We start from the raw sequence: 107546 nt of genomic DNA, 5'->3' as shown, positions 1-107546 counted from the left end.
TTAATGAAGTAACTTGTTCCTCAGGGTGTATTTTTTATGAGCTGTAGTTTTACTTTTCAGAGCCTAGGAATAATATCCATAAGGAAATATGTAATTTAGGAACGTTAATGTTGACCTTCAGATGAAACTTCTAACATATGAAATATTTGCTGTGACGTTTGGTTTGTTTTTAATTATGAAAAATTGCTTCATACAGGGCTTTCTGAAAACTACAGTATTCTGGGAAGTAGCATGGTCCACTGGATAGGTCACAGGACTCCATCTCGGGAGAATTGGGTTTTCTTCCTGACTTCTCACAAACCGGGATTGCATAAACTTTAGCAAAGCGTTTTTGCCAGAGCAAGTGTCTGTTTTCCTCTCCATGAAATAATGAGACTGATCGTTAGCCTTTTAAAAACACAGATGAACAAGGATATGCAAGTATTATCATTTCATGTACTAAAAAACATCACCACATCTCCAGTTTGCCTGATATTAACCACCTCAATTCTCAAAAATACTGTTAGCAAAGAATATTTATTCTATTTTGCATAGTTTGTCTGTTTAGATTATCTTGGATAGGAAGTGCTTAAGCCCTTTGAGAGGATTATAAATATATTGTTTTAGGAACTCTTAATTTTCAGCTGAAACATGCATTCAACTCCTATGCAATTTGTCCATCATTTCCTGTGTGAATTTCTCTGTTTGCTTTAGACACAGTTACCTTAGGGCTTGTGTATAGCTGCCGTGGCATTACTTTATTAAAAACTGAAATTAATTTATGTGCCTGCATCTAATGGCATGCAATCTTTGGTAATTACAACCATCTGATTTTTTTTCTCCAGCTGGAGGCAAGTTGCATTCACTTACACATCACTGGAGGTTAGAATTAAGCTTGTATTTTTAACCTGTTCATAAGGAAGATATTGTCAGTCCGAGTCCCACAAAACTGCAGATATAATTGGAGAAATGTGGAGGTACTAAATCAGCAAATATTCCCTTAAGTGAGATTTGTGCATTTTTTATTGTGATACAAACACCAAACCAGCTCCTCATTATACTTTTTTTTTTTTTTTTTTTTTTTTTTTTTTTTGGTGGAACATCTACCTTTTCCTTTTTAAAAAAAAATCCTATGACAATTAGGTAAAAATCTCAAAGTGGCCAAAATGGTTTAACACAAATATTTATATAAAAGCCAGGGACAAGTAATATGTAGATAACATCTTACAGCTCTTTAAGAACAAAGACTGTGTGAATACTCACGTTCACTTGCTTTACAGTGTTTGACAAAACAATGCTGAGATACCAGTACATCTTCTGACTGTTCTGAATATTAGCAGCATATAGTAAGTTTTACTTTCTCTTCCTAAGTTATCTACCAAACTTCATAACAATATTTGGAAATCTGTTATCTTCTTCAGCTCTGTCTGGTGCTAAATTTACAGCACAATTAATGGCTATTTTCTCTATGGTGGAAAACTAAAAGGACATTTTCATTTGTTTTGCTGATGTTTGGAGACTGAATCTTGCATTTCCCAAATCAACATTGTAGTCTCTGCTGGAGGTAAGATACAGTGTTTATAAAGACCCACAGTAAGCATCATAAAGATGCTTATAACAAAGATAGTTTTCTAACAACTTCATTTTTACTTCCAGGCTCTAATATATTTTAATGCTGGTGTTGGACCTCTTTTAATTTTATTTTTGTTGTATTTGCAGGAATCATTTCAGAACCTTTTTGTAACAGCAATCTGTTTCATTTCATAGAAACATAAAATGATTTGGGTTGGAAGGGACCTTAAAGATCACCCAGTTCCAACCCCCCGCCATGGGCAGGGACACCTCTCACCAGACCAGGCTGCCTAAAGCCCCATCCAGCCTGGCCTTGAGCACCTCCAGGGATGGGGCATCCACAGCTTCTCTGGGAAGCCTGTGCCAGTGCCTCACCACCCTCTGAGAGAAGAATTTCCTCCTAACATCTCATCTAAACCTCCCCTCTTTCAGTTTAAAGCTATTCCTCCTTGTCCTGCCACCAACCCCCTGACAGAGAGTCCCTCCCCAGCTTTCCTGTAGGTACTGGAAGGCTGCTGTAAGGTCTCTCCAGAACCTTCTCTTCTCCGGGCTGAGCAACCTCAACTCCCTCAGCCTGTCTTTCTAGAAGAAATCACTTTTAGTCACTTCAGAATTTTTCTCTCTTAGCCTAGGTTTTGCTTAGGCTCGCACAGTTCTGTTGATATCAGCAGTCGGTATGAACAAAATTGTTATCCAATCCCAAACAGAAATTAGATCATGAAAGGAATAGAATCAATTAATGACAACTACCCAATGAAGATCATGTAACCTCCACTGGAAGGATGCTAAGAAGAAGGCACTGCGGGGAAAGAGCTCAAAACTAGTGCTTCTCAAACTTGCCTAGCACAGGGAATTGGGTTGGGTTTATGCAAAGAAGACTCTTAAGGTGTTTTATGTCCATAGAAATAAATTTCAGTTCAATGTTCCAATCCAGAATTGTGAGAATTACAGCCATCTATGATTTTATACAGGTATTTCCAAAAGCTGTTTTGAAGACAAGGACTTCTTGTACTTGGCCAAATTACTGCCATACTGAGAGTACACAGATGATTGTTTAATACTCCATGCCACTAGATGAGAATCCTACTTCAGATCTTAATGAATAAATATTCTCTCCGAAACTTCTCATAGCTTTGTCTGCATTTAAATCAAATTACTAGCAGACAGTCCTAGACACCTGCAAAATCTACAGCTATGAGGGAGACCAGACTAAGTCCAAAATTAACTTTCATAATATTAAAGTACTTTTTTAACAGAAACATTTCCCAGAACAAGCAGCTCCAGGGCATGCTCGGTTTGGATTCCACTGCTGAAATAAGGGCATCTTGTGATCTTTCTTGTCCTCTGAAGGAAGGATATAGGAAATTCCAGGTTGGAAGGACAGGACTCTTTATACCTTGTTTGCATTTCTAACAAAGGTCAAAGTAAAACACGCTTGCTCTTTACAACATGTAAGAGAAATAAAGTCCTAGTCTTGGTTGCATTGGAAGCAATAGATTTTGCCACTGACTTCAACTGATGCACTTTTATGTTCCAATCCAACGGCTGCACAACTTGTATACATTATTTTGACTTACAGTTAGTTATTTATATGCTTGTTTTGTAGAATCACTGACTGGTTAAGATTGGAAGGGGCCTCTGGAGGCCATCTGGTCCAATGCTGCTGCTCAGCTGGGCCACCTAAAGCTGCCTGCCCAGGACCATGACCAAATGGCTTTTGGAGATCTCCAAGGAGGGAGACTCCACAACCTCTGTGGGCAACCTGTGCCAGTGCTCTGTCACCCACACAGTGAAAAAATGTTTTCTGATGTTCAGAAGGAACCTCCCATGTTCCGGTTTGTGCCCATTGCCTCTTGTCCTGTCACTGGGCTCCACTGAACAGGGGAAGGATCCCCTCCCTCCACCTGCTGGCAACATTAACACAGCCCAGAATACCCTCAGGCTTCTGTGCAGCAAGGGCACATTGCTGCTGCTTCGTGTTCAACTTGGTGCACACCAGGACACCCAGGGCCTTTTGTGCAAAGCCCCTGCATGTGCTGATGCCTGAACTTTACACTTCTTGTTGAATTTTATGAGGTTCCTGTTGAGGCTGCTATGGGTGGCAGTACAGCCTTCTGGTGCATCGCATACCAGATTGTGTCATCAGCAAGTAACTAATTCATTAAAACAGGCACCAAAAAGGTTGGTACATTGAAAAAAATACATTTCCTCACTGGAAAAGCATATTATTAAACATTACCCAACCTTTTTCTAATCAAATGATTATGCAAAGTATGGTATTCAGTCTATCACATTTACGCATAGTGGGGAAAAAACCCTCAAGTTTAGCTTTGCTGTTGCCAGGAATTTGTGTGCACAAGAAGCGGCTGACAAAGAGCAAGAAGGGGCAACACCAGATGGAAAACCTGCAGCTAACCAAAACCTAAGTGCCCACAGTCTTATTAAAAAGCTAGCAAGGCAACGAGCTCTTTACAGTGATACTGTTTAACGTTCATTTATTTTAATGGGTTTCAGGGCTTCCACTTTCTCCTCTGGACAATCTCCAGGCCACTGGGACCCCGTTGACAGAACCAGCACCCCGCCACCATCACCCCCCTCAGCCCCGCTGCCCACAGCCGTTACGCAAACAGCGTCGGCGCCCTGGAGGCTGCGCAGCCGCGCTCCCCGCCGCTGATTGGGTGGCGAGGGCGGGCGGCGGGAGCGGCACCCTCCCCACCTTACGCTGTTGGCGTTGCGTTGCCGTGGCAACCGGCCCGGCCCGAGCCCTCACAGAGCACCCACCCCCGCTGCTGCTGGGAGCCGGTCTACGGAAAGGCTCCGGGAGGTATTTTCGTGATAAAAAACAAGAAGTGCGCTCCTCAATAAAACGAAATTATGTCCTTTCTGCTCTCTTCACCTTTATATAAAAAAATATAAGTATCTATTTTGCGCGTGGATCGGAGGGGGGGGGGGGGTAGAGAGAGGCTGCTGAGCTTCAGCCTTGCTGAGGGAGGAAGGAAGTTTCTTCTGGCTTTACGGTTTTAATCTTCGCTTTTCCTCAGTTTCTCCTCAGTGTAATCCTGATAAGGTGGGTTCTCCGTGCCTTGGTTTATGTAGCTGCATGAGATGAGCGTTTGGGTGCTTTTTGCTCCCTCCTCAGTTGTTTTGATAGCACTGATGGGGGGGCTGTATCATGCACTGGCCAAAAAAAAACCCAGCCTGTTTGTACTGCCTGGTCAAATTCCCTTCCTTGTGGTGTTTTCATCTCCAGACTTTACACAGCCAGCTCAAAACGCATGTCTTGCCTTCCCTCCCCAACCCTGCTCCTCCAAGTTGTCACAGCCCTGTAAAACCTGCCACAAGCAGCTGTGTGGATTTTATCTAGTTATCAGCTCCCCAGCTGCTATTAATTAGTTATGGAGGAGAATTACTTCCCTGGATCACTGTGCTCAGGTTTCCACGTGAAAAAGACAAAGAATAAGGTACAACATTGAAACAACAAAAGTCACAATGATGCATTTAAATGCTATTGAATACAGTAAAAATTTGGAAAAAAAAATGCAGCAATAAAGGTGAGGTTTTTATAAGCAGCAAACACTACACAGATATGTCATGGTAAGCAAAAAGAGTTGGGAAATGTCAGACTTGAAGGATATACATCAGCTTTGCTTAGGACCTGGGGAGCAAAGTGTAACATTTTGCTTTTGTTTTTAAGGCATTTTATAAAGCTACGTGGAAGAGCACATGGAATACGCTTAGTGATATTAAAAGAGGTAGAGCAGTTTGGCCTATTACGGAATTATGGTTCAATTAACAACAGACCTAATTGCTAAAAACGTCAGTCACAAGAATCGCAAAGAAGAGGACTTCGGACAGTACCTGCGAAAAACGACTCATCTGAATTTATCAGATAAAAATATAGATGCAATTGTAAGATTTATTTCGCTTTATTCCTTTTAACCTGTCTATTCAAATGTTTTGTTGTTACTCTTCTGATGAGTTGCTTGTAGTTGTGAAGACTAGCAAGCAAAGGTTATATTTTGCAGCAGTTACATGTTTTTTAACATTTATATTTATTTGCAGTTAAGCCTATTTGTGTGGAAACATGCTTCACCATACACTGCTTAAAGTGATGTTATTTTGTAACAAACTGCTTGTACCTAAAAGTGAATAAATTGATTTTAAATGCAGATGCATCTGAAACACGTAAACAACTTTTTAGCTGTAAATTTTTATATAAAACATCAAAGCAAGTGACTATAACTCCAACAGTATCATTACTCGTTAATAATAAATTATTTCTTGACCTGACACTTTTTTATTTCTGTTGCAAAAATCTTGTTGAAATATTTTACCTACTAGAAGCTGTAGAAATATATTCAACTATGTGGCAGACAAGAAAGATATTATCAGTGCATTATTTTTTTGCCATTCATTAAAAACAGAAAATCCATGTAAGCAATGATACAAGAAAGAGGTGAACTGAAGTGTTAAAGTGAAATGTTATTGCAGTAATTCACAGAGCTATTATCGAAATTTGCAGGTCTAAAAAAAGTAAACAATTTGCTATTTTGATTATTTTATACAGTTGTTACATTGTAAAGGGCCTTTCAGGAAATCACCAGTATACAAATAATAGCTCTGCTTGCTTACCTCTTTAGCCACTGAACACAGCCAGGTTGTTGCTACTGAATCAGTAGGTGCAGGACTTTGAAGGCAGTGCTCTAGCCACACTGAAATCTAGCTGTAGTGCTTTTGGAGACTTTAGGGATGAGCTTAAAAATTAAAAATAAATAAATAAATAAATTATCAGCAACAGTTTATTTTTTTATTTAAAGATTTGTATTTATTGATGCTTACATTTATAAAAAAAAAAAAAACATAGAGTGTGAAATAAACGGAGATGTAAGAAAATAGTAATTTTGCAGATCAGATTTTTTTTTTGGAGGATGTAATAATAATATTACATTCTATTAAGTGCAATGCTTATTTTCTCTAATGCTGTATTTTTTCCACTCTTGGTAATTTTACAAAGAGTTATTAATTTGCAGCGAAATATTTTCAATCTGTGGTTTATTCCTGAGATTTCAGGGGAAGTCTGAAAAAGGAAAGGAGAGTTCAGGAACAGGATATAAACCAAGTGAGGTTAACGGATTTGGACTGGTGCAATGGCTTTTTCAAATCAGAGAAGTTAAAATCTACATTTTTTAATTGCTCCCTGGAGCTTACTCATTTACAAAATAATCCATGACCTTTTTTATTTTCAAAGACTAAGCCTGCAGATTTAACCCAGTCCACCTTCTGAGCTTAACAGTGTGAAATTTATAAGGTTTCAGTAAGTCCCGAGTTAATTCAAATTCCCTCAAGAAGATACGGAGCACATTTTGAAATTGCTGAGCACCGAAAAACTGAATTGTTGTGTGTAATGGTTTTCTGTTTAAAAGACTAAAGTGTGATTTCAGTCAAAATTTACATACCTTGTTCCATGGGAACACACCCATGCAAGCAAATGGTTTTATTCAGCTCACTCCTTGGCATAGTGAGTTGTTAATTTGATCAGTCTATTCAATTAGTACTTGTTCATCAGATGCCATTGAGAAGTTTTAGAGAAACCCTTATAAAAACATGCTATTTTTTGGTTATTTAAGAAGGATACTCAGAAAGAAACTTGACATTTGAGTGAAATCTTAGAATCAGAAATATATGAAAATACATTGATGTGAAAGTTTTTGTAGGAATCATTTTTCCTTTGCCAAGAAATGGTTTTCGTTACATCACTGAGGTTTGATGGAAACGATTCCACTAACAATTGGGCTTTTCTGTAATCATTCAGATGAAGGCAGGGAAGGGAATGAAGTCACACAGAATGTGATCTACCTGCTGATCCTCTGCTGTAATCCTCAGCTTCTGCACAGCAGAACAGTAATGACAGATTTCTGTCATAAATCTATGCCAGAGATTATTATTGACTCTAACTCATTCTTTCTAGGATAACTATTGTTTAAAGTGTTTGTTAAAGATGAAAATGTATAAATAACACAGTGGAACTTAAACATAAAAATAATCAACAGCTTCCAGAAGCAGGTAGTAAGTACACTTTTTATAGCACTAATTTGTTGTTTTGTTCTGTGTTTTAATTTCAGGGTGATATCTCTTTGTGTAGAAATCTTAGAGTTCTGTATTTATACGATAACCGAATCAGTCAAATCCAGAACTTGGGCTTTGCTTCAAATATAACGCACCTTTACCTTCAAAACAATTGTATTTCATGTATAGAAAATCTCTCGTCACTGAAAAACCTTGAAAAACTGTAAGTTGAAAATAATGGATTTTACTGGTAAAAGGATAGTTATTAGACTAAGAAATTCAAAAATTATGTAGCCTTTAATGTCCCTTAAATTGTTAAATTTCACATTTCAAATAATTTTTAATGAAGTGTTTGTGATATAATGAGTGAAGTAATAACATCTTTACATACTTACTGACATTTAAACTGTTTTCCTTTTCTCAGCTATTTAATAATAATAGAATCAATACACAAAATTTCTAAAACAGACTTTGATCTGTCAGCTGTATGATCTACTTGCATGTTGTGCTTATTTTTTAAGTATTTTGAAGACTTGTGTTCACTTTTACACTCAAATAATGTTAAATCTATTTTGGGTTTTATTTTTCAGGTATTTGGGGGGTAACTACATCACTGTAGTAGAGGGCTTGGATAAATTACAAGAGATAAGGGAGCTGCATATTGAAAGTCAACATCTCCCCCTTGGTGAAAAGCTTCTCTTTGATCCAAGATCTCTTAGGTCCTTGGCAGTAAGTACATTTTGAGGTTTTCAATGGGCTGTTAATCAATAGGTTGTATTTTTAGGAGAAATTATTAGGACTTGATCATTGCGTGTGTTCTTTTTCTGCTAATTGGTAGCAGCCTTAAAAATTCTACCAAGGGACTCCCATCCCAGTTGTAATATGAGCAGGGAGTCCAGCAGATTCTAACAACTTCATTTATTTTTCTATGAAGGATGGAATAAAGAGGAAGTAAGGAATTGTATGGATGCACTACCCTAACAGAATATGAATAAACAAACAAAAAAAAAGGTTAGGAATTTATCAGAATCAATTATTTTAGTCTACTTAGTTTGTAATTAATTAGTTTATTGATGCTTCTCTGATTTGATTGCCACATTAATTTATTCACCACCTTTTTAATTTCTCTAGAGAATGCAATGGCAAAAAAGGGTGCTAACAGCTTTTGGGGGGGATATTGAGAGCACAATCTGAAGCATTCAGTTCTAGTTTTGCTGTTTTTCTGTTGTAGTATGCCACGATTTCAGGAAAGTCAGCTTTAGTCAACATGCTAATTGCTCAGTAAACATCAAATGTATTGTTGAAGTTAAAAAAAAAAAAAAAAAAGTAGACTTTATTTACTAATGTTTGTAGTTTTATACTCCAATTAAAATCATCTTGCTGCATCTCCCAATGCAGTCAGAGCTTGATGATCTGTTTTGTGAAGATGAACAAAGAATGCTCACTGAGAAGTGACTTCTTTTCATGTGTATATCATAAACATTTTACCTAGCTGTAATTCATGCTGGTTTGAAAAGAATTAACCCAAGACATGTATTGCTATTTTCCTCTAAGAGAAATGGGCCATTCCTGTGACAGCACTTTTATTTTGTTCCCTCTATACTGGAGAGATGATGAAAGGAGAGAGATTATACAGCTGCAATTTTCCCAGCATGGTAACTCATACTCTTCAGTGTTTTGCAGCATCCTGGCATAGACTCAGGAGCATTTTGTTCTTCCTAGCTTTTATTTAAGTTTGGGGGAGGGAGGAGTGTTGTGTTGTTTTTGTTTTGTTTTGAGAAACACTTTTCATCCTTGACCATGTAACACCTTTTTAAAAGCTACATGTGAAAACATTCTATTTTAACCCTGTAGGTGCTTATCCGTTTGTCCCTTTTTAAGACATCACTTCTTACTTTGTCATCTTCTCCTGTTTTGGGCCAGAAACATAGGGGCATGTAGTTCTCAGTGTGCTATGAGCAAATGTTTTGCTAATGACAATATCCTGAATCATTTGTCTGAGGAACTCGTTACACTATGTGTATCAGGATGATATTGTCCGAAGGGCAGATCTTGTTCGTAGCTCAGATTTTAGAAGAGGGTTACGTTTCCGGATATATATTGCTGAAACAGACATTTTCTAACCAACAGTAAGTACTGTATCTGGTATAATTCTAAACTCACTGGATTAGGTGCTCTTTTTCATCTTCTGGAGATACAAGCTTCTTGTTGCTTTTATGTGAAACTACATTAGGTATTTCCTGAGATAAATACCTGAAACACATTTACTTCTTATCTAGAATGTAAAGATCTCTGTAACTATTGCCTGTTAGCAAAGGCAAAAGTGCATTATGTGACTCACTACTGTTCCAAAGAAGGGGCAAAGAATAGAGAGATGTATACAGCGAAGCTGGCAGTATCAAGCCTGAATGAGTAACAGGATAGTCCAGCTGTTAAATGAGACTACATGGGTATCAGATATGGCTTTGAGCTCTAGGTGGTTCAGATGTAGCCATGGAAAAAACAGTCAATTTCTGTGTCTGTTACCTACTTCAAACATAAAGTTAGCAACACTTGCAAAACTCTGGAAAGCATTTGAACGTGTTTAGGAAAAAAAAAATCTGCATTTATTAAGAATTCCTGAAGTAGTAGAAATAATAAATAAAGAGAAATAATCTTACTTTGGGTTGACTTCAAAATCAAAATGAGCAGCATTTTAAGACAAGATGCAAAGTCAACAGAAAACAATGTGTATGAGGTAGTTGCATTTATGCATTTTTGCTTCATTCACTTGCCTGTTAAGACAACTTTCTGCAAAAATTTACAATTGAGTCATGCATGGCATGAAAAAATGTTCTGCTTTTTTTTTCCTCCAGAAATCCTTGTCTGTGTTGAATATCAGCAATAACAACATTGATGAATTAGAAGAGCTGGCAGTTCTGGAAAATCTTTCATATCTTAGAGCAGCTGACAATCAACTTCAACATATGAAGGTACTAAAATCAATATTTGTACTATTTAGTATGGATGATTAAAACAATAGTCAAACTCATCTTTATCACAATAAAGATGAGTAAAAATAAACTTTACTTCTACAGTTACTGAACCTCTGGCTTTCCGAGTATGCTTTTCTCATCCAAATATCTCGTTGAGATTAAAAATAGAGAACCATTTATCTAGGATGTCCGAATGTCCTGTAATCCTATGCAAAGAGCAGTTGTGCATGCATCTATCAACTGAGTACATTCTGTTTCTTTAGAAAAAGTTAACTTTTATTGGTTAGTAATCATTAAAAGAAGTATGGTTACTACTTCTTAGAACACATAATGCCTTATATATTGAATTTGGCAGTTCTGTTTGCTAGTGAGGATATTTTAGTGCTCTAGTGCATAATTTAGCAAATAAAGTCAATAGACTTTATTTGGACCCTTATTTTTTTATATTTTAATATTCAAAAATGATGAATGATGCATTTTTTTTTCTTACTAGAGCATTATTAATGTCTTGTATTTCAAGCTGTGTCTCTGGCTGGTGGTTGTGACTGAATTCATATAGAAGTACAATTCATGTAGGCTTATGCTAGATAATTAAAACCATATTGAATGTGTTGGCTACATCAAAATAACTGAAAGCTTTTTAAAATAGGTAGTCTTTCAAAAAGGACTCCTCTCAAAAATGAGTCTATCCAAATGAAAGCTTAGTACAGTGGCTTTGTTTCTTCCTTAAGTACAAGAGACTTCAGTTGTGATGATCTTAAAGAAGATTGTCATAGCCAAACAAGTGATTGTTACTAAGAATGAGGTTGCCAGTTTAAAGACAGCATTTTCAGTGTCTCAGAGGGAAAAAAACGGTATCTTCTGAAACAGAATAAGTGGATAAAAAGACTGCATTATTCAGTAACTGTGTGTATTGTATTTAGTTAATTATTGCATTTCATTATTCTATCATCAGATAGGCAAGAATTAATATTTATCCAAATCAATTAGACATTAAATTTCTGTGTTATAAGGTCACAGCTTTTGGAAAATTACGTAGTTAGCATTTGAGTTATTTGCTGCTCCTGCTATCAGTTACACTTGGATCAAGCTGTGATAAATTTTGAAAGAGATTGTCCTGTGTTTTCTATAAACAATCTCCAAACTTTGAAAATATGGAGCTGGTAGAGTATTTCTATTCATGTTCTTTGAGACCTTTAAAATTAATGACCGTATTAAATGTGACAAACATACAGGGTAACACAGCTGGATATCCAGCTTGCCAGCTACATTTACTGTTTCACAGATACTAGTACATCTAGTTATTACACATACAAATTCTTATTTAAATTAAAAAAGCATTGAATAAGCAGTAGGCCATGCAAAGTTTTGTTTTTTTTTTAATGCCAATTTTCTCTCTGGTTAAATGCTTTAACTTATACTGAACAGCTACCAGGAGAATGCTCTTATACATTCACTAACTGTAAAAAAATAGTTGAGAGAAGTTTTGAGTATGTTTCATTTTTTTTGCACTCCTGAGTTTCATGATTCCTTGGCTTACATTAATCTACAACTGTGATAGTTGGAAGAAAAAAAAAGTGACTACACAATTGTACTACACGCACTTAATAGCTTCTACAGGCTGAGCTTGTTGCTTGCAGCAAAGGCTCTTTCATTCCGACACAATCTGCCTGCATACCCCTCTCTCTTGCTGCTGTGTTTTCAAAACTCCGAAATACACCTCCTCTGCATGCCAAAGGCTCTAAATCCCCTGTTTTCCTATCCCCACTATCCCATCACTGCCATCAAGAACATCCCCAGGAATTTTTGGCATTGAAACCACGGTGGTACCACAAAACAGAGGAGCAGTGGCAAGTCTGCAGCTCTGCTGCACCCAGCGGGACGGAAGCTGTAGAGGAGCCACCCAGATCTTAGCAGGGATGCTCACAGCAGTGATCTGTGTAGCAGACATAGATGGCATGCAGGAATAAAATGGAATCTGCGCAAAAGAGGGAAATGTGAAACCCTGACAAATGCATGAAACACTTTTCCTCGTTTGGCCTTTTCTTCACTTCTGTATAATTAGTATTTTTACTTTATATTTAAACATTTATCTAATTTTTTTTCACATCTTTATTTAAAAAAAATCAAAACCATGCTCCCTCAATTTTCAGTGATGCTATGCTGATTTCAGCATAGTAGAAAATTAGGGCTAGTAAATTCATGCACTTCAGGTTCTGGCTAATTCAGGGAATTGTTAGCATAATTAACAGACATCAAGGCATATGACCTTGTTTCACATGACTGAAGTTTATATAATGTAGTCTGAACAGTAGACAGAACAGAAATTAAGTAATTTTCCCCACTTCATACAAAATAACTGACTGTGACTAGCTACCACAAGTTAAAAAAATGTTATGCCAGTTATCAAGAATATAATCAATTTTAATAGAATTGGCTTTTCTTTGTTTTCTGTTGCTTGCTACTGCAATTATTTTATCTCCCTGAGCTTCTTGTTTACTTCAGTTAGTTTCATGAGGACTTCTAGGCCTTTGTATATTTAGGTAGGAATACTAAGGGGAATTTTTTTTTTTTTTTTCAAAGCTATTCCTAATAAACTATTCCTGTTTACAGAAGACCAGAGTGTACGTATATGTGTGTACATACATACTACACGTTAGGTTTGGGAATTATTACTTATGTGAGTGTTTGGATGGATGGATGGATAGATAGATAGATAGATAGATAGATAGGTATTTCTAGCTATATTTTCACTATGAAAATCTGTATTTCCTAAGTCTTTAATTTATTCAACCTCTGCCCGGTATTGATTATGACAAGAGGATATCACAAAAGATGAATTCGTTCACTTCAGAATTGAGTCAGGAACAAGAGAGAAAGTATAGATTTTCTCAAACAGATTATGACAGGCAGTCAAACTGGTGACAAATTGCTGTCTGTAGATGTAGTTAGGGCAGTTGGAGTAGACTTTTCCGATAAAAACTGCAGCATACTGGTCAAACACCAATTCTTAAACGGCCATCATTAATTGGTAAGAACATTATTGCCAGCACCCCAGCTGCCTGCTAAGGCACTTGCCCTTCCCCCTCTCCCCCCCATAGATGGAATATAATTTGCTCGTCGGTATTTTGTAGCAGACCTCAAAGTGATAGCATGACATGATCATTTATCAAACGGAGACTGCCCAGAAGAGTGTCTGGTCCCTTTAGTACAGCTTATTGAAAGGCTGGGAAGTGAAAGCACTTTATTAGAGACAGGAAGGCAATGAACAACTAGAGCGTATCGAAAGGGTAATCATATTTCAGCAAAGGATTAGTGTGCTCTTAGATAAACATACACTGGAGTAAGCATGTTCTGGGTCATTTATCAAGTAAGTAACAGCTAACAAAAATCTACAGGACTCTTTGTATGCATTCATCAAAGTTAAACTGTATACATTTTATTTCAGTAGTAGACAATTTTGTATTCCAAAACTATTACTTGAAAAAATCTATTTCTAGTGAAATCCAGAACGTGTTAGAGATTTCAAAAACAATGCTTGAATGGCCAGGTAAGAATAAATAAATACAATTGCAAAATCTTATTTTGTTTTTAATGGCCTAGCCTAAAACCAGAATTCTCCATGCTCACGTTAGCCACGTGATTTCCTAGATTTGAAGGAGCTAAGAGATATCTACATTGCTATAAATATAATTGTTGATGTCAAGCTACAAAGTTCTGTAGACTTCACAAGTTAGACTCTATCAGATCACAATCAGTAGATTTTTATTTTCAAATTATTATAACTGTACAACATAAATAAATTGTCTCTTCCCTTGCATTCATGCAGATTGTTTTGAATCCTTGCTTAAGCTTTTCACACATATAAGGAAGCGTAACAAGAACAACAATTAAGTGAAATTTTGAAAATAATCTATTTCAGAAGGTAGGGTATCTGAGTAGAAAGGACCAATCTGCTCAGCTTTGCATCCTTTTAGCTTGAATTTATTGTGCTTAAAAGACAGAGGAAGTTTTATCTGGGTCATACTGCCCTTGGGTAACCAGACAGAAACCCAGATGGAGAAAGGTATATTTCAAAAATTTCACTATTTGGGCCAATGCTATAACTGACCACCCACAGTTACTGTAGGCTGGGGGTTACCATTCCTTCTGTAAAATACAATTTTTCATATGTGTAAATAGAGATGCAATCTACCTTAGCTTATGGTTTTTTATATACACCATTCTTTGTAAAATATTTATTCTTCCACAAATTTTTCAAAATCTAGTTGGTCACTGTGTTACTCTGAGGGCTCTGTGAGCCCATGGGGATGCATTAAGAGACATTATATATCATACAAGCTTTCAGGTGGTGATTCTTCTGTTTTAGGTGCTTACAGGTGGGACTGCAGTAGTAATTTTCCATAGCTGGCATTACTGTATCCTTAAAAGGAAAGAGTTTTCCAACTGCATCACTGTTTCTTCTGTGCAATTGTGATATATTGAGGGAATGCTATACGCCACTCTATTTGAAAATGCACATTCTTAATTAAAGTACATGAATGGTCTCACTCAAGTTACTTCTGTATGCAGGATTTGGGCCTGACTGAACAAATTACGTTACTATTGAATTCTATGCTGGAGAGGGAAAAATAATCGCAGCGTTCTGTTCTTGTATTAATTGCAGGATTTGGAGGCTGTATTAAACAAATGGCCAAAGCTACGCAGGATGGATCTTGCAGGAAACCCCATCTGCCACAAACCAAAGTACAGGGACAGGATTGTTGTACAGTCTCAAACTTTAGGTAAAAAATAAAACCAGTAGCCAACCCCAAACCCCACTCATAACCCGTACTCTTTTATAAAATAACTGACCCATTATCCATTCTTGAATTGCACTGTCTGTAAACACAATTACTGTCATACATATTTACGTCAAATTATAATTTTTTACTTTACGTACAAGTAATGTAGCTAAAACTCTTTGTGTCATCAACTGCACAAAATTTATTACTCAGCTTTTGCTTGTAGTCATAGTAAACATTAGTTTTAGTAATGGGTGATTAGTGAGGTTGTTATAAAACAGTACGATTTTTTGTGTGTGTTCATATTCCAGATGTGAAACTGATTTTTCAAAGACAGTTTTAGTCTGCCCCTCTGTCAGCCCATAGGAGTTACGTAGGTGTTTTAGTTGTACAGTGACAGTTGTTCAGTTCATACCTTACTGCGGTCGAATTCCTGCTATATAACATTTGTCCTTCATCGTAACAGCCTTTTAACACTTATGTTTCAAATGTATCTTAACCTTCCTGTGATGTAGTTTATTTGATGCAGCTTATTATCTGTGATGCAGACAATTTGAGCATAAAAGGAAGCAACTTAGTATTTGGTATGCAAGTACTTATACTGTAGAAAAAAGTCAAAAAATACCTGCTCACTTTTTACTTTTTTGGATAGAGGGGGCACCTTTTAAGTAGTAATTACAGAATTTGTTTTTCTTTTTTTCTGAGAGTACAAAGCATTGACTATTAATAGAAAGGAAAAGACAATCTGCACAATAAAAATAACAGGGTCTTAGAGAGTACTAATGCAATCTAGATCTGTGTCCAAATGAGGTATTTGTTTTGGTCTGACTCAAAAATGCAGATGCAACTGAGGCAATGTAGAACATAAGCCTCATGGCATCAAAGTGAGTAAAGTTAATCTCAGAGAGACAAACCTGTCTGTCTTCGTGATCAGTAGGATTCCTTCTTTACCAAGCTACACAGGCTTGCTCGTATCCTGAATTTCTGGATATATCTTGTGTAAGATCATGCTGTTTCTTCAGAACTTTACTGAATATAAATATGTATATTTCCCTTGAAAGCTATAAAAATAATAGGTCATTTCTTTTGTAGTTAAGACATGTCAACTCCCTCTTGCAGCTAATTTAAATGTGAGTACCAAGTTGTAATGTATCACTGGATTTTTTTTATTATTATTATTATGTTTTTAGCAAAAGATTAAAAAGAGCAAAAAGATTTGAAGAGAGCAAATACAAATTGCATACAGTTGTGTTCAGCCTTTTAGTTAACCCCTGGTATCACAGAAAATGTTCTCTTCCCTTTGACAGAATTCCTTGATGGGAAGGAAATTAAAGAAATGGAAAGACAGTTCCTAATGAATTGGAAAGCCTCCAAAGCTGCCAGGAAAAAAAGCAGAGGAAGAATGACAAATGAACCCGCAGACTATCAACATTTTTGTAAGCAAACTAATCAATTACTTCATGACTTTGCAATACTTTGCAATATTATAGAAACTCTGAAATAGCAGCTAACAGTAAATATAATAGAAATGAGACTTTTACTGGTGGTAAGACAAAAACACACGAGTAGCAACTGGATTTTTCCAATGTAAAATTTAATTTTAGTGCTAGTTAATGGATTTTTTTGGTTCACCACTGCAGCTGCCCAGAATTATGGAAAGGAGCAGCAAGTATGTTTTGGATGTTTGTAAATACCCTATACCCATGATTGCTTTGCATATCTGTTTGTTTGTTTGTTTGTTTTTTTAAAAAAAAGGGGGGGGGGCACTCTGGAATGAAATACAGCAGACTTTTTTAAAAATTCTTTGTTGATACTTATTTCATCAGTTTATATTGCCAATCCTGTGAAAGACGTTTACAAGATACATGGCTAGCAGAAGTAAAAGTTTTAACCTTGGGAAAAAGAAATATCTGAGAAAAAAAGCCTTAAACCTAAAAGAATAGGCAGCAGGTTCCTGAAGTGGGAAAACAAATTAGCTTTGAAATGCAAACAAAACCTGAAGTAAACTTTAGGGTCTTTAAAAAATTGGTGTGAGGTGGGGTGGAGGTTGTTGTTGTAATTGAGTTAACTGCAGATTAAAACATAAATGATTTAACAGCATGTCTTGCCGTCTTGCAGGATCTGGAAACAGATGTTAGACTTCAAATTACTCAAAATGATCTGAATAACCATACTTATAAAATAAAATTGGTGACAGTTACGCTCTAGTTTTCCCAAGATAAACTGCAATACATAATTTGCAAGAGAAAGCACGTTCGTTGTAGCCATATCATCTCAAATTATTATTTCATGAAATCTCATGAAGATCAGTTCATTTTGAAGACGTGGAGTGAAAAGTGCTCAGCCTGTCAGTCTGAGACCCAAGAAAGCTGCAGTCTGCTCAATGCTTGGAAGCTGTATGTGAACCACAGTGGTTCTGAAAGTAATATTCTGTCTTCTGAATATGGGGAGGTGCTATGGAATTGAAGTTATTCCCTTTGAGATAATGCTGTTCATGTTCATGCCAGTCATTTTATGGTAACTGAAAAGCACTGAGTGAATTCTCTCTTTGTTGTTGTTCTTTTTGTGAGACTAAAGACATTTAACTTGTAGGAATTCTGATTTAGGTAACTGTTTACTATTTATCTCCATTTCTTGGTTCTGTTGGATAAAACTGTCCTGCTTTACCTGATCACCTAGAGATGTGTTATTCTTTTCGTCTGCTGTGATGGGTTCGTACCCATGGGGTTTATAAACCAGTGAAAGTCAAAAGGCTTTTAGTTTGGTCTTTGCTTTTATAATCTCTCGTCAGAGCAAATAATTATTTTACAGGCAGTAAAGCATAAAGAGTTGTATCAGTGTTAAAAGATAAAAGACTATTTTGTGTTTGCAATGTAATATTTTAACTGCAATTACTTCTGGTTATTATTAGATAAGATTAAAGAGAAATGACAAGAGAAGTAAACTCACTTGCAATACTCTGACTGAATATCTGCTTGAATATTAAACTTCATCAGTGTTTGCAGCACTTCCCATAGTTTCCTATGAAGTGTTCTTTCCATTCTCAATTATCAGATTTGTGGTACTGTACTCTAAGTCTTATTGTACTGTTTTATGCAATAAATAAGATGTTAACCTTATGTAATAAGAACCTGTGACCAGTCCTACTGAATATTAAAATAGATATGGTTTGACTTGGAATACTGAATTCTTTTTTCTTTGGTTTCTGCAGCTGGCTTTGAAACACTGTATCCTATTCTTCCCTTTTACTACAGTCCATCTCTGAAACAAAAACCAAATTTTTTAATTTTGTCCGAGATGCGCAGACGAGAACCTCTGCCAAGAACCATGGAAAAAAAATAAATCAGAGGAAAACTCAGGTATGTTCCTCACTGTGCTGTTGGTGATTGCTTGTACGGTTCGTGCTGAGTCAGTTGGAAAACAAGTACATGAAGGTAGAATTTCATCTGAAATCTTTTTTTTTTCTTTTTTTTTTTTTTCTTTTTAAAATGATGTCATGTTTGCTGGCTTTGTTTCGTAAAAGACTGAATAGATTTTAGTGTGTAGCAGAGTAGGTGATGGTAATAACCTTACTTCAGTGTTACTAGTTTGTCGTACAACTTTGATTGTCATCTTCAACAAAGGTAAAATGATGTTAATTCTTGAAAGTACAGTCACTGTCAGCAACGTTGGTGAAGGCTGATACCGTGCACACGGCGATATGCCGAAGGAGAAACCATTGCTTTTCATTATTGTAGCTTATTTCTAATGGACATGTTCCAGCGTATTATGTACTTGATTGGTGTTTTCCTGTAGCATCAGCTTAAGACCATCAAGATAATCAAGAGAGGAAATCTGATGTCTGTGCCTTACAGACATTCAGACATTAGATGAGCTTAAACAATTTGGAGTTTAGCATATGTATTCCTTATTCATATCAGCATCCTTGTGAGCTCTCATGCAACTGTGGGAATAAAATCTCCAAATAGGGATTTACAGTTTGGGACCTATCGTTTTAACAGTGTAACCTGCAGTAGTAGTGTTTTTGTTTAGATCAGTATGTGGGATCTAACACCACTCCTTCCAGACTTTTAATATTACCCATTATTACTATTAACTCTTGTTACTTATCAGCTCTACTGGCTAACAAAGAAACAAAATAAAATAAAATAAAATAAAATAAAATAAAATAAAGCAATGTTGTAGGTAAAATAAATAAATTCAACTGACAGAGCTATTATTTCGTAACTAAATTATTAAACGTAGCATTGTATTTTACATTCAAATCAGAATTTATTAGTAGGTTGGAAAATTTCATTGAGCAGCATTTAACACTATTTTATTCTTTATCAACTGATCACTTTCCATTCCTTTTTCTTTTGTTCCTACTGATTTGTTCTGCCTTTCCTTTGAGAAGGGAAAAGGAATTACAAATCCCTTTAGAATTGTTATTTTTGCTCTTCATAAGGCAATAGATATATTCTGTCCTAAAAAGAAACTGAATTCACAAATGTGCCCATTCTTGATTATTTTTTTTCCTGCTGCAGAGAAGGTACGTAGCAGTGGAGAAGTTTCAAAACAAGAATTGCAGGAATTCAATGCTAAAATGAGCTTAATGCACTCAAGTGTTCTGTCAGCCTGCACTTCATCTTTATTAGCATTTTGTCTTTTGAGACAGGCTGAATGAAACTAAGCTTTTCACTTACCATGTCCCTTAGTCCTAACAAAAATGGAACATGTGTGTACAGCACCTCCGAGTTGTTTTCTTCAATGAAAGATCTTCTGCTATCCCCCTTTAAACAAAGCATTCTGAGTCGACTCTATTATGTTAAAAAGCTGTTCAATTGTGGAGCTTCTTTGCCTGAAAAAAAATAACACAAAATCACCTATTAAGAAGCTGGAGTACTGTCCTGGCCTGTTAAAATTCCTGCTGACCCTAGAAAGGCAAAGATTGAATCTTCCATGATTGGAATAAAATGTCTGTCTTTATTTAATTTGCAAATGTAAATGAATATATAAATAGCGATGTAAAAGAAGAAATATTTTCACAATTAGTCTTGAAGATTCAGCTTTGATTCACGTAAAGATTATAAGGAACCAGAGTCAGATGACATGCATTTATTATTTTCAAAAATGAGTGTTATAAACAGGACTTTTATCTTGGATGCTAAAGGTTGCTGTACATCACAAGTCCATGTGTAACCACTGACCTTAAGACATACTTTAATCTTGTTACTAGTGGAATTCCATGGAAACTGAAGAGTCTTGGGAATTTGTGAAAGGTTTGTGAATTCTTTAAAATATTTCGGGGAAAAAGAATCAAGTCAAAATACAAGAATACTCTTTCTCAGAGAGTATGCAGATATGAAGTAATCGCAAATCACGGTATTCCCTAGTCAGATCCAGTAATTAGTGACATGCATAAATGTGCCCACATGTAAAGCCAAGGCAATTTTGTCAAACCGAACAAATACTTACATTGTTTAATTGAAATTCAGTATCAGACCAAAGAAATCAGTGAATTTTAATCCTACCCTCTGTGTTAGTCAAATAAATTATTTCAACAGATGTTTCCTCTTTCTTTATACAAGCTAGGTGATGTTTGACCCTTGGCAACTGAAAAACAGGCATTAAATACCTTTTTAACCTACATCTAAGATCCACTGAGGATTACATAGAGCTTGAACAATGAAAAAAGCCAGTTACTGGATTACTGAAATGTGTCATTAATCTTTCTTTTTTGATGATATAAAAACAATAGCAATTTCATATTGGATTTTAGAAGTTAGTTTTGAACACTTAGAGATATTGGCAGGAAGTAATTAAAAGAAAATAAATAACTTAACTATTTTAAAGACACCTAATACCTTCCAATGGGAAACACTGTTATTAATTTTCCCTGAGTAGAGAAGTTGTTGAAATTCTGATGTTGTAAGCTTAAACTGTAACCAGCACTTTCTGCCCACACTTCCTTGCTTATTAAGTTAAATATTGTAATGGGTTTGCAATTCAGAATTTGGTGGGAAAGTCACCTTTTGTCTCTCCAGTGTATGGTATGTAAGTGGAAATATGGGAATATATTTAAATGATACAGTCAGCACGTAACACCTCCCCTGGATTGGGCCAACTAAATTAAACATAAGCCACACTCGGAGCCACCCCGTACATACCGTAGAGTTCTCGTTCAAAGGGGAAGAACCTGTTAGGTGGCAGTGTTAGTTCTCCTTCTCCTTAATTCTGCATCTTCTTAGCTCTCAGGCAGGTGCTCTTATCACCGTTTTATTTATTTATTTTATTTATTAGATATTTATAAATACCTAGAGATGATTTGTGTGACCTGAAATCTATACAGAGTAAATTACATGTATAGTCAATAACAGGTAGGAACGTGCATGTTCTACGTGTGTACTGGGCTTTAGTTTATATAAACCTGACTGGCGATACAATAAATAGGATTGTTAAGGCCTATTTCATCAAAGTTTTGGGGGAAAGGGCTGGTACTGAGATTATAATGATCGTGTACCCAAAGCATAACTTCCAAAGATACATTTAATTCATATTACAGAGGGGGAGGGAAGGGAACAGTACCTCCAACAACCTTAAATATCATTCTCTTACTGAATATCGATTTCAGCAAACTTTTGAACACTCAAAGAATATCTTCAGCCTTGGCTTCAGGAAAAAAAGGGGAAATACAGAGTTAAGATAAAACTAAGGGAAATTTTAGTTCTACATCCCAGAGCTGCATCTGGCCACTGAATTGCCTGCAAGCACTCCAACCCTATTCAGAATTAGGTGCGTTAAATATTTGGCAATTGCAGCTGGAGCAGTTTGGCAGAGCTGAGAGCATGTTTTCAACAGGCCTGGAGTGCCTTTGCAGCAGCTACATCCCATCTCACTGCCTTTCCTTGGTGGTGGCGTTGAAGGAAAAATGTAAACATCTTCTTAGGGAGGTCTAGAAAGTATCAATCAGCAATTAATTATGAAGGCTGGGGACGAGAAATGGGAGGAATTTTCTTGCCATCGATGGGATGTGAGAGCCATGAGATGGGATATGAGGGGAGTCAGCGTAATGCAAGGTAAATTGAAATTAAAAGAGGAATAGATGAAGTTCTGAAATGTGTTGCTGAGGCAGAGCTATTTGAACGGAGAGCAGGTATACGTAGATTCTGATTCCTGTGGTTCCTGCAAGGTTTCAGGGGGCAATTCAGCCAACTTAGCGGTTGCTTGCCTTTTTCTGGAGGATGTGCAGTACCTGCAAAGGTAAGTGCATTTGTAGGACCATAATTAATGTTACAGTATGGCATACCTTCATGGTACTTTCTGTATCCATGTTTACGGTTTGGCTGAATGTGGTGCTGAGTGATTCGGCCCATAATAATTAATTCCTGATGGGTTTAGAAGGCAAAAGTTAGCCATATCAATAAAAACATGCAAAATTTTATAAAATGCCATTATCTTCTGCCTAAGCTTAAATTTCAGGAGAGGTAATTCCAAAAAAGCAGTTTTTATGTACACTAAACCTGCAGTACCTAGCACTGCCACAGCATTCCGCATCACAGTGATAAAAGGCATCCCTTCTTGGCCATGAGTTCTGCTTACCTAGAGGCTGCTGATTTGGAAATTGCCATTCTGTCCTCTGCCTGTGCTTCATCACTCCAGCTCCCTGTGCTGCTGGCTGTGCCCACAACTGGGGAAGAGGAAAATGATCCTTAGATGCAGTACAGAACACTTCATGCGGTACAGAATGCGCTGACAGACCCACTGAGCCTTTGAAAAGAACAAATCCTTTCTCAAACAGCTGAGAGAGAGCGCGCATCTCCTCAGGAGCTGATTGCCAGCTGGACCACGCACACCTCTCCGTGTCTGGATGCCCCGATATCCTACAGGCACATTCATGTCGGGAGGGGTGTGCCTGCTACTTGGCACGCTGGCAGGAGCACAGTTGCTTGCATTCGCCTGGCACCTCTTGCAGGAGGTGTGTTACCCCCAGAACTCAGAAGACCAAAGGGCACGTGCAACTTGTCAGGCAGCAGTAGGTCCAGAAATTACCTGGGCACTTCGGGATTTTCTTTTTAAGCAGAATGCACATACAGAGGGCTATCCAGCGACTTTAATGTGAGTTCTGTGTTGCAAATGGCTCTATCAAACCTGTTTCAGGAACAAAGTACTACTTTAGGATAGTAAAATAAAAACTCATATCTTTGCATATCTGTCTTTCAGGTGTTATTAGATATTAGTTAATTTAATGCCTTATATTTCTTAGCATACGTGGGTAGAAGGCAGTGCAGAGAACTGCCCGTGATACAGTTAAAAAAGCCACGCAATCCCACACTCTTGACATTGGGGCAGAAGGAAAAAAAAACTACACACGGCTAGTAAGTGGAGTCAGTGTTGAAGACGCACACGGTGATTTTTCAGGATGAGGACTCAGATCGTTTAGCATAGGATTGTGTTGTGGCTTAACCCCGCAGGCAGCCCAGTGCCACCCAGCTGCTCTCTCACTTCCCTGGTGGGATGGGGGAGAGAATCGGGAAGATAAAAGTGCGAGAACTCATGGGCTGAGATAAGGCCAGTTCCCTAGGCAAAGCTGTCCTGGCTGTGTCCCCTCCCAGCTCCTGGTGCACCCCCAGCCTCCTCGCTGGCAGGGCAGCACGAGGGGCTGAAAAATGCTCAGTGCAAGCCTGCTCTGCAACAGCTAAAAACATCGGTGTGTTATCACCACTGGTCTCATCAAAAACCCAAAGCACAGCATTGTGTGAGCCCCTGTGAAGAAAATTGACTCCGTTCCAGCTAAAACTATGACAGTGTGTCACTGCAAGTCAGAAGGTAAGGAGATAAGGAAAACTCTCCCTTGTTTTTCTTATGACTTTTTATTGTGGTGTATTGTACAAAGTGCCTACCCTGACTAACTGAGCTCTGAAGGGAATCAATTAATACGGGAACCTGCTTATTTACAGGCACTATGTGATAAATGTTGGGACTAACCAATACATTCTGCTTTGATTGGAACAAACAAACAAACAAAAAATGTTTTTATTTTGTTAAGTCACCTGGCCTTGAAGGATTTTAGGGTTCACTACTAAAAAAAGATGTATTTGAGTCTCTCTTGATCTCAAATAACACTGTAACCAGAGACTCCAGAAATAACTGTATCTTTCTGTTCTCTTAATTCTGAGCAGAATTAATTGCTGCATCAAAACCAAGACAAAACAGAGCCAGCTGTGAAATGATTCATACAATAGACTAATATTTTAATTCAGAAAGAGATTTGGAACAATACGATCTTTCTTTCTCAGAGAGCTAGTATGCTACAGTATCATATTAATCACTGATTGCATGTCCAGTAAGGTTGGGTATAATCAGTTACAAAGAGTTTGTAGTAAAATGTTTTGGAATAAAAGACTGAGTCTTATCTGATTTCATTTATATGAGAAATTGCTTTGACTATTAGTAAGATTTCTTGTGGAACTTGAAAATTAACAGTATTTGGTACAGGTTTATGTGCCAGAATTGTTAACTATCACCACTTTGTGCTGTTTGCATGTGGAAAAAGCTGATTGATTTTGTATTAAGGGTGTGTGTAATACCCCATATCAGCAAATAATGCCAATTCAGATGGATCTGCCCTCAAGTTTTTTTATGAAAAATATGAAAAATATTTTTCTTTATGAAAAATAAAAGGGCTTTCACTGCATCACCTGATCTCCTCACCAGAGGGAAAGTCCATCCATACTTTGTTCATTTTTCATCTGCAGCTTTTGGTAACAGTGTTTGCAAACTTGTAGAAAGTTTGTTGAGTGGTCCTGAGACATGTTGATGAAGACAGGAGCTGTAGTGACTTTGGTGTGGTTCTGGCACGAAGATCTGATCTGTCTTCTCTGATCTCTCTCATGTAGGTTGAAGAGGAGCCTGAAGTAATGGCAAAACTCAGCTGAATTCTAAGAGCCAGAAGTTACAGGATGCACAGAGTCGGTCATTTTTTTTTTTGTTTGTTTTGTTTTCTTCTTTTTTTCTTCCTCAAAACTTAAAAAGAAAGGTATTGGCATCTCTTTGGATATGTAATTTGTGTCTTTCTAATCTTAAAACCAGACAAGATGAAGTTGAACTTAACACTGCCTTTTAAGACCATTCCACAATACGAGGCGTCGGCCCATTTATTTGGAAGCAATGTTTTGTGTTATAAGCATGTAAAAATATTAGCACTTGGTTGGCTAAACTGGTTGCCTTTTCCTTAAACTTCCTCAAAAAAGGAGTTGTTTTTAGCTACTGTCTTACCTGGTTTGTGACCTGAGTGAGGTCACGAGGCTGGGTCCTTCTGTGTAGGATACTCTTAATAATTATGAAGAGGCATGCTAATGGTCTCGTACTGCAAGAAAAAAAAGGAACTGTTAGCACATGATTTTGGAGAAGATCTGTACAAGATCTGTAAAATATATTTTCCACCATTTTAATTTTTCCACTTTCTAGTAAATGATGCGGAGTAGTTTGAAAAGAAGGCTCAATGACATTAATGAGACCTGTACTGATGAATTTTGGGGTTGGGAATATTACAAATGAATTTGACTTCAAATTCTGCTTTAAGTAGCTGGGACTTGAGTTTGGCTGCTTTGCACTAGTTTGAGTAATTAAATGAAGCTCAAGACTTCAGATATAGGAAAATCCAGATGTGCAGATAAGGAAAGCATGGGCTGTAAATAGCCCCTGGAATGAAATCTTTCCTAGTGGAGTGTCTCTGTATGAATGTCAGCTCAACATCTCATGCTTGAGACCCTCTCTGAAATAAGAAAGGAATCTTTCCCGCATAAGGAAATCAGGATCTGCTTTTTTTGCATTTAATATTTTGTGTATTGATACCATTTATATTTTGTCACCTTTTAGTAAATGTGAATCAAATAAATTTAACTCTTGTGTTCATTCTCCCCCTAAGTAACAAAACATTTATTGTCTCTAGAAAAGAAGCAGGTTTCCAAAACTAAGGTAGCAAATGGGTGGTCTTATAACTCCAAGGAACTGTTTGCTTCTGCTAAAGCTAGCAAGTGATTTAGCACCAGTGTCAGAAAATACAAAACAATGAGTAAAGATCTGATGTGTAACTGTCATTATTACTCTGTTACTGAAATTAGTATTAAGAGCATATGATACTTCCATTTTTAGCTGTCACCATCTGTGATATTCAGGTCAAGCAAGACAGAAATTTAAAAGTTGCTTCTTGTTAAGACAATTCCCAAAGACGAGTGCTAGTACCTGCGGTGAATGTGTTTGAAATGACAGCTGCTGGATCACTGCCCCAGTGCGCGGCATCAGAAAGTCACCTCCTGGCCTCGAGGGCGTGATGCTGTCTGAGGAAGCCTTTCCACCTTTACACTTACATCTCTCTCTGCCTTGCAGATACCCATTTAAAAACATTTAATGGATTTTCGGTATTTCTCAGTGTGGGTTTTGCTCTGTACATTGTCTAAAGTGTGACTTAATTTTCATAGGTTCTGAGTATTTTTGGCTTTCACTTTAAGATTTTTGTTCATTACAGATTACATACAATATGTGTAAGTCCCAAATGAACTATTCCCTGTACAGCACAGACTGCGGGGTTTCACACAGATTCCCTCAGCCCAGCAGCTCCTGTCTGGCTAAAGCAAACCCCTTTGAAAGCTGCCCACCAGTGAAATCGCAAAATGGGTCTCAGTCTCTTTGGATCTAATCTCCCTCTCGCTCTGTCTATTCTGTAATAGTTGGCCACATCCCAGCTGCTTACATGTGTGCTTATTCCCATTCTTAGGCTTGCCCTAAACCCCTGCAGTTTAAGCCTGCAATTCCCCATGAGTGCAATCAGTCACGCTGTCATTAGGCGCATAAATATTCATGCTTCTCCAGCCCCAGCAAGGCCAGACCTTACCCTGCTTGCTGCCCACACCACTCTCCCTCCTCACAGCGCTCCTCACCTGGCTGCTAGTGAAGAGACAAGTTCGAGCCAGGTTTCCCCTGGTTCTCATCTCATTTATTGGAGTGAGAAGGGCTGGGCTGGTGGAGAGCCCCTCAAAGTGGCTGTCTCTCTCGTGAGCTGCAATGGAATAGCTTTGAAGTAATTCATCAAAGACGTGTGGCTATGAAATGGAATTATGGTAACATCTCAGTTTTTCTGTCTTAAAAAAAAAAAAAAAGTATATTATGCTCTAACATATATGTATACACACACACAAGAATGGAGCCATTCCAATACACATTTTAGATAAATTTTAAGATTATTACTGAGGGAAAGGGATGCCTGCTTGTTGGGGGGAGCTGGGAGAATGGCACGTTGAACTCGCATAAGCTTACATTTTGCAGCGTGCCTCTGAATTATGGGGGCATTTTCTAAAAAGTATTGAATTTTAAATATTTCTGTTCATGACTGTGAGTAGAAAAATGTAGAGGGAGGATAATTGTAGAGGGGTATAAGAGAGAGCACATTTCAGATGTTTTGGTTGTTTTCGGATTGTTCATGAAAATGTTTACACAAAAAAAAATCAAGAAGCCGCCTTCGTTAGTAATTTAGAAAATACAGTAAGAGGTACTTTGCTACACTGTAGTAGGACACAGCTGATAGCACTGCAGAGTCCTGCAGTCAGTAGTACTGATGGTCAGGCTTCGCCTTGTCAGCAGCCAAAGGTACTTTTTAAATCTTTATCCCAGAAATGGGAAGGGGTGACGAACAAATTGGAGAGAAAGACCAGGCGCACTCACACCAAAGCGCAGGTGTAACACCAGCGAGTGATTTATGTAAAGGGAGCAAAGTGTACCTGGACAAACAAGACACTGCCTGCGTTTTGTACCTAAATCACAGGTGAAATACGGCTCTTCCGCGAGCCTCAGAAGTAAAATACAGCGCAGAGCCTCGCTTCTCTGCCAGAGGAGAAGCAACAGCTGCAGCAGGGCTGGAAAACTCAGAGTGGGTTGAGGCAAAGCAATAAATAAATAAATAAATAAAATAAATTAAAAAAAATAAAACCGAAGCTGTGTGCCCACAGCCCCCAGGGCTCCACCTTGGGCCCGGGCGTGAGGCGAGGCCGCCCCGGCCCCGGGCTGCCCGTGAGGGGCGAGCCCCGCCCGGCGAGGGGCGGTCGCTGCCCGGGGCCCGGTGGAGCTCTTGGTGGGGGGGGAGGTACTGAGGTGCCTTAAAAGCCAAACCTCCTCTCACAAAATCCGAAAGGGAGCGAGGTGGGGACTTGGGGCTGCCCGGAGGGTTGTTTTTTTTTTTTTTTGCCTCAGTTGTCAGCCGCGGAGCCTGGCCCCGCAAGGTTTCTCCTGAGGAGGAGCGCGGGTCCCGCGCCGTGGGGCACAAGCACGGTGCTCCCGGCCCCTCGGGTGTTGCTGCAGCTGCCTGAGGGGCACCCCCCTGCCCACGGCTGAGTTTTGGCTTCTTTCTCCTCAGGCCCGGGGCTCCATCCCGTGTAGATGTGAAGCTGCTGCCAGGAAAGCTCCAGCTTCAGAGGGACGTGTGAGGAGATGCGGTTTTTAGGTACATGCTTTTCTATGTTCTGCCTGTCGTGTGCATTATAGCTCTAAATTTGGTTATATACCAACATGGTGAAACCAAAATTGCATGCCAGCCTGCCTAAAGCCTGCATTTCGGTACTGCTAACCCAGTGTGTCAGTGTCATTGTGCAACTCGGACTTTTCCAGCATTAGAGGAAACTTCTTTGCCACTAAAATGTGTGCAGAAGTAACTGTGACTGAGAGGGAAAGTACCAAGAAATAATAAGCTATTACCTTCTTTTAATTTTAAATTAAAGGAACTAGACAATTTGAGGACAGCTTTTTTTGCCCTCGTTCAAGACAAGCTCATGCAGACTTACATGAGTTTTATTTTATACAGGTAAAAATTACCGCAATCTTTGAGTTCCTTGTCTTGTTTGAAATGGTTTGCAAAGTCTAATTTCTGTAAATTTATATCTTCAGACATTCATGTGTATCGATTTTATTTATTTATTTTTTTTAAATGACATTTCTTTGGCTGCCTTAATAACTTATAACTTGTTCTTGTGCTTGCTGTCTACGCAGGACACCACAGGAACAGCAGCTCTCCGACACGGGGAAGCCAGGAGCTGCCTGAGGGCTTCGGAAGGTTTGCTTGAGTAAGAACGACTGCCTCAGGTATTGCTGTAGCTCCGGAGAGCTGCACGTCGGGCAGGAATCATGGACTGTGTATTACAGGGGAACTGAATGAACTCCGTAAGGGACTTGAGTTTTATTACAGGTAGAGCTGGCAGTGTTTTCTGGAAGTTGGGGAAGACTTTTCGGCAGGTATTTCGAGCTTTGCTCAAAGGAGGTGTTCTGCTATTGTTTTCAAAGGATTCTTTTGCCCCCCAATGGCCAAAATACAGTTTGCAAGACTTTAGGGTTGACAAGTGCAGGAAATCTTGTGTAATGTTAGGTGTGCAAGGACAGGTGAACGCTGTTCCTGATCCTTTAGACTCATGGACCAAATTTCATCCCTCTAAAACACAGTTGCTGTGTTCTGTGGCTCAATTTCCATTTGTGTCAGCAAATAACATTTTTCTTTCTGCAGTTAATGGAGCCCCAATCACCTGTTAGACCATCGACAGAAAATATACAGTCTCACACTGCAAATTACACAAGTGATATGAAAAAAAAAAATACCCACAGGCTAATTTTACTTGGTTGTAAATGGGAACCACTGTGGCAGCACTGTTTTTTTTCCTCAGAAAAGCTGTGTGATTGGTGAAACGTGAGTGACTGACAGAAAGCAGTTGGTGTAATAGTACTTAGGGTTTTTTAAGGGCTTATCTTAAGGGCTATGGGCTTATGTTTAAAGGTTTAAGTCTGCTTCTGTGCCTGTGCATGGCATCAAATGGACTGCTTTATGAACAGTGAGCCAAAAAGCCATCCATACACCTGTCCATAGGCACCGTCAGTGCTGGCAGCACTCGGGTTTCTGATGATTGTTATTTCTGGAAGGCATTCACTTCAGCAGGGTGAGGTTGACCTAATGCCACTCCGTGCTTTTTCTCCTCTGGGAAGGGAGAGAGCTGTGTTTAGCTAATTATTTTGTTGTGCATACTCAGAACCCGTCCAGAGCGCTGAGGGGAGCCCACAACCGGCAGCGTGCTGTCTTTACAGACACTCTTGTCACTTACAGAATCCTCCCGCCGGGGAAGCCGCCCATGGACTGTAGGCACCTAGCGGAGAGCAGCAAGGAGACCTCCAGCCCCAGCTCGGAGCCCGAGGCCCTGCCACCCTCGGCGGGGCAGCGAGCCGGGGCGGCCCCAGGGCGACCCGCGGCTGCCAACGCGGCGCGGGAGCGCAGCCGGGTGCAGACCCTGCGCCAGGCCTTCCTGGAGCTGCAGAAGACGCTGCCCTCCGTGCCGCCCGACACCAAGCTCTCCAAGCTGGACGTGCTCCTCCTGGCCACCACCTACATCGCCCACCTGACGCGCAGCCTGCAGGATGAGGAGGAGGCGCCGGGAGAGGGCCTGGGCGCCCTGCGGGGGGACGGGTACCTCCACCCGGTCAAGGTAGGACGGCTGAGGGGCAGCGGTCCCTCAGTGGGGAGATAGTCAGTGTTGAAATATTGAGGTGAAGGTAAAGATTTCAGGCTGCTTTACTGTGTCCATGTGGACGCCTGGGAGACCATTTGGGAACCACTGTAGGACCACCGAGGTGGTGAGATGTTCCCCAGCCATGGCCTGTGCTGTGTCTCCTGCCGAGGCAGCCAAGATACAAAATGTGACATTAATTACTGGCCGTGAATTAATTCCTTCTCTGAAGGTGGTTTTCTGAGGCATTTACTTCATGTAGCATGTGCTGATATTTCCCTTGCCCCTAAAAAAAAAAAAGTGCTGGAGATGCAGAGAGGACACCAAAGGGGATCTGCTCTTAAAGAGTACCTGGAGATTGAAACTGTTTCCAAACGCATTGCGCAGTGACCAATGCGACTCTGAAATACCGTGAGGTGTTTTCCTTGGCTCGGATCTCAGGGAGTGAGTTAGAGCACTGCTGGTCTTTTTTTAAGAGGCTAATGAATTCAGAATGATTTAATTAAGATTAATTTGTGAAGTAATTTCTAATTCCTATAAAGTGACTAATTCAGAGAGAGCTCCTTGTTCACAGTGTTGGTCACCGTAAGAAGCGTGACGTGAATGTAGGCTTCCTAGGCAATTCAGTGATTAGTAGACTCATTAGGGAGGCAAAACCTTTACATAAATCAGAAGACAGCAATAATTTAGGGAAAAAATAAACATCGTGATGCATTTGAAAATAAGTTCTTACTAGCTTCACTTAGTTCTCTTGGCCAGGGTAAGGGGACACAGGTCTCTCACGGCGCTTTTCAACAGCAGCCGAGTACTGCTGACACAAAAAATAGTTATTAAAGCAGTTAAATTACCCAGCTGCACATTTCCCAGGCTACTGGAATACAGCAACAGTCGGTTCATTTAGCAATTACTTCTTATAATCCTATTTATGTGTCATTTACCTGTAGTTAGTTCTGCTAAAGATCCCGTCAGTCTGATCTAACTGTATAAAATTCTGGGGAGTAAATTAGTCTTTAGTTGGAGCTGGAATGAAGGTGTCACAGGTAAATCACAGTACGTGCCTAAAAAAAATCAAAGTGCAGGATATGAGAGTGCCAGTGCGGGTAAGGAGTGTGACCACAGTTGTATATTCAGCAGAGTAAATAGAAATAATGTGTTAACTAAGATATCCACGTACACTGAACAAGAAACATGGTTATTGACTTTAAGCCAGGTAACATCTCAGATGCAGTATTAGTGATGAACTCATAACACAAAGCTTGAACTAAAAATACCGAATGGGATCTTAGGGTTTTTAAAATGTGAGAATGTTCTGCTTTGTGTCTTTACATAGAAGGCTTGAGATCTAACTGCAGCACTGATGATTTGACATGTTCCTCTTTGTTACTTAGGAAAGGTGTCAGCCATTTATGAAAAGTGGTTTTTGTTTTGCTTTGCTTTGGTTTGTTTTTTAAAAAAGGAAGACCAGGCTGGCTGTTTCAGGTATTTTCACATCAAATGTGTGTGACCCGTTACCTCTTCAAACATCCAGCTCTAATAGTCAACGCAGCGTTGACTGAGCTCTTCCCTTCCAGCACAAGGGCACAGAGCTGAAGTAACGCCGACTGCACGGTGATTTCCAGGGCTGCTGAGAAGTGTGAGCTGCAAGAATAGAACTTGTGCATTTTGTGCAGGCAGGCTGGCATGAGCCAGTGTATGCACACAAGGGCTGCAAGCAGTGCAAACACCGGGCCTCCGCAGGAGTGTCCCTGCGACTACCAATGGGAGTGCTTTGGTTTGTGTCAGTAGTAGAGCAGATACCATCCAAATTTTGGTGCGATGACTCACCAGGTTGACTTACAACTGTTTGGTGATTCGTGAGGGTTTGAGGAACTGTACCTCAGTGTTTACTCCCAGCGAGAATATCAATGCTGCAATTGCATTGCTTAGGTCCTAGTGAGATTTTCCAGTAAGTGGCAAGACAGAATCTGTTTGGAAATAGCAACAGTTTTCTGTTTTCTTATATGGTGATTCCGTCAAGATTTAAAGCTTTGGTTGTGTTGCTCAGAATTGCATTGAGACCACAAGGTGTTTGAGCACTGTGTTTGTCTCTTGTCTTGCAGAAATGGCCAATGCGTTCCAGGTTGTACATTGGAGCTACAGGACAATTTTTGAATCATTCAGTACAAGGAGAAAGTGGAAGCCAAGGAGAAACATCGACAAATTCACAAAACTAATCTCATTTTGAAGTAAAAAAAAAAAAAAAAAATGTTATTTATTACACCATATATATATATATTTAAGTTAAAAAATCACATCTACAGCATATAATTCCTGAAGTACTGTTTGTGAATCAGAAGGACTTGATTCTTAATTGTAGTTAATAGGTCAGTGACTCAATGTGGCTTATTGTTGGTTTCTGTCATAGAGGATATTGATGGTATCTGAACTGGGGGAACAGGAGAAGGCAGTAGCTGGCAGCACCAAAATACAGCAGAGGAAGAGAGACAGTAGTGATAACAACAGGTATTGTCATCTAGTCCAGTAGAGGAAGTTAACAGGTAAACTACAGAAAAAGGGGGGAGAAAGGGAAACGTGATGTTGGCTAAGTATAGTGCAATACTAGGTTGGAAAAGAAAAGGGCCAACAAATCTAGAAATTGCAGTGAAAATAACTGTGTGCACTTTCTTCACTGCAGGAAGGCAGTGGCCAAAATGCGAGACAGCAGTCAGGACAGGGCTTCGTTGCTGAGATAGTCATAAGTGTATGTAGTTGCAGTTTGAAAATGTAGGTGCATGTTCACTTTAAGTGAAAATGTGAAGAAAAATATTTACACACATACAGCAAACACAGGGTGCTCTGCAGATTAAATGTAGTTAAATCAAGTACTGCTTGTATCGATGCATATATTTGTGTTGTGTGTGGCAGGGTTTAAAATATAATTTAAGTGTTACTCCAGTATTGTTACTTTTGTGTTCAAGACATCAATGTTCATTTATGTTGTCTTTTTGGGGGTTCATGCATTGAAGGAAATGATGTGTAAGAGTTGGCTTGTTCATGTCAGATTTTTCACTTAAATGTGTCCTATATTTAGGCAGGAAGAATTGAAATGAAATGCACCAATAATGTCTAATGTATATGTTCTGTAAAACACTGTACTTTTTATATAGTTTATTGTTAACATAAATATTAAATATTATTCACTGGATATTATATATGTATTGAGTTACAAAGTGTGTATGACTTCAGTTTGTCATTGTATAAAGCAGTTTCTAATAATAACATTCTGCATTTATAGTAACTTTTCTGAAGATCTCTTTGTGGTGTTAAAGTACAGTTGAGAGAAAAGGAAAACAAAATAGTGGCAAGATGACCATTTTGAAAAAAAAAAAAGATTGTGTTAATTTCATTGTTGGTTGAAACTTGTGATACCTTTCAGAAAGGCAGAGCATGTCATTGGGAGTTAAATCCCAGAAAATGGGGTGTCCTTTGGAAGAGTGTGTATTGGCATTGGGAGAGCCATTAGAAGTAGGTGGATGAAGTGTCTGAGGTAAAGTATGAGGGAAAGTGTGGTAAAGTATGGTAAAAGCTGGAGATTTGGTCCACAGTGTGGCATTGTGAGGTTTTCAGAAGAGTATTATTGTGCAATATGAAAAATATGGTAAGTATTGGTAAAATTGATACATTTAAGTGTATATATATTTAGGTATATTGGGCATATATTTGTTATTTAGAACTGTAAGTGGTTTATTAAAAGATGAGAGTTGTGAGGAGCATTCAAGAAGATGAGCTAGTGTTTACTGATTTAAAAAAAAAAAAAAAAAAAGGCCAGATTTGTAGAGATGAGTATGTAGTTGTAAGGATGAATGTTACTTTTCAAATAACAGTAATTAAGGCAAGGCAACTTTCCGTCTTTTCCTGTGGTTAAACACAACCGCCTGCCCTTTGCCACCGCCATCCCGCCTCAGGTGCGCGCCTCTCCCCTCAGGGGGCCGCCTCTCGCCTCCCGCCCCCACTGCGCAGCTGGGCTCTGCGCATGCGCGGCCCCGCCAAAACCGCCGGGGGCGGCCGCCATTTTGTGCCTTGCTGAGGCGGCGCCGTGCGGTACGCGTGCGGGTGGGTGCGGGGGGTCCGCGGCGGCTGAGGGCGGCTCCCCGGGGCTGCTTCAGCCGGGAGAGGGCTGCGGGGGCTGCTCGGGGCCCTGTGGCGGCGAGCAGCGAGGGGTTGGTCCCCGTGGCGGCGGCGGAGCCCGGCCGCGTGTGAGGGTGGGGGCGGCCCTGGGCTCCTTGCGGTGACGGTCACGGCTTAACGGCGGGGTGGCTGCGAGGCGCTATAGAAGCTGTGAGTTGTCCCTCGGAAGGTGAGCGAGTGTCGTGCTGTGAAGATAAATGACTCTTTTTCTCTCCAGGGAATTCGGCTGGTGTTGTGTGGTGACCCTGACCCTGCCCTGTTTGGGCTGTAGGCACAGATCCCACGTGGGCTGACAGAGCTGGGATAGTCCCAGGACTCCGGCATAAATGCTGACCTTGAGTTCAGCCTGTAGGAAAACCGACAGTGCCAGTAAGCTCCCCAGAGCAGGGCAAACGACGTAGGGTTAAAGGCTGTACCTGGCTGCTCATTAGGAGCAGCTTAATCCCATGGTCACTCGTCATTCTGGAACCTTTTAGGTAAGATGCTATCTGTTCAAGCTTTATCTCAGCCGATGCTGTCTGCTTTTCTCCCCAGGTAATAATAAAGCCAACAGTGCTTTCATTAGGTCAGCAGATAGATCGGTATTTTTTGACTGGCTGACTTTCCCTGGGGAAATGCTGATATCTTCTGCTAGTGGCTCAGAGTGGAGTTCTTATCAATAAAACCTCTTTGGTTCATTTGTTTCTTTTCCTTCTTTTAGACAGCAAAAGAATTCCGGAGATGAGTTGGTTTCTGGCTCTGGGAGTCTTCAGCCCGGACTGTGCTGTGCTGCTATCATGCAAGCAGGAGGATGTCACGTGAATTCTGGAGCTACGGAGGTGAGCGTTTCTTACTGCACTTAACGTTGAGGAAAGCCTCAAAGCTGTCTCTTAAACCTTAGGTCTAGATTTCTGAAGCTGTTTTATGGCTTTTAAATCTCGTTGCAGGTGGAACAAGGAGAAATCTGAGCATTTGCATGTAGGGTTAAGTCTTAAACTGTCCTAGATTGTATTCCACAGTTTGCGCAGACTAATTACTGGGTGTTTGGGCTGCAGACTGGCTCTGCTGTTCTCAACTTGTGATATTGTCACAAGTCTCCTAATTTTTGGTTAAAATGTCACATGGTATATGTCTCTACTAGCAAGCTGCCATGATAGCTGTTACATTGTGGGCCTAAGAGCCTTAAATATAAGCTTTATTTTCTTAGCCATCTTGCCTCAGGTAGTAGTTCTTTGTTGTACTAAACTTTTCTGTTTATATAATGACTCCATTTGTTTATTATGCAGCTGAGTTCTGCCTTTGTACAAACTACGTGATCTCTGGTGCATGGACCAGTAGGCTTCTATTTCTCCTTTGAATGCTATCGGCAAGAGTACTGGAAGGTGAGGTTTTTAAACACTCTGAAGTGAACTCAAAATGTTGCTTTTTGTTCTTGGAACACAAACCGTGTGACAATAGAGAACTTTTTGAGGGCTTTTATTTGAAGTCTGAATTCTAAAAGATGTTACAGTCATAGAAGATCTAATGCTTGCTCCTGAGAACAAAGAATTGCAATCCCTGAATCCTAAGGGAATCAGGAAATGCTTTAGATTCTCTGATGCCACTATTTTAGCTAGAGAGAAATGCAACTTCTGCTTTGAAGAATGAACAGATGTTATCTGAAAGCGAGCAGCTAAAGTAAAGAAGAGTGTGCTTGATTCACCCTCCCTGCTGGCGCTTAGCCACAGCAGTCTGGTGGAACGCATGCCCAAGGGAAAGGGAACCACAGTGGTGGGTTTGGATGTATCAGCAGGGACCTGTGTTTCTTGTGCCCAGAGAGCTTTTCTTTTGGATCTGCCAAATTGATTCTGGTGCTAAATGGTTAAAAATGTGCTTCCGCTTTCATTTCCAGAAGCATGTCTGTTGAGACAGGCTTAACAAATCCCCTTGTGCTTGGTACCCGGAGTCTTAGCACCGGCAGGAAGCTGTTTGCTGGCACAGTGATGATAATTCTTTGCCGTTTACCCAACTGATTTTTTTGATGAGTAACATTGTATCTGATGTGCCAGCTCATTAGTATTTCTTAGTATCATGTTCCAATTTGACTTGCTCCCTGTGTTTCTGATTTTACTTCGTCTTTTAAAGGTGCCATCAGATGGCCTCCGGTGTCCTCAAGCTGTGTGTGTGCATACAGCCAGCAGCAGACTCTGCCACCTCCCAGAAGAATGGCTGCTAGAGCAGGTGATTTGCTTTCCAGCTGTGGTGGCACAGCGCTCAGGCTCCAGGAAGCTGTACTGCGAGCTGGGGAAAACGGGTGCAGGGTGCTGCTGTGTGGAGCTGTGCTGGCTTATGTCAGCTGAAGTTGTGCCCTGTTAGCCAGGGATACTTCCGGGCTGACTGCCTTTGTTCTTGACTGGTGGCACTGTTACAAGTCGTGAAGTTTTTGCAAAAAAACATCACAGAGGAGAAGCCGGGGAGAGGCAAGGATTAAAAAAAAAAAAAAAAGTGCTCTTCTTGGAAAAAAACGAAATGTCTAAGGATAGACATTCCTTAGTATGGTTTGTCAGAAATAATTTCTAAAGGAATTCTATTTAAGTCTATTATGGAAGTAATTTTACTGGCATAATGATGAAATAATGATTTGCCGTTTACCCATCTGACTGGTTACTGATGTGTATCTTTGAATCTGAAATGCCAGTAAAAGTTAGTGATTTTGTATAAAGTTGATAAAGGTTATAGACAATTGATTAAATTTGGAATGCTTTTTTTTTTTTTTTCCAGATTGAAAACAGTCTGAAGTGTGGATTGCTAATGCACTTGGAAATGCCTTTGAGGCCCTTCTTGCTTCTCAGAAATGCTGCTTGATTCAAAGACTGAGTTCAGTGAAAATGTGAATAACACCTGAATGGAGTTCAGGTGAGAGCATGACTCTAGGAGGAGAGGTAGCCCTGCAGCCACTCTTACAACTCAGCATGGACAGTGAAGTGCACTCAGAATGATAAATTTGAATAAATCAAGTGTTACAAGATGTAGGAGAACTTGTGTGTTACCTTGTCTAAACGAGTGTTTATAATATTAACAGGGGCAGCTGTTCTGCTCATCTATAGTGCAGTGTTTGCTTAAATAAAATCCTGAATTTATGTTTCCAGTGGCTGTAGTTCCTTGCTAAGGCCATGTGAGCCGTAGCAGCATGACCCTGCTGGGTGACCTCCTGAGCAGAAGGTGCACCAGCCTTTGGTATCTGCTTGGCTTGCCCAGAGTTGAACTGAACACTGCTGCTGCATTTTTTTAATGTGGACCTCAGCTTTAAAACTTTCTCAGTGCTATGCCTACTGCTACATCTTTAGTAGGAAAACATAGTGAAGGAAAGTCCATAGCTGGAGGAGCATATATCTACCATACCACCTTTTACACTTGTTTTTTCACTGAGGTAGTTAGACTTAAAGCCCATTGAGCTGCCAACCTACTGGGTCTGCTATTTTTTTGCTTTCCTGGGGGGTTCTATCCCTTCCAGTCTTTCTCTAAGGTTACGTAGTGAAAATATTTCTTTTTTTCCAGATTGCAGGAGCATACCAACATTGTATTCTAAAGCTGTTGCTATAATGTAAAAGCAAGACATAAACCATCAAGTAGTATGGTGACTTTTTAATACATTTTAAAATTCATAGTACATGAATAATAATTTAAGAAAGTTGTCTTACACTAGAAAAGTGGTTGTAATGTTTTTAAACTACTATTTTAAAATGCATGTGAAAAGAAGCAGTAAGAAAAACTACAGAAGTTTCACATTGTTGAAATGAAGTGCCAGATTCTCTACTCCTATTTTAATTGTTAGTCATCTTAAAACACTTGTTCATATAAGTGACAGAAGTAGCAGAAGCTGAGAACAGCCACCTCTGCCTTCCAGCAACAGTCAGAAAACTTGCAATAAGTCCTGTCAGCTATGCTTTAATCCTTAGCAAAATAGCACTGACCTATCCTGTGAAAGTATTAAGAAGATAGGTGTGTGTTTCTCCTTAACTGCAGTCCCAGAAGGGTGAAGTAGGAGCTTGGGGCTTTACTTCACTCCTCGTTAGTGTTAACATGAATTCCTGGGCCATACGCGCTGATAAACTTGAGCAGGTGGTGGTGGCACTTCTGGAGGTAAATATCTCTCTGGTGCAGGGAGTTTTCGTTACTGAGGTCAAAGGGAAATAGAGCATTTGGTTCTATGCATAATGCAGACTTACCTAAGCAAAGAAGAAATCAGTAAGTACAGTAAAGACTTGATCAAACTTCTGCCAGTGGTGTTAAGGAGAGGAAGGGGAAGGAGGAAGCTGTGACCTCGATTCCTTCATAATACAGTCTTGTAAGTTAGCATTTTTGTGATACACCATCATTCTTTTCTCACTGCCAAGTTCATGCATGAACAAACGTGACTGATAAACGAAGAGAATACTTTCTCTCTCCCCAAGGAGAGTGAACTCTAGCTACAGTTTACCCTGGCTGAATTATGCAGTTGCAGATGAGCAGTGTCTAATGCGTGCTCATAAAGGATAGAGGCTTTGTGCTGTCCTGAGGCCTAATGGCATGCAGCACAGAGACCCTCCAGGCATGTCAACTGGAGGACTTTTTCCTGATCTCAGTTCTCAGCAGTGGAAATTCTGGGCTTTCACTTAAAAAGAACTACCTTTATTGCTGCAATCAACTGAGAAATGCTTTTTCAAACTGACAAAATACGAAAGCGATATACCCAAGACTAAAGACTCATTTACCGTGCTTTAGGGTAAGAGATGATTCGAGCAGCAAGATGGCAATCAACGCATCTTCCTCAAGTACTTTCTTTCTTAAACTTAGCTTGGTATGAGCCTTAGAGAGGGATATCCTAAGAGATGAATATAAGCATGTTAGAAATATTATAAAATAGTGCAGAAATGAATGCATTATATGCTGCCCAATTTCAAATGCTTCTGTGAATCACAAGCTACGTTTACAGCATCTTTGCATTTCTTCACTTGCGCAAGAGAAAGCTGTGATAATTTAAGTCCCATTCTTGTTTGTCTAGACAGCTTTAATAATTCTTGAATCACTTTTAATGTCTAAGTTTTTTCAAAATCAACACTATAAATGGTATTAACAAATGTTAAGTAAGATTCTTTACACTTGAACATTTCGAAATTTAAGTTTCTTGTTTAGATTTTTTTACTTCCGAGCTGGTTAGCACAATTCCCAAATGAAACGTAGATGTGTTTCTTGTTCCGTGAGGAGTAGGACATACAGAATTTTTAGTGCAGATGCTGATAAGTTTGATCCGTGCATAGAATCTCTTCTCACTCTGCGACTCGCAAGATAGTAGCCCTGAATGAGGTTTTCTGCTTCTGAGTTCATTTCAACATGGAGATTCTTAGCAAACAAAATAAACTAGAGAGAGTGTACAGACATTAAGTAACTGGAAAATAAGAATTTACCTTTTAACATACCACTGACATAGTAATATAGTTTAGGCAGCATACTTCACCAGTAATTTTGCTAAAGACGCCTGTCACCATTCAGCTAAGCATAAAGATGGGTTTCAGATGGTAATCTGATACCTGTTAATCACACTAGAGATACAGTTTATTTAGAGTGAAATATCATACAACTGACTGCAAACTATTCTTGTCAAAAGGAGGTATTATAGATCTGATCTCATACAGGTGTTAACCTAGTGTGTTTTTCAGAAACTAAGTTGAATAATTTATTATACTGACCTTTTTAAAGAACTTTTTAAAGAACTGAAGCTAAATTTACCAATGATCCTAATGCTGCTAGAGGGAATATGGTGTGGAGGGAAGGGGTAGGAGGTGAGCGTTGACAGGTTTAAAAATAAGCAGAGTATCAGGACAGAACCTTGTGATTCCAGAAACAGTACAGTATCCCCAAGCATAATGAATTTATGAATTATTAGATATTTGTTACCTCTTCATAGTCCTGCATTCTGAACTGCTGTGAGACTCTGTACAGGGTGGCTTCAGGATTAATCGCTTTTTTGAGGACATGATGCACAAGAGGAAAAGACAGTCGACATGAAGGAAATTCATCGTATATCAAAAGCCCAAAACCATCCAGAAGATTAGATGGAAGCAAGCTCAAGTCCTGAAGAGAAAGAAAATTTATTTTGGGCTGCTGACTAGGAGAAACCTGGCAGTTTTTTCAATCTAATGTCCGATATCTGTATGCTGGGTGTTGTAAGATTAGCTAGTGAATAATCTGCAAAAGATGCAGTATAGATTTCAATAGTAGCTGTCAAAAGCTATTCTGAATAAAAGACAAGGCTACTTTTGGGAAAACTAGCTCATTTTAGAAGATACTTGATACTTGACAGTAACTTAAGTTGTAGCTTTTTGAGGAATACTAATAAATTTGATTTTTGTTACTTCTCAAGTAGAACTCAGTATAAACACATATGACTGCCATGGTTCAGTTACTGCTGTAACAGGATGTACGTTTTACCATCTGCCCGATCAGAAAGCCGTCCTTCGGTGTATGTTTCTTTGAGGAAGAATCCACATCTACATAAGACCAAAAATTGGTCTGAACTGGAATAGTAACTTGTTGGTCAGCCTCTTCTCCATACTTCTTCCCAGGAATGAACAGTGTTGTTGTCCTGCTCTCTAGAACTAGGATAGGACAAAATACGTCAGGTAACTACTCTAGTTTAACTATAAATTGTAGTTTCAAACACACCAGCTGAAAACAGTCAAGATTTTTATATTTCACCAATTGTCATGATTGAGTTTTGGCATTTCCACACCACCAGTTTTGAGGATGGTGTATTTGTTGTTGCCCTTGTTTCTTCTAGACTTCTTAAAGAGCTACTTTTCCCAGCATTTGAGGGCCATAAACTGAGGAACAAACCTAGCCCTGATTTTCTGTGTTTCTTTCATTCTGTCCCCTCATTGGTTAGTAGATGTGAAATAATTACCAGATTGTAGAAGTTCCAGTTTATCCTTTTTGTAGGTACTTAAGTCTCCTATGTAACAGATACCCCCCTTAGCGAGCAGAACGCTGCCAGCTTGAATACTGGCACTGCCGGTTCCGTGTTTATCTTTGGATACGGAAGGAAAGATGTCACTAGAGGATGGGTGTCGTATGCCACGGGGCAGAAGACATATGCTGTAATTCAGAAGCCTAGGGGATGAAATAGTCATAAATTGTTAAATTATTGTTCAGTTTTTAAAAACTTAATACTGTTCTTAATACTTTGTAACAGTATTTATATATAGGAAGATCTACTTTAAAAAGACAAATAAATAAAGCCACTAGCAAAACTAAATGTTTAAAGTACATTTAAACACAAAGGTAGAAGTTCAAGCTTTCTGCAACAGCTGCAAAAAGGTCTGTGTTTCTTACACATTGAACATATGAGGCTTGTGATAGAAGTACTTCCTAGGAAGCCACGGTCTTCTCATTCAACCCATATTAACTCCTATTCCTGTTCTGGAGGGAAGTAGAGGATTAGCGGTTCTCCTGGCCATCTGGGAAAAACGAACGGGCTGGTAACTTGCAAGCTCTGCTTGCCAGGGTTGTGTCCCAAATTCTTTTTGAGAAAGGAAGGTGTAGGATTTCTTTTTCAACCCCTACACTATATTCCTTGGCACGCAAAGGTTGCAAACTGTCTGGTTCCACAATCAAAGGTTCCTAATGATTTTAAGATGATTAAGCATGACATCTTCTCCTAATGATAAATGGGATAAAATTATTAATTAAAATAGTAAGTAGGAGTAAATAGACTATTATATAAATATGTAGGAAATTTCTGTTTTGACAGGCTAATTATAATAGAATAAGTGCATATACAAACAGTACAAATGACAAAGTACCAAGATTTACAGCAGACAACCATTTAAATATTAGACATGTTTTGATTCTTAAAACCTGATTTCCTATGATTTCTCTATAAAAGCTTACTCCCAAACCTTCTGGGGAAAAAAATCTTGCTGCCTGTTTTTTTTTTTATTATTATTATTATTTTTTTTTTTAATTCAAACTAATCTGTACAGTTAACTTTTGAAATGGTAAACTTAAGAAAACATCATTTTTCCAAAACAAAAATCCCTAATACATTTGTTGAAGAACTCTCAGATTCAAATAAAATCCACGTCACTTTCAAAGAGCTTTTCCACGAGTAAAAACAAAGCCCTGTTTTGGGTTGGAGAAGAACATCAGACATGCACACAAGTAAGTCAGAAGCTGAGCATGTAGAGTGGAGATGCTGTATTCAACTTGTGTTTGTGGTTCACAGCTCTGTGAAGGGGTGAACACACAAATGTATACATACAGAGCAATAGTTTGTTCAAGGCAACAACAGCTGGATTTATGAGCAGTGTATCATGATGTACCTGATTTTTGATACTTTATCAGAATAGTTCTTAGGAAAAAAGACCAATAAAAATATAAGTATCTGTTGTGATTTAATCCCAGCAAGCAGCTAAGCACCACACAGCCATGTGCCCACTCCTGTGCTTAACACTCCCCAGCTGGATGGGGGGAAGAGAATCAAAAGGGCAAGGCAATTGGAAGGATGTTTAGATGAAAAGACAGATGTTTAGAAAGGAAGGGAAAGAAGAAGAAAAAGAAAGGGATAGGGAAAAGGAGAAAAGGAATGGAGAAAAAGAAAACAACCAAAAGGGGGTGGTGGTGGTGGAGTGATGCTAAATGCAACTGCTCACCACCAGCTGACCAACGCCCAGCCACATGGTGTGGGACATCCCTTTGGTCACTGGGCCGGGTGTCCTGGCTGCGCCCCTCCCAGCCCCTGCTGCTCCCCCAGCCTCCTCGCTCGCAGGGCAGCAGGAGAAGCTGGAGAGTCTGAGTTGGTGTAAGCACTGCCCTGCAACAGCTAAAACATCAGTGAGTTATCACCGCTGTTTTCATCCTAAATCCAGAACATGGCACCATGAAGAAAAGTAACGCTATCCCAAGCAAACCAGGACAATAACTGATTTACTCATTGCTTACTAGCAGAAAGTGCTGATAGCTGGAAAGCTGGTGATGAAAAGGCTCAAAGTGACACAGGATTTGAAAAGTAGAGACCTTTGCTTTTATCATCACCAGTTTCTGTGGCAACCTTCAGTTTTGATTTTAGAAGAATGTTTAGTTTGACCTCTGCTAAACCGTGTTAGTCTTAAAAGCTTACTGAGGCAATTAAAAGTGTTAAAGTTTTTTTTTTTTTTTTTAATTAGTGAAGTTCTGTTCTGGATTTATCACTTGAAATAGAGAAGTCTCATGGTTATTTTTATCGTCATAGCCCTGTATATTTTAAACATAATCTTTGCTTTTCATGTAAGACCAATCCTATTATCTTTAAAAATACTTTTTAATTTATGTAAGAAATGAGGAATCTCCTTACCTATCAATCACTAAGGTGTCGCTTGTCACAACCAACAGATCCAGGTAATCAGCACTCTCCTTTTCACACGTCTGTACTAGACTCAGCAATACTGCGAGTTTCAGAGTGTTGTAGGTGCCTGGTGGAACAACTTGTGAAGCAAAGATATTGGCCAGCATGGCCGTAAACCTCCAGCATGAATTTGAAGTCAGTGAGAGCAGATACTTAAAATTTTCACCAATAAAAGAAGGACCTAATTGAAACAAAGGAGAGATTACCAAACACTTGATAGAGCTGTGCAGATATAATAGAACACGACACCATTCCAATCCTCGTACAGAAGCTTACAAAGAACTAAGATCTTTATACATTAAGCACAAATTCAGAATGTGAAGAGTTGATAGGATTAATTTTCCTGCTGTAAAGGTAGCAGACAATCTACTAAAACCAATGGAATAAGCATGCAGTAACAAAATAAAGTATCGGGTCCATTTCCTGCACGATTTCCAGTAGGGGGCGATGGAAAAGAGCAGTTGAACTGCAGTAAATAATTCTGTCATTTCCCCATGCATGGAAAGAGAAAGGGGCAGGAGATCTCAGCTGACTGAGAACATTTAAGACTGTAAGAGGAAGGTCCCACAATGGTTTTGTAATCAGGACCCTTAGGCAATAGAGACCTATACCAGTTCTCAGGGTTTTGTTCTAAAATGTTTTTCAACTTTTATAGTCCATTTTTAATGGGACTTTCTTACCGTTTGGTTTACAGAGCTGTACGCTACTGACTTCTATACATGCTGTAGCTTGTGGGCCATTTTGTACGCAGGTTGGAATGCCTATAATCTTGTAGTGGTTTCCTATTGTCATTCGATTGGCCAGTTCATCTGGAAATCAAAAATAAAATATGGGGAACCTGAAGATGTTTTAGGAAAAAAATATATATATATTAAAGACATAGAAAGCTTTTATTCACATTGCGACCGGTTTCATTTTTATCACTTAATTGCAGAGAACAGTTGGATTCCAGGTTTACCATAATGGACTAGGAGCAAATGAAGCACGCAATTCTAATTAATTAGTGCAAAAGGTAACGAAGGCAGGCTGGGTGAGGAAAAGTAGATTCCTGATGAAGAAAATGGATGATTTATTCATTTCTGCGTTGAAAGGAAAATGGACAGTTGTTTGAAAGTATATATTCCTATTCTCAAACTTGTGATGACCCCATTATCAGTTACTGTCCTATAACATGACATAAAAAACAAAAGCACACACAAAAAAAGAGATCCATAGGATACAGTTTTCAAAAAGACGCACAGCCATAGCTTTGAGAACCATTGTACTTTTGTGTATTTTTTTTTTCAAAAGTCACATTTATTTTTGGAAGTGAGAGTTATGCCCAACCAAACACGAATCTCAGTCTGTGAGATCCTGTCTAACCTCACCGATGACTGAAATCTATGGAATTTTAATGCACGTGTAGATCAGTTTCCCACCTATAGATTGTTTCATAAAAATAAATAAATAGTTGCAGTTTGAAGTGCATCTTATGGTCTTGGAGCTACTGTGAGTTTTCAAGGAATGGTTCTATAGACTTCGGATATCGTATCGAGTATAATGGTGGCTTTTCAGTTTAAAGAACATTAATGGAAGCATGACAGTTGGGTGTGATATTAGTTGGCTAGTCACATCAGAAATCATTTAATGTTTGCAGTGGAAGGCAGTGGTAGTAGAGGCCAAAAGTCCTGACAGAATCCGGAAAACAGCTACTTTGAGGAAGGATGTTAAAAACACATGAAATTAGTGCAAAACAGTATGACCAAAGGAAGTAGAAAGGAGGAAAAAACAAGCTTCAGATAGAACGTGATACCAGCCTGGGGACTGTAATTAAATGCAGTTATAAAAGTGAACACAACGGTTTTGCTACATGTATTTCTTAATCATCTGTGCATGTTTAGTCACCTGGCTCCCCCCTCCCTCCCTGTTTATTAGAGAAAGAACCTCAATGTGAATTATCACAATTTCCACCATTTTATCCACAGAAATGGATCTGTAAGAAAAATGTGAGTAATTACTACATTCAGTTCTAAAACATTTTTGTCAAATCTCGAAATTAAAATTCGCTTACCTCTCAAGAAAACTGTGAAAGCCTGAATCCTAAAATGTGATTTATTGTTGGAATATCCTTTTAAAGCATTAAGAACTTTTGCATCAATCATTTCAACTATTTGTTTATCTTTCAAAACAAAGGCAAGGAAGAGGTTAGTTCTCTTTAAAACAGTACCAAGCTTTTTTTTTTTTTTTTTTTATTCTTAGATGACTAGTAGATGACTAGCTTTTTTTTCCCCCTTAGACATTTTGTTTACTTACTGTGTAACAGCAGCAGGGAAATAATAGATATAAAAAATAAATTATAAAAATTATAAAATTATAAAAAATTATAAATTATAAAAATAAAACTACATATTTCCTACCACCAAGTACTCTAAACTTCATATCTTCTTGCAGGGGTGAAGAACATAAACTGCACACAAAATCATTCCTCACTGTGGCAGATTCTGTAGCTCCAGGCAGATGCACTCTTATGTACCTAAACCCTGAAACATTTACCAAATGTTGTAAGGCGGATATGGCTTTCATTTTAAATTTCACAACAAGTATAGAAATAGTTAAAATACTGGAGAATGAAATTCCAAATTTACAAGCATCCTGTGTTTCTTCAGGTAAGCATAACTTCATACACTACACTTCAACTAAAATGATCTGTATCCCTTATTGCAGGTTGACCACGAGATGGCAGAATTTCCTATTGCATGTTCCTAACTAAAACGGCTTGGCCTGACTTTTCAGGCAGCAGGGAGTGACTGACTGCTTCTGCATCGTGTGGAAATGACATTGGATACGTATATCCCTCACTACAAGTACGTGCCCTCATAAAGACATCATTATGATTTATTCTACAGTCTCCCAGCTTTGGGATTTAGCTTCTATTTTATAATTTTATGGTCTCTGTTACAGGAAGAAGCAAGCAGCACAGCCCTGAAAGTACTTAAGACCTAATCCTGCAAAGATATATCAGTAATATTAGATAAAGTAGTTCCACAGAAATCAGCTTTCATTAAAGAAAATCTGCTAGAAGCTTCTGCCAGTCACTTATGCATGCTGTTACATGGTCTTTTTATATAAATTAAAAATAATAATAATAAAAAAAAAAAAAGCGCACACACAGAAGGAATACAGAAGAGAGCCTCAAAAAAAAAAAAAAAGTATTCTTCTGGTACAGACTTTTTTTTTTTTTTTTTTTTCTCCTTTCAGGGAATTCACTGAGTTATACTGGAAACATACCTTTTCTCATATAGACTATCTTCAGGATCAGAAAATGGCTTATTGGCATAGCTGTACTCACAAAACATTTAATAATGCTGAGCAGCCGCTGGCAAGGTCCATTGCTGCTGTCAATTAATAAAAATCATGCTGTGCTCATTACAAAAAGTCTACATCATAAGACTGCATAGGAAAATGACTCTCGTGCTGGATTTTTAATCTGATAAACTATATAAATTATTAAAAAGCTTTTGAAATAGTATCGATTTCAATTTTTTTTTTTTACTACCTTCAGAGAACGGACAGGTTTCCTCAGTACAAAGAAATCTTGCTCCTTGTGTATATTTTGTTACAATTCCCATTGCAATGACTATTCCTTCAGACATATAAAATCTATGGGATGTGTAGTTAAATGGAAATGCAGAGAGACTGAGAACATAACTTGGTAAAGGCGGTAAATGTGTTGGCTTCAGCAGTATACTAATCTAACAAGAGACAAAATTGCATTAATACTATAATTTTAATTTCAACCTGCTGTTTATAAACACCACTTACATGAACAAATGCATCATATATAAATAGCTACTAGAAAAAAAAAAAAACAGTATTTTTTAAATACTTCACTACACTTAAAAGATTTCAGATCTAACTGGGGGAAAATAATGCAGACTCACCTGGGCCTCTGTCTGCAAGTGTTCAATTAACGATAATGTCTTAATAGCTACAAAACATACCTGTAATTCAAAAATACCTTCATCTTAGAAAGGAAAATCTAGTTAAAATATAAAGAGATGTATTTTTTGTCATCTCTGACCACAAATATACACTTACTGACTGAAAAATCTCTGCAGCTTTTATGGGATTATGAAGAATGTAGTTTCCAAGAGTTGCATCCAATTCAGCAATATCAGAAGGATTTATTGAAATAACAAAACGATAAACAGCATAACTTTGTTTTGAGTCTGCAGGAGCAAAAAGCATCTTAAAAACAATAGGTTTATTTAACAATAAATATCAATGCTAACAGATTATCTACTGAGTGAGCAATACCATTATATTTTTTGCAATCGTGCACAAATTTCTGAAGGCCACCACTTCTGTCAAGGTAAATAAGGACAATTTCCTTCATTTTCTGTATTTCTTCCTCCATCTTCCAAAAAGATCGTTGTACTCTTAATCAAAATGTGAGAGCAAGCTGTAAAGAAATTAGGTCAGAATTTGCCATGCTGAAATAATAATAAAGATATATGTTAACAAAGCCATACAAAATTAGAGTATTTTTTTCAATGTTATTCTTTAATATTTTTAATACTATCGTTAAATGGGAAGCTCTTTCCAATGGCTGAAGCATATTACACCCACAAAGTCAATTTTTACAGAATGCTTTAGTATTTTTCTTCTCTTATTAATGAATTACTTCACTGTCTGACCTGTAACCCATCAAATTAAAGGCTGCATTTAGCCCTGCCTATGTAATTTATAGGCATAATCATCCTAGCAAAAGTAAGACTTAAATAACTGCTTTATCTGAGAAAGCTTTCTGTTATAGTTGTTGGAAGTATGAAACCAGTCAACATCTTTTCTTAAATCAGACTTCCTTAGTCTGCTGTCACCTCCTGTGGCATTCATTTAAGGCACAGATCTTGCACACACTTGTGTTCGTCAGTGTACACAGATCAGTTCTTATTCCGATGGAAAAAAAAAATCCAGGACTAGAGTTTTGGTCTGGAAGGTGACCATGACCAGTGTTGTTCTCATTGTGCATTACTCCCATATCTGCATTTTTAAGAGTAAAAATCTCACCACATGAAGCACTTCACTTACAAATTTACTGTAGAAGGAGAACTAAGGCCAAAATGTGGTATTCTATCACATCTATTTTACTGCCTTACAGATTTTCTTTTATAAAGCGTCATCTGTCTTCTCTGTAAATGGAGAATGTGAAACCACACTTAAAACTTCAAAAATAGATTTAACTACTTGGCACAGGACAAAAACACGGAATCTACAGGCTGAAGAGAAAGCAAAGCTCTTTGTTTATGAATGATAACCTGCAGGAAGCCACAGAACTGGGTGTTGGTGTACAGACAGCTCAGTATTTGTCAGTGAAATAACTGGGTACCTGTGGTGCACCCTTATGGTTGTTGTGTAAAACTTCTCTGAGAAACGCACGTTGTGGGCTGGCTAGATGGATTGCAGTGGCCTGAGGTACCAAATTTTAAGCACAAATTGAAGAATAATTTATATTAGGCATTCTTTTTCAGTTTCTTTGGGATTACTCCCACACAATTGCTGCTCCATACCTCAAAATCTCCCACATGAAGGGTCTCAAATCTAACAACCCCAAACCACCTCAGGACAATTCCTTCCCTCCCTCCCTGCCCCAAGGTGTCCCCCGGGAGGAGCGACGGGCTGAGGGGAGCCCGGCGGCAGGAGGGGGCCGCCTGCGCCCCCCGCCCGCCTCAGCCCGGCAGCCGTTGGCGCTGGGCGGGAAAAGCTCCCGGGGCCGCTGAGGCGGGAAACGCCGAGCCCGAGCCCCCTCAGGGCGGCCGCGGCTCTGGCAGGCACCACGCACCGACCCTACAGTAAATAAATAGTAAAGCCCGGGATGGTTTTAAAAACAAACAATCATTAATAAACACTGCAGAGTCTACTGCGTTTAGCGTAAGCAAACTTACCTCTCCAGACTGCACCACAAAATTCTGTGTCTTATTTCAGTTAATGTTTTTACAACCACCGTGCACCACCACTGCTCCTGCCTCCCTTTATCAACTGGTTGCCACCTCTAGGCTCCCTGCAGCTCTTCTATCCAGATTTTACTATCACTTCAGATTTCATAGAATCATTAAGGTTGGAAGAGACCTTTGAGATCATCTCGTGCAACCACCCCCCTACTACCAATATATTACAAAATCATGTCCCTAAGCACCACATCCAACCTTGCCTTTTCAACTCAGCCTTCTGTGAAGGGGCTACCCCACCTTAAATCCAGTCATCTCTGAAAAGCATTACCATGACATGCAGAGAGGTACAGAACAAGACCTATGGAAGTAGCGCGAGGGTTTATTGCTTGGTGTTGCACACTGTTGGTTACTCTACCTGTGTGAGTCCTGATCTAACGGGGGCATTTCACAATATGAAATACAGCAGAAGGCACAAAATGAACCAAAGTATTTGAAGTGATATGGTGACACGTTCACACTTAGCCAAAAAGGCAGAGCTTGCCGAAAGAAAAAAAAAAAAAAAAAAGACTAATAAGCAACAAATTAAGCAAGAAATAAGTACCATTGTCATCTTAAAAAAGGGGGGAACAATTCATTTTACAAGAAAGGCAAAACAAAGAAGCTCCACATCTTTTCACCCAGGCAGGTGACTAGCTATAGGCATCGTGGAAATAGAGGACAAGTGAAGGGGTGCAGCATGTACCACACTGAAGTAATCTTCTTCCTTATCATCTCTCTACAGTACTGTACTTCCTTGCTGTGAGAGGCAAAAAAAAAAAAAAAAAAAAAAAAAAAAGTTGCAGTACATTTCCCTGTAGTAAGCAGAAGGCAGTTCCAGCAGCTTACAGAATCATTTCAGGGGTATGAAGAGTAAAAGCTCAGTATAGCTTAGTATGAGAATGGGTATTTCCTTTCTTCAAATCAATTTCTCCCTTCTACTCCATTAGAAAGGCCTATTGGAGAGAAGAAAAAAAAAAAAAAAAAAGGCTTGCTGCCAAACAATTACAACTGCAAGAACGTGATTCATTTAGTTACTGCTATCCTGAACAGCTGCATAGATTATTTCCAAACTTCTTAAAACTTTACAGTGGCACTATGGGAAATGAGCACTGCTCCACTCCCACAAATGATAGTCCCCCTTCCTTCCTTCCCTTCCAATGTTAATTCGTTCATATTTTACCCAGAGACTTCTTCCCACACCTCACACACCAACTATTCAGCATTACTCAAGCATTATGCAAGAGAAGTGGAATAAGCAAAGAATCCTGTTTTAGCTTCCACTTTTTTTTGCTGTTGATAACATTAATTTCAGAAGAATTATGATTTGACAGACGATTGTTCGTGATACTCTCAATTTTTAACTGATCTTGATGCAATACAAGTAGTACTTCTCTTAGCTAGTTCTTCCTTCGTCAGAAAGGAAACCATTTAAATACTGAAATTTATTTAACACTTAACTCTGGCTGCTCCTCTGTGTCTTACCAGACTTCTCTCAAACCAAGGCATTTAACTGAATGCATTTATGAACAAAAAAACACAGAGCGTTTTTTGAAGTAACAGACAAAAATAAGTTGTTATTTACAGGTAATATATAATACTACCATAATAGGCTTTTACACGCTGTAACTGCGGTCAATTTTTGCATTGTTAAAAGTTTTCCTTAAACAAAAGTTGATCAGAACGATCAGTTTGTCCATACACGTGTATGTTACGAGAAATACAATAGCTTTTCACATTCTAAAAATTACCGACGTAATTTACATTACTTCTTCCAAATACCAAGTGAAGATTTAGAAATGGTGCAAAATGGGAGACAGAAGGACAAGTAGCTATGCATGTTTAAGTACAATCGATTTGGAACATAATTAGTGTTTCAAGCTATATACCAGTGAGAAAAATGCTTAAATATTTGGCATGATCCCCTCACCACCCATCCCTGGAAGGTTAAAGCAAGATAGCCTTTCAAAGTAGCGGTGATTATTGCTAATTATATCTTTGGAAAAGCAGAGTTTTTAACAAAAAATATTTTTAATGCAGTTGAAATCCAGACATTTATCTCAGGGAGGAAAAAAGGTAGAACACGTGATCAGTAATGTTATCAATTCAATACAGTTAATTTGTTCTATCCTTGCTTTGAGTAATCCCCCATGCCTCAGATAATCCAGTTGAGTGAATTAGGTACTCCAGCAAATGCAAAAACGACAATCCAGTTTTACATGCCCAGCTCTTCATTCTACAGAAATCCTCGAAGCATCTCAGTGTTAACTTAAATTAAACCTTCATTTAAGTGCTGACAGGTTAAGTTAACAAATTTCAAACTGATAAAACAGGGAAAACATTCACCTTTTTTAAACCAGGATATACAAAAGACGATTTGCATAGTTACAATTCAAGCACAAAGTCACTGTAAATAGGTACAAAGGCATTTATAAATTTACTAAATTTGCTGCTTTTTGTGCCAGCCTAATCTTAGATACATATGAATGTAAACCTGAAGGGACTGAGGAGAACAGTCAGTGTTTTTGCTTAAAAAAATACGTAAATGTAGAGAACATTATTTAAAGTTTTTAAAAATATTTTCTGCAGCAGGAATAAACAGTTCAGACCCCAAAGAAAGCCATCCAAAATGCCCAAATTCCTCCTATACAGCAGAGAAAGTTTGTTCATAGGTTTTAAACCTACATACAAAACGAGGCACAGGTTACACTATTTTGGAATGTGTTCATAACTCTAAGATTTCAGTTCATCCCAAGACTTCCAAAACACTGTTGGCTTTTAACTTCCTAGGAAAACATATCTTCAGAAGGTGGTGCGTAAGAAAATCCAACAAATGCATCATCTGCTTCTAGGACACTGGCATTAACAATGTTGTAATCAGAAGAAATGCAAACTGAGTACGGGACCATTTCTTCCGTAAACACGGCATCAAAATTCCCAATATCATCTGGGCCAACCTAGAAAACAGGAAGATCAATCAGTTGTCACATTAATACTGTGTTTTTAAAAGCTATGCATCTCCTGTAGATTTCAAATTTAACTCCTGAGACCATCTACTCTGCGTAATTCCTTCCTATGTAAACACAGAAAGCTTAAAGCAGCACACTACAGCATCCCTGACAGTTATTAAAAGCTTGCTTGTTTCTTTTAGGCTGCTGGCATTCAGGCCAGAAGTGATACACATTTATGATGTGATAAACCTGAGAAATACTAAGGAATACCTCTTAAGTGACTGTTAGGGAGCTGCAAAAACTTAAAAAATAATATTTTAAAGGCAGAATTTTGGCAGCTATGAACTGAAACAGCACCTACCACATTAGGATTAAACGGCGGCGGAATCTTCTTCTGAAGAAGGTCAGTCCAGCTGAGAGATTCAAAGAATGGGTGCTTTTGAATTTCAAGCTGCAGTAGGGAACAGAGATAACAGGCGTTTCAGAAATCCAACCTGTGCATCATAGTAAATACTACTTCAGATTGCATGCACAAACAAAACCTAAGGAAGTCAAGTCCTTCATTCAGTTTATTTTGCAATTAAAGCTGTAGTTGGCAAAAAGAGCAATTCAAATTTGTTAGCCTGCCTCTAAGAACTGGTTTCTGCATTTAAGCCTTAAAATCAACCACCTTAAAAACAAACCACAGAGCAGGAATGTTTCCTGTTACTATTTCTGTTCCTCCTTGCAAGATGTTAGTTTTTATAAAGATCACTGTCTGAGAAGCAGCAGCTTAACCAACTCTCCAATATGCTTAGTAGTTATGAAGCAGTAAACAGCTGTGCTAAACACTACCACCCTTTCATCATATTGCCACCACGAAAAAGTACTGTCATGACCCAAATGCTCTATTACAAGGCCAACACATGACCGAACATTAAATGAACACAAGTGGTGTCTTAGAAGAAGAAATAAAAAGGAGAAGAGAGAGAGAGAGATTCATAACAGAGCATTTTCTGCTCTGCCACTGTTAAACCTGTGTGGTGCACACAAATTTGTTCATGCCCCTTTAAATGCAGAAGGGCTTGATAAATTAGGACATTACATACAAAGTCTTCCCTTGCTCCGAGTCTGCTTTGCCGATCTTTCTCCAAGAGTTCTTCCAGAATAGACCAGGCTGTGAGACTGATTCCTGGACGCAGAACCAGGGGCTTATGAAGAATGTTCTCATACATCTCAGCAACATCACGGCAGTAAAAAGGCGGCTAGAAAACAAGTGTTAGATATGATTTCGAAGCCACATTCAGCATTTTGTTTTATGTGTATGCATCAGTAAACACTGCTATAAGAAATAGGAACTGGTAGCAATGAAGGAAGAAATCCACCTCTTCTTACTAGCTTTATTTTTTTTTTTTTAATTAAAAAATAATTTTAATTTAGTTTTTTTTAAAGCTTTTTTACTAGCTAGCTTTATTTCAGTCATCCCCAGTGCCAAGTCTCTACACTTGACAGCTTCCCCCTGCCACCTCCTCTTTTCATAACATGTCCTCACCCTCACAAGTAGCTACAGATGCCCTCCAGATTCAAAGCTCCCACTGAGCCTGCCTGAAAAAAACAAGTGGAAAACCAGATCTGTTTCCCTACTTAAGGTCCAGATGCAGATAACTCTAAAGAAACCTAACAGAACACATCGCTATGAGAGTGATCACATATGTCTAGAAGCACAGTAAGAAAGATTTTTTTTCTTTTAATATTGGATTAAACAGCAAAAGAGCTAGAAGAAGTCCTGGAAGACCTAAGTTAAAATACATATTTTAATTTATTGGGTATTATCACTATCGATACAGTTTACTCTGACGTTCCCTCAGTCATGGCTACCTGTCTTCAGAACTGATGTCTAGGACTTCACTGGAAAGCAAAAGTTTAAACACCCAGAGGCAATGCAAAATCCAAAAGAGAAAAACAGATGCGACGTTAAGGCAAACCGTTCATCCACTGAAGTGGAGTACTTCAACACTCTGCAAATGGCAGCATCTTTGACACTCTGGTGTACTTCAGGTGAGATACAAAGGGAGAAAAAGGGAAGCAATCCCTGCCCCACACGCATTAAGTACGTACCAGCCCGTACAGCATTTCATAAAGAACTGCACCGAGGCACCACCAGTCTACCGTGTTGTCGTAGGGCTGCTTTTTAATAACTTCTGGTGCAAGATACTAAAATTAAAAGGAAAAATAGTGCATTAGGATACCAATAAAAAAAAAAAACTAAGTTTGAAGCGCGTAACAGTAAATATCTTCAGGAAAAGTTGCTCACAGCAATTTTAAGACTGACATTTATCTTATCCTTCAAGGCAAATACTTCATCACCGTCTGCTCATTTAGCAAGTAGGACAGCTGTTTTCCCAACTGGAACAATGCTTTCCAAACACTATTGTTTTGCCAAATTACGTTCCCACCTCCATTACGAAACTCGTTAAACATTTCAAGTAGGCTGCCGTGATGTACGAGAGGCGACGTCCTCCCAGCGTACCTCTCTGTCAGCAGGCTGGCCACCAGCCAAGCCTGTGCTGCATTCCAAGCCTGAGTGCTCCCCATCCAGTACGTAAGCACGAAAGGTGAAGTTCATTCTGCTTCAAGCTGATCACTGAGAAACAGTATGCCTTACTCTAAGTTTCACCATAAACTTTAGTGAGGGCATAAGTTGTGAATTGCTGAATTATCTAAATTGGAAGTTCCTGTAAAACAGCTGACATTTGATTTATTGCAAACATCTGGTATCAAACAATGACAATGCTAACTGGTTTCCATCTGCCTTGCAAGAAATCTGCTCAGCATCTCAGAACTCACTAACGCTACAGTACAAGCACAGCACTTCACAGTACAAGACCATTCTTGGTGGATATGTAATATAAAATCAGTACAGCTGGATCATCATCAGCTCAGTTTTCAACATATCACACACGTAGTTTCTAATCCTTTCCCTCAAGGCAAGAGGTTGCTCACTTTTATCATTCCAGTATCCAAATTCTGAAAGTTAATATATGAAATGTATGGTAGCCTCTCTTTGTAAATCGACAAGGCACAGATACCACTGCAATGACATGAGCTGAAAGTCATAGTTTGTTTTTGTATGTATTTCTCAAACCTTTTGTATGCATGAGTGCCCTGTACCTCATTTGTCTGCAGATGGCCCTGCAAAAGCAGGGAAAGCAGTTGAGTATTTTGAACTCAACTACTTGTTTTAACCTTTCAGAGCTTTATAGGTGCTGGAAGTCAAACAACTCAGTGTGTAGAAACAGAGAATATCGTTACCCTTTTAGCAGGATTATTAAATATTTGAATCTGTATCTTGGATTAGAAAGAGTAATACACAACGGTTACATTTAGTCTTTACATTTTTAAGAACAGATATTAAGCAACTGCATTAGCATCCTCTTATGCTGCAACTCTTGCAAGTCCAAGGTAAGCATGAAAACTAGGTTTCTGAACACTAGACAAAAGTCCCACAGATTTTCCTCAAACAAATTTAACGTCAGTATTCTGTATATTGTACACTCCTCGCCCATCCTTCTCTGCCAAAGGCCTTTTCCATAATTTAAATTATGTTCCAAGTAAAAAAAAAAAAGCCACTACTCTTGGCATCTCAGTCAATCCCTAGTACATGTTTAACACTTCCAGATTTCTGTTTTCCAGTCTGTCTCTTTTTACTAAGAAAAATAAAGTTAAATAAGCTGTCATCAAGTTCAAAGTTGCAGTCGCATACAAAAGTTGCTCAAGTCTCACAAGATACGAAGTGCCTCTAACCCTACTAAAAATGAGTGGCAGGATACGGTAAATAAATTCATACTGGCAAATCTGTCGCAGCTCTTACAAAAACCAACTGTCCTGTGTCTAGCCAGTGGTTAGGAGACATGGGAAAAAACAGTATGTGAAAAGTGTTGGGAAGAGGGAGTACAGAAGAGATGATTTATGAGGATGTGGGTAGTAAGTAGGAGATACTGTATTTTAGCAAACAGGACAAAGAACAGATCTGCAGTAAAGTCTCCTTTGGTCTGGTTGCATGGAAGAGCTTGTAAACAGAATGCAAGTCTCCAGCAATACAAAACTGAGTATCTGATCTTCTGTTTACACAAATAATTGTCAACAAACATTAGTTATTAGTCAAAAGACATGGAAGTTGTCAACATACTTCTGGTGTCCCACAGAAAGTTGCAGTAGTTTCAGAACTCGCAATCCCTTCTTTACAAAGTCCAAAGTCTGTCAACACAACGTGACCCTGTTTAAGAAAAGAGTAATATTTAAAAAAAATAGAACATGCTCGACATGCATATGCATAAAATGTCCATTTTCTGAGAAGGATAGAAAATCAAAAATCCTGTTGCATACTTACTAGTGAATCTAGGAGAATGTTTTCTGGCTTTAAATCCCTATTAAAAAAATAAATCCTTGTATTAATTCAAAGCAGAAGTCACTAACACAAAAGCTTCAAAGGCATGGGCTTTTATTCTTCAGTTGAAAGAAGCTTTAAGTTTTTTGAAAACATTATGTTCAAATTTCTCCCAAGATGACTTCATACAGCACTTTTTTTTTTACTCCGTAATTTGTCCCACTTGAACTTCTGCAGTACAAGAATACAGCTCAGAAACTTACCTGTACACTATATTTATGGAGTGTAAGTAGCCCAGTGCACTGGCGATTTCAGCAGCATAAAATCTGGCTCTGTGCTCAGGAAAGGAACGTTCTCTTTGTAAGTGAAAGAACAGCTGTAAATTCGCAAAACAGCAAATAAGAACAAAACACACAAAATCGGGTTAGTAAGGTGCAATTTTAACAGTGAAGAGTCATTTTACTTATCTGTCTACACTTTTAAGAATGGAAAATGAAATAAAATTGGCTTTGCTGCATTACAACGTTCCTTTACCCACTTCTTTTCTGGTCTTTTACACTTCTGAAACACACAGGTAACTCAGCTACAAGGATATCCCCTTAAAACCAAGAATAGTCAAAAAAAATGGGAAAAAACACTAAGCTGTGAACAGAGGCTGGCAAGATTCAACCATGCAAGACAAACCTCCTAACAGGATATAGCCAGGTGTCAATCAAGTCATCTTCCATTTCCGAGTATCCTTGTATTCGAAGTTTTATACAAAGCATTTATTTAATTGTATTCTGAGAACGCTTCAGGAGATGTATATTCCAGGCTGATTCTCTGATGTTCTCAACTACAGAACTTTGGCTGTAAATAGTTTGAGCAGATGCAGAAGTCCAGCCAAAGATTAAATCATATACATATGAAATTGTGCTACAGTCAACTTTTACTTTATTTTATTATTTTTTTTAAGAGAACAGAATTTTTCTGTTTTCTACCTGCAAAAAGCCACCAAAAAACTTCCAAGTGCTTCACTGAACTTTGAAGGCTGTTTTTAAATTGTACTTCAGTTTGCCTGGAAGAATGCCAAGCTAAGCTGTGGCCAAAAATTCAGTGTAGAGCAAACCAGGAGTTTGTTAACGCTGTCTGAATTAGACGACAGTACATTAGGCTAGAGGAAGGTTCATCAAAGTCCAGACTCTGGCACTCAAAGGGGTTTGGAGCCCAGGTCTGGGGGCACCATGAATACTGGCAGTGGGCCTTATGAGTATCTACTAAACCTATAGCACAATTCGTACTTCATAATGATTTATTCTACATACTTTACTCTTTTCTGCGTAGAGACAGCTGCAGGGACATAAACAGATAACCCTGAGCTCTGCTGAATTAAACTACTTAAACTCTACCTCCTTCTCATGTTCTCTGTCAGCTACCAGAGTTTTATCTTCTGCAACAGCATCCTGCCTCCTCCTCCTTTATTCTGCTTTAAGGCTCTCTAAGGCCTTTTGAAAAGGTGTGTATTTTACAGCAATAAGTTACCAAATTGAAAACATAGCAGGACAGCTCCCCTTTACAGCACACACGTTGGATAACTACTTTCACACAATCACTTTTCACTACACTTGGTGATCTTCAGTCGCAACTCAGTCTGCAATACCCCAATTTTCCATAAAAATTTTCCTCAGGAAGAAACAGAAGTGACATTTCATACCCTGCTCAAGTTTATTAGCTATTCAACCAGTAGTTTCTTGAGCACTCCTAGAAATACTTTGTCTTTAGCCAGAGACATGTTGCTTTTCAAACTGGTCCAGAACATCTTAATTAAATATTTACAGCCTTCTTCCATTTCTTTCGCACGTTTCCCTCCAAGTTACTTAATGAGTCCTCATACTCAATAGCATCACTTCAGGGAAAACAATCCTGAGAATAAGGCTATTTGGCAATAAATAATTAGCCAATGCAAAGCCACAGAATAATCCCAAGATTCCTATAAACATAGTAGCAAACTCAATTGCCTGTTTCTTTCCTTCCACTTTTGAAGTGCCAGCATCTCAGCTAATTCAGATGAAAGAGAAAAAGACAGTTTTACATGCTGAAAAGTGTCAACATATGATTAATTCATAACAGAGGTAAATTTAGGTAACTGTAAAAGAGACAGTATTTTTATCTGACAACCATGAATTAATTCTCGATTGAAGCTGTTGATAAGAACAGGGTCTGTATAGCCACAGAAGTCTGCGGGAACAGCATTGCTTTAGATAAAGAACCAAGACGTTCAAAACTTGGGATAATACCGATCACAGCCCACTGTAGAGGATCATTTCATTGTGCTAATTCTAGGTGAGAGGAATGAAGAGGCTCAAATCCAAGTAGAATCACCACATACCTCTCCTCCATTAATGAAATCCAGAACAAAGTAAAGCTTTTCCGTAGTTTGGAATGAGTAATGTAATCCCACTAGAAATGGATGTTTCACATTTTTCAGAAGCACATTACGTTCAGCCATAATATGTTTTTGCTGTAGAGAGGTAAAGGATCAGTAAGTAAACAGGAACAATTTTGTAATTAAGGGGAAGAGAAAGGGGTGAGGGAGAGAGCATATTTTCTTCACCTCTTTCCTGTTAAGAACAATTTTTTTCTGCAGCACTTTGACAGCGTAATATTTCCCATCCAGTTTTCTTTTGGCAAGAAGAACCTGTGAAGTTCAAAACAAACAAAGAAACGCGGTTGCTGTATTTCACATCCTATTAGTATTTTCTTAATTTCAGCATAACTGGAAAGCATTAAAGCTATGTGTTCTCAATAGCATCTCTGCTTTTCATGTAGTCAGTCACCAACAGAGTGAATGGAGTTTAGAGTAGATAGCACCAGAACAGTGATACAGTTTAGCATAATCTGTCTATATAGTGGTATCATGAAAGACTAAATTACAGCATTTATTTTCCAGGAGCTGCTGTCTCTCTAGAGACGAATTTCAGCTGGTTTTGTACGTTTTAAAGGTAATTCTGTGGAAAAACAACACTTTGAAAAATAACTTGTTCAAGATTTCAAGAGAGTTTCTCTGTTGCATCTCTTTGGAGAATATCAATATGAAAGTCACTTCTCAAAGTGCTGCTCCATAGCATTAGGTGCTTGACATAGCAGCCCACACCAACAAAGGCAAGCACAGGATTTGTACTCCAGATGCTGCACGAGCACAGGGGTGCCTCCCTTCCCCCCTGGGGAAAAGAGAGGATCCCAACTGCTCTTAACAAGAGAGGAAAACACTAATTTGTTACTCCCAACAAGTGACCAAGGCAGACAACTACCACCACACCAGCAATAAATAGCAGCACTACTATGAAGTGGCAGCAACAGGAATCCAATACAAGGATTTATATACCACCCTAGGATGATACAGCTTCCAAAGCCTCCGGCAAAGTCTCCAGCCAGCAGTCACTATGCAAGACACCAGCTGGAACTCCTGCACCAGGTAAGACACAGGAATTAGAAAACTCACCTTGCCAAAGCTTCCTTTCCCAATGACTTTCAGGAAATCAAAGTCTGTTGGTTTAGCGCTGAAAGATATTTAGAAAGGATAGAGGTCATTTGGCCATAGTCTCTAGTTTATTTTTTAAAATAAATAAATAATTAAATCTTCATTTCCCCATGACTTTTCCTGGAGCTCGCCTCCTATTTCTCAACAGCCAACTGGACTCTAGAGCTTACATGAGGGAAGGAAGGACCACGTTTGTCATCTATTCTCTTTCTTCAGCCCATCCTTAACTCCATGCATTGCTCCCCCATTTTAAATTAAAGCAAGAGGAGGGAAGCTGCTACACCTTCCTCTTCTGAGCATGTATTTGTATAAATTCAGTCTGTTTTTCCACTTCCCGCATCACCACTCCTTTCAGTTATGTCCAATAATTCCCTCATTTTTTCCTAAGTACAATTCAGAAGTATTTTTGTCAGCAGAATAATTATCCATCTCTTCAGCTACTGAAACAACAGTAATGTCCCAATACAGCTCTTCATTTACTGTCCCTCAAGGGAAGTAATCTTAAAATTTCATTTCTTGCTGCAGTCTATTAAGCATTTTCCCTGTTAGCCCAGGACAAATCTGAGGAGAAAAAAACAACAACAAAAAAAAGACAAAAAGCTCTGTGCTTTGATGACAAAAGCACAAATTTGTAGGTATCTGAGAACAGAAACTCTGCAGAAGACACCAGAGAAGCAATTTGTGACTGCAGTCTGTATTATCAACAAGGTAAGTTGCTCCTTTGTCATGTACTAGAAGGAACTTGTTTTCAGAAACTGGTCACATTCTTAACAGTTTTGGGACCACTCCCAAAGGAAGAGAGGGTTTTTTTTGGCTATATCATCCTTAAGTAAAAGGACAGCAGTGTAGTCCCACCGGGCACGAACCTACAGATAACAGCAGACTAACAAAACCTGAAGGTGAAAAGGAAAAAAAAATTAAAGGGTTTATTTAGCACAGGATTAAATGTCTTGCTTCCTTCCAAGCACTGAAAATAAAAAATAAAGCCATACGTCCAAAGAACTCTTCATACTATTAACAATTATGTTCAGTCTAATTTTTCAGTTTTTAGTTAATTGAAACCTACTGAGGATTTCCAGATGGTCCCAAGTTGATATTCGGTGAGGTAGAATTTAACTGTTGAGACAAAAAAAGAGGTTTATTTTATTTTTCACTTTACTTATACTTCAACCAGTAGTAATTACAAAATACTTCACTGATTTGCTCCACCTATACCCCTACACTTGTTAGAATAGCTTTTCACAGATATCTAACATCTAAACTGGGAGCACTGTAAGTTGCAATATCTGGCCGTCACCACATTGTCACAAAAAATATTTCCACACACATCATATTGCAGGATAAAGATAATACAGTAGTCATGTGCAGATAGAAAGAACAAGATTAAGAATGAAAATTTAAGACTGTCTCAACAAATGATGTGTTCCTCATGGAGAATTTGGCTCCCTCCCTATTCACTCTAGGAATACACTTTCTACCTTTTGTGCTAAATTCTCCAAGACCTTACCAATAAAATTATTTTTAATCCCCACTGCTTATGCAAAAGTCTAATTAAAGACATAGTGCTTTAAAAAAAAAAAAAAAAGTGAACATTCCCCCCACCAAGAAAAAACATTACCAACCTTTCCCACCCTGACATTAAAGGTTAACTAACTAATTCCAGGAACGGTATGAGTCTTACCAGCACACACCCAGCTGGAATTTGGAAATTACACAGACAAGAGGAAACCACCTTCGTTTAAGTAACTTTCTCCATTTTGTTTTTAATTAAAGAAGCAGCAGCAATACCCGCACTGTTATTTTGGACTTTATCAGAGAAAGGCAAATTCTAAAGACAAGTTATCTGGAGATAGGCAGACAGGTATCACAAAATCAGCACTCCCTGAGCAGCAACACGAGATGTGACTACTGCACTAGGAAGAACCAACTGCACCATGGCACTAAACTGTTTTTAAAGACCACTATGTACATTTTAAGACTGGGGGGGGGGGTTGTTATTGTTCCTGGTTGTACAGCTACATCACTTACAGTAACTATGAGAGTGTTAATTTCTATCAAAGAGTACGGCCCAGGCCACTACACATTAGCTCTCCTCCTATTTTGGAATTTGTTGTGGTATAATACATTATGTATTTTCTACAGAAGCTTTCCACATTACTTACAGTATCTTTCAAAAAAGAGGAGAAGAAAACTTGTCTTTTGAATTATAATATTCTGCATTATTCTGCTGTATGCTCACTGTGCTGTCAAGTACTTCAGAAGGAAAAAAAAAAAAAAAAAGCAAAAGATCAGCATCTTTGGAAGTGAGACTTTCAGAAACACACTACATTGTGTGCGATCCACAGCAGATTCAAAAAGGCAACTCTTACATTCTTTAAGAGGGACTGAATAAAAAGAGAAGTACCCAGGTCACATCTATATGCCAAGATGTAAACCAGAGAAAACAAGGTCAATGACGGCACTTCTGCCTTCCTAGAAAGACTTTTTGCAACCAGCACTGTTTCTGGAGATTGTAAATCAACTTTCAGAGAATCCATCTAAATTGTACTTCCGTAGTGGCTCTTCTGACAAAAGAGGCTTGAGACCTCACAGTGTTCAATATGAACTGAAATTAAATCCATCTTTGCTCCTGAGTGACTTCTAGAAAGGCTGAAATTTCTTTTTCCTCCATGAGAATTGCATTTCTCCCTCTCCTTAAAAACCAAAACAAACAAAACCCCACACAATTAAACATTCAGTCTCTGCTGCTCCTTGCCAGATGCCCTTAGCAAGAATCTTTGAAGAGACTGAAAAGAACTGTGACAACTAAACTGTGACTAAATCTGAGTCTTTCACCCGCAGCAAATGGGGAAGAAGCAAGACAAAGCTAGCAATCATTCTATATCTTCTCCGCTATTCCTATCTGACAGGAAAATATCCTACAGCCCACAGCAGAACAGTTTTGTTTAAAAGAGTAGAGAGGAGATTTACTGCAAAACCGATTGGCAATTTTCAGTAAGCAATATACTTAAGATTGCTGTTGAGTAGCTGAAGTTTAGAAGACTGCTCTGTGTCTGTTTTATTACCTTCTGATTACTCCTTTCATCTTCATCTTCAGATGGATCCGACTGGTGTTTGGGGTTATCCATCTGAAGAAACGCTCTGACGTCTGGGCTAGAAGCACAATGAGATGCATTAGGACACCAATAACCTGCACCATTTCAGCCCGAATCGTAGAAAAATAGTAATGGCTTCAACGGCAGTCAACTGAGAAGCTACTCATCACAAAGTTTTACACTCCTGGTAATTACGGACTGTGTACCACAGATTGTTTTATAGCAACATAATTCAACTGCTGAGTATGTTACGTAAGTAAGCTTTCCCACTTGAAAAATTTGACATGTGAAAGTACACGTATGTGAAGGCTTCATGAGACAAAGTTCTGTAGAAGTACATTAAAAATATTAGAAGAAAAAGTAGTATGCAAAGTGTAAGTGCTAACTAGCCAGCAACCACAAGAAAACCCATTTTCTTCCAAAAAAATGAACAGTTATAAGACTGATTTTAGTTTTCTAAAAGTAATGAAGTAACACAGTGCTGTACAGAATGAAATATCTAGTCTGTATGCCAAAGGGAGATGGATGTCCCAAGAGGTATGGTGATAGTAGTAATGTTCCTGTCCCCAAATGCTTCTAAGTGGAAGATGGTGGTTTTGTAGTCCCGATGTAAGCTAGCTGGGCACAAACAACAGTGCAATAAATCTTTCAATTTAATTGCAGGACCAAAATGCTATCCTTCAGAAACTGGCAAGAGAGACTGAAAGCTTCCCATAGTGCATAACGAGATGCAAAAGTGGGGCAAAATTAATTCCTAACTGGATGTCACTTCCAGCTCGCATACCACTTGAAGAGATGCCTTGAATCTTTCAAGTTCCTGCAGTTCACTATCATGCACTCCAATACCAGAATCACAAACAAATCATCCGAGCAGCCAGGGATCAGGTTAGGAAAACTAAAGCTCTGTTTGCATTAAATTTGGCCAGGGACATCAAAGGCAACAGGAAAGTCTTCTATAGGTGTGTCATTGATAGAAGGAAGACCAGGGAAATCGTGGGCCCTTTCTGGGATATGGAGGAGGCTGAGGTACTCAGTGGCTTTTCTGCTTCAGTCTTCACCAGCAATAGCTCCAGTCACACAGTCCAAGTCCCAGAGGGACTGTGAGAATGAAGAACCAGCCACAGTAGGAGAAGATCAGGTTTAAGACCATCTAAGGAACCTGTAGGTGCACAGGTCCATGGGACCTGATGAGAGGCATCCATGGGTCCTGAGGGAACTGGTAGATGTAGTCAGTAAGCCACTGTCCTTCGTATTTGAGAAGTCGTGGCAGTCCAATGAAGTTCTCACCGACCAGAAGAGGGGAAGCATAACCCCCATGTTTAAAAGGGGAAAAAAGGAAAACCTAGGGGACTACAGGCCAGTCAGTCTCATCGCTGTGCCCAGCAAGACCAAGGAGCAGATCCTCCTGGATAATATGCTAAGGCACCTGGAAAATAAGGAAGCGATTTGTGACATCCAACATGGCTTTACTAAGGGCAGATCATGCCTGACTAATTGGGTGGCCTTCCACAACAGGGTTACAGCACTGGTTGATAGGGGAAGAGCACATGACACCATCTCCAAGAAGCATTGACCAGCAGGGTGAGGGAGGTGATTGTCCCCCTCTGCTCTGCTCTTGTGACCCCACTGCATCCAGCTCTGGGGCACAAGGAGGACATGGACCTACAGGAGTGAGTTCAGAGGAGGGCCAGCAGGATGACCAGAGGGCTGGAGCACCTCTCCCATAAGGACAGAGTTCCTACAGCAACCTTCCAGTACCTAAAGGGGCCCTACAAGCAAGCAGGAGAGGGACACTTCATTAGGGAGCGTAGTGATAGAACAAGGAGTAGCGTTTTTAAACTAAAAGAGGGAAGCTAAAACAGGTTGCCCAGAGAAGTTATGGATGCCCCATCTCTGGAAGCGTTCAAGGCCAGGCTGGATGGGGCTTTGGGCAACCTGGTGAAGTGGAACATGTCCCTGCCCTCGGCAGGGGGGCTGGAATTAGATGATCTTTAAAGTACCTTCTAACCCACACCATCCTGTGATTCACTACAAGGCAGCTAGCTTATTCAGGGAGAAGCATCACCCAAATTTCAGAGAAAGTTTTCTGAGAAGCTCCCAGGAGAGCCTCAGATAGGAAACTCTACATGACTCACTCAGTACGAAAAACAACAACAAAAATGGAGCTGCCCTTTCATCACCAGCATATACAAAATAGGGTAGCTTTTCTATCAGCAGGAGATACACTTCGCTATTTTCCATCATTTCACCCTTCACACTTTTGTAAAGCATGGATCAGAAGCGAGGACCGAGCTGTTTTTGACATTTCTCCAGCTGCTGTATTTCACATTAGCATTACTGAACCTAAATCATGCCATAAATTACTCGAGGCTCACAGTCTCCATCGCTTACATTCTGTACTCCTAAACCCTGTATGAAATCTATTTCAGTTGCCATTAGCCTTTCAGGTTAAAGTACGGCGACGAGATCGTTCATGCAATTTCACACCATCAGTTCAGCTTAGTTTTTCCCATCTTACATGAACTCCACGTGCTGATCTATTTCGGGGTATGTTTTGTATCCTCACTCCCCAGAAGAGAAAAATCACTGTTGTTTGAAAATTGGAGTAATATTGACTCATCACACAACAACTTAAGTCTCGAACCTCTGTCTATTGTAAAATGAGGAATAAAACGTTAACGTTTTTCACTAGACACACAGTAACAAACCTGACCTTAATTATCTTTCCGCATTAATTATATTGGACAACTGGCTGATTAAGTAGAGCATGTTGCAATACATCTCAAACAGTTACTATAGTAACTTTGTCCACGAGTGAATTCAGAGCAGGAAAAAATAGTTCAGTGAAGGACTGCTGTACAGCCTCTGAGTATTTAACAGTTCTGCAGGATGTAGCAGCCAGAGGCATAACTATCAGTGTTACACCATATCCTCACTGATTTTAGCAGTTGTGGAAGCATTGCAAAGAAGTAATGAATAAAATAAAGTTTAACGAACCAATTCCTTAGCCAAGACTGCAGCAGCATCATTAGCTCATGTTGTGTTAATTCAAAGAATCTTAAAATACATTAAAACTGTTCCTAAAATAACCTCACATGTCAAATTAAAAGAAGTAAGAAAATAGTTTAGAAAGGTATGTTCAATATGCATAGTATATTTACTACCAGAAAGTTGGTTTTGCCTGGACTTATACGATGGACTGGGTAAATTTCGCTTATGGATCATCTCTGAAAATCCATGAAGGGGTCCCCAGCATTGCCCAAATATGGTTCCTTCTAGTTCTGCAAACACATGAACCCCCACAAAAATTGCAGATACACAATTCTGTACGCAGACAGAAACATGAACAAGCTCAAAAAGTTAAAATCTTTGGAACAAAATGGTAAAATTAATAAACATTAAGATCCTGTCAAAAGCAAGGACATACTTTTATATAAATAATGGTGCCCAGCTACTCCCCCTTCTCTGCACACCTTTTTTAAAAATGTAAAACACTGCTTTCTTTCTTATGCAAAAAAAGATAGTCAAAAAGACAAAGAACAAGAAGATTTTAAAAGAACCAGACTACTCTAACGCAAGATTTAATTTTTCCCAACACATATTGCAATCCCTTGAAATCAAGAGGTTCCATATTCATTTTTATATCCATCAGATTTGGACACCAGAAAATCTCGTCACACTAATTCCCTTCTAGGGAACTGATACAGATACCAGCTTCTCACTTAAAGAGCTGGTAACTCATTTCCCCACGGAGGTTGCAGGGTATTGTTATCCTCAAGTTCTTCAAGTGTTATGCAAATGTACTCATTTTCATTAAGGAGCTACTTTGGTCTATTTAAAAATAGCTATGGTACATCTTTAATGCGCTCACTTTTATACCCTGGGATTCAAACATTTTCTTTGGACATCTTTTCAGTGAAGACCTACGTTTGAGGGGGAAAGCAGCTCAGTGATTGAGGTGATTCACAGCGTTCACAAGGAACAAATTAGCAGATCCTATCATTCATCTAGGAGGATGCATTATCACATCTCTACCCCTTATGACTTTTTTTTTTTTTGTGTGTGTGTGCACTGTATCTGCATTCTACCCATGAAAGCAAGTTCTCCTACAAATACAGTTAGCTGAGTAAACACAGCTTGAAGTTGGTCCATTCAATTCCAAATTCACTTTAAGACAATGGTTCACCCAGCCTGGTATTCCACCTGACAGGGACTGCAAGAAAATCACCCACCCTTACAGAGCCTCTCTGATGACTCTAATTCAACTTCAGATTTTTGTTGGGTTGATTATTGAGCAGAAATATTTGGGTTGGATATGATATTCAAAAACATAACTAATCCAATAACGAAATTCACTGAAGGATAAAAAAAACAAAAACATAAAGCTACGTATCAGAAAATCATGTAAACATTTCTATCTTGGACATGCTGAGCCTGACATTTGTGCTTTTCAATCCAGATGTTCAGGTGCCTTCCCTTCCAGAAAGGAGAAGGCATCACAAGCAAACCTTAATCTTTAGAGAAAGTTTGCCCAAGCAAGACTTAAAAGTATGAACTCCCAATACTGGTTTTAATGCTCAAAGATTTAGCGGAAGGTGAGCTTTCTTAAACTTCTCTGAAAATGCAAACACCCCCAAGTCTTTATTACTAACTAACTTCCTACAAGTTATTTTACTTAATACCAAATTTACTGGCATATTAAAGTAGAACAGTTTAAGAAAGCATGTATAGGGACTTACAGTAAAGACTCAATCACTACGTATTCCTTGAGTAGTTTCTAGCAGGCTGTACCAAAAAAACAAAGCTGTCATATTTTGGTATTTCTTTACTGCTCATATTGATTGGCATATAGGAAAAGACAACAGATTATGTAGATTATGTAGCTATTAATGTGATTTGCTACAATATGTGATGCACATAAAAGGATGGATTTCCATTTAGAGAACAAATCTAAAATGTTTTGAGACAAAATACTTTTATTTGGTATTTGGAGCAACTGAAGACCAAATGAGAGGGGGTTTGTACTAAATTTAAAAAAAAAAAAAAAAAGTATCCTTTCCTAATTGAACAAAACAGATTAGCTTTCAACACATTATTTTAAAGTGCCTTCTGTTCTTTCCCAGAGAAGAACAATGCTATGACCACAAAATTCACAGCGTTTCCTTTAGTGGAAAACTATTTCACCATAAAGACTGTGTTTCAAAGTTTTTTCCACTCGTCACAAGGAATACGTATACAAAAAGACTTTTTTTCCCCCCCTTCTTTTTCAAAAAGGAAAGGAAGTACATACGTCAACTTAATAGACATTAAATAGTTGGAAAATAATATCTGACTGCATATTTCAAATACCTGACTGCATATTTCAAACTGCAGCGATATTCTCAGGTATTTTTTTCCTGTGGGAAAGGGACAGTTTCACAGGTTGTACTGATAGGCTAATTAAACAAAGCCTATGCAATAAGGAAACTCAGCAGTAATGCCAGACAGAGCTTTGCTGTTTAACTAGATCGAGCAATGCAGAAAGCTGCACAGCTTTAGTTTAAATTTATTACTTTTAGATTTATATTGAAAGAAATGTGATTTACCCCCAAGATCAGTTTGCAAACACTCCTCCAGATTTAACTGGAGCTGTTTGTGGTGTGTGACCATCTCATCAGTGTCCCACTGAGCAAGGTCAGCCCACCCGCAGTTCTTCTGCGAGAAGAGTCTACACAGAACCATGGTTGTGTGCTCTCAGCTGGTCAGTTTGGTTATCCCAAGTCAAGCTGATAAAGCTACTTGATTAACGTGGTTAAAAACAAGTTCTGGCGAATTGCTCTAACAAAAGGATGCAGTCACTCCTGGAAGAGCAACACAGCAGCAAGCGGTTGAGTTCTCAAATAGTAAAAATAAGCATCCACCCTAGAGTGAGAGAGTTTACACTGGAACCTGCACCCCTTAAACTAAAATCAGTTCATTGCAATACTTTATTTTTAGATTGGCTTTGAGAAAACAAAAACATTTTCTATTATTCTTGAGCCTCTAGATTTTTCTTGAGGAAGAGAGACACCACTTTAAAGATTATCTATTATACTTAAAAGCACTGAACAGGTAACAAATGTTCTAGTAAGAAGTACTTAATTTGCAATTTTGTATTTGACATCTCATGTCCTTTAAATAGTCCTTATAAAACAGAAAGGAAACTACTTACTGGTTGCATAGCTCTGGCTGTCTAACTAAGTTTTGAATGAATTCATTCAGTCCTGCTCTTCTCTGTTTAATAAAATCTGAAAAAAAGATTTATTAGGAATGATCAGTGAGATCATGAAAAAGACTTGTTTTCCACTTTAATTTTTTTTTCTTTTAAGGACTTAAATGGATAGCAGTTAAAAAGAACAAATGAAAATCACAAGCTTAAAAACGTTCAGGTGAGGTGAGAGAACAAATTTCAGTTTATCTGTAACACTACCTTAAAATGTAGTAAGGCAGGTAGATTAAACATGAACTCAAGTGCTCCACGAGCAACGTGCAACCACAGTGGGCCAACCTGTGCAGCCTCCATTGCATGGATGAGCCCTTCAGGTCCTAATTTCGCTCAGAAAAAAAAAAGCCAGTGGCAAAACTTGACCTCAGTTGCACAAGTTTTTACGCAAACAGTCCCACCAAGCAGCATATTTCCAGAATAAAGGTATGGCGGTGGAAAAGTTGCACAATCATCCAGCCAGCAGGCACTCAGATGTTACCATGATAGATATTTAACTAAAATACATCTCTTTCCATATTGCACATCACCTCTAACTTTAAAATAAACAGAAAAAATATATACATAAATGATCAGAATCTTCAACCTCATACAAAGCTTAAAACATGCAACTCTTTAAGCAATACGGAAAGATACATGAGGGACGTGAAATAGGAAAATAATGAGAAAGTGTCAAACAGAAAAATCTCATCTTTCACTGCTTGTATCAATCACAAATACTTATTCCACAAAAATTAGTTTGTGTACTAAGATTTAAGGTATTCCAGTGACTGCCATAAGCAGGTTACTGATAACTTCAATGTTTCAAATCGTCCCCCTCCCCAGTATTAGGAAAAATGTTCATGTTTTTTCATGAATATAATCCCTAAATCCTTGCTAGGTTATTTAACAATCCCCAGAATAGGAGGTAAATTTGTATAAGGATTTTACATAAGTCACCAACATCTACACCAGCTATTGCAGCATGGTAGATGCAGGATGTCATCTATCGCTCTAAGCCTACAAACCTATCCCTGTTGTTGAAGAAAAAAAAACATCCGCACCACATCAGCTGAATCGCCTGCTGTAATTTTCTAGTTCTGTATTTTGACTGGATCCTATCATTTCCTTCTGTCCTGTTTTTGAAGTTAAAATGGAATTAATTTTGAAATAACCCAAGTGACAATAAAGACAGTGTTTAAATAACGTACATTATAACAGTATTTTAAGTAGATTTGGGGAAAGGGCTATTTCAGTTTCACTCTGCTATGCTTACGACCACAATACTGCATACCCAAGTTGCACATTAAAGAATGGACTGACAAAATTAAGATACTTTTCCAAAATCTGTAAAACGTGACTTATTTCAGAAGCCATCAGAAATCTTACATCAAAGCTTCAGTAAATCAATTTTAAGATAAATAATTCTTTAAGTGAGTATCACCCTGCCCTGCAGCAAGAAAAATCTTAAGAACTACTTATTTTCTCATGCTTCAAGAATTTCAGGGTAGCTCTCAGGAACTTAAAACAAGTCTGAGAACTACATTTTACAAACACAGTTTTATTAAAAAGTTTTACTCCCTCCATTCCCATTTAAAATCTCATTTTCTAAATGTCAGTCCAAGAAATCTCACTGTATCTGGCTGTACAACATTAATAGGTGTTCAGCCAGTTCTGAAAGTCCCAAGTTTGGATAAAAAAATAAACAAAATAAAGCAAGAAGTCCCTGTAGACACAATACATGTAGAACTTTCGGACATCCTTTACATTTTTATCAGAAGCAGCCATCAGAGGAAGGCAACACGAAAAGGAAGCTTCGTGTCAGGGTGCAGATAATGAACTGTAAAAATTAAGATGTTTGAAAGAACTCTTAAAGAAATCCAAACACGTGCCAAGAAGGTCAACACTTTTAAATCTACTTGTACTTGAAGCACATCCCAAGAATGTCAACAACTTTGAATCCACTTGTACTTCAGCAAAGAAGAATAGGAAACCTTTACACAGGTGCATGAGGAGGTGAAACTACCGACTCAGACTGATCACATCAACAAGCCAAGGGAGGGAGGGAAGTTCCTAATGACCCTCAGCAAAATCCTTAAATAAAAAGGGTCTGAATGATGAGTATAAACACTCAGAGCAAAGACATGCACTGCTCATTAGCCTTTGTATTTATTCATCCACTGTGTCACTTACGTTGATTAGATGCACTTTTAAGAATGATTTTCCATTAAAATTTTGATGCAGGCAGCTTTAATTTTGATGCAGCTTAATTTTGTCCTATCACTCCTAACTGGATCACACCATCATCTCATCAGACAGGCTTCCAGAAGTGCAGCAACAACAGGAGAATGTTTATTCTCATCTGAACTGTCCAAGGAAGTGCATTTAGATACAAAGCTCTAAAGCCTTCAAGGACAAATCCCTCAGTTATTTATTTTTTAGGGGAAAAAGAGTCACAGAAAGTAGATTAAAAATTAACAGGCATATGTTTAGAAGAGTCTCTGATTTGGCTTTTGCTTTTACGTAAGAGAGATTACAAGTGACAGCTCAGAATCTCTCACAATCCAGAATACGGGACAGTTTGGAAGAGCTGGAGCACTCAGTACAAGAGGTATTGGGCCACCAAGCAATAGTTTGCTCAAGATCAGAAGGCAGAGCACCTACCTACGCTAGCTCCTGTTCTTCACTGAAGTATGACTAACCTTTGGGTTAGTCACTGGTTTGAGGATTGCTGTAAGACTCATCTAAGATAGCTTCTTGTAGGCTGCAACAAATCAAGTCTAAAATAAAGGCACTGACAAAACAAGCAACAAGATAATAACTTACCGGGATCAAAGTTATCTCCGAATATTCTTTTAGCTGGAATCTTCAGGTTCATAGTTGGAAATTGCTTCTTTAGCTGAAAATAAAGATGTACAATTGAACTGTGCTTAAACATCAAGTATCTAGAAATAATTGCATTTTATTTGATTTCTGAGGAATGGTTTGAACTTCTTATTATTAGTAATTCTGCTCCTCTTTTCTGTCTTCTTTACCCAGATGCTTGGGAAAAGAACTTGCACTCAGCTTGTTTATGCCAGTCATACCCTTTTAAATCCACAGGGCAGCTCACTTTATAAAGCTATGGACTATCTTCTTGCAGGGTTATCAAAATGGCTTTCCACTTGTCACAGATTCAAAACAGTAGGCTAGAATTTCCATGTTGGTTTTATTCTTCTCGTTTCTTCCTCCATCTTTCTCTATTGGGTGTTCCCTCTCCCTCCTTTCTTTTTCCTTTTTTTTTTTATTTTCTTGTTTCTATATGATATCTGTATGATACGTATGTATGCATGCATACTTTTTTTTATGTATAAAATCCACAGGTGGTCTACCCCAACTCAAAACTGCAAACAGATGAACAACCTATGCTTCATGATACTGCATTTGATAAGTGAATTACATTCTGTACTGATAAACTGATCAGATCATACACAGCATCACTGAATTTCAACAAAAAAAAATATCTGATGTGAGCTGAGCCAAGCCAAGCCTCACTTTATCTTTAGGTACTCCAAGGAAGAGAAAATCTTTTTTTCCTCATTCTCCATCCTCTTTTAAGAAAGTATTTTTCTGATACAGTACTTGGTAGTTCTTTCTTTAAGACCATCTGCATCTCTTCCAGTTCGCAATACAAGTTATTTTTGATGTTTTATGCTGTATGAATTACACTGAATAGAAACTAGATGCTTCCCCATGACCTCCACTTCTACGTGCATTAGAAAGACCAGCACTGAACAAACTTCAGCAGAGCAATGACAATCTGAAGAGAGGAGAAGGGAGTGTGGAAACAGGAACGGGATCACTGAAATGTCTTACCAAAGGGAATGGGATCACCAAAACGCACTCCCGAAGTACTGAAAAGGGGATGCTTTGCTTTCACATCACTTTGAAGCCTACCCCAAGATGCAGGCAAAGCATGGCATGACTTCAGCTCAGACCTTAAGAAAGCACCAAGCTCATTTACCTGCGTTTGTATACCACTGTCAGATGTAAATCCATGTGCACTAAGGGAGTGCTTCTGACAGGGACAACTGACGGGAAACTGAGGCACAGTTAAGCATCTGATGTCATCTTTACTTACAGGGATCACGGAGAATTATTTCTTCCTTTATTAAAGCAAAAATTGCAGGCCCCAAACACAAAGAACTAGAAATCAGTACTGACACAGTACTGGATCAGTACTGACACAGTACAGGACAGGGAAACAGACTGCACAGCTGAGCCGCACCTACCTGCTACATAAATGAGGCAAAATTGTCTCCTAGCAATGAGTCAAAGAAACCCTCATTCAGTTGGTGAAGAGGCCTATTTTGTTTGGAACACCACCACTGAATTTGGCTATGAAAATACAGGTGGCAATTGCTATGACTGACTTCACAGATAGTTTGTATTAAGACAAAAGGATTACTTCATTGCTTTCAGTCCTTCAAAATAAGACACCTATTTGAAGAGAAATTCATCTAGCTAGATGGTTCAAGTTTTGCTGTGAATTTTACCATCACAAACACATACATTATGTTTTGACAACCAGTAAATTGGAACTACTACACAACGATCCCAAGCAACAACAAAAAGCAGTGACCAAAGAGCCAATTTTCAGTTTAAAATTCAAACATACTGAAGTTTTTTTTTTAAACACCTTGTAATTTTCTTAAAACAGGCCCCTATGGTTATTGAATGTTGACTCGAACTCCTCAATGAGGGAATTAACTCCAGCCCTACCACTGCAAACAAGCGTTACCCTGTGCTGTCCTGGCACAGGGCCATGTGCCTGCCTTTTGCTTACCGTATTGTAGAGCTTATCGAACTCCGCATACCGTCTGAGGACAAACCACTCATTTCTGCCAACCGACACCAACACTTTGTAAACCTGCAGTAACACAAAGATAAAAGTTAACGCCAATAGCAAAGTTTAGAAAAGAAACTCCCAAGTTTAATCCTTAGGTGAAAATCAGGCCAGCTTGTTAAGTTTATGGTGTATACATGGGTGAACAAGTATGTTTTTCTGACAACAAAGGTATAAACAGCAATGCAAAGGATTAAAAAGAACAATCAAAAGTGCCTTGCCTTTTACAGAGGTAGTTTTTGTTTACCTGGTTCTTGAATAAATTAAAGAAAAAGCAAAGCTGATCTCATGGAGTTTCATAACTTAGTTCATATCCACCAGGATTTGCTAGGGAATGTGTTAACGCCTTGATAATTCATAGTGAATACTAATACTAAGAAAGGAAAACATTTAAAAGTTGCAGATTGCCTTCACCAAAACCCAGGGAACAAGCACATATGGAAGACAGGTATACGGGGAGCAACTCCTCGCAACATCTTGAATGTATATTATAGTCAGGCTGGGAACTTAGAATGATTTGGGCTGGATTTAGAGTTGTCTATGATGCTATAAATTGTTCAGGGGGGAAAATGTGCTGTGGCTGACACACAGTGCAGGCTACATAAAACTGTTTTAGGATCAAGGGAGGAGTAGCTGGAACCTGCTGCACAGTTGTGGACATTCAAACCCATGGTAGGAAAGGATTCCAGTAACTAGGCAGACCGTGGATCCCAGGCTTTGTAAACCCGGTTGATGGATGAGTCTCCAAGCTGACTTCTCCTACCTCTCATCAAGACCTTTCCCCTTATGCAACTTGCTGAACTCCCTTCCCTATCTCCTTGTGCTTCCAAAAAGGGTCTGGCTATTTCTTCAGGGGAGAAAACGGAGACAGCAAGGAAACAAGTACAGAAGGCTGCTAATTCCTGTTCTAGAAAGCTGGGAATGCCCCAGCAACAGCAGCTCACCCCTCTCCTTTCAGCTCCCTCAGTGGAAGTGACAGGCACCACCAGCAGTTCCTTAGCCTGAGATCTGTATTCATGCAGGTTAGCTTCTCAAGCTGCCTTCAGTCTTCCCTGGGGAACACAGGAAGCTGGATGGAAGCATCCACTTGGATGCTGATGAGACTCTGCTTAGGAAATTAGCTCTCTCTTATACTGCTAGACGTAAAACCTAGCTGTGCTCCTTTCTAGAGCCTCCCTAGGCTGTAAACAGTGAAAGTTTCAGCACAAGTTTCAGCTGGAAACCAAGACTGAGATACTGTGCTTATTGCTTACCCAGCAATCAAGTCCCGCAAATAATGCTCACACAAAATCACCACTCCCCGGGACTGCACGGCAGATCAATGCCAAACAACTCGAGCAGCAAGCCACGGACATAATTTTAAATTAGCAGGGCAAAACACACAGATGAGCATAACTTGAGATCCAAGATGATATTCCCCCAGCCAGCAACCTCGAAGTGAAAGCTGTTTTGTTCTTGCAGCAGCTAGCTGTAAGAACAGTGACCCAGTATGGGAGAGCAAAAAGGCAGAAGAACCATAAGAGGGGAGCCCAGCTCACACCATCACCTAAGCTCCCACGTGCCCAGCAAACGGAAAAACCCCAAGTTCAACAGATATAGAAGCACTGAATACCACGAACACACATGGCATCAGACATACTGAGATTTCTTTGTATGTGATAGCAGGAGACAAGAGGACAGGTCCGAAGACAAGGTTAAGCCTCAGACATTAAACAGCTACCAGGAATTAAGTGGAAGCAAAAAAGCTTCCTGGACAGAACACCCAAAAAAATTCACCCATGAAATTATTATTAGTCAATATATCTATATATATATAATAAATGTATTACAACATGCAGGTAGTACTTAACAAAAAACTAATCAAATGCTCAATAAAAGGTTATGAAGATGCTCAGGAGGAACTAAGAGCTCAATTCTAAAAAGCAAAACTGAAAAGCTTGACTTACTTATCAGAGTCACAAGCACACAGACACGTGGTGTTTTTAAAAACGCTTCAGCATGGCAAGTGTGAGAAAAAAAGAAGAGCTAGTAGACGCTAAGTTGCATATACTTATCTTGTTTCTGTGCCAACATCAAGTGAACCACAGAAAGGTTTGAGCTAGAATTTGTCATTTCTATTGAAACCAGTGAGATTCCAGAACAGTTCCATGAAAGACACATCAGTGATACGGTTCTGTAAGTGATATTAAGGTAAAGCTTATACAAAGCGGTCAACTGAAGTCTTCATTTTAACGCTTTCTTTTGCCTCAGGCTGTTATTGCTGTTTAAAGAGCTTAAACTAACACTGCCATCAGAAAGAGACAGCTATGACCTACCACAAATTTGTTAAGAACAAAGTGTTCACCCCGCCCTTCTCTCTCACTGCTGTCCAAAAGCAGTACTGACAGGCTCCAGTCATTACAGCGCAGCTACAAAAGAGGAGACACAGCAAAAGCACTCAGAGACCTTTTGGAATTCACAGCTCCTACCACAGAGCTCAGCACAACCCTCGCTGCTCTCATCAAATCCTAAAATACACGTGATAATAGTCAGAAGCTTGGTTGTGAGAAGTGGCTCTCATCACGCTGCTTGATGCAGGAAGCAGAAAACGCCAAGAGGAGGCATACTTCCACGCTGCACAAGCCAGGGTGGATTCCTCTTTAACCCCCCACCCCCTCTCTACACCCGATTTTTGAAGTTTCCTACCGCTGCTGGTAGAGCTTTCTGCAGGGCATGCCCAGAGAAATTGCCTTTATGTAGCTTAAGGTTGTCACACGCCTTAAAATGACCTGGAGATCTAAGTACCAGTAATGTGCCACAAATGTACCACACTGACACATTTTAACAGCAGGACTGCCAGCACTGCGGCAATAAAACAAGCCTGTTTTGCTGAAGCTTTGACTTTTACCAAGTTTTTCTTGCTCATTTGAGTTTCCCACACACGCAGCAAACTTCTCTTTTGCTTGTTCCTTTTACTAGCACACTTCTGCCTCCAATTACATCTCGATAAACTTGAAGAATCAAATATCCCTCTTCTCTGAAAGGAGGGGAAGAGGATAGACACAGATAAATAACTAAGTAGATCTTTGTTTTGTTGTATTCTTCAGGCAGCAATTCAGTCTAAGTGTGTTTACATTCCACTTCTGAAGAGTGACTAATTCAGAGACAGACAGAGAGAGAGAGCAGGCTTAGAGGAAGTTTCACAAGAGCAATGAAGCAGTCAGAGCTTTTTAAAGGAAGTACTATTGAGCTGTCTTTATACACTAACATAATTACAAAACAAAAATCCACCCTGCACTCCTTTATTTTTCAGTCTGCAAAGAGTTTCCCCACCGAATGGCATGACCACTTCCAGAAAGAAAGTCAAACTGGGAGACCAAAAAAGGAAGAAAGGGAGGGGAATGACAGGGGTGGAAATGGGAACAGGATAGGAAAAAAACTCACAGGCATTAGGATCGGGAAAACAGGAAGGAAGACTGAAAGGTCTTTCAGAAATGTGATGCTTTATGTCTTTTTTTTTTCTTTTACAAAAAAAAGCATAATAGGATACCTATATGGGGGAAAAAAGGCTGTTTCGAAAAACATTTTATTCCTTTAGAAAAGTGTTTTTCTTAAAAATAATCATGTAGGATGCCAAATCTTAATTTGATTTGGTACCAAAACATTAAACCCACATTTGAACACTTCTGTATTTTCTATTGAAAACGCTGCTATTTGGGAGTGGGAAGTGGAGTATCAGAAATGTGCGAAGCCAAATTCTTTTTGCAGAAAGCAGAGTTAAACACTGTAAAACATTCACAACCTCTCAGACTGGACTATGGCCAGCGCTCACAAGAGCAAGTGAACGGATTTCTGTAAGCCTGTTGAAAATAACAACACACTCACTGCCAAACCCCAAAAAGGAGCACATCTACGTGTTAATAACCTGGGCATTTCCCTGCAGTGCTTACACTCATCTATACTTACAGTAAATCTTTTCTTCTTCTCTCTGTGTTCATCGGAGCTGGGAATGCTAACACTTGGGCAGCTTTCTTTGTGATCCATTGCACGTGTCCTCGTGACCAGCTTGTTACGGGACCGTGCTCTGGGTGCTGCACTCAGAAGGAAACTTCAGCGGTGCTGGTCCAAGACACGCCGCTCTTCTTGAGAGAATTTCAATTCCATCGTGTAATCCTGGGGGGAACAGAAAAAGGAAAACTGAGGGCAGGAATACTTAACTGATTGTGCTAAAACCCGCGTGACTCAAACTTTTCCTCGCAGGAAATACACTTATATCTGTACATACACATAGTAAAAGGTTACAATTTCGTAAACTTTCCTGCCTGTGGTCCTCGGCAGTTCACCGAAATCACTCACGTTCTCTGAGGACACCCCAAAAGCACCGTGCTGGAAATAGACTGAGTCCCCTACTTCAAAAGAATAAAGGTAGACTATGGATAAATACTTAAAATTAAAAAAATAAAAATAAAAATCAGGTATCAGCTGAGAAAAGCCAGTAACACGCACGTTTGGAAGGGTTCACTTCAAAACAAATATTTCCAACTGCACAAGTCTGAACCAGAGGGCACTTCAGATTTGCCAGAACATGCCGAGTGTGTTTAATTATCACATCAGAGATCAAAGACGACAGAAGAAATTCTTCTTTCATGGGAATTTCAGAGAGGGACACAGGCACCTTGTGTCTGTGTGTCCAATCCCTACGTGGCACGCTTTGTGTTTAGCACCAGAGGAAGGTTGTCCACTCCTGTCGCAAGTGCTGCAAGTAACAGGAACTTCAGTACCAGGCACTCATATTAAATGCCTTCAGCCCCCTGTTCAGGCCTGCACAGCCAGCTGAAGAGTTTTAGTGAATGCAGCTCAGCTTGTACAACATCGTGAGTCTGACCGAGCTACAAACATGAGACATTCGCTTGTTGGTGTTTTGATTTTGTAGAAAGAGGAGACCGCTGTTCTCTCCAAAACACCCAGAGGAAAAAGGAGGGCCCCGTTCAGCATTTAACTCCCTGTTTTCTTAAACCAGGGAAGTATTAAACCGGACCGCATATTTCATATCATGGATTTCCAAAAAGCACAAGCTAATCTGATGTAATTCTGCCGTTAGAGAGACACCCATATTTACGTTGGCAAGCAGGCAAAAGCCCCTGGAATCCAGGGGAAAGATGTTCCTGATACCCAGCTAATCTCAGCCAGTCGCCTATTTCTCTTGTTCGCAAAAGCCAGATCATCTCCCCGATGCAAACTTCCACGTTATTATTATTCCTCCTGTGGTCATTAAAAAAATACTTAACTTTTAAAAAGCTACGTGGTGACTTTAAACAAGGAGGAGAGTTTGAGGCTACTGTAATCACGGCTGAGTGACAGAGCAGGCAGACTGCACCAGATCCAGGGGATGGCTCTGCTCCATCTGCACCGCTCTGAATTTGGTGGTTCCCGACTTCGCTGGTTAGGCAATCACACGGGTGAGCATCTTTTTCCTTCCCCTTTTAGTGTGACTACCTCACACTTAATCCAAGCCAGTTACACAGACCTAGAGTTTCGAATCGGTTCCTCTATTCCCTTGGCAAGCCACCATTTAAAAAAAAAAAAAAAAGCCTTATTACAACGAGGCCCTTTTTACACTGGCATTTCCTTAAGGCTGTTCTTCACCCGTTCCCACACACTAAAATTAAGATCTAAAAGGCTCGCTGTGCCCTTCTCCACCTTAAGAGGCCCACGAAAATAGCCAGCGTGCGCTGCTTTCAGTGTTTCACTCAGCTTCCACTTTGCTGGAGGGTTAGGTCATCCTTCAGCCCCTTCAGATCCAGTGTCAGGAACTGAAAACAAGCCCCATCTTCCTGCTCATCACATAAAAAACCAAAACAATCAGTAAAGCTTTACCAAGAATGGGATGTTTCCTGACTAACATCGCTCATTATCCTTCTCCTCTTGTAAATTGCCATTCATTACCGAGGTTGCTGCCACGCTTGCAGCCGTTCTCACACCTCTCTCCTCCCTTTCACTTTTGATCCTGGGTGCCGTAGCCTTAAACACCATTAGAGCAGTACGGATTAACAGCTGTGGTGCAAAATGTATCAGTTACAGAACGAGTTTTATTCCAGATCTGAAGCTGAAAGTTCTGGGGAAAACAAAAGGAGGAAGTGTCACCCAGATTAATTCAGGCAAAGTTTGTTCATCTTACTGGAGGGGAAAATAAAAGGAATCAATCATCCAAAACGCTGAAACTGCGATGCTCGTGTTTCTTTCCTCGAGCCACCTGGAAGCTTTCTGGCTCGATTATTTTCCTTCCCTGAGGCCTCTCCTCTGAGCTGTGCCCGGGTCACCAACACGCCACCGACCTGGGAAGAAATGCAGCACCAGCACCAGCAGCTCGGCCACTGCGCTCCCGAGGCTCACAGCTGTCTTACGATTTGTTTGCCACGAGCATACTGGCTCTCAAGGGCTTGTACCTGCACACCTAGGGATGGATTTGCCTCGATCTTTGCCACGGGGCAGTTTAGGAACACAGCTGCAGTGTCGGCAGCAGGTAAAGCCACCGCTGCTGCGGTAACTACACCGAGTAGTGATGAGACACAAAGGGGTGAGATATTTTCGTATGCAGCTTCAAAAGCGTAAACTGTGGTGTCTGTGGTGTCTTAAACTCACTCAGATATGAGTGAATTTTTCAGACGCTGTCAGCTGTGAAGTCTCTGCCTCCGGTTATGGCTTCTCTTGTAACTAAGAGCAAGTAAACCCTGGCCCCTGCTTGGTAACAAGCAGAAAGGAAGAGGAGCTTTTGAAGAACAGATTGTAAAATAAATATCCCTTAAATCTACTTGGGAACTAGTGAAAGAGCATGTAGGTAACACGAGACATTACCACTGAGACCAGTGGTGCTAGAAACAGCTGTGACCAGCTAAAGCCTTCAAGCCACTGCAGTAAGAGGTCTGGGAAAGGGGAAGGCATGGTCAAATATATTTGGGAAGAAGAGGAGTCAGACACGCATCCTCCCAGCAAAGTTAAGCCTGTCAAACAGCTCCACTGTCCAGTCCCTCCCCTGCGGCTGTCAAAAAGCAGGCAGCATTTTCCCTGTTTCCTGCAGGAAGCCACAACGCCGAATCTCGGGCTGAGCCCTGCCTCTGGTGAAGTGGGAGCAGAGCAGGAACAGAGCTGGTGCTACAAGAACACACACAGCCCTCCTGTGCTCATGGACAAGCCGAATGCCTCGCCATCGAGTATTTCGTGCAGTCTCCTCATAGGTACAGGCAACAGGCAAACACTACCTGGGGTATCTGGCAACCTCCTTCCTACAGACGCTTAGAAAAATTAGAAAACATCTCTGAAGTATAATCAGATTCTTTGTTCTGTGTTAGCCCCTTTTATTATTATTTTTTAAACAGTAACAGCCTGAAGATGCTACCACTGTGTAAGCACAGCCCCCTGTTCTGTGTGAGTCAGTCTCTGCCCAGACTGGGTTTGGAAGCTCCGTACCCACCTGCTGCCTTCACAGCAGCAGCCAAATTGCCCTAAATGCCTCTGACTAAGGCCAGAGCAAATCAGCTGCCACACTCACCTCTTTGAGTAACACAAGGGAAGCGGAGAGAACAGCCCAAAAGCCAGTCACCCAGCAGGCATATCTGAAGACTCACTGGGATCCATCCTCACTTCCCAGAGCAGAGCAGGCATTTCCCCTACGCACTCCTAACCCACCTGGAAAAGCTTCCTCTGGGACTGAGTCACAAGTAAAGACAGCTGCTGGAAATCCCACCTGAACACAATTCCAGCCACAGAAGGCACTTACGGATACAGAAGCCAGAGCAAGAAATGGGAGGCAGGCCTGTGATTTGCTATAAACATCACTTTACGCCCTCTTATTTTAGAGAGGTACCGGCTTTGGGACACTTTTCAACGCTTTCCTCAGCCTTCTCCACAAATACCCTGACGATGACTCAACATATCACTGGGCATGACATTTTTGGGGAAAGCCTACGAGGTCAACTTGTTCCCCACTGCTGTGTGCCAGAAGGGAGCGTTGCACTCGCTGGTTACCAGACCAGCAGCTGCCACGCAGCAAGCAGGAGGCGAGCTAGCCAGAGCCCCATGCAGAAGTAGCAGGCAGGGAAAGGCAGGGCTGCAGAAGTCACGCAGGCTTCAGCAAGAAGAGTCAAAAGCGAAGCACAGATCACTGATCTGGAGAGAGGTGGGTGGCCAGAAGCTGTCGAGTAACTAGGCTCTGAAAAAAACCAGGCTTTTCATACACCACATAGATACCATTTTAATGTGGGAACACTTAGACACCAGCGCAGCCCTCTAGAAATAGAGCTGGAGAAAAAGGAGAACAAAAACCAAAACACTCCGGCCAGTCCCTGTCCCAACATCTCCCAACATCCTCTTAAATATAATCTGAGAAGAATTCAGCCATTGATATCAAGGACGGGAAGGCTGCTCCCTGTTCACACACCCACACGCTACCTTGCTTTTTTGGAAATCTTTAGTGGCACCACTACGGAAAGCAAACCACCACTCCGCAGCAACGTGGGCAAAGTCCAATTCAACTGCTGCTTTCTACGTGTAGAAAAAAAAAACAAACAAAAACAACAGGTAAAGTGAAAGCTGAACCCAGGGAAAGAAAGAAGTAACTTTTTTTTTTGGTCTCTCTTACTTCCCATGATCCTGCTGCACAACAAACACCCCTTCTCCCTGCCCCACCTCCCAAATAAGCCGCGGTAAGTTCCTGTAACTGGCATGTAACGAGGTTCAGGGCTCGGGCTAGAACCATTTGCATTGCTGTTTATTATTATTACATGACAGAATACAGGCTGTTTGCTGTGGTAAGCAATCCCCGAGTCATAAAACGGTTCTTGAGAACAACTACTGCCAATAAAAGATGCCTGTCTTTTAATCCTGAGCACAGGTTGTCTAATAACTCCATTTTTAGCCTTGGTCTAATGTATCTGGAAAGGTCGCTGTGCCTCTGGTGGCATGGCTTACTTAAACAGCAGATCAAGTAAAAATCAAGTTTGCCTTACACATGCTACCTGTGCATCCCTGGCATGCTTCTGCCTTCCTACACACCGGGTCCAGCTGAAGGTAAATGCCCAGGGACAGCACAGAGCAGGAGCTGCAGCACCAGCACGAGCTCCGTCCCAGAGGTCACGCACAGACCAGATGCCAGCCGCTTGCAGCATATTCACTTCTACATCAGAGGGCAGTCAGGCTTCAGTAAACACAATGCAAATAATCCCAGCCTCGTTCTGCCCCTCTCGCAGAAGATTAAGATAGAGAAACCCAAATTTCAATTCCAGATGTACTGCCTGGTTATTTATTTATTTATTTTTTTTACATGACCTTGAACAAAAGTCACCAACTGTTCTCCCCGTCTCGCTACACAAATAGATCCGGATTCTCCTTTAAGATCAATGTTGTTGTTAGTGCATCGAGCACGGGGAAAGTTCCTGGATTTTCTGTCCTGTCATTGGCAAAGGCTCTGCAGAGCAGAATACATCAGGATTTAAAAATGATGAAGTACATCAACCCAAGCTACAGTTCACAGCCCAGAAAACACGCTTTTGAGGTCTGCGCTCTGCAGAACTGACGGCTGCCTAGAACCACAGAGCTGCTGGACAGTGAGAAGGCAATGATGCAAATATCAGAACAATAAAAGGCAAGTAAGAGAAAGAGCTTTTAGCAATATCCAAATTACACGCCCAGCTCACCACCGCTGGACTCCTCACGTTACACCAGGGCAACTACTTCTAGTATTTTACACCCCTTTTGCAAGGACAGTTCACTTTTTCCTACAGGTAGGCATACACATGGACCTGTCACATCTCAGAGCTGCCCAGGGAGTAAGAAAGCCTTTAATTCAATAAATGCAGGGATTCAGAGAGCATGTGCTTATTGCACCAAGCTGTTACACATGCTTAACGTCAGATGTGGTGAGGCTGTAATTTACAATCAAAGAGGGAAATTAAGGCTGGAAAACAGTTTTCACACAATTCATCATCATCATGCTATAACCACAGGTGATACTTGAACTTCAAATTGCCACGGTAGTAAAACAAGTAGCAGTTCTCACTGGCCCATACAAGTTAAAAGTGATGCATTTCTGACCAAAAACAGCACCTCAAAATATCTTCCACGCAATAAAGAGGTCAGTTTTCTAGCTGTAAGTTATTAGAAATGCCATGCACGGAGACAACCCTGACAACGCTCACAGGGAACTTTCCAAAAGGCTTTCCAAAAGTTTGGAACATTTTTTCCTGAAATCTAAAGTATCTTCAGGAAAATACTCCTCCACACACACACCTTCCTTTTTTTTTTTTTTATTTTTAAATATATAATTAGCTCGAATTGCTGTCATTATAGACACTGATGTGGAGGTGAATGCTTAAAAAGAAATTTTAATCAGAGCTATATTTAGATACTTAGGCTGAAAAAAAAAGAAAAAGCAGTGGAGTGGTTATGAGGAAGCCTATTTAATATGAGAAGAACCAAAAATGGAACAACAGCAGCCTTTAGAAATCCAGATTTAGTTCTGTATGTGTCTGTAAATATAATAAATATATGTTTGAAGGGAGTTTTATAATAAAACCAACAACAAACTTAGCTACAGAAGGACAGCAGCGAGTCATATTGAGGGATTTCTCCCGTGCCAGCTGAAGAGCCGTAATGGGATTGAGGCGACACCACGGTGCTGGAACTAAACCAGCACCAAGAGACATGTATACAAATACAAAGTGGGATAAAAAATAACCACACCACTCTGCAAAAATCACCTCACAGCTAGAAGCGGCACGGCTGCGTCTTTAGGAGCTGCTAGAGGAGGAAAACCACATAAAGGTTCACAACTGAAGGAGAAGCAGGCAGGCTGTCAGAGCGGCTTCAGTCTCAGAAACCAGCAGCGAGCCGCCGAGTGACCTGCAAACGATCACACCTGAGTCCTATAGGACCTTTGGGGGGCTCGCTGCCCGCCCCAAATCCCCCCCCCCAGCACCCCAAAAGCCTCCCCCAGCCTCTCACCTCCGCCGGGTCGCAGCAGCTTCGCCTCCTGCCCGCCTCCACCCCACGCCCGCCTCAGGAATGCCGCGGGCGAACGCGAGCCCGTCCTTCCCCCTCCAAAAAATAAATAAACGGGGAAAAAGAAAAAGAGAAAAAAAAAAAAAAGGAAAACCAAGAAGGGCTCCCCCTGGGGCCGCGGGGTGCCCCCGCCTCGCCGGGCGAGCAGCAGCCGCCAAATGGCCGCGGGAGAGGAGCGGAGCGGCACCGGCCCGGCCCCCCCCCGCCCACGCAGCCCCACACGGGCAGGGAAGGGGAGGGAAGGGAAGGGAAGGGAAAAGGAGAGGAGAGGAAGGGCCCCCAAGGCTCAGCCCACCCCCAGGTGGGGAGGTGGGGGCCGGGCCCGCTGCAGGCCGAGGGAGGAGGTCCCGGGATCTTTAGGGAGCTGCCTCTGCGCCCCAAGTCATTTTTTGGGAGGGTTGGGGTGGCCCCGGCTGGGCTCCGCCTAGCAGCGGGTAACCGCTAAGCTGTACCTGATGCACGCCAGCACTAAGGAAGTCGGTAAAAATAGGGAATCCGTGGAAAAAAAGCACACCCTCTTTCAACAGCAGTATCGTTTCTACTTTATTTTGATAACCAGCCCTAAATGCACAGGAGTTAGAGGGGCACCTGTGCCCGCTGAGGTACATACACACAGGCTCTAAGCGATTGTCACTGAGGCAAGGCTGAGGAGGCAAATACCTAATGCTTAGTGATAACACCAAGTTTGAGGTAAAAGCTTATGGTGTTTTCACCCCCTCCCAGAAGAAATTCTTTGGATTTCAAAGCTATTCTTCGCTTTGCAACTGAGCCAAAAATGCCACACAGCACCCGGGTGCCCCCAGACCCCAGCAGCTCCCACCAGCAAGCTGCTGGGGAGCGGCGACGGAAGAGCCTCGCGTTCCCCAAGCACGTCCTCATCCTCACAGGGCTCGCCCGTGGGCCTGACGGGGCACGATGATGCTCGCGTATGCAGTCACAGGTATTGGCACGTACACCTAGCGAAGAGCAAGTGAGGAGAGCCGGTTTCCGAGGAGCCCCGCTGTGATCGCTCATACCCAGCCCTGTGCTCGTGCGTCAGGCACTGACAGTCATCCAAGCGCGCTCCCAAAACCACCCGGCATTGCTTGAAATACGTCAGTGTGTGGATGAGCGTGTCGCAACCCCGTACGCACACACGCTGCAAGTCAACTGGATGCCTGTCTGCCATGTTAGCGCAGCCCTCCCAGGAGGGAATGAGGAGTTCTCCCATCCCAGCCTGCCCTTTGCCAATTTGGGAGTTTCGTGTTTTGGGGCAGGCACTGCTAGATCCAGAGACGGCACAGCAGCAAGTCTTCCTTCTGCCTGTTCAGATCAGGCCTTACATTCACAGAGGGTTTTTAAAGAAAATGTGCTAGCACTTCTTGTTCTGATCCCAGCACAGAAGGCTCTGAACTTCAGTCAGTTGAAGTAACTCGCTGGCAAATAATTCAATCAGGTAATCTGTATTCAAGAGTTATTTTCAAGTCGTTTAGCAGTGTTCATCTCCTACCCAGTTGATAGTTTTCAGTTAATCATTCACTTGTCAGCAGATCCACTGAATGGAGTCACTCGACTGATTTACAGTAGAGGGGCCTCAGTGTGGGAGAGCAGGGAGAGCCCTGGCCAAGAGATAATTTACCTCTGTCTACCTGGCCGCACAGTTTAAGCCCTAAAGCTTTGAATAAAGAGATAAATTTGTCCTTCCTCGCAGCTGAAAACTCTCTGAAGACCAGGCTGTCAAGCGTTTAATCTTACGTAGTTCCTCTCACTACTCCAGAGCTGTGCTCAGCCTAAGTAATTACAGAGCAGCCGTGTGGTGCGTATCCCTAAACTGTAATTTGCCAGAATGAATTCCACAGCAAGTTTATCTATATATTGCATCACACCATACGAACCCCTGTTAAGCTCCTAAACTTTAAAGAAACCCTAGTTTACAGGTTTCTTTAAGTTTCCCTGGCAAGTAATATACATAATGAATCTCGCTTCCACCAACTGCTTCGCAGTACTTGGCTTCTAAGGAATGTTACAAATCCGTGAACTGTGCTGTCTTCCCAACTATTTCAAGTCTTTGTTGAAGAATGCCAGTAAGTGGGTGACAGGGCAGGAAGGGGAGAGAGAAAAAAAAAAAAAAAAAAAAAAAAAAGGATAAAGGAAGGAACCATCTCATCCCATTTCAACTGGATTTCTCCAAGCCCAGTATGAGCAGGTAGCAGTATTCTGAACTATTAAGTGTAAAGTAAAAACTGTTTTCATTGAAAACGTGCTTAAATTAGTACGAAAAACCCCGTCACTGACCAAAGATCAGAAGTATAATCTTAACAGAGGCCTAAACAGACAAAATACAATATAAATAAAAAGCATTGTCATAAGACAAAGACAAGCAGGGATGCAAAAGACTTGCTTAAACATAGCCACGAGCTTTGTTAGAGAGCACTGTTCCCTATGTACATTCTGCAGTACTTAAATATATGTTCAAATATTTACACAACAAGCACAACCCCACTCATTTGGTAAGTACAGTCCAATATTTTTAATTACTGTTAAAACACTGTGGGTCAATTGAGTAAGACCTTGAAATAATCATCTCACTGCCAGCTTCAAACACTGACGTGAGAGCTTTCTGTTTCACTTACTGTATCTTGAAAATACGTAGCCTGTCACATTTAACACAAAGCTTGCTGTCCCACTCCTTCTGCTCAGGGATAACACAACCTTCTTGTCCCAGAAAGGACAATTAATAGAGTCATCAGCTTTGGACACTACGCTGAGATGATGTTTGGAATCAGACACTCCTCCGTGATGGTATCTCGCATACCAGCAGCTCCAGTTAAACCAAATCCATGTCTACACAAAGCTCTACAAAATGCATGAACGTGACAGTGCCTGATGAAGTGATCTTTTAAGTAATTACTGCTAGCCTTTAGCCTATAAAGCCCTAAACTTGGACTTCCCTCAGGAAACAACTGAGGGCCATTGTACTTAACTTTGCATTTGCCAAACGATTTTTATCCAGGAACCCAGCTCCAGCTACCTCCAGCTACACAGCACATTTCCAGAGGACATAACCCTTTGGAAAGCCTCTAGCTGTAACAGATGGGCCTCATGATGACACAGGCATAGCAGCTCGAGGCAAATATTGCCTAAAACCCAAGATTCTCACTGCCACAAAGACCCCATAAAATGTATGAAGACGCATATATACTTGCCCTTTTCTGTAATTTTATGCTTGGTATTTACTTATACTCACACCTTCCATTTGGATTCACCTGACTAATCCATATCCATACCCACCACCTGCTTAGGAACTGGACTTTTACGAGGCTTGGAAATGGGCCAGCTGGGATCAGGCACTCAGCACTGCAAAACACAACAGCAGCGATGTATCTACTGGAGAAAAACGTCTTCTGAGGGACTCCCTGTGTACATGAGATTACCAGAAAACATGGGCTATCAAGAATAAAATCAAGAAGTGACACTCAGTGGGAAAGTGCTTTAGCTGAAAGTCTTAAGAGTTAAAACTCTAGGAAAAAAAAAAAGACGGACGAGACTTAAACTCCACAGTGCACATGCAAGCAACAGTGTCACCAGGTAACTGTTCTTCACCAAAGCTGGTTTTGTAACACTTAATGCATGTATGCATATTAATGGCTTTCATTTAACTCATTTTCATAGTTGCATGCCTGTGCTTATTAGAGGAGTCTGAATAATGGTTCAGTTTTACATGAGCTCTGTAGGAGAAATGTTGTTTTTTTTCCCCTACTTTCTTTTTCATGCTCTAGATCAACCACAAAATGTCTTCAGAATACAGAGAGAGTCTTTAAGTTTGGAGGGACTGAATAAATACTTAAGAGACTGATTTGTGGTGAACACGTACTTCAGCCCCTACTCCCAAACCAACCAACCAACCACCCAAGACTACCACATGCCACCTCAACAAGCACTGCAGATAGATTCAGTATTATTTCAACAAAGCATAAGGTTTTGGATGTAAAGGAGGCTTCCCGATCCTGACTGACATTCACAGCCAGCTGACAGTTTTCCAGAGCTCCAGTCACAAAGATGATCCATGCATTTCAAGGGTGTCCTGGAGCACAAAGGCTGGTGGAGGTCCAAACCAGAATCTACAACACTACATGGCCCACGCTTAGCGTAACACACACCACAAACCAGGGCAATGAAGGGATAACTACAGAAAAACTGCTAAACTACACCATTTCACAAACATCACGGAGCATGCATAACATGGACCAAAAGAATGACAGCAGCACCAGATCAAAGAAATTCTTCGCAGAAAAGAAAAACAGATTAAATCAAGTGAAGCATATGCTGGAGATGAATGCTGGTACACAAGCAGGCATTGTGCCAAAACCAGCAGTGTCACATGGAATTAAAGAAAAACAGGTAAGACTGAATGATTAAAAAGGCGAGTTTATCCCAACCTAGGGGAACATGTATGCCAAGTATGCTGTTGCATACCCTGGAAATGCAGATTGCCTACCAATGCTCTTCAGAGTAATTACGTTTTTTGCTTAGAATATGTTAAGCTCTCAGTCTCTCCGACAGTGCCTTTACACCCCAGGAAGATGAAGCCAACATACAGCACGTACATAGCTCACCCTAGAAGCAACAGCCTTGCTCTGGATGCTCACTGGACCTACGTGGGACTTCTCAACATCCACAGTCTGGGCTGAATGGCCACTCTTACTTGTCTGCTGGGTATCCAGAGCTCCAAAATCAATGCAAACAGTTCACGTGCTGTCCCAGTACCACCTCCAGCAAGAAGAAAGGAGGCATCTCTGGAGAAAGTTGGATGCATGGCACTTTTTACAGGTCCCATCTCAGTCAAGGGACGGCCCTCATTCCTCACACAGTAAAAGAGACTTGGCATAGGAATGCCTCCTCTTCCCCTCCCAAAGGCCACTTTCATATCCTGGATCTTACTGAGCTTCAAGGAGCTTTCATTCCCTGAAAGGCCATGATCACCATGCTCTGAGCTGCTTTCTTAAGCCAGGGCATGCGGCTTTTCTTCATATACTTCATATTTGGTTATGTTGCATATGGTCTTTCATGAGAATCTGTTTCCAACAACAACTATGAGCAAACGCCCAGTAGAGAAGGGAGTTTATGGACTTAGCAGCTACCAGCACACTGTGGGGAAGTATGCATGAAGATCTGGAGACAGCAAATGCAATGTGATGAGCTGAGTGGTGGGAGAGGAAACCTGAACCATTCATTCAACTGGGAAACTTATGTACCTCGAACACAGCAGAGACATCCCTCAAGAGCAAGGTACCAACCTGTAATCCACACCATACCATCATCAGCCTCACATTTTATCCGAAGAAATATTAGAGAACACACAAACATGCAAATCAAGTTAATGTCACAAGCATTAGACAGGATTTTAAGTAATGGAAAATAAAATGAAAATATGAGGACAAGTAAGGCTGTAACTTATCCTTTTTATCCTTTATTACAAGAGTTATAGTTTTTTATACTCTCAGCATATTTTTGTAATATACTCAGTATAATTTTTATCAATGATATTTAGGAAAATTCATTCCTTCTGTACAACACTACATTGTAACTAACAAAACTCTGGGTAATTTGATATAGGCAAGCAGTTTTTGGCAGAAATTGCATAAATGCATGATGGGATTTCAAGATAAAAAAGCAGTATCAGGCAATGAAATACCATATCTGCACTTAAAATACACGTATCCCGATTTTCCTCGCTTAATCCTCCTCATTTCCCTCATACATAAACCAGAACGTAATATTAATATTAATACTGCAGCTTCAGTCATTTTTCAGCTAAGGCAAGCTGAACAATGCATTCTGTCACAAAGCAAACAACTCTGAAGATCAGTTTCTAAAAATTCCTTGCAACGCGAGGCATTTCAAGTGCCGTAAGCTGCCTGACAAGGCTCGCTTCAGATCCGAAGCCCCCTGCTTGCAACCTGCTCACTTTCCCTGCTCGCTGTCCGCCAGGAGATGCCATCCAGCTACAGCCACCTCTTCACTAGGAGCATCGCTAGCTGCAGGTGCATGGATGTACGCCAGTATATAAATACACCCACCCGCACAGACAGCCCTCTGGGCCCTGATCTCTTTTCCCTTACACTTACCATTGCTCACTGAGGTGTGCAGTGCAGAGCAAGCACCCAGCCAAAATCTCTACAAACTTTTTCAGCTGCCAGCAGGAGGATCACGGTGTGAATACTGAGCTCAAGACAGAATCATAGAACCATTTAGATTGGAGAAGACCCGTAAGATCATCGTGTCCAACCACAGATAGCCCAGTTTACCTTAGCTTTCCATTATTGTAGGGATGCATGTTGTAGGTTCTGCTTTGAGCCACCTCTACTTGCTTACATAGAAGTTTTATATGGATTTTACATAGGTTCCAGGTACGTGAGGAAAAGAACCACAGAACTGTAGGGGTTGGAAGCGACCTCAAGAGATCATCGGGTCCAACCTCCCTGCCAAAGCACACTAGACTTGATTTACTAATTTATAAACTGTATAAAGTCCTAAAAAAAATAAAATAAAAAAAAACACACATATAACAAAAGGTCGAAAAGCCCCAACAACTCCCACCTCACAGCATGGTAAGACCTGCCCTTCATTCTCAACACAGACCCTTTGGTACTCAGCTTATAGACGCAGCCCCATAAAACAGGTCAGCTCTCTGAGTCTGCCCAAGATCCCAGCAGTATGTGCAGGAAGGTATGCTAGAGCTAAGCTAAGGATAATAAAAAAAGCTCTCAAAGTAGTAATTCTGTATGGATGTTTCTTAATTCAGCCTCCCGAATCCCGGCTACAGCACGTTCTGCTAGAATTGCAAATACGGGCTCGGGGGAACAAACACGCTCTGGTAAACAAATGCCTTGGCACACAGCGGTATGTAGGTGGGGTCTACCCAGAATGTCAAGAATTCGTTCCTAAATCAGAGAGATGAGCGAGAACACAACCGCTGCATTTCCCTTTCCAGGCTACTTACTGGTTGTTCATCTCTACGGGTATCCTATTCCAATGAAACTTAACAAGGGTGGTGTAGGGGGGCTGCTCCTCGTTTTCTCCCCGCCCCAGTCAATACCTCCACTGGTGGGCATAAGAACAAGAAAGCTCACTTCTTACCGAGATTTTCCACCCTCAAGCTCCTCTCGCAGCTCCTGGTGTGCCCAGCCTTGGGAACCAAGCACCGGCACCGCAGGGAGCTGAAGCCCTACTCTGACAGAAGGAAGGACGCATCACGGCTCTTCTTGTTTGGCAGTTGTTTTCCTATTTTCGTTTGCTCACAACCTCGTCCCAAAATAGCAGCACTTTAAAGGCAGCCTAAGATTTACCAAATAGGCCAGATTTGGATTTACTCTTCTATTAATACCTCTAACAAATTGTTTACGTCAGAAGACGCGTGTGTTCTGCTGCAGCATGGGTACACGTCAACCCCAGAGCACAAAATGGGAAACAACAACTTAAAAATCTCGTAAGCCAAAAAGGACAGAGACTGGGGCAAAATGTACAAGTTTATTATTTTCTGTCCTCACGCTGTTTACTTGTTTATCTAGCCATTTCCTCGGGTCTGTCACGTGCCCAGCCCGTTCCCAATCCACAGAGAATAAGTATTTCCACCTACTAACCACAGGCTGGTTTTTGTTTGTTCTCCAAGCATGAACACTCTCTTTTTCAGTCCTGGGATTCGTGAGTCAAGGTTAAGTGTTTACATGAACTATTAAGTAAGCTCCAGTAACAGATTTCTATAAAGATACATACATCCTGTCCTCTTACATCAGGTAAAACCAACACAATACAGGAGGACGTCCAAGAACAAGCTGGGGCAGAGGACAGAGGCTCAACATTTGGACTCTATAAAACATCTTTCTTTTTATGAGAAATAACACGGCAACCGAGCAGAAGCCAATTAACAGCATATTGTTCATCCTGAGAAAACATCGATCTGAGTGTGAAACATAAGCAAAAGCTAAGTACATCCCTCTAATCTCAATATTAACTCAATACCACTGTTTCATTATGCCATTTTAAACAGGGAAATGTCAATATTTAATCTTCCAGGTCAGTGTTTTTTTTATTGTAGTTGTTAGCTATTTATGGCGTTGGGTGGTAAAGAAAACAGAACAGGGAAAGATATTGTAGGTTACTGCACGGAATACCAATACTAAGTAGGAGAAGTTGTCACAAAATTGTACCCACAGACATCCTGCTTCAAGGTACATACAGCCATTTTAAAGGGACAATAAGAATCCAATAATTTCAAATACATTGTATTTTCTTCATCATTCAAAGCAGTCAAATGTTTTATAGGAAGATGTTCCTGCACCCCGATCTAAACTACCCTGTTTTCCTTCTGCAAAACATGGGAACACATCTCACTCCAACTTCTGCCTTCTCTAACAGCGCTGCACAAATTAAAGTAATTTTTGTAGATGACAGAGCAATTTTAAGCTTGCGTAAGAACACAAAAGAACAAAATGCCAAAGTTTTGTAATTACATGGCAATCTTACTTCACGTCAACTTGATTCATTAAATGTTTTATAAATCTTCCAATTAAGCGAAGGAACATTTTTGTTCTAGGAGCGAGATAAAGAAGTTTGTAAAGCCATGAGAACTGAGCATGTTGTACATCTTGTGAACTGAAGCACTCAGTAAATATACTGCTACAGCACTGATAGTGAAATATGGGAGCTGCTCATCATCTGCACAGTGTTCAAGCAACTACCACAAATCTCTGTTCAGATGCAGGGGCAGTGTTGGTGAGGATCCCTAAACTTGAATACGCACCACGCTAAGCAGAGCCAACAGGAGGGTGCTGGAGGAAGGTGCTGATATCTTTCACTCCTGAATAACCAGTGAAAATTTAACTTCAGTCTGAAGGAGATACCGTGTCAGCGCTCCAGTATCTATCTGTGTCACAGTAGCTCCGCTTCCCCTCAGGTTTGGGATGAGTCACTAGCAGATTTCTACAAATTGCAGCGCTTTATACAAATGAAAGGTACATTTGAATCGGAAGCCCTTCAAAATACCCACTTCAGAAATACTGTTTCATCGTTTACCTCTATATAAATAAGGTTCTTCCTTCCAGCCCTACACTAATCATTTTTTTCTTTGCCACCGATTCATGCCTACCCGCAGACAGTCAAGAACACACACGCAAGATCTGGGAGGTTGGTACCTCTGGTAGGAAATGGCAGTGGTGGGCAGATGCCAAGCCCAGCGGTCCTCACCCACCCCTGTGAAACCGCAGCTGGTTCCTATGACAAAATTAACCCATAAAACCATGACAATTTCTCTCCTCGAGCTTCCCTGTGCTTTCAGTCTGCCTGTCTTGGACCCCTTACCATGCCTGTCCCTAAACACATGCCCTTTGGGAAGAAACACAGATCTCCATTCAAATAAAGTCGGGGTGGATATTTCCATTTCTTCACCCATTTGTCTCTACTATCAATTTGAACTTACTTTCAAAATCAGAAAACACAGCACTGTTAATTTCTCCCTCTTACAAGAATAAGGGCTAATTTTGAAAAGAGAAATGCTTACATACTAAGGGGAAAAATAGTTAATTCTTTAAACATCAGAGCAAGCAAGATGGCTGTTGATACTGCAGATGCCTGGCTCCAGTGTTCTTACATGCATAATTGCTCAGTAAAGCTTTTCATATACATTTTATTGCGTTCATTGTGAACTTGCATAGTTAAACGAGTACCAGATTTTACAATCTTGTTTATGGGAAGGATGCCTCAAGTCACATTAGCCAGAACAACTTAACACTTTTATTGGATCACGGAGTGACAGCAGAGTTTCTATCAACTAACAAAAGGACCAGAAGCTGAGGGAGACAAAAAGAGAGCACAAAAAACATTAAGCTAACGCCAAAGAGAAAGAAATTTTGGACATTTCAAAAAAACACAATCTTGAAAGCATTAATGCACCTACCATGGTGGTACAGAGACAAACTATACCTACTGGATGCTGGAATTGTTGGCATAACAAAACATGAAGATATGAGGATTAGTTATTGAATTTATATAGGACTATATTTTTGTTTTATTGTGTGTCCAGGAAAGCTGAGAGCACAACCCATGGCTTCCTGTAGTGTCAGGGGGGAGCAGACAGGAAAATGTGCAGCACTCCCACTCCTCTACTATATAATGAAGTGAAAAACACACAGAGATTTTCTTTTGTGAGGGAAAAAAAAAAAAGGTGTATATATGTATATGTGCGTGCATATATAGGGGTGGTTCCAGACTTACACAGAGGGAAAATACACCAGAGTAACAAAAAGTCATTTCAGAAAATACTCGTCACTATCTTCTGAACACATAAACTATGGGATTTGTATTTTACACTATAGAATAAAATTGTCAAATACTGCTACATAATCTGCCCAGACCTGAAAAGTTAAGCAGTCAATTTACTGAAGAGCCTTAAACAGAGAATAGACCTGACACTGGTCTGCGGTTACTTCTGTAGAACACTGGCACAGAATATATCCCAAACTTGGAAGAAGTCAGACTAAAGAAACAAACCAAATCCCAGATATTGGCTAAGGAGAATAAAGTAACAAACCAAAGTCTGAATCCCAATAAATTGACTAAGTAGCATTTTCTTTGCTTGTAGTAGTGTGTTCTTGGCTGAGCTTGCTCAGATTCCAATGAACAATAAAATTAAGACCCACTACATTGTAAATCATGGAAACAGCAATAAAAAAGTACCTGCAACACACACTAAAAGATTCAACCAATGCACACGGAAAGGTTTTGCAGTAGAATGAGGAAAAGACCTTGAGTCTTCAAAATTTCCAAGAGGTCTTAGTCATTGTCCCACAGTGGAGTAAGACTGCTTGCAAAGGACAGCCTTTTCATCTAGCTAGGAAAAAAAAATCCCAATTGGTCCACTTCAAAAAAAGACTTGTTACTTTCTTCTGAAAGCACCCCAGTTCTTACATTAATAGCTCATTTGTGTTAACAGATGAGCAACAGCAGAAACACCAGTTTACATAAAAATTTTTGGTAGACAACTCGACAACCCCAGTGAGACTGGAGCTCCCTATGAGCATCTGGGTGCACGCATCAATATGTTCAGGGAATTAGTTTGTTAAAACTATTTTGATCTCTACTTAGGTACATGATATGAAGGGTTGTAAAAAGTAAACATCAAAGTCACAGTCAGTTGTACTTAGCTGTAGACATTAGTACATGTGGATCCTTCTCACACTGCAGCTGCAACTTGTCTCATCTCATCAGTGAGGAATAAAAGCCAGAGCACAGTTCTTTGGGAAAGAAGTTATTTTTAGCAATTTTGTGCAACCTATCTAGCATAATGTGGACTTGATGCAGCTTTCAGTGCCTAGTGCTTGCCCATGACAAAGACAACCGTGTAATGGATGCAGCATCCCAGCTCTGTGTGGTGATCCACACCCACCACAGACGGATGCAGGTTACCGACCAGAGCTGGGAACATGACGTAATGGCACATCTGAAAGTGTGCCTGCTCTTTATTTCACTTTCAAACCTGTGGTAGATCTGCTGGCAGTGGGGACAGTGAGGGACCACGTGGGGCGGCGGCCTGCAGGGTCTGAAGCGCTGCAGGAGCCAGCCACTTGTGCCAGCAGGGCTGGTCTGTTTGAAGAGGCCTGTAGCCACTTTAAAGTACCTAGCAGCACCAGAGTTATCTGTTTGGTACCTCAGATTGAGTTATCACACGGGTAACAAGCTGGACACAGAACTAAAAAGCCTGGAGTGAGACTAACAAGGCATGATACCTTGGTATCTGCACAGCATCAGGAACAAAGGCCTGTGAATTGATGGGAAGCTTTGTCATCCTTTAGACCCACACTCCTTTTATTTCAAAATTAGTTTTTTTAATTAAAAATGGGGAAAATATAGAACACAGCAGATCATTTAGATTTGTTTCGAGGCAAATGGAGAGCAACCAGTTCAGACAGCAAGCTGACTAAGCTCATGAAATGAGAGGGGAGGGAGGGAGCTCATAAATGTAAGGAAGGCAAAGTCACCACACTCAGGTCGGGAACATCTACCTCACAAGAGAAACTACTAAAAGAGAGACGTGAAAGCAGCAGTTTCCTTCCAGGAACAATAAAAGAGAATAACCTGTCCTTGTGCCCTCTAAAAATAAACTACAGAAGTTGCAGAAGGAGATTTTTTTGTATAGTCTTGTGTTTTGGGATCGGAGAGGAGCTCAGGACAAAATGTGAAAACATGGTCACATTGCTAGTGGTAAGTGTAAGATCTCCATGAGTACACAGGCAAAGGAATCAGCATGATTAAGATAGAATTATAATACAAGTAAAAAAAAATGGATAGCAACAAAAAATCCATATATTTGTGTCTTAAGAGCAAGGAAAACCTTGCTGCCTCACCTCCAGAAAGAGAGAGTGCATGCAGGTGCCTACAATGGAAAAAACAAACAAGCAAACACAACAAAAAACAGGTAAGAATAATAGGCAAAATAGAGATTTACAAATTGGCTGGCCTGATGAATTTCCTTCTAGGATGTAGCTCAGGGTTTCAAGAGTTACAGGTCACTCATCAAGGATAAGCAATGTAATACAGCTGAAAACTGGAAACGAGCAAACATAGCACCCACCTTAGTTAAAATGAAATTGCAGACCCAATGAGTCAATTTAACTTCAAATCCCTGGGGAAAAAAAAAAATAATAATCCAGAACAAACGAATTAGCAGCACCTTAAGCTTAACCTGTAGCCAAATGAGATTTGCTAAATCACATTGCTAACCTCCTTTGACAGGCCTTCCAGATAGGTAGAAGAGAAAGTACAGATGTCACATCTTTCCTTTAGTAAGGCTTTGAAATTGCCTCAAGGCATTGTAACAATTAAACTACAGATGCAGAAAGAATAAATAGTTTAGTGTGTGAGAAACAAAGGTTAAATATACAATTGTCAGGATAGAGTACTAATCTCAGAAGACAGAGTGAAATGTTATATACAAGATAGTGCCCACAGGCAGGAAACATCAAATACAGGATGAGGAACAACACGACAGCAGGCTACAGTAGGTCACAAGAGACAAGTACCAAGCTGTTCTAAGAAAGGCAAGCGTTGTTATGAGATATCAAAAGAAGTGTTGGAGTGCAATGCCTGCGCATCATCTGCTGAACTCAAAAAATCTTCTACTTCACTCTGCTTGTAGCTGAATCCCTAGGAGACACATGGACCCACCAGAAAGCACCTAGGGAACAGCAATGAGAATGCAAAGTAGTCCTGAAATTATGATCTAGGGGTAGGGTGAACAAGGTAGTTCTTAGTAGAGGGGGAAAAAGATGTAAGGGGTGGATGTTATTTTACAAGACTTCTACAACAAGAAGGGAATTGTCTCTTTTTCAGAGAACTATGGATGGGATAAGTCCTAATGAGCTTATAATGAGGACCTGGGGGTGGCGGCTAGCAGCACCATAGGAGAACATCCTTCAGTCTGGCTTCAACTGAAAGGACTCCAAGAAGTTCATGTTCACCCAGCAAACCGAACCAAAACATGGTAAATGGAAAGGATCAGATGGCATACTTGACCACTGCATATTGACCATTCCCACTGACATCTGATGTGACATACGGGTGTCTCTGGTAGCTCTGTAAACAATCTCTGGCAAACAATCCCAAAGCACTTATTCCTTAGCTACATCTGCTTTAAAATACCATTGGTAATAATCTGTGCCCCCTCCAATGAAGAATGTCTGGGGGCTTTCTGACTCTTACAAAAACAGCAGAAGCAAACCAGAAGGCCAAGCAGCCAAGCCATCAATCGCTCCCAGCTCCTGAGTCATAAAGCAGTCACCAAGACAAAGAATGCTCCAGCTTCCCATCGCCAGTTCCTCATTTCTTGTCAACATATTTTTAATTCTCGATGCAACTTTTTTTTTTTTTCTCTAAGAAGGGTGAAATTGTGCACATGTCCATGTGTGTGTGCAACTGTCTTTGAAAGACACCTCTTCATGTTCTCAGACACATGGCCAGCCTCTTTTCCTTACGAGGCCCTTGCTCTGCAGCAAAGGAGCTGCCAGTGCACCTTCAAAAATACTCAGCACCTACACGTTCCTTATCAAGGACTGTTTGGTTTCCTAACCTCACGTATCCAGCATGATTCCCTGCATAATTATTTGTGCTTTGGCTGGGTGATTGGTGATAGAATTTCTTTCAGGTCACTTCAAGTGATACCCCTACACAAAATATTAAAATAATTTTTGCACATGTCGACAAGTTTGCAACTTCATTTCTGAGTAAAACCCTGCAAGTGTTATGCCATTCCTTATTTCACCTCTATTTTAATTCTTTATAAACTAATTCATACAAAATATGGAAAAAAAGAAACAACCTCATGTACTATCAACAAATACAATTAAAATATTTACACACAAATTCTGGATACCTTTTAATACACGAGAAAAGCTACAGGATTCTGTTTTTATTCCCAGATAATTAAACACCAGGGAGGAGGTCTGAGGGCATCAGACATAAGGAGTATCTTAACCGAGGATCCTAGCCAGCTCGTGTTGCAGAGCTATGCCTGCAAGACAGGCCTTATTTACACATTCTGGGGAAGTACTCCACAAGTTTAACATTTTAAGGCTGTTCATGAATTTCTAACAGCCTCTGTCAGTTCACATAAAATGTGCTTAACTACCCAGATGCTGTAACCCAAACCAAGCGGATCATAAATCTGACGGCATTCTGAACTGGCGTAGGTTAAGGCAGGCTTCTAGTTCATATTTACACTGCCTTGGATGTGTAAATTAAAATCCAAGCAGAAAAAAAATATTTTTAATTGGCGTGGATGGTAGGTGAACTCTTTTGTTTTCAGTCTGCCTTCTGATTTTTAATTGGGTAGAAAGCTACTGTAAATATTTTCCTCTTTCTCACCACTTCTTCCCAAGCATTTCTATAAACAAGCGAGGTATTGTTTTGCTGCTATACACTACATCCCACACACCCCAAACCAAAACAGAGAAAAAGTACACATTCAAACTGCTACAGGGCACTCAGCTTGCTATAGATTTTTCGACCACACTTCACAGCAACTTGCACACCTCCACATAAATCGATCAGTGCAAGTTATAGCATATTTTTACCTTTGCTTTTCATTATAGGCTGAAGGAGGGAAAAGTAGACTTGGAAACCTCAGCAAGCGAACCTAGAAAGATTTGCTCAGCGGCCTCTGAATCGCTGGTCAACAGCTCTGTGCTGCTCAAAGCACAAGCACAAGTGCATCACTGTTCTCTCATTTAAATGTAGAATAATTCTAGGATTCATGGCAATGCCAGCTTAAACTTAGCTCTAAAGAAACCCTTTGTTTTCAAATAAACCAGTGCCCGGTTTTAGATAATTCTATAAAGAATCCCATTCATCCACCGCATAACATATTAGTTAACATGAAAAGAGCACCAAGAAGGCAGCCAACTTCCAAAAATTTCTGAAGTCCGCCCCATCTATTTAGCATATGCCTTTAGAGTTATATATAATGTGTGTGTACGCATACGCAAGATGTAAAACATCACTGGGAACAGCTCCGTTTGTTCTCGACACAAACACTTCACACTGAGACGTTTGAAAATTTGCGAGCACGTCGGCCACCCTCTCCTGACAGAGCCACGCAATTACTCATTTTTTCTGTCACGCGTCCAAGCCCCACGTGATTTTTTCAAGGCACGCTACCGAGGGCCAGTTCTGCGGTCTCCTTCCAGAGGAGCCCCACATGTTTTCAATAAGGGCTCTGAACACGGAGGGATGGCAGAGAAGACTTGTTAGACGCAGCGAGTCCAAAGAAAACAGAAAACATTTTAAATATAATCAAGATGCACCACTCCTGCTCTGCAGCAAGGAAGCAGAAGTCCCCCGGTCCTTTGATGTACTTGTCTCCAGGCACTTGACAGCCTGGGTGCTTCTGCCAGGTAGCTTTTATTTCTGAGCTGTTCTAAAACGTCTCCATTTAGTACTTTCTGGTAGCACTCCAAACTTCTGGGCTTAATGCATCTTCCTTTTGCAAGGTATGATTAAATCCCATCCAAAAGTGATTTTTTGTCTTTAATTACCTCTTATCCCAATTCCACGCTCCTTCCAACATTAAAGAAGAACATATAACATAAGCTGGAAATTCCAGAGCATTTAAGTATTCATTTTCTGAATGCTCAATCCTTTCTTATTTACTAATCTTAGTAAGAAACATATTTAAGGGCTCGATAGCAATCCTTGTTCATAAATCGCAGAGCAGGAGACGGGGCCTCCTGGTAGGTAACACTAAGTTGAGGCTGAGACTTTTTTTTGGTGGCATCTCCCATGGCCCAAATAAACAGTTGTCACAGTAATGCTGTGCGATAGGCAACATCACGGACCAACAAAGCTCACACGTCCCCCAGACACAGCTTCTCCTTCAAATAATACTTTCAGCAAAGATTAATGGTGCAAAGCTGTGAGATAGCCATCAAGGTAGTTTCTGAAAAACATGAACTGTTTCCACCTGGTGCCATGTTTTAACAGCAAACAGGAAAGTTGTAAGACCTAAAAAAAAACCTGGCACACACTCTGTGTATATTTAGATAACAGATTTTGCATCCTGTATTGTTTAGAGAAATATAAATATTTGGGAATAACTTCAATTCTACAGTAGTTCAATAAATACTCAAATATGAGGTATAACCACATAGACCATTATTATGGTCTGTATGTATATCTGCAATATACCATATTGCAGAGGTATAACCACATGGGAACATTTTGGCAGGCCCTGTGCCACCTTATTTCTCAGCTGAGACCCACCTGCACTTGAGCAGCACACCACAGACAGCGCCGGGTGCTGGTACTCCTTTGATTTGTTTTACTCTGAGAGAAATGTAACGGTGTGTGAAGTTACACCACTCCTACGGTGGCAGTGTTTTGCAATAGTATTTGGCAAGGCAGTTTGTACTAGCAGGTTGCCGGTCACCCTCACAATTTCAAACAAGGCTGCCAAAAATAAGATGTGTTATCTCTTTGAATAAAGGAGCTTTGAAATGAACGTAGACACCAGTGTTTCTTATCCACACTTTCCCCAAAAAAGCAGGTGCTTTCCTGCCCTAAGACAAAGAAACACTGTCCTAGCAAAACAAAGCACTGCAAGTATCACAGAATGAGGAATTTCCCTCTCATCCTCAGATGATCTGTGCCTTAAAGACCCAAGGGAAAAGGCCACTCGAAGATATAACCTTATTTTTTCTTCCTCCCTTAACTAGCCAAGCGTCACTCCTCTCTTCAAACACGGAGGATGTGGAAATTCCCACCTCTGATAACAGTCTTATCACCAGCAACCAAGCCCTGTGAGATGTGGCTCCTAGGAAGCACAGGGAGCGCTGCAGCAGCCAGGTTCCTGCTGCTGCTCCTCAGTTCGGCCTCTGGCAACTTGCAGCCTCTTCCACCAGACGGCCCAGGTTAAACACAGGGGCAGAAGCACGCCTCCCACTCGCTTACCTCAGCCTCAGGTGGGGGAAGACGTGGGTTTGATCCCCCCTGGGCACAAGGAGCAGGAGGCCAGGTTTTGATTACAGCCTACCCTTCGGGAGTCCCACCGCCGCCTGCTTGTTATGGCAGGGTGCAGGCTGGTTCCTCTTCTGGCGATGTTTTAAGGAGAAAGCCTGCACGACCGATCCTATCAGCGTGTGTGTGTGTGTTTACAGCATGCTTGCCAGGTGCCCCAGTTTCGTGATCTCCTAAGAGCTTTGATGCTCGACTCCAGCAGCTCTAGATAAGGTGCTTACAAACTTTCTGCTTCAACAGGGAGACACGCCACGTTCAGGACGGTTTTGGAGTCAGGCAGACACCGCGTAAGGTGGTTTGGAAGACGTGGGTACATGAGGTCTGTCTGCTTGGGGATTAGGGATGCAAAGAAGAACCCGATTAACACGTTTTTAAGTGTTCTCACACTATTCTCCAGCCCTTCAGTTCTGCTTTGGAAAGCGAACGTGTTTGCTTTGCGGGTTATTTTAGCATATGGATGCTACTCAAACTAGAACAAAATGAATCCTTCAATGCAAACACTCCAAGTGCTAACTTCAGACAAAAACAACATATTGCTTTACTACAGCTCAGTCTATATAAATACATAGATTACTTATGCCAGCTTCTAGCTTCCTTGATCCACAGAAAAAAAAAATCATAGCAGATTAAGTCTTCAATGGCTTATGAGCATCCAAAAATTTAGTCAAAAGACCAACCAACAGTGGCTTTGCTTTTGGGAAGCTCCCACTCCCTAAAAGCAACATTTTTCTAAAGGCCAAATTAGACAGCCAAAAATAAATATTAATTCACAACTACAAAAATGTATAATCTGATCTCGATTTATATGCAGAAATGCTGGGCATTTCTGTACAAAACGCCTTGTCTCCGTGGGACAAAAATGCCCCGCTGCTTTGAATGCAAATTATAAAACCGAAACCATCTGGAAAATGATCTGGGATATAGGCAGGATAACCCAGGAAAGTGCTGCTGTGTGGATGCGGCTGAGGGATCAGAGCTTATTAGAAGCTTATCCCATGTGGATGGGATGGAAAATAAGATCTGACATACTCCCTTACACAGTGATGATTAACCTCAACTTGCAATTAGCATGCGTGGCATTAGGAAATGACAGATGATTTCCATCATAAATCCTAGATCCCAGGGGAGACAAGAGCTGCTACGCGTCTATTTTTATTTGCTAAGACCTATGACATTTTATTTCATACACTTGATTTGGGGAATTCAGCATATTCTGTTGAAACATCTTGTTGCTGGGTCAAGTCAGCTACCTAGGCTGAAACAATCCTGCATGCTAAAAAACAGCAATCACTATTTTAAACACACGCCGTTACAGTCAAATTATCCACCTACTTGTGGATTGACTTCAAACAAGTCAAAAAACGAGCAGACTAGTAATTTTAAAGTGCCCGCATCTTAAGGCTTGAACTACTAGCTCCCTGCGCTACATTATTTCATAAGCAGATGACAGCAGAATGGGCTAGAAAACACCCAGATAACGTCTCGCATGGGTCCTCTGCAGACCTCTGCTCAGTGAGACGTGAACATCCAGCCTCTTAGAAAGCCACCCATCCTTAGAGAATGAAAATGCAGCCAGCAATCACGAAAAGCAACAACTCCTATCAGCTGCTGATTGCCAAAGCCAAGATCCCCTCCGAGCAAATCCCATGTGTTACAAGTCTGGATGTCGCCCGTGTACATACCACTCCTGACAGCTCTCATTTTCCTAAAGAAACACTTAATCCTCTTTTAAGATAACAATAGACACTGATTATAACAGAGTAATATGGAAGAAAATTAAACAGAAGGGTTGTCGGTGTCTATTTTGAGTACAAGATGCATTTCCATGCTGCTTCAGTGCTCAGAGCACGTAATGAGGCTGTAGCACTGACGAGAGAGGAATACAGAGGCTGCTGACTGCTTAAGGCTGCCAACAAGTGCATATTCATGCTCTTCATACGCTCCTAAAACTTCAGGGAAAGCCAAGCTGCGGAGCTGAGGCACAAACAAGCCCCGCGGGAGCACGCAGACCTCTGCGAGGGGAAGCCAGCGAGAGGGGTCTCGCTGCTCCCCGGGGGGCTGCAGCAGGGCTCCCAGCAGCCCTAATGGACGAGCCCAGCCTTACCTCCTGGCCGCCCGCTTCCAGCCCAGCGTCGCGGGCTCCTCCTCGCCGCGGCCCCGGGGCTCCCGGGCGGGGCCGGGGCCGGGACCGAGGCCGGGGCTGGAGCCGGGGCTGGGGCCAGCGGCCGAGCCGCCCGCACCGCCCCCGCAGCCTCGGGGTCAGGCCGGGACTCGCGGCCCCCTGGCGGCCGGGGAGGGCTCCGGGGGCCCGGGAGGGGAGAGCGGGGAGCTGAGGGCGGGGAGGCGCTGCCACAGGCTGCCCGGGGAGGCTGCGGGTGCCCCATCCCTGCAGGGGCTCAGGGCCAGGCTGGATGGGGCCCTGGGCAGCCTGGTGTGGTGGGTGCCGTCCCTGCCCATGGCGGGTGATGATCTTCGAGGCCCCTTCCAGCCCGAGCCCTTGGGGGATTCTCCGATACAACACACCCGTCTGAAGGGCCCGGCCTGCCAGCCTCTATGGGAAGTGTTTAAAAGCATCTCCTCTCCCCCCCCTTCTGCCTTCTTGGCATTATTTCGCTTCTTTTTCAGCGCGGTTGCTCTCTGTGTTCATTTCTCGCAGCAGGATGTGGTAAAATTAGGGCTACCCGTTTGTCTCCAGCAGCATTTGCTGTTTCTCTTTTGGCTGCTGTTTCTGTGCTTCCTGCCACACTTTCCCCTCCACGTATTTCCACAGGATGCAGCCCCCCGCCACAAAAAGTCCCACCCTTCGTTTTAGCGACCCTGCCTCGGAAAACCGTGCTCCACGCTGGTCATTCTCAGTACGCCCGTCTGAGATTCCCTCGTGGCACACCTGTGAGGGTGGTAACAGCTTGGAGGCTTCACAAAAAAAGCAGAATTTCAGGAGGACCTTGGAGAGGGGCCATGAGACCAGGGAGCTGCTCCGAGCACAGAAGTGGCACAGATGCGGTTCCTGAGTGGCAGCAAGAAGAAGGCAGAGACTGCTGAGAAAGGCAGCAGCTCCTGACATGCAAGGAAGGCAGAGACTGTAGGATGGGTAAAAGTGAATCCTAGGCAAAGAACTTAGTCCAATGTCCCACTGCAGTTAATCTATGTCCTACTGTATCTTAACATAACAATCACCACCCTACAGGCTCCCTTCAGCACATTTTGCATGGCTCTTTCCTTTCCCTCTTGCAGAGAAGCAAAGGAGTGAGGTGAAATGTTATAGCTAAAAGCCACGTGTGTTTGATGAAATATCAGAACAAGTAGTTCTTGTCAACTTGGCATGATTTCATACAAGTGTCATTGTTGCTCTTTTAATTTACAGATTTTGCTAACATGTTTTTAGTGGGAATGCTACTTTAGCTGATCATTATGCCCAGTCATTTGACTGCACCTGTAACTCACCTCTGATCTTTGCCTTTTCTTTCATTTACCACCACTGTCTGGAATTGTGCACTTGAGCTGATTCAATAATTGCTGTTGGGTTGAACA

General features: G+C 40.5%; 4 protein-coding genes, 1 long non-coding RNA gene and 2 other non-coding genes across 10 annotated transcripts; 5 read left to right on the top strand and 2 right to left on the bottom strand.

The window, feature by feature from the left end:
* Positions 1-4318: 4318 nt before the first annotated feature.
* PPP1R42 (protein phosphatase 1 regulatory subunit 42) lies at positions 4319-25315 on the top strand. The gene is made up of 9 exons (XM_032182539.1): positions 4319-4375; positions 5246-5460; positions 7674-7840; positions 8208-8346; positions 10473-10589; positions 15259-15376; positions 16684-16812; positions 18588-18735; positions 25255-25315. Exons 2-8 carry the CDS (start codon positions 5332-5334, stop codon positions 18716-18718), a joined length of 930 nt encoding a protein of 309 aa, XP_032038430.1. The 5' UTR covers positions 4319-4375; positions 5246-5331; the 3' UTR covers positions 18719-18735; positions 25255-25315.
* Positions 25316-30519: 5204 nt separating this feature from the next.
* TCF24 (transcription factor 24) lies at positions 30520-33130 on the top strand. Its single transcript, XM_032183274.1, has 2 exons — positions 30520-30870; positions 32991-33130. Exons 1-2 carry the CDS (start codon positions 30520-30522, stop codon positions 33102-33104), a joined length of 465 nt encoding a protein of 154 aa, XP_032039165.1. The 3' UTR covers positions 33105-33130.
* A 2637-nt stretch (positions 33131-35767) lies between these two features.
* On the top strand, positions 35768-37251 carry LOC116485373. Its single transcript, XR_004252868.1, has 3 exons — positions 35768-35876; positions 36324-36419; positions 37162-37251. It is a non-coding gene; the product is annotated as an uncharacterized LOC116485373 (long non-coding RNA).
* LOC116486930 lies at positions 37008-37086 on the top strand. The gene has a single exon (XR_004253033.1). It is a non-coding gene; the product is annotated as a small nucleolar RNA SNORD87 (small nucleolar RNA).
* A 381-nt stretch (positions 37252-37632) lies between the features above and the next one.
* Positions 37633-37715, top strand: LOC116486931. Its single transcript, XR_004253034.1, has one exon. It is a non-coding gene; the product is annotated as a small nucleolar RNA SNORD87 (small nucleolar RNA).
* A 1363-nt stretch (positions 37716-39078) lies between these two features.
* On the bottom strand, positions 39079-50066 carry MCMDC2 (minichromosome maintenance domain containing 2). Its single transcript, XM_032180673.1, has 14 exons — positions 48734-50066; positions 48515-48645; positions 48358-48417; positions 47973-48168; positions 46834-46956; positions 46488-46595; positions 45118-45246; positions 44387-44618; positions 41960-42165; positions 41488-41654; positions 40954-41130; positions 40274-40416; positions 39771-39880; positions 39079-39245 (listed from the first exon to the last, which is right to left on the bottom strand). The coding sequence occupies exons 1-14, from the start codon at positions 48831-48833 to the stop codon at positions 39079-39081; spliced, it is 2049 nt and encodes a 682-aa protein (XP_032036564.1). The 5' UTR covers positions 48834-50066.
* A 1767-nt stretch (positions 50067-51833) lies between these two features.
* On the bottom strand, positions 51834-106176 carry LOC116485553 (serine/threonine-protein kinase Sgk3). 4 transcript variants are annotated; one of them, XM_032181049.1, is made up of 17 exons: positions 106120-106176; positions 79386-79592; positions 75381-75464; positions 73382-73454; positions 70526-70601; positions 64306-64393; positions 62307-62356; positions 61202-61259; positions 60314-60397; positions 60089-60220; positions 57984-58096; positions 57724-57760; positions 57523-57609; positions 55452-55547; positions 54443-54598; positions 53716-53805; positions 51834-53360 (listed from the first exon to the last, which is right to left on the bottom strand). In XM_032181049.1, the coding sequence occupies exons 2-17, from the start codon at positions 79461-79463 to the stop codon at positions 53190-53192; spliced, it is 1473 nt and encodes a 490-aa protein (XP_032036940.1). In that variant the 5' UTR covers positions 79464-79592; positions 106120-106176; the 3' UTR covers positions 51834-53189. The 4 variants fall into 4 exon arrangements, with proteins under 4 accessions (XP_032036940.1, XP_032036941.1, XP_032036939.1 ...); XM_032181050.1 differs by lacking the exon at positions 106120-106176 and adding an exon at positions 105698-105717; XM_032181048.1 differs by lacking the exon at positions 106120-106176 and adding an exon at positions 86418-86535.
* Positions 106177-107546: the final 1370 nt, after the last annotated feature.

Source organism: Aythya fuligula, chromosome 2 (genome assembly GCF_009819795.1).
Source record: "Aythya fuligula isolate bAytFul2 chromosome 2, bAytFul2.pri, whole genome shotgun sequence".
NCBI lineage: Eukaryota > Metazoa > Chordata > Aves > Anseriformes > Anatidae > Aythya > Aythya fuligula.
The sequence above is the reverse complement of the archived record's forward strand: the minus strand, read 5'-3'. Positions and strand labels throughout refer to the sequence as shown.

Excerpts from the sequence above, each read along its gene's own strand:
- PPP1R42 (XM_032182539.1), top strand. The coding sequence starts at position 5,332 with ATGGTTCAATTAACAACAGACCTAATTGCTAAAAACGTCAGTCACAAG. Across the intron at positions 5,461-7,673 it reads ATAAAAATATAGATGCAATT|GGTGATATCTCTTTGTGTAG; the intron begins GTAAGATTTATT and ends TTTTAATTTCAG. Across the intron at positions 16,813-18,587 it reads CGCAGACTATCAACATTTTT|CTGGCTTTGAAACACTGTAT; the intron begins GTAAGCAAACTA and ends TGGTTTCTGCAG.
- TCF24 (XM_032183274.1), top strand. The coding sequence starts at position 30,520 with ATGGACTGTAGGCACCTAGCGGAGAGCAGCAAGGAGACCTCCAGCCCC. Across the intron at positions 30,871-32,990 it reads GGTACCTCCACCCGGTCAAG|AAATGGCCAATGCGTTCCAG; the intron begins GTAGGACGGCTG and ends CTTGTCTTGCAG.
- MCMDC2 (XM_032180673.1), bottom strand. The coding sequence starts at position 48,833 with ATGGAGGAAGAAATACAGAAAATGAAGGAAATTGTCCTTATTTACCTT. Across the intron at positions 48,169-48,357 it reads ACTTGCAGACAGAGGCCCAG|ATTAGTATACTGCTGAAGCC; the intron begins GTGAGTCTGCAT and ends GTCTCTTGTTAG. Across the intron at positions 45,247-46,487 it reads TTTCACAGTTTTCTTGAGAG|ATGAACTGGCCAATCGAATG; the intron begins GTAAGCGAATTT and ends TTTGATTTCCAG.
- LOC116485553 (XM_032181049.1), bottom strand. The coding sequence starts at position 79,463 with ATGGATCACAAAGAAAGCTGCCCAAGTGTTAGCATTCCCAGCTCCGAT. Across the intron at positions 75,465-79,385 it reads AGAAGAAGAAAAGATTTACT|GTTTACAAAGTGTTGGTGTC; the intron begins GTAAGTATAGAT and ends GTGTTACTGCAG. Across the intron at positions 55,548-57,522 it reads CTTTCTGTGGGACACCAGAA|TATCTTGCACCAGAAGTTAT; the intron begins GTATGTTGACAA and ends TTTTAATTTTAG.